Genomic DNA, 129,997 nt, shown 5'->3' with positions numbered 1-129,997 from the left:
GAGCTCAGGCTTGAATCAAGACTTTTCGCTCTCTTTTCTGGTTGGAATTTGAGCCACTGATAATTGTACCACAAAATAGCCACTTAACATGCCATTTTATGCTATTTTTTCCAACAATCCCCCACATGAATGAAAAATTGATTTTCAGGGTATTTTGAAATCGGAAACAACTGTGTTCAAACGGTCGATTCCTGCATAGGATAGGTAGGGAGTCACTATACCCTTTGAACCTTCCCTTGTGAAGACATGTTTACTCTACTGACTGTACGGTAGAACGCGATGTCTTTGAACCGACTGCCGTTTGTGTAGACGATGACATATCTCACACAGGAACCTCCCAACCATGCTCTTGTTCTCACGAGTGTGCCCGTTTTGGTCGTGGGTCACCGTTCCTGGTTCTATGAGAGTTTTTAAAGAATTGTTGCCCATCAATTCTCCTTTGAAGCGACCATCACTTCTCTCTTACATAGGTGATTCTTTCTCGAGTATCCCGCATACTCAAGAATCATTAAAGCATCAACATGCTAGCCTCGTGAGGGAGTCACTGTTTTAACCAGCAGTGGTAGGGAGTCCGAGACCCCCACAGTGACGCGCTCCGTTCCATAATTTAGTTGTCCCATTGAACCTAGGTGCCAGCTAGGTCGGGTATCCACTATAGAACCTTTTAGTCCAAGGGCATTAGACCCATTCCTCGTGCCAACTTCTCCACAACTTCTTTGCCTAACCCTTTGGTCAGCGGATCCGCTATATTGTCTTTTGACTTTACGTAGTCAATCGAGACAACACCAGTTGTGAGCAGTTGTCTAATGGTATTATGTCTCCGACGCATATGTCTAGACTTACCATTATACATATGACTCTGTACTCTCCCAATTGTGACTTGACTATCGCAATGCACACATATTGGAGGTACCGGTCTTTCCCAATTCGGAATATCCTCTAGAAAATGGCGTAGCCATTCAGCCTCTTCACAACCTTTGTCCAAGGCTATCAGCTCAGATTCCATCGTGGATCTAGCTATCACAGTTTTCTTAGAGGATTTCCATGTAACGGCTACACCGGCTAGTGTAAACACGTAGCCACTCGTGGACTTAGAGTCCTTAATATCAGATATCCAGTTCGCGTCGCTATACCCTTCAAGTACAGCGGGATATCTCCTGTAGTGCAGTCCAAGATCACGAGTATACCTCAAGTATCTCATAACCTTTACTATTGCCTTCCAGTGCATAGCACCGGAGTTACTCGTAAATCTACTGAGTTTACTAACCGCATAAGCAATATCCGGCCTAGTACAGCTCATAAGATACATCAAACTACTAATAACCCGAGCATATTCCACTTGTGAAATACCTTCTCCGTGGTTCTTGGTTAGATGAATGTTTGTATCAAACGGTGTTCTAGCCATTTGACCATCATCCTTGTTAAACTTTTCAAGGATTTTGTCAATATAATGTGATTGGCTCAACACAAGACCATTAGGTCTTCTAATGATTCTAATTCCAAGGATTAAATCAGCCAAACCCATATCCTTCATGTCAAATCTCGCATTTAACATGTTTTTGGTAGACTTGATCATCCGATCATTACTACCAACGATGAGAATATCATCGACATATAAACAAAGAATGACGTAGCCGTCTATCATTTCCTTAACGTAGACACATTTGTCACTTTCGTTTATTTTAAACTCGTTAGTTAACATCACATGGTCAAACTTCTCGTGCCACTGCTTAGGCGCTTGTTTTAAACCATAGAACGATTTAACCAATTTACACACTTTCTTTTCTTGGCCCGGAACCACGAACCCTTCGGGTTGTTCCATATAGATTTCCTCATCTAATTCGCCATTTAGGAAAGCGGTTGTAACACCCCAGATTTTCAAGACTTTTTAAAACTTATATAATAAATATAGAACCTTATTAAATCCCAAAACATAATACAAGAGTTCGGGGTGCTATGCCACACCTGAGCTACAGAACTCAGGTGCACAGGCTAACTAACTAATACTCCTCAAAAGCGTAAATGCATAAACGTGGCACGCAAGCCGAAAGGGGAACTATCTACTTCTATGCTCCAAGTTCTAGCGCGCTCCAGTGACTTAATCTTCTGTGCCTGAAAGCCAAATATATCTGTTCAGCGAGAGATGCTGGTAACCCTCTCCAACGCATTGAAATACAATACATATAGAGACATATATATAGATATACGAAAAGTCATTTTGAAGCATGAAGATATATCCTACGAACTCTAGCTTTCAAAAAAGGGATAGACTCGACAGGCAGAGCTAGGCACAAGCAACAGTCATAACAAGCATATACAGTTCTCACATAGGGCACAGTTATAGGCAAGCACAACCAACAATCACAACTAAGTATTACTAGCAAGAATCCTGTGGTCATGTTTCCATAACAGTCATATCATCAATTCTTCTTATCTTGTCACATAGCACACTTTGTTAGCGCCATAGGACCAATCGCATGCCATACATGAGGGTCAGCGCATATAGCTCTGACACGGCCCCGCAGCACCCTGCCCCGTCTCACAATACGGAGGGGTCGATCGCAACCGACCGATGAACCGCAGCTCTATATAATATTTATATACCTGACCGGTCTCTACTAGCCTGGTTAACGGTTGGGATGGTTCTCAACCCATTCAACTGCCCGTATAGTGGACCTCTGTCCTATATAATATTTATATACCTGACCGATCTTAACCGGCCTGGTTAACAGTTGGGATGGTTCTCAACCCATTCAACTGCCCGTATAGTGGACCTCTGTCCAACATAATATTTATATACCTGACCGATCTTAACCATCCTGGTTAACAGCCGGTATGGTTCTCAGCCCATCCGACTGCCCGTATAGCCCGATTGATCTCAACCAAATCGGGGTAACATGCACACATAACACATAGCAAGCACATGCAACCCACATTAACACATTGAGAAGGGGGGAAACGCATAACGAAATCTATGCGTGGTCATCCACAACTAAGAATACTCCTAAGGGGTTCATACTTCTTATACCTAGGTCAACGGGATACCAATTCAACTAGTATGCAATATACAAGACTCATTCGACCTACGAACGGTATCCGAACATCAAACTAGACATAGGCACGATAGGAGGGGTCCGTCGGGACGCCACGGGGGTCGGGGGAACATCAAACGGGGAAGCCGGAATCCCTGGTTGGGATATTTTCCAGCGGGCTCACCCGCCGGCTGCCCGCCAGCGTTACTGTTCCAGGCAGCGGGTGCCCGGCGGGCAGCTGCCCGCTGCCGGAGCTGCCCAAGTCGGCCGCGGGTAGGTGGCGGGTCCCCTACCCCCACCTACCCCCCACTGACTCCTTTCAACACAAAAACGTCCCGGGAACCCTTGTGGAACCCGAAACCATGCTTGGACACTTTCAAACGCAATTGGTAACAACACGTGGACAATTAACGGATCACAATCAAGAAACATACGACACGTATCCTATCATACTTTTCTAAACATAATTAACACCCAAACATGCGAATTCCCACCCAATATACCAAGAATGATATCAATGATACAACCTAGGGTTCTAATCACTTTTTAATCAACGAGAACACAACTCATCTTCTTATATCGAGGTTTGGTAAGAACAACACATAAGCATCAAGAATATCATACAATTATCAAGAACATCACATAATCATCAAGAATGCCACACAATCATCAAGAACACCATAATTATCAAGATCCTCTCATCATCAAGATCACCTATGGAATCACCACATCAATTAATCAATAATAAAACCACGAATCATCGATACACAATAACATGGGGGAAGCCCTAAGAAGGGAATCATAGCTATAAAAATAGGTTTTGTTGAGACATGGGTTACCTCTTAGCCTTAATTAATTCCTTGGCTATGAAGGGTCTTTCTTTAAGCTTTCTTGCTTTCTTGATTTTTCCTAAGGGAATTCTTGGAACTCTTTGGGTGGTGAGAGATTATTGTGGTGGGGGTTCTAGGTGCCTTCTAAGTTCCCTATTTATATATCTAAGAGTCTTACTTAGGGTCTATTCCTTCTAGGACTAGGGGTTGGGTTTAGGGATGAGGGCCCACGGACTATGGTGGGCCTTTTCCTAATTAATTTCTGTAATTTAATTCTTTCTTTTGGGTAATTGATTAAATGATTTAATTGGTTTTAGGGATCGTAACACGGGGTGTTACAGCGGTTTTCACGCGGCTATGGCAAGTATAATCCTAATGGAGTTTATTCTCGTCACAAGAGAATACGTGTCGAAGTAATCAAGGCCCTCGCATTGCCTGTAACCCTTGATTACAAGCCTAGCCTTATACTTCTCGATGGAACCATCAGGTTTCATCTTCCTTTTAAAGACCCACTTGGATCCTAAGGGTTTACTACCCGAAGGAAAATTAACAAGTTCCCAAGTGTGATTCTGTAGGATAGAATCCACTTCACTTTTTATAGCCTCTTTCCACATTGGTCCTTCCGTAGAAGTCACGACTTCTACATACATTCGAGACTCGTTCTCTATCAAACAAGTTAGAAAATCAGGTTCATGTTCTAATACACAAGTTAGAAAATCAGGACCGAATGATTTTCCAACTCTCGCCCGCTTACTGCGTCTCGGCTCGAACTCGGGTTCTTTCTCAGATTCCCCACTATCATTATCCATAGTTTCGTCAAATGTTCGTTTTGACGTACTTGGTCCCTCGTTGGACCTACAAGGAAATATACTTTCAAAGAAATATGCATTCCTTGATTCTATTATCGTGTTCTCATGTACGTCCGGATTATGGGACTCGTGTACTAAGAACCGATAAGCACTACTATTATGTGCATAGCCAATAAAGATACAGTCCACCGTCTTAGGACCTACCTTTACTTTTTTAGGTGTTGGCACCAAAACTTTGGCAAGACACCCCCACACTTTCAAGTACTAGTAGGAAGGTTTCCTACCATTCCACAGCTCATAAGGAGTCTTATCGAGCTTCTTGCGGGGTACCTTATTCAAAAGGTAATTACTTGTCAAAATCGCCTCACCCCACGCATCTTGAGGCAGGCCCGATCTTATAAGCATCGCATTCATCATATCTTTCAATGTACGATTCTTTCATTCGGCAACATCGTTCGATTGAGGTGAGTAAGGTGCCGTACACTCGTGTATGATACCTACACTTGCACAGAAGTCACCAATCGGTGTTTCGTACTCACCACCTCTATCGCTTCTAACCTTCTTAATTCTCCGATTAAGTTGGTTTTCCACTTCATTCTTATAAAGAACGAATTTATCAACGGCTCCATCTTTGCTCTTTAGCAAATACACATAGCAGTATCGTGTGCTATCATCGATAAACGTGATAAAATACTTATTACCACCTCGACCTCCTTCTGACTGCTATCTCCAACAACATTGGCTTCAGAACTCTTGTTCTTCTTCCTTGGAGCTTTGCATTCAGATGCTCTGTGGCCAGGCTTGCCACAATTGTAGCATTCACCAGGAAACTTGTTCTTGGTAACGCCACCTTTCGGACCTAGCTTTCGCTTGTCCTTCTTGTTCCTCTTGGAGCTTTTACCATGCTCCACAACGTTGGCCTTAGCGCCAACAACAATAGGAACTTTCCTATCATTCGTCCTGTTCCCCTCCTCAATCCTGAGTCGCTGGATCAGGTCCTCCAGGTTCATCTCCTTTCGCTTATGCTTAAGGTAGTTCTTGAAGTCCTTCCAACCTGGAGGCAGCAAGTGGATCACAGATCCCACTTGGAAGGCTTCGCTCAGTATCATGCCCGCGTCATGGATCTCGTCAAAGATTAATTGCAAATCTTCTACCTGACTTAGCACGGTCTTTGAATCAACCATTTTGAAGTCGAGGAATCGGCCAACCACAAATTTCTTTGAGTCGGCATCCTCACTTCGGTATTTATGATCCAAAGCTTCTCACAACGCTTTTGATGTGCTTATCTTTCGATATACATCATATAGTGTGTCACACAATCCGTTCAGGATGTAGTTTCGGCAAAGGAAGTCTGAATCCTTCCAATAGCCAACTGCCATCACAGATTGTGCATCTTGTTCCTTCAACTCAGGAACACTCTCGGACAAGAACCTTGCCAAGCCGAGAGTTGCTAGGTAGAACAACATCTTTTGTTGCCACCTCTTGAAGTTCGAACCAACACTAGTGAACTTCTCCGACTTTTCAGTCGATCCACTCGGTACCGAAGGTACCCGAGTCATGGGAATATATCCCTCAGTGCTCCCACCGTCTTGTGAACCAACGTTCACTGGTGTAGCTTGGGAATTAGCAACATTGTTGTCGTTTCCTCCATTGTTGTCCGCAACAACATTATCCTCCCCATCGATTGGCAGTACGGGATGCTCCATTTTCTTCAAGGAAATTCGGAGAAGACCACCAACGGGAAAACAAGATATAAGGTTTTAAGACTGTTGGAAATCCGTTGGTAGAAAAACAAATAATAATCTAATAAAATAAGATTATTATTTTTTCTGGAAAATAGGGAAAGAAAGATGGAGAATTTGGCTAGTGTTTGGTGTTGGGTTTTCAGCAAGAGTCAAGTGATCACTCTTTCCTTAAAACCTTATTTGCCACCTCCCAAAAAGTGCTAGGAGCTTTGTGACCTAGGCTTCCCAGGATAAAACTTGCTGTGATTCAATGTTTGAGCACCCAAACAAGGAATCCGGCGAACAAAGCAAGGTTGTGAACATAGTATGGCTAAGAAAGAGTAGAAGCAGAGAGTTTTGAGGCAAAAAATGATACTTTCTTGTTGTATGTAAATCTCTACTGCCCAACTCCTTTTTATATAGGGGTGGAGGATTTAAATAGCTTTTAATAGGCAGGACACCCCTCCACTTTCTTGTAACAGCAACCATTAACATGGGTTTCAATTCAAAATTGGAATTAGCCCGCAAGGCGGGTTTCCGGACGACATTCATGCCCGCAGGTGCCGGCGCACACGAGCTCGGGCTAATTTCCGGACAACATTCGTGCCCGCAGGTGCCGGCGCACACGAGCTCGGACTAATTTCCGGATGACATTCGTGCCCGCAGGTGCCAGCGCACACGAGCTCGGGCTTGAATCAAGCATTATCGCTCTCGTTTTTGGTTGGAATTTGAGTTGCACCTCCTCCCCTACCCCCCCCCCCCCCCCCCCCCGCGCGAGAGAGCCTCTATGCTAGACAACTCTACAAGCTTCAAAAAAGCTCTTGTATAAATAGGGGGGCAAATCCACTTTCCAAACCAATGTGGGACAAAAGCTCACTTTTTCCCTTCATTTTTCAAACTCAATGGGTCTACTTTGAGAATCAATGTCTCATTCACCCATCATCCGTTTTGAGCGTACAATATATCAATCTCTTCGTCACACTACATACGAAGAATCCGAATCCACTTTGACCCGAGCCAAATCGGAAGTGCACTCCACTGATAATTATACCACAAAATAGCCACTTAACATGCCATTTTAAGCTATTTTTTCAACATATATATATATATATATATATATATATATATATATATATATATATATATATATATATATATATACATAACTTCCAATGGTCCTCCGAGTATTAGCGATTTACGAGCTGTGGTCATCCGAGTTTTAAATGACCTCCAATGGTCCTCCATGTTTTAAAAAATAACCACACGTAGTCCTTTTAGGACGTCTCGTGGTCATTTTAAATTCGGGTTTTTTATTAAGAATTAGGACTACGATTGATTATTTTTTAAGACATGGAGGACCATTGGAGGTCATTTAAAACTCGGATGACCACCGCTGGTAAATCGCTAATACTCGGAGGACCATTGAAGGTATTAACTCTCTCTCTCTCTCTCTATATATATATATATATATATATATATATATATATATATATATATATATATATATATATATATATATATATATATATATATTATTTTCTATCTTTATACATGTATACATTTTGATTTACTTAATGATAACAGAAATTTAATATATATTAAAATTATTTTTTATGTATGTTGCAAGTTCGTTATAAAAATGTTTGTCGTAATTACTCATCTACACAATTTACTAAACTAAATAATTCTTGCGACGGAACTAGTAAAGCTACCAATGAAAAATAATTTTCCACCAAAGTAACTACGATGAAATATTATACGTCGCAAGTTTTCCCGCAAAAAATAGATTTCTCGCTAAGACATTTTTGTTCTACTTTTCGACAACATATGAATCGCATCGTACGTTTGTCACAATATCGTCATAAATATTGTTGCAATAGCTCTAAATCTAATATTTTACGAGAGCGATATGTTTGTCGCAAGTTTGTTGCTATTTCAGTCGCAAAAAGTCACCTATTGCGACGTATTTGTCCGTCGCAATGTTTGTCTGTCGCTATAAGGGTAGTTTGCTAGTAGTGTATCTTGCTACGGGTGCGAAGGATTCATAAAAATCTATGCCCTCCTCTTGGCAGTAACCCTTCGCTACGAGACGAGCCTTGTTCCTAACAACGACTCCTCGTTCGTCCATTTTGTTCCTAAATACTCACCGTCCCAATAACATTTTGGTGCGAAGGTCTAAGAACTAGCTCCCATACATCATTCCTTTCGAACTGATGGAGCTCTTCTTGCATGACTGTGACCAATCTGGATCACCAAATGATTCTTCCACAGTCCCAGGCTCGATTTGTGAAAGAAAACACGCCATCATACATTCACGAATGGACGATCTGGTCCTAACACCTTGCTTTACGTCTCCAATCACTTGATCTTGAGGATGATCCCTTAACCACCTCAAATCAGGCTAAAAAATTGTTGGAGGAGTGTTTTCATCTACTGCAGGAATATCTGGAGTCGCTTCGAACTCTATCTGTTCGGGTAGATGGAGTTGGCTAGGCAACGGTATAGTGAAATCTTCCATCTCGAATTCGATGTCTCGGACCCTGTCGGCTTCGTCTACTACTCGTTCTGCCCTTTCTAAATCTCTTCTCGGCTCGGTTAGAAGGTCCATTCAGATACTCAACTGTTATATCTCGTCGGGCAGCTTTCCTATATCTCGGTTGATGTTTCCTTCATCAAACACAACATAGATGGATTTTTCTAGCACCATGCTTCTCTTGGTTAGCACTTTGAAAGCTTTGCTGACGACCGAATAACCCATGAATAGCCCTTCATTAACTCTCTTGTCGAAAGTCTTTAAATGTGATTTTTCGTTGTTGTGAATGAGACACCTACTACCGAATGTTTGAAAGTAGCTCACAACTGGCTTCTTACCTTTCCATAGTTCGTAGGGAATATTTGCATAAACCTTGTTGGCTATGGATCGGTTTTGAGTGTAACATGTTATGTTAAAAGCTTCAGCCCAAAACCTTTTAGGTAAGCCGGAAAATGCTATCATTGTCCTTGCGTCTTCTTTGAGAGTTCGGTTTCTCCTCTCGACTACACCATTATGCTGTGGTGTTCTTACGGCTAAGAGTTGGTTGAGAAAACCGAATTGTCCACTGAAATCATTGATGGCCTGGTTGAGAAATTCTGTACCTTGATCTGACCGAATCTTGACAATACTTGTGCCCTTCTCGTTATGCAACTGCTTCAACAACACAGGCAGTAACTTCTCGGTCTCGTTCTTCTTCCTTAAGAACAAAGTCCAAGTACACCGAGTGTAGTCATCTACTACCACAAGCGTATACTTTTGACCACTTAAACTGACTGGATTGACTGGACCAAATAAATCCATGTGAAGTAGACTCAAGGGTCTAGAGTTTGAATCACAGGATTTTGACTTAAACGAGTACTTGATTTGTTTCCCCTTTTGACAGCGCTTCACAAATCTTGTCTATGTTACTATAACACCCCCGATTTTAGCATAGTAAACAAGGCAATTAAAGCTTAGAGATAGAGATAAAACTAACATTAAGGTATAAAGATTGCGGAAGCTAAACTGATAAATTGGAAAATGTCACACCACACCTAACTACAGGTTAGATGCACAGGCTAAAAGTCAAAACTTAAACATTCGAGACCATAACATAAAATTCACAAGTTCAATTCTACATGCTCACAGGCCTCAACAACTAGCTAAGAAACCATAAGGGAGCTACACTAAACTAGTCCGTCTTCTAGCGCACTCGAAGGAACTACTCAGCACCTGTAAAACATAAGGGGTAGCACCCGTTAGCGAATAATGCTAAGTAACTCACCACTACTTGTGGAGTACAATATAGTATAGATATATGAAAACCATTTGAGACTTGGAATACATAATATATAGTCTTTTAAAACAAGGAATAGAAACATTATAAGATTCATCATAGAACACTCTCAATCAAAGGATCAAACATCACACAACAAGTCAGGAGATCAATGCAACGATAAGAACAAGGGAATCATCAACTACATATGATCATCAATATCAATCAAGGTAACATCATAACATGAAAGATAACATCAGTACATGCTCATAGCAACGAGAACCAAGAATCACAATCAATGATAGTTCCAACCTTATGCCCGATTCCAACCTCATACACCGTTCCATCCTTATTTCAGTTCCAACCTGTGCCTCCGAGTGCCACCCTGTACACCAGCCCGACCTTGTCCCTCCTAGAGCCTTAGCTCCCCGCCAAACTGCCACCAATCATTTACCACCGATCTCATAGACATACGCAATGTCATAATAATATAGTACTAATTACGTGATAGTATACCACCAATCATTTGCACCGCAGCGCATTACCACTCATCTCATAGTCACACATAGGGGTGGAAATGGGTCAGGTCAGGCCAAGCTTTTAAAAATTAGGCCTGGACCTGTTAGGAAAAGCTAAAGCCTAGGCCTGGACCTAGGCCTGTATGTAGGTTTTTTCTAGGCTCAAGCCTGGGCCTGGAGTAGGCCAGGCCTGGCCTGAAGCCTTTTTAAAAGCCTATTTACTAAATAGGCTTTTAAAAAGGCTTCAAAGTATGTTCTAAATAGGCTTTGAGACTATTTAAATAGGCTCAAAGCCTATTTAAAGCCTACATTTTAAAGAATTTTAATATACACCTATAAAAATAATAATATTATTAAATTACAATCAACTAATAATCATAAATGACAAAACCAAGTTCATATTTTATAATAAAATGTCCAACAACACAAGTTTAATAAGTAGGAGTTCATATTACAAAATTCATACAAGTTTGATAACTTCAAGTCTACAAGTCCATAATACAAAAGTCCATCACAAGTTTAACAACAATAGAAATCATAAGTCCACAATACAAACATGAAACATTAAACATAATAACAACAATAGTATTCAAACATAAAATTAAACAAGTCATGGCTTCAACATAATCTCCTCTTGTCCAGAATTCCCCTACACAATGAAAAAAATTGAGAATAAATAATGAAGTCCATTACAAGTTCAAGTGCTCATAATTCATAAATAGAGCAAAGAGTAATAAAGAGTAAAGATTATACTAAATAGGCAAAATTAGTACTAAATAAACTAAATAAAGCAGAATCACTTAGATTTATTACTAAAGATTAATTTATTAACAAGTATTAAATAATAAACTAAATAAACTAAATAGACCATAAACTAAACAATAAACAACACTCAAGCTCAGGCAGTATGTATATTGTAAGACGCACTCAGGCAGTATCTATATTAAACAGTAAAAAAGCAAAAAAAAAAAATTGTTTCGTACTTTTCCTGATTTCTTTGATTTCTTGGCTTCATATTAAACAATAAAAAGCAAAAAAAAAAAAAAAAAAAAAAAAAAAAAAACAGTATACTAAGACACTTCACTAACCTCGCCGGTCGCCTGAAGGTTCCAACTTGCAGTCGCGAGTCGTCCTCTCCGCTCGTCGCGTCGTCTCTCCGCTTGAAGCCTCGCCGCGCCGTTCCTCCGCTGTAAGCCTCGCAGCACCGCCTCGCCTGATTCGCCGCATCTGGTCTATTGTAGTCTTCGGCGATTTGAAATTTTGGGGAAGAAAACGACTCAAACGATGAAACGAGTACACGAAAGGTCGACAGCCACAAACGCAGTTAGGGTTATCACTTATCAGATCTTATTGACTTTATCCTTTTATATATATATATATATATATATATATATATATATATATATATATATATATATATATATATATATATATATATATATATACTGGGTTATATTATAATTATTACAAAATATAAAATATAATATAAAATAATTAAATATTAAATATATTTTTTATATATATTATATATATAAACAGGTCAGGCTTGCAGGCTCGTAGACCAGGCTTTCACATATAGGCATGGGCCTATTTAACTAAATAGGCTATTAAATAAGTCTAGGCCTGGCCTTTTAACAAAATAGGCCTGGCCAAGCCAGACCCTAAACAGGCCAGGCCATAGGCCCCTGTGTAGGGGTCTGGTCTATTCCCACCCCTAGTCACACATAGTCATTGTCATAGAGGATTGAGGCTCATCAATAGCCCAATCAAGTATCAACAAACGTGCACATCATAAGTACAAGATTACAACAAGGGATTCAATGGAAAGAGTTCAATGAAAGACATGAAGCAAATAATCAAGGCAAGATACAATAACGATAGACTCCAATCCAAAGATCACTATGATTGGCCAACACAAGTTGCCAATCTTCATTAAGAACCAATGGACAAACACATACTAGTGTCAACAACATCAAACTAGCATGCACATTGATAGGGTAATCAATGCGGCTCAAACGAACCTCATCGAATTCACATTAGTCCAACGAATCACAAGGTTGGACTTTAGGCACGATTCAAGATACATCAATCCTATCATGGATACTTAGGACACCGTTCTAGACATATGAAACATCAAATGAGATACGCAATTGCACAACGGTTCAACAAAACGAAAGCCAAAGCATCACGTACCAGTGGGCGAAACGGTGGGTGGACAACCACCCGCCACCCCCTTTCACCGTACTAGCGGGTGGAACCACGGGTGGGCCTCCACCTGCCGGCACCACAACATCCCACCCACCGGCACCGAACGGCAGTAGGAGCCCTACTCGTTGTTCCGCCCGTGGGTACCACCTGTACCCACCAAAATTCCCTTCAGGGAAAAACATCAACAAATCCAAGTTCAAGTAAAAAACACCCAAAATCTCACATTCAACAAGAAAGGGACTTGAACAGATGAAAAACCCAAAGAATGGCATTTATGAACCCTAGATACAAGCTCTAAACATGCATAAACACAAGATTATGCATCAAATCACTCATGAACATCAAGAACATCAATAGAATAGCAAGATTCATCATAGCAAGTATAAAATAGGTTTTGTAGAGCATGGGTTACCTCTTGTAGCCTAAATACTCCTTCTTCAACCCCTAGATCTCCTCTTGAAGCTCTTCCTCTACAAAGTCTTCCCAACACAAACCAAAAACCACACAAACAACCCAGACTTAGATAAAGATAAGAAGAAACCAACTAAAACACTATCTAAGCTCAAGTCTTACCCCTCCTAGGATCTTGGTGGATGAAAGTTGGAATCTTGAAGGATTTCTTGCAAGGTTGAGGGGAGATTTTGGTTTAGCTTGGAGAATAAGCTAAACCTCTAGAGAGAAGGTAGAGAGGATTGTAGAGAGAGATGGAAAAGTGGGAATGATTGGGGATTCTCTTGGGTTGGGTAGGATCCTTAGGCTAAAATCTGAAAAAGTTGCAAGGTGGACCCCTTTGAATCACTTTAAGGCTAGGAAGGAATTAAACACTAGGTACAAGGCATAAGGCACTATGTACAACTTGTTGACTAATGATTTTAGTCAATTTTAGGTCCTCTGACTATTTTAATAAGGAATTAAGGAGAGTTTTACAAGGCAAGCATAGAATTAATTAAATAATTAATTCTATTTAATTAAATGATAGATTTTCGGGATGTTACACTCTCTCCCCCCCCCCCTCCCCCTCCCCCTCCCCCCCGAAGTTTTGTCCTCGAAGCTTGGTTACAACGAGGTTCAAAAGGAAACAACGATTGATTGGCAAGTGTATCAAGGGTCTAAGGTGTTTTCAAACAAGGGTTGAAGTAATAAGGTCTCCACTAAAAACTACTTAAAACAACCAAACTAAGACTAACCAACTTACTTACAATTAAATCTAAACAACAAAACCATAAACGACTTCGGTACCTTGTGTGAACAAGTCGGGTTAGCGCTCCCGCATGGCATCCTCCAACTCCCAAGTTGCTTCTTCGGTTCCGTAGTTGGACCACAGCACTTTCACCATCTTCACTGATTTTCTGCAGGTTTCCCTTACCTTAGTGTCTAAGATTTTGATCGGCCTTTCCTCATATACATGTACTTCCTTCGCCTCGCTGAAAGAACTATATCTCCATTCTCCTCACTAATCACACTGCATCAGTCATTGGAGAATTCGACTTTGTAGCCCTTATCACAGAATTGACTCGTGCTGAGAAGGTTGAACTTCAACCATTCTACATATGAAACATCTCTGATTGTCAGTCTGTTACTTTAGACATCACCTACTCCCTTAGTCTATCCACTTGTCTCACCACCAAATACCACTCTAGTACCATTGACTTCTCGGTAGTTGCTTAGATTTGATCTATCACCATACCAGTCATATGTCTCGAGCAACTGCTATCAACGTACCATATGGGCTTGTTAACCTGAAATCAAAGATCAGTTAACTTTAGGTACCATACCTTATTGGGTCCTTCTTGGTTAGTGAGCTTGGGCATCTACTTGAACCTAGAGCTCGTCAATCCCATTCTCGGTCCACTATAGCCGTTAAAAACATTGTAATCGTACGAGGTGTTTTAAAATTTTTGGGGATTTTTAGGTGTATATTGTTTTTGAAATCGGGGTCTAGGCATGTTGCTATGCACCCTAGAATAGAGCTTTTGCCTATATCTATGAAATCGTTCGATTTGCGCTTTCGACATTGGTTCATAGACCATAAGCCAGTCCTCATTGGAAGGAAATAATCTTCCGGCACCTCTCATTAATCTTCTAGTAAATCTCTGAGGCTTCGCATAATCACATACCTATTATTCTAACCATTCAGGTAATGTTTGGGTTTACCCTTCGGATGACCATGGGGTCTCCTTCGTGAATGGTTCGACCTCTGGTTGTTTTTGGGTTTACTCCTCGGGTGGTTACCCTTCGTTGGCTGACCCCTCGTGGATTGACCACCCAGTCCTTTGTCACTAGGTTTGTTCCGATTCATGTGCTGGACACTCCTTGGGCTACCATTAGAAGGATTTCCTTTCGAGGGCTCCACAACTCGCTGAATAGTTTTCCTTTTGGTTGGCTACTTGATTGTGGTATCTTACCCTTATAAACAACCTTCACAGGTTCAGGCTGCAATGTCTGACCATGAACAAACACATTTTTAGACCTCCACTAGTTGAAGGGTCTGTGAGTTTGGTTAGTAGAACTTGTGAGGGAGAGCTGGGTTGTAGCTAAGTCCGGCTTTATTCCAGTTGGTCATTGCTCACCCACCATTTGATCTATTATTTTGGATGAATTGGTGAAGGTAGCTATGACCTCACGTGAATTATGCTCTCGCACTTCCCTTGCTTTGCACTCTTCCTTTAGTAAGAGAACTTGTTTATCAGACAGGCTAACTTTGCTCAACATCTCGATATTCTTGAGCATAATGCTCTTGAGATTTTCACGTTCAGCCAATAGCTCAAAATTCTCTTCTTTAAGCTTGGCATGAGTGCTATTGACTAGCTTGAAGTCCTTCATCAGCTTAAGAACTGAATCCATAGGATCTCCATCGCAACTCGAATCAGATTCACATTGAGTAGAAAAATGAGGATAGAGAATTTACCTCCTCGTTTTTTGCCATTAAGCACAGATCTTCATCCGAGTTGTTCTGGCTGTAGAGGTAGATGTGTCCCTTCTCATCGCCTGAGCTCTTGCTTTTTGAGCTCGAACTGGAGGTGCACTGCTCTGGTATCGCATTCTCGGCTATCTCTTTGGTTATCAATGCTTTCCTTCTTCTGTCACCCTTCGAGTGATTACCCGAGTGGTTGGCGCTTCGACCACTCATTTCTCCTAGAGCATTCCTTGAGTTGCTTTGATTTCTAGAGCTCCACTATTGATCCTGGTTCTTTAGGACCACCTGGTACTAGCATTCCGCCTTGAAGTGCGCTGGTTTCCTGCAGTTTTAACATAACATTTAAAACTACTCGAAATCTCGAGTCCTCGAGGTATTTGACCTCTCGGTGTGTCTCTGGTTGGATGAACTTGGAGTAGCTAGAGAGTCTTGAGGATTGTTCTTCCTCATGAACATTTTAAATTTCCTGACAAACATGGCAAACTGCGTGTCAGTTAAAAGATCAGCAGGGTTAGAATTTGACCTGGATGATGTGGATGGTTGTTGATTAGCAACCAATGCCACACTTCTCGTCTCGTGCTCTTCGTCCTGTTTCGGTTCTCGTTCAAACTCGTACGCCTTCAAATCGCTGAATATTTTAGACGTCTGGATGGCTTTGAGGTCTCGGTGGTCTCACATTGCGACGACCTTCAACTCCCACGACTTGGGCAGACCTCAGAGGATCTTGAGGTTGATCTCCTTCTGACTGAGCTCCTTTTCGAGATCAGCTACCTCACTAAGCAGCTTCATGAACCGTCGATTGCTCCCACCTTGAAGTCATTGAACTTCTTCATTGGGATGGTGAGCTTGTTCTCTTTCTCCTACTCGTCGCCCTCGCTAATTTTCATCTGCACTTCCAAAATGTCCTTCGTGGTTTTACATTTTTCGAATCCTAGGAAATAAAATCTCGTCCACAGTTTTAAACAGTATGTCCTTGGCAATGTTGTCAAGGTTATTTCGGGTGCGGTCTTCTGGTGACCATTGATGCCTCGGCTTTGGGACATATTCCAGTGCATCTGGCCCTTGTGCCGCTCAGTTGGCATTGACCACAATAATGCTCACTGGACCTTGTGTAATTACCTCCCACATCTCATCATGTAGGGTTGATAGATGCACCTGCATGTGCATTTTCCAATCATCAAATTTTGAAAGATTAAGCATTAAATTCTTAGACAAATGATGATCATATTTTTGAGAAAAATGCGTGCAAAGAGAAAATAGATTTGAGATTTTGAACTGAGATCTCCAAGCAGTATACACAGAGTGTTTACCGATCAAGGTAACTACTCTGATATCACTTGTTGGTCCCGATAAGGGTTGGGAGTGAGTCTAGGGGGGGGGGGGGGGAATAGACTCATTGGATTTTAAAAAATCTTCTCAAATGCTAAGTCTACTCGAGGGGTAAGCTTAACAAAACGTTCAGAGTTTAATGCGCTTGCGAAAGCAAATAGTTTTTTTTTTACCCTTTTTAACTTTCTTTGCATGTTAAGATTGCTTAGTAAAATGTTAAGTTTGATCGTGGATAATATACAAATAAAGGACCTTAATTTGAAAAGGACGAAAATATCTTTAATAATTTCATATTTGAGTAAATACTGACGGAGGTCCTCCGACTTTGGTTGCACTGCCAATTTTAGTCCTCAACTTTTAAATCAACCACTTATAGTCCTCTTACTTTTTGTTTCTAGCCATCTATGGTCCTTTCGTTAAACTTGACCATCTAATGCTGTTTTCTAAAAGATAATTCAGTCATTTCATAATTAATTTATTAATTATTATGTTTAATTTCTGCAACAGAATAGTCAAACAATGGTTTCCCCAGCTATGAACGTGTACAAAACCAGCTCGTGAATCAAAATGGCGTACAAAAGCTGGTATGAAGGTTGTGCCAAAACGACGTCGGGATATCTCGGTATGACTCAACAAACATAATAATTAATAAATTAATTATGAAAGGACTGAATTATCCTTGAGAAAACGGCATTAGATGGTCAAGTTTAACGGAAGGACCATAGATGGCTAGAAACAAAAAGTAAGAGGACTAAGAGTGATTGATTTAAAAGTTGAGGACTAAAAGTGACAGTGTCACCAAAGTCAGAGGACCTCCGCTGGTATTTACTCTTTCATATTTCGGCATGTCTTAAACGAAGGGGTGACCGGTGTAATGAATTTTAGCGTTAAAAGAATAATGGTGGATGAAAATTAATACTAAAACAATAGTTGTGAATGAAAATTGGCAGGAATTAAACCTATGTATCAAAATTGTCATTTTGCTAATTTGGGACCAAAATGGTTTTTTTTTTTTTTTTAGACATTCTGCTTCAGTCCTTCAGGCGTTGTGCACTTCTACGCTCCGCCTTCTGCCCCTCCACACCATACCTTCACCTTCTCGACTTCTCGTTGACTCCTTTACTCGTTCAGCAAGCCGGCAACGCCAACACTCCCGCAGCCTTGCGCCTCAGCAGCGACTGCTGCCCGTTGCCCCGTTGTCAGCACTCAGCAGACAGCGATTCGTCGTCAGTGGCCGGTGCCCGGTGCCCGTCGTCTACTCGTCCGGAAAGCGGCAGTAGGTCCGAAATCCTATTTCTAAATCCCCTAATTCTAATAATATAATGCCCTAAATCCGTAATTCTTAAATCCCTTAACTCTAATAATATTCTATCATTTCTATGAAGCATTGTCTGCGTTGTTGAATTGTTGCTGCAACTATTCTATTTTGATGCTTTGAGGGAGTAGTATATATTATATATAAGCCACGAAATAAAAAATAAATAGAGAATGGAGAAAGGATTACCATTTGGTCTGATCTTATTTTTCTGTTGAATGTATTCCGTAGCACACTAACAAGAAATTCTTATTCAGAGCAGTTATGGGAGTATGGGATTGTATTATGAGATTTTTAAAATTAATGTGTCACAACCCTGAGATTTGAACAAGAAAAACAGAAGCAGAGATAGAGAAAAAGAAGAAGAAGTAGGTAGAGAAGAGAAGAAGAAATAGGTCTAGGAAAAGAGGAAAGGAAACTAAGTTTTCTGATTTCAATTTCACAAAAAGCATAAGATTTCTGAAAAAATAAACAACCCAATAAATAGGATAAGATAATCTAATAAAACAAAAAGTTTCTAACAAACTTCCGGATTCCTTGCTGCCAGCTTTCCCTAGCCCTTGATCAAAACGCGGTCGTCTGGTGCACAGCCGTTACCCTCCTTCGAAACGGTGTCGTTCCACTTAATGCCCAACGGCTCTCACCTTCCCCCTTCATGCGACGTCGTTTACCTGCTGAGGGTTAGTAAAACAGTTTTGTTCCTTTCCCTCTTTAGCTCCTGAGATGTATGCACTTCCACCATCCCTTTTTCTTCTGGTATTACTAACCGGGGTGTGACATAATGTGAGAGATTTATTCATAATAGGTTAATTGTTTAATTGTGATTAAGAATTGTGAATTGTGAACATTGCATTTTTTAATGAAACAATCTTAGAGCAATCTCATAATATGAGAGAATGTAGAGGACTTTTATCACAGTTTGCCATGAATATGAATATTGTATTTTGTATTCGAATCGTTTTATCTAGCTAATGGTATTTCATATTTTGTCTTAAATATTTTTTTTATTATCATGTTTTGAATTGTTTTACTTTTTCCCCCACTCAATTGTAATCCTAGCTCTGGCACTGCAACAAACCTTTCTTCCAATCCAGAAATCCCATTAATCACCTCGTTGAAAGCCTTATTAGTTTTCTTGCATTCATGGCCTTAACTTTGGAGCATGATATTTTGGTTTATTTCAAATTGTCATTCACCTCAAACCTGTTTGATGAAATGCTTGTGTCATGCTAGGAATTTGAATCACTGCATTTTTGTCCTCTGTATGCACAACTTAATCTTTACATTAACTCTCTTCATCTTTTTTTCTTCTTTTTGTTTAATATCTTGATCTATCATTCTTGTTTCTTTGTGTATTTGCTAACTCAAATATCCCATAACAACTGAAACAATAATGTGTATAATTGCCCTTAGGAGTTAGGACTGATACTCTTGTTACCGTATTGGATTTTTAGATTAATCTTCATTCAAGGTTTTACTTTGGGATATGCAGTATTTGATGCATGAGGTCATTTAGTTCTGATTGGTCTTGTAGAATTAAGGTGCACCATGGCATTGAGGCAATTGTGTGGATTTTCTGATGGGGAGGTGATGAGATCAGATTGTAAGACTTGTTCCAGATTGACGAGACAGACTGCTGCAATATTCTCAGTTGGAGGAGCATTAGGCTTTTGGGTGCTGTGCCGCTTGCACTACGGTCTGTTTTTGACTCATTTTTTTCCCCATGAAATCCAACTGTTTTATTTTTAGTTACTGATGTAATTATTACAACATTTATGTTTATTTTCTGGAATCTCCTTTCAGTGTCTCATCTTCTTATTTTGGATCATAAAGATATGGAGTATTGTATCAGTTTGACCTTTAAATGCAAAATTTGGAAGAGAAAGAAAACATGCCTTAAAATAATATATTTTTCTATGATTTCTTTACTTTTGTCTAAAGGACTGAATGAGTAGAAATTCTCTAACATTCTTGCATTCTTGTGTCATAAAATAAGCCTGTTGTACTTGTAATATATATATATATATATATATATATATATATATATATATATATATATATATATATTCTCTACGGTGGCCTTCATTATTACCTAGCTCACAAGCTGTAATTTTTTCCTTTGGATAAAGTAATAGTCCAGCTGCATTTATTTGGCACTTCACCTCCCCAGTCCCCAAACCTAGAAAATAAAACACATTAGTGTTCATACTTCCCCAATATATCGAGTTTTTGTGGTACCTTATGCTTCTTTGCTGCTTTTGCGTACTTGCTTGGGATTCATTTCACCATTATAATGCATACTTATATCCTTGAATTGTAGTTCATAGTGTTCATGGTAATGCAGGCCCTAGAATCACAAATCCTCGAAGTTTTAGGTGGGGAGCTTGTGGAGCAGTCTCTACAAGCTCTACCACCGCATTGCTGGTTCGCCTGTTTAGTCCAGAATGTGAACCTCAAAATATAGCTGCTTATGACAAAAAAGGATAGTGCTGCCTATTCACAAGCTTTGACTATCCTATGATGGCAATTGGGGTCTTGCACTTGGAGTTATGGAGCTTGTATTGCTGCCTTTGAATAATATGAGATAGATAATAGCTTTGTTACTGACTGCTGATAATGTATTTGTTCATGACTTCATGCACTACTTCAATGTTATTCTACTTCATTCAATTTCCTTTTAAATCCATAAGAACGTGAATTTCCCAAAAATGTTAGGCCTACGCTGCAGTGCTTGAGCTCCAGCATCTTATATTGTGTGGAAAGTTCTAGCATCAAAATATGTATACTTTTTCTTGTGAAATATGTGCTGGGTCATGGCTGCAGGGAAGCAAGCGATGGCCATATATCGGTCAGGAGGTGAGTTTAAAACTGATAAGGATGCTCTACTCTTGTATAAAGGTGGAGATGCATGCTCAATATTGCTCATGCTATGGAAATTGACAACCAAATGAATTATGAAGATTTCAAGATGGAGGAAGCCGAGATGTTTAACCCCTCCTCCAACACTTGTCCATCAGGTCAGCCTACAACTGAAAAGTTAGGTCTAGATGAGACCCTGAGGCAACAACTTCAATGCTGTAGATGCAAAGGTACTGGCCACAACAAGTGAACTTGCAAAGTAGTTCTGGTGAGCTAGGTGTATAGGTATTTAGTTGCTTAGTCTGTTTTAAGATGTGTGAACTGTCTGCATCTATCTTTTTGCATATCCCTTCTAGCAATAATACAACTATACAAGAGGCCATTATGGCTCTAAAGATTACTGAAATTCACAGGCTGCCTTGCTTAACACTTGGCACTTTTGTTATTTTCAAATTGTGTGCCTTTTTGGCACTGTGACTGTTAGCCAGGCTGCTGACCTACAGCCAAATGTTGGTTGAATACTTGCTGATTATGTTTTCCATTTTTTTTTTTGAACTTTTCCATGCATCATGCGTTTGTATGATGAGTTGACAAGCATCTACATCCCTACATGTTTCTTACTTTAAAAGGAAAATGCCATTCAGTTCTTGTAGGCTTTTAGACTCATCAATTTGCTCTGTATGCAAAAACAGGTAAAATGAAGTGCACACTCTTCATTTCGCACTCTCTTATCATGCTTTGGCTAGGCGTTTGCATTTGCTTTTAACTTGCTATGCCATTATTAGCTGTTGGGCAGTTGGTTTAGGCATCACCTTGATATATTTGGTATTTTTGCTTGCATCATTTAGTGTTTTGGTCTCTAAATATACTTTACAATGATGATGACTTAAATTTTTTGGTGTATAGGCTATGAGTACTTGCATGTTATGGTGTTCAGCTTCCTAATTTCTGTTCTTAATGCTCTCTTTTCTTGGCCAGGACATTGGACTAATCAACATGCTTTGTTTCCTACTTCACTTGGAGCAAAGGTTCTTGTCATTCTTTACACAAATATATCGACTTCCAATCTACATTCCCCCTTTTTTGTGCTGATAATAGTGATATAAGATGCTTATATACATTTGCCTCAAGTATAGTCTGGACCAACCATTACTAGGGCTGTGCAAAAACCGAGAAATCCGAGAAACCTAACCGAACCGCCATCGGCCGTTGGTTGTAAATACCAACATTTTGTTGTAAACCGACCATTAATGGTCCATTACATTTTGTTGTAAATACCAGTTTTTTTTGCATTCCAGTTCTGTCCTCAAGTGTGCAGATGGTTTGTTAGCCCCTGCAGCCTATTTATGCCTTTAGCTCTGCTTATTATGCAACAAATAAGACCATTATGCATGCTAACTTTAAGCAGAAAGTAGTACATTTGGTTTTCAAGCCTCTTTGTCCTGTGAACTGTACTTCTTCAGTACACAGAAAATCAGCAATTAAGGGAGACATTTATATTTTGGTACAAAGAGGTATAGGTCTCAAATTTCAATACCATTCCCTCCCACCTAGACCAACTTTAAAGAAAAAAAATTGCCTGATTTTTAATGATGCCCTTAACTACGAATTTGTTAGAATCAAGCGTCTATCACTACGTCAAAAGCACTATGATGTCACTTGTTAAGATCACATGATTATCAGTTTATCACTATGTCAAAAGTTATAGTTCACTGCGAAAGCACAATTTTATTTCTTTATAGACTGCCACATTTTCGAGAGGTAGGGTGTTAACTGTTAAGCTCTACCCAACAATTCTCTAGCCACCAATTGTTGGACTTGACCCTTTACCGACTTTGGCCCAATAATTTCTCCGCCTAGATTTGTCTCTAATATCATTTATTAAGATCAAGTATTTATCAATATGTCAAAATGTATTGCTCGTAGCAAAGACATGGATTTATTTTCTTTATGTAGCCATATTTTCGAGAGGTCCGATCTTAGTCAAACAATTCCCTAGTCATCAATTGTTGAACTTGGCCATTCAAAGGCTTCTGCCCAATAAAATATGTTACTCCGTATTAAATTAGTTGGATAATTATAGTAGTATTAAATACAATGTGGTTTGCATTGAATGTGGGAACAGTGGCACACTCAATTCGTACAATTGTACTACAACTATGCAATAGGCGATATGCAGTACAGATGTACAGTAGTTGGTGAATCAAAGTAGGAGAGAATTTTGGTACTACCATTTCAATTTGTACTGCTATTCTATCAGACCCTCCAATCATTTGTATTTTTTGGGATATTTTCGCAGCTTAGTTTTTATGTCCATGTAGAATTGATGCGAAATAAAATGAAGTTGTTATTATCATTTCTCCATCCATTAAAATTGTGGGCAACACAATTTATTGACCCACAGTCGACTTCCAAGAGATTTATTATGTTTCCTCGCTCTTCTGGTTTAAGCAAGCAGGCCTGGGGTGTTTTGGTTCACGATTCTATTACATTGTAGTATCTGTTCAAACATACTTTCTTAACTTATTGAAGCACACAGAGTCAACAACGTTTCCATCGATCTCATGATTTCTACATGAGAGAAGTCACTACATGCCATCTGAGCAGAAAATGTTTGACTTCTGCATCGGATTATGAGATGCCATTTTGCAAGTGAGGTAAAAGTTGTTGTAAAGGCGTGGTGGAGAGGGTAGACGGGGACGAGGCGGAGCATGAGATGGGCACTTCAACTTTCGGGGTTAAGTTGTTGTCCTTTCCATGCACTGCCTCTTCCCTGGCTCTCCTTTCCTCCATTATTTTTCCTCTCTATGTTCATTCATATGCATCGCCTTCTATTATATTATTATTAGAGTAACTTTCTTGTGAGTCTGTCTCAAACGGGTTAGGTCAAACTGTTAAGATAAAAATAAAATGTAATACTTATATTGAAAGACATGATATTAATTACTTTTTTTTGGAATACTACTAACTCTGTTACAATATAGTATCTATTTATAGGTAAATGCTTAAACTCACAATATCTCATATGAAAGAGCAACTTGGTGCTATTAGATCACAAGGTATGTTGTTGAATTTATATTACCGTCTTATACATACTGTATTATTTTTTTTTTTTTTGGAAAACAACTGTATTATTATATTATATGTGATTTTATCTGTTTATTTTGCATTAGCGTGAGTTTTTGTCCGTTCATTCTTGGTTAATAAATACAATTGAGTAACTATATTAATAAGGATCTTTTTTGAAATGCTTTTGCATTTCATGCTTATTTCTTTTAAAAACGATAAAATGAGTATTGTTGGCATATTAATTGAATTGAGAAAAGAAGGAAAATGACATGTGACAACATAGTCCATATGTTTTTTTTTTTAATAGTAAAAAGATATTGTAGCAAAATGTATTTAGGAACATACAACAGAGGCCTTTGCCATAAAGGAATCTCTTTTTTTGGATGCTTGATGGTGGTTTGAGGAATTAGATTGTGTCAATGTTTGTCAGCTGTTGAACAAGCCGATTTATCTTATGCGGGTTGGACTCTATTACATTGTAGTATATGTTCAAACATATTTTATCAACCTAATGAAGTACATAGAGTTAACAACGCCTTTATTGAGACTTGATCTCATGACCTCTCACATGGGAAAGATCACTACATGCCATCTGAGCCTACCGTTCAAACTTCAAACCGAAACTGGAATCAGAATAAATGCGAATTGGAACCGAACAGATTTATAAACACCGTTTGTAAATGATAAACTTGATCAGTTTCGGTTCATATTTATTCTGATTCCAGTTTAAAAATTTTATTTATTTGTTTTTGTAAATTTTATTTTCTATTTTAAAATAGTCTGTTTTATTTTTTTACGGTTTTGAATCGTAACAAAAATTATCCCTACTATTTCAATTCAGTTGCTATAGTATATGGTTTGGTTCAAATCGAAACGTAGTCATCCTACATATAAACAATAATTTGTTGGAGAATAAAAAATAAATGAAATAATTATTTTAAGGGTAAAAATGTCTATGTTCAAAAACTTTTGGTGGTGATTGTGCGAGGCATTCTACTCTCATCCTCCAAATGATTTCCACGGAATCATCTTCCTCTACTTCATTCTCCATTTTCCAGATTCTCTTACCTTTAAGCATTTCAACTCAAAGTTTTTCGATTAATCCAGCTATAGCAAACACGACAACTCTCAACCTGAATATGATAACTCAAAAAGGTCATTCTTTCATCCTCCTCATTTTCTTGTATGAAACAATAGTGTAGAAATATCCTAGATCTCTTGCGTAACAGATGTTAAGAATTTTTGTACAGTTTAAGGAAACTTCTCATCTACTATTAAATATTGTGTATTTTATTCTTGTGTGAATTTCCGTGTTTAAATACTTGAACCGAATCCGTATTGGCTTCCTTGTTGTGTTGAGTTTTAATATTATGATGTTTTTTTAAGGGGGATCATAATCATAAGTCATGAAACCGATGACGAAAGCCACTAGAGAGTAGCCAGATCGAAATGTTGAAGTAGACAAAAGATCAGTTGCTAAGATTATGGTAGACAATGATGAGCCTCTAAACATATGACATTGGAATATTCTTCGACAAGAGCTGAAAATGGCTAAAGTTAACTCCTTTTCTCCACAACGTTCACTTCTCATCCATACCAATTTGAATCATGGTATTTGAATATAATTTGATATAGTTGAATGTTAGACATGTATGCCCTAGGAGCCAACATTTATTGTTTTGGGCATTTATTTTTGATTAAATAAATATAATAAATAAATGTTTTTATTTATTTTATTTTGACTCAATGATTCAATTAATATTTGATATTATTCTGTACAATCTTCTTAATTCTTCATTTTTAAGAGTTAAGAATATGAGTGACAAAGAATTAATAAATGAAGTATTGTAAAAAAGTTCCTAGTCATTGGATATCCCATACCATTTCATACGAGATACAGAAAGTGGACATGTGGATGATTGTTAGAGAATAAGTCATTGAACAATGACTGACTACAACGTAATCCCATGATTTTTACCAACGTGTCATCGATGTGTTGTGTGTTACAAGTATGCAATACTCCTTTGACTTGAGACGCTATGGTTGTCTCGTACATATGGTGGACTAGTGTTTGTCAGTATACGTTTTTGTTCCCTTAGCTTATGGAGCTATAAGTGTACTTTCAGTATTGTAGGGAGACATGTGTGCGATCAATAAAGGATCCACTACACCCCCTTGAGGTAATAAGGTTGTTATAGTCTATTCAATAATCTTACAATAAGAATTTCTGACCAGAGTATAATGAAGGTTGACTTTAGGTTAAGAATATTGAATAGGCATATTAAACCAAGTTTATGGGTTTGACCAAGACCTTTACATGGTTTGGAACAATTGTTGTGTGGAAAGAATGTTGCATGATATTTGTAACAGAAAGGTTCATTATAATATATATAATTATGTTTCATTGTCAACTAGGTAGTCATGATATATTGCTAGGAGCAGTGGCGGAGCCACAATGAGGACAGTGGGGGCAGCTGCCCCCCCCCCCCCCTCCCCCCTCCTCAACCCTTTCTACTAATATATAAGTACATGTATAAGTCATAAAAGTGTTTAGTAAATCAGTGGGTTGAAACTTGAATATGACATGGAGTGTCACAAGTTCAAAACCCACTTATAGTATTTTTATATGTTTTAGCTTCTTTATCTTTATTTTAGCTCTTCCCATCCCTCAATAATTTAAATGTATTTTTTTTAATTCTACTTTTATTGCATGTATATTTTAGCTTCTTTTCTTTATTTTAGCTCTTCTCACAATTCAATACATTAAAAAAATTTTAAGTCTACTTTTTTTTTTTTTTTTGTGAATCATTTACTTAATGTAGTCAACAAGTTTATATTATACTTCATCGTATTCAAATTAATTTAGAATAATTTAAAGTTGATCTAATTAAAAGAAAATTAAAATCAAAGTATTTATGAATATAATGTCTTTTCTATTCAAACTATTTTATCTAATCGATTATGTTTTATATTTTGTCATAAATATTTTTATAACATATCAAAGTGTTTTAAAATTTCACCCTATCCAAGTAAAGTTTTGGCTCCGCCCTTGACTATCTTGTAGTCTATCATAAATATTGTATTATTATAATTTATAGGAATAAGAGTCAAATAGGCCACCGAACTGCACACCAAAGTGCAATTAGGCCATCGAATTCAAAAACAATGCAATTGGGTGTTTGAACAACACAAAATCATGCAATTAGGTCTACAATGATCTGTTGATCTAAAATTGTGCTGACGTGGCGGTTACCAATTTTAAAAATAAATTTTAAATCAAATAATTAATTTTTTTTTAAAAAAAAAAACTAGAACTGCCGGAGACGAATCGTCTCCGGCAGTTCTAGTTTTTTTTTTTTAATTATTTTATTTAAAAATTATTTTTAAAATTGGTAACCGGCATTTTAGGTAAACAAGCCATTTTGGACCTAATTGCATGATTTTGTGTTGTTCAAGGATCCAATTGCATTCTTTTTAAGTTCGATGGCCTAATTGCACTTTGGTGTGCAGTTCAGTGGCCTATTTGACCCTTATTGCTAATTTATAATGTATTTGAACCATATTATAGATGTTTGATATTTTGTCATTGAAAATTCTAAATTCGTGGCGAATTCTTCACACAAAATTGTGGAAGATGCAATTTTTTCTTCGAAGTGAGATCTCGAGTTAAGCACGCCCCGCCGCACATTATTTTCTGGATCCGCCATTGGCTAGGAGTCACTCATGACTTACGAGTTATTTAATAATGAGTTATTAATGTTGGAAAAAATAGCTTAAAATGGCATAAAAAGGCATGCTAAATGGCTATTTTGTGGTACAATTATCAGTGGGGTCCAATTCCGATTTGGGTCGGGTCAAAGTGGATTCGGATTCTTCGTAGTGAGACGAAGAGATTGATATATTGTACGCTCAAAACTGATAATGGGTGAATGAGATATTGATTCTCAAAGTAGACCCATTTGAGTTGGAAAATGAAGGGAAAAAGTGAGCTTTTGTCCCACATTGGGTTGGAAAGAGGATTTGCCCCCCTTATATACAAGAGCTCTTTTCAAGCTTGTAGAATTGTATAGCATAGAGGCTCTCTCGCGCGGGGGGGTGGTGCAAATTAAATTCCAGCACCTGGCGGCACGAATGTCGTCCGGAAATAACTTGAAAGTGACCCTGTGGCCATCATGGCCGAAACTAAATAACTTTCAGTTTCGTCCTACACGAACCTGTGCAGTTGTGACCGTTGGGTGTTCAATTCTTTGAATTAATTCCAATCTTTATTTTTGAATTGAAACCCATGGTAATGGCTGCTGTTACCAGGTGTAGTGGGGGGGGGGGTGCCTTAAAGTGCCTTATTAAGAGCTATTTAATCCTTCAACCTTATATAAGAGAGGGTAGAGGCAGCAGAATTTTTACACACAAAATTACACAACACGAAAGTATAATTTCCAGCTTCAACTCTGCTTCTACTCTTTCTTTGCCTACTGTGTTCATAGCCTTGTCTTGCTCGCCGGATTCTTTGTTTGAATGCTCAAACATTGAATCATAGCAAGTTTTATCCTGGGAAGCCTAGGCCACAACGCTCCTAGCATCTTTGGGAGGTGGCAAATAAGGTTTTAAGGAAAGAATGATCACTTGACTCTTGCAAAAACCCAACACCAAACACTAGCCAAATTTCTCCACCTTTTCTTCCCTTCTTTCCAGAAAATAATAGTCATATTTTATTTGATTATTATTTGTTTTTCTACCAACGGCTCCAACAGTCTTAAAACCTTATTCCTTGTTTTCTCGTTGGTTGTTTTCTCTAATTTCCTTGAAGAAATGGAGAACCCCGAGTTGCCTATCGTTAACAATGGGGAAGAAAATGTTGTTGAGAACAACAATGGAGGAAACGGCAACAATGTTGTTAGGGAGGTGGCAAATAAGGTTTTAAGGAAAGAATGATCACTTGACTCTTACAAAAACCCAACACCAAACACTAGCCAAATTTCTCCACCTTTTCTTCCCTTCTTTCCAGAAAATAATAGTCATATTTTATTTGATTATTATTTGTTTTTCTACCAACGGCTCCAACAGTCTTAAAACCTTATTCCTTGTTTTCTCGTTGGTTGTTTTCTCTAATTTCCTTGAAGAAATGGAGAACCCCGAGTTGCCTATCGTTAACAATGGGGAAGAAAATGTTGTTGAGAACAACAATGGAGGAAACGGCAACAATGTTGTTAGGGAGGTGGCAAATAAGGTTTTAAGGAAAGAATGATCACTTGACTCTTGCAAAAACCCAACACCAAACACTAGCCAAATTTCTCCACCTTTTCTTCCCTTCTTTCCAGAAAATAATAGTCATATTTTATTTGATTATTATTTGTTTTTCTACCAACGGCTCCAACAGTCTTAAAACCTTATTCCTTGTTTTCTCGTTGGTTGTTTTCTCTAATTTCCTTGAAGAAATGGAGAACCCCGAGTTGCCTATCGTTAACAATGGGGAAGAAAATGTTGTTGAGAACAACAATGGAGGAAACGGCAACAATGTTGTTAATTCCCAAGCTACACCAGTGAACGTTGGTTCACAAGATGGTGGTAGCACTGAGGGATATATTCCCATGTCTCGGGTACCTTCCGTACCGAGTGGTTTGGCTGAAAAGCCGGAGAAGTTCACCGGTGTTGGTTCGAACTTCAAGAGGTGGCAACAAAAGATGTTGTTCTACCTAGCAACTCTCGGCTTGCCAAGGTTCTTGTCCGAGAGTGTTCCCGAGTTGAAGGAACAAGATGCACAATCCGTGATGGCAGTTGGCTATTGGAAGGATTCGGACTTCCTTTGCCGAAACTACATCCTGAATGGATTGTGTGACACGCTATACGATGTATATCGAAAGATAAGCACATCAAAAGCGTTGTGGGAAGCTTTGGATCATAAATACCGAAGTGAGGATGCCGACTCAAAGAAATTTGTGGTTGGCCGATTCCTCGACTTCAAAATGGTTGATTCAAAGACCGTGCTAAGTCAGGTAGAAGATTTGCAATTAATCTTCGATGAGATCCGTGACGAGGGCATGGTGCTAAGTGAAGCCTTCCAAGTGGGATCTGTGATCCATTTGTTGCCTCCAGGTTGGAAGGACTTCAAGAACTATCTTAAGCATAAGCGAAAGGAAATGAATCTGGAGGACCTGATCCAGCGACTCAGGATTGAGGAGGGGAACAGGACGAATGATAGGAAAGTTCCTATCGTTGTTGGCGCTAAGGCCAACGTTGTGGAGCACGGTAAGAGCTCCAAGAGGAACCAGAAGGACAAGCGAAAGCTAGGTCCGAAAGGTGGCGTTACATACCAAGAACAAGTTTCCTGGTGAATGCTACAATTGTGGCAAGCATGGCCACAGAGCATCTGAATGCAAGGCTCCAAGGAAGAAGAACAAGAGTTCTGAAGCCAATGTTGTTGGAGATAGCAGTCAGAAGGAGGTCGAGATTAGCCTTTCGGCTATGGTGACCGAGGTGAACCTCGTGGGCTCAAACCCTCGTGAGTGGTTCATCGATACCGGTGCAACCAGGCACTTGTGTTGCAACCGAGAGATGTTCAACACCTTTGAGACCGTTGAGGGTGAAAAGGTGTGGATGGGAAACTCTGCTCAGTCTGCTGTGGAAGGCATGGGCAAGGTGGTTCTGAAGATGACTTCCGGGAAGGAACTGACGTTGAACAACGTGCTATATGTTCCGGAGCTGAGGAAGAATCTTGTGTCTGGCTCACTGTTGAACAAGCATGGCTTTTGCATGGTGTTCGAGTCAGACAAAGTAGTTTTATCCAATTTAGGGATGTTTGTTGGTAAAGGATATGTAACTGATGGGCCTTTTAAGCTCAGTGTAATTCCTGTTATCAATAAAAGCAAAGTTAATTCTGTTTACTTGCTTGAGTCTTCCAATTTGTGACATGGTAGACTAGGTCATGTTAATTTTAATTCTATGCGTAGATTAATTAGCACAAATAACGAAAGTACCTTTCAAATCGGTTGAAAGGGAAACTGAACCACTAGAATTAATCCATAGTGATTTGTGCGATTTTAGATCGATACAAACGAGAGGTGGTAATAAGTATTTTATCACATTTATCGACGATAGCACACGATACTGCTATGTGTATTTGCTTAAGAGCAAAGATGAAGCCATTGATAAATTCGTTCTTTATAAGAATGAAGTGGAAAACCAACTTAATCGAAGAATTAAGAAGGTTAGAAGCGATCGAGGTGGTGAGTACGAAGCACCTATTGGTGACTTCTGTGCGAGTGTAGGTATAATACACGAGTGTACTGCACCTTACTCACCTCAATCGAACGGTGTTGCCGAACGAAAGAATCGTACATTGAAAGATATGATGAATGCGATGCTTATAAGTTCGGGCCTACCTCAAGATGCTTGGGGTGAGGCGATTTTGACGAGTAATTACCTTTTGAACAAGGCACCCCGCAAGAAGCTCGATAAGACTCCTTATGAGCTGTGGAACGGTAGGAAACCTTCCTACCAGTACCTGAAAGTGTGGGGCTGTCTTGCCAAAGTATTGGTGCCAACACCTAAGAAAGTAAAGATAGGTCCTAAGACGGTGGACTGTATCTTTATTGGCTATGCACATAATAGTAGTGCTTATCGGTTCTTAGTACACGAGTCTCATAATCCGGACGTACATGAGAACAAGATAATAGAATCAAGGAATGCATATTTCTTCGAGAATATATTTCCTTGTAGGTCCAACGAGGGACCAAGTACGTCAAAACGAACGTTTGACGAAACTATGGACAATGATAGTGGGGAATCTGATAAAGAACCCGAGCTCGAGCCGAGACGCAGCAAGCGGGCGAGAGTTGGAAAATCATTCGGTCCTGATTTTCTAACTTACTTGTTAGAGTACGATTCGGGTACTCTAACTTGTTTATTAGAAAACGAACCCGACTTTCTATCTTGTTTGATAGAAAACGAGCCTCGAACGTATGTAGAAGCCGTGACTTCTACAGAAGGACCAATGTGGAAAGAGGCTATAAAAAGTGAAGTGGATTCTATCTTACAGAATCACACTTGGGAACTTGTTGATCTTCCTACGGGTAGTAAACCCTTAGGATCCAAGTGGGTCTTTAAAAGGAAGATGAAACCTGACGGTTCCATCAAGAAGTATAAGGCTAGGCTTGTAATCAAGGGTTACAAGCAACGCGAGGGCCTCGATTACTTCGACACGTATTCTCCCGTTGTGGGGATAAACTCCATTAGGATGATTCTTGCCATAGCGGCGTTGCGGAACTTGGAAGTTCATCAAATGGATGTGAAAACCGCTTTCCTAAATGGCGAATTAGATGAGGAAATCTATATGGAACAACCCGAAGGGTTCGTGGTTACGGGCCAAGAAAGGAAAGTGTGTAAGTTGGTTAAATCGCTCTATAGTTTAAAACAAGCGCCTAAGCAGTAGCGCGAGAAGTTTGGCCATGCGATGTTAACTAACGGGTTTAAAATAAACGAAAGTGACAAATGTGTCTACGTTAAGGAAACAATAGACGGCTACGTCATTCTTTGTTTATATGTCGATGATATTCTCATCGTTGGCAGTAAGGATCGGATGATCAAGTCTTCCAAAAACATGTTAAATGCGAGATTTGACATGAAGGATATGGGTTTGGCTGATTTAATCCTCGGGATTAAAATCATTAGAAGACCTGATGGTCTCGTGTTGAGCCAATCCCATTATATTGACAAAATCCTTGAGAAATTTAACAAGGATGATGGTCAAATGGCTAGAACACCGTTTGATACAAACATTCATTTAACCAAGAATCACGGAGAAGGTATTTCACAAGTGGAATATGCTCGGTTTATTGGTAGTTTGATGTATCTTATGAGCTGTACTAGGCCGGATATTGCCTTTGCGGTTAGTAAACTCAGTAGATATACGAGTAACCCCGGTGCTATGCACTGGAAGGCAATAGTAAAGGTTATGAGATACTTGAGGTATACTCGTGATCTTGGACTGCACTACAGGAGATATCCCGCTGTACTTGAAGGGTATAGCGACGAGAATCGGATATCTGATATTAAGGACTCTAAGTCCACGAGTGGCTACGTGTTTACACTAGCCGGTGCAGCCATTGTATGGAAATCCTCTAAGCAAACTGTGATAGCTAGATCCACGATGGAATCTGAGCTAATAGCCTTGGACAAGGGTTGTGAAGAGGCTAAATGGCTACGCCATTTTATAGAGGATATTCCTAATTGGAAAAGACCGGTACCTCCAATATGTGTGCATTGCGATAGTCAAGCCACAATTGGGAGAGTACAGAGTCATATGTATAATGGTAAGTCTAGACATGTGCGTCGTAGACATAATACCATTAGACAACTTCTCACAACTGGTGTTGTCTCGATTGACTACGTAAAGTCAAAAGACAATATAGCGGATCCGCTGACCAAAGGTTTAGGCAAAGAAGTTGTGGAGAAGTTGACACGAGGAATGGGTCTAATGCCCTTGGACTAAAAAGTTCTATAGTGGACACCCAACCTAGCTGGCACCTAGGTTCAATGGGACAACTAAATTATGGAACGGAGCGCGTCACTGTGGGGGTCTCGGACTCCCTACCACTCCTCGTTAAAACAGTGACTCCCGCACGAGGTTAGCATGTAATTGCTTTAATGATTCTTGAGTATGCGGGATACTCGAGAAAGAATCACCTATGTTAGAGAGAAGTGAGGGTCGCTTCAAAGGAGAATTGTTGGGCACAATTCTTTAGAAACTCTCGTAGAACCAAGAACGGAGACCCACGACCAAAACGGGCACACTCGTGAGAGCAAGAGCATGGTTGGAAGATTCCTGTGTGAGATATGTCATCGTCTACACAAACGGCAGTCGGTTCAAAGACATCGTGTTCTACTGTACAACCTGTAGAGTAAACATGTCTTTACAAGGGAAGGTTCAAAGGGTATAGTGACTCCCTACCTATCCTATGCAGGGATCGACCGTTTGAACACAGTTGTTTCCGATTTCAAAATACCCCGAAAATCAATTTTTCATTCATGTGGGGGATTGTTGAAAAAAATAGCTTAAAATGGATTAAAAGGCATGTTAAGTGGCTATTTTGTGGTACAATTATCAGTGGGGTCCACTTCCAATTTCGGTCGGGTCAAAGTGGATTCGGATTCTTCGTAGTGAGACGAAGAGATTGATATATTGTACGCTCAAAACGGATAATGGGTGAATGAGATATTGATTCTCAAAGTAGACCCATTTGAGTTGGAAAATGAAGGGAAAAAGTGAGCTTTTGTCCCACATTGGGTTGGAAAGAGGATTTGCCCCCCTTATATACAAGAGCTCTTTTCAAGCTTGTAGGATTGTATAGCATAGAGGCTCTCTTGCGCGGGGGGGGGGGGGGGGGGGGGAGGGGGGGGGTGCAAATCAAATTCCAACTAGACGAGATTGAAAAAGGCTTGATTCAAGCCCGAGCTCGTGTGCGCCAGCACCTGGGGGCACGAATGTCGTCCGGAAATTGGCTGGCCTTGCGCCGAACTTGAAAGTTCGACCTTGTGGCCATCATGGCCGAAACACTGGTAGTTTCGGCCATGTGGGCACCATGCTTTCAGTTTCATCCTACACGAACCTGTGCAGTCTGTGACCGTTGGGTGTTCAATTCAAACCTGTGCAGTCTGTGACCGTTGGGTGTTCAATTCTTTGAATTAATTCCAATCTTTATTTTTGAATTGAAACCCATGGTAATGGCTGTTGTTACCAGGTGTAGTGGGGGGTGCCTTTAATTGTCCTATTAAGAGCTATTTAATCCTTCAACCCTATATAAGAGAGGGTAGAGGCAGCAGAATTTTTACACACAGAATTACACAACACGAAAGTATAATTTCCAGCTTCAAAAAATCTCTGCTTCTACTCTTTCTTTGCCTACTGTGTTCATAGCCTTGTCTTGCTCGCCGGATTCTTTGTTTGAATGCTCAAACATTGAATCATAGCAAGTTTTATCCTGGGAAGCCTAGGCCACAACGCTCCTAGCATCTTTGGGAGGTGGCAAATAAGGTTTTAAGAAAAGAGTGATCACTTGACTCTTGCAAAAACCCAACACCAAACACTAGCCAAATTTCTCCACCTTTTCTTCCCTTCTTTCCAGAAAATAATAGTCATATTTTATTTGATTATTATTTGTTTTTCTACCAACGGCTCCAACAATTAAATATTACTCGTTGCTAGTTTGACTATGAATCTAGAAAGTCACACCTTAATGGTGCATGGTAATGCTGAATACTTTAAAAGAAATTGATAAGGAATTATCGATATTGAATTAATTAATACATTAATAGTAACTCATGTGAATGGAGCAAATCATTTGACTAGTCCCCTACCACTTAGTTTGCTGACAGTAGGGACGCGTGATTAGTCTTTTGACTTTCGGCTGTGGATACTCTTGGGCTACCAAAAAAAAATTAATACATTAATAGCTGATTAATGAATTAATTTAATATTGGATAGTTTTGGATTTTTAAAAGGCTAGCACCTTTGGGGCCCAAACCATGCTATATAAATAGCTTTACCATCTAAGGAAAAGTGAAAGAGATTTTAGTCGGAGAAACAAAAAACAAAATCACGTAAAAATCTATGGGAGTTCTCGCATGTCCGACCGAATAATTGGATGGTTCAAGTTGTAGATTCTACCAAAGCACGCTTCAAGAGCGTGCCTAGGGGGGCCTTGGCTCCCCTCCCCACCCTAATTTTTTTTTAATATTATATATGTATTTAATTATTTTAAAAAAATATTATATAGAATTTTAAAATTTTGTTGTTTCTTCAAAATATTTGACCCCCTCCACTTAATTAATTTTACAGGTTAAGTTATAAACTTCTTAATCTTCTCAACTTTTCCAATTCTCTCCCATTTCAAATTATGTCTTCCCTATATTGTTGACTTACATTCAAATTAAACCTCATTTAACCTACTTACTTGTTTCTTTCTCTAGAACCATACATATATGCGGCATTTATAACAAGATAATTTGTCATTAATAAAATCTATGCATATTTTTCAAGTTAATTTTTGTTTTTTATTTTTATTTTTGTTTTTGTTTCTAACTACTTGTTTGGTTAATTTTTGTTTCATATTCTATTGTTTATCTTAAATAGTTGTTTTATTTGATTCTAAATAATGGATATCAAGGTGACTGTTTGGTTAATTATGTAAAATTGTAGTTATGTGATAAATTTTGTATTTAATTTTATTTTTATTTTTTTGAAAAATATATGGTACTTTATTAGAAGTAAGCCGAAATAATGTCAGGTGGGTAAACATCCCAATGCATAACAGCAGGTTGCTGGTATGCCGAAGTAGCTAAAACATGAGCTAAAAAATTGTCTAATCTAGCAATATAATTAACTGAACAAGACTGAAAAAAAGATATAGCTGCTCTGCAGTTGTCAATGGCATAGCCGACGTAAGAGCGAAACGCAGTAGATGGCGTAGTAAGATATCGTTGTAGTGTCAAACAATTCGTATATATGTCGATGTGTTGTTCCTCGATCCTTTAACCATGATAGGACTTCCTTGCAAGCGAGCGCCTCGACCATTAGTGGTGAGGAACAATCCAGTAGAGACGCAGTGAGAGCCGAGACGTATCCCCCATCCACATCTAGGAGAATAGCCCCAACCGCAGCTTTGCCTGTGCCATGTAAGAACCCCGCGTCGACTCGGCATATTTTTCGGGAGGGTGTGGAGCTCGCAGTATGGTGGCCGTACTGTGCTGCCGTAGGTGGTGGCTCCATTCCGGTTCGGACGGCAGTGGGTTGCCGTGTTTGTAACCATGCATGCATGGTAACCCTTGCCGCCGAGATCAAGGATGATGGATGTGGTATACATGCATTCCAAACCGCCCCGTTCCGTGCTCTCCAAATATTGTATAGAATTGATGCTGCATATACAATCCCATCAGAGTCTAGAACATTTAAGAGCTCACAAAACCAAACATGAAAAATATTTGTCACAATATTTGGGATTGGAAGGTTGGATCGTTCCCATATGTTCTTTGCAAATTCGCACAACACTAAAGCATGCATAGTGTCCTCTTGAGATATTTCACACATGGCACAATGTGGATCCACATCTACCCTCTTTATAAGCAAGTTAGTAGTGGTTGGCAAAATATCACTAATGGCTCTCCACAGAAACATTCTCCACTTTGGAGGGATTTTGAGTTTCCATAGGGTCAACCATTTCGTAAACGCCCCGGTATCACTTTCATAATTTCCAACTATCAACCTGTACCCACATTTTACCGAATAAACTCATCTCGGGTCTCCATGCCAATACCACGTATCATCATATTCTGGGGAGACAGGTATTTTTATAATATTTGCCACATCATCAGGTTGGAATAAATTAGTTAGAATTGAGTGATCCCATGAACCTGTCTGTTGATCTATTAATCCCACCACTCTGGCATCCTTTAACTGTATTGGCATCTCAGTTTGTATCATAGGGTCGTGGTCACCCTGTAACTAAGGATGAGTCCATATGAGCGTAGACTCCCCGTTTCCAATTCTGCGTCTTACCCTATTGCAAATTATACTCTTAGCTGCCATAATGCTTCGCCAACAGAAACTGGGGTTATTTCCTATCTGTGCCTCAAAAAATGATCCCTTAGCATAATAGCGAGCCTTATATACATGAGCCACTAGGGACTCAGGTTTAGTAAGCATTCGCCATGCCTGTTTCCCCAAGATTGCTAGGTTAAAGGCGCGTAAATCCTTAAAACCCAGACCTCCATATTTCTTAGGGACACATAACTTATCCCAAGCTTTCCAATGAATTCTCCTATCAGTTCCAGAGTCCCACCAGTAACGATTCATAGTCCTTTCAATTGCTGTGCACACAGATATTGGCAGTAGAAAGACACTCATTGAGAAAGTAGGCATAGCTTGTGCCACACTTTTCAACAAAATCTCCTTTCCTGCCTGTGATAATAATCTCTTATTCCACGACCCTATCCTTTGACGTATTTTATCCTCAATATATGAGAAGGCTGCTTTTTTGTTTCTTCCAACAAAAGAGGGAAGGCCCAAATACTTGCCAAAATTAGGAGCCTGCCTTACTCCCAACACTTGAGCCACAGCTTCCTTATCCATATCATTTGTATTTCTGCTATAACAAACATTTGACTTGTGATAGTTAACCACCTGCCTAGATAAACTCTCATACACTGATAGGCATTTTTTGATCTCATTAGCCTCCTCCACATTAGTTTTAAAAAATAGGAGACTATCATCAGCAAAAAACAAATGAGAGATAGGGGGAGCACCTCTCGCAACTCTACAACCATGAATCAAACCTGTATTATGAGCCTGCTGCAATAGTAGGGAAAGACCTTCTGCACAAATAATAAATAGATATGGGGACAATGGGTCTCCTTGCCTTAACCCCCGCGAGGGTACAATGGTATCACTCCTGGTGCCATTTATCAATATGTTATATGAGACAGTAGTTACACACTTCATTATTAGCTCCACCCATCTTTCATCAAAGCCCAATGCCAACATCATATTCTTAAGAAAAGACCATTCCATTCGGTCATAAGCCTTTGCCATATCTAGTTTAAGAGCACTCCACCCCACCGCACCACATTGCTTTCGATTCAAAAAATGTCCCACTTCCGCAGCTAGCAAGATATTATCTGTGATTAGTCTATCAGGAATAAAGGCACTTTGAGACTCCGATATAATCAATTCCATCAACAGCTTCATTCTATTAGTAATTATTTTTGCCATAATCCTATAAACCACATTACTGAGAGCTATAGGGCGCAGGTCAGTTACTAACTCAGGGGAATTCTTCTTCGGGATCAAAACAACATCTGTTCTGATCTATTCAATTCAGGAGGTAAATTTCGAGAATTTAGGCAACCTACCACAAAACTTGATACATCACCCCCTACCACATCCCAAAAATGCTGATAGAAGCCCGGATTCATTCCATCCGGCACCGGTGCCTTGTCTGGAAACATTGCAAATAAAGCAGTTTTAACCTCTTCTAATTCAAAAGGCCTGAGCAATGTTTCATTTTGTGCCTGAGTTACGCGCGGGGTGATGCCTTCAAAAAAACCCTCTCCAGATCCCGGACTTTCAGAGTAGAAAATATGATTGAAATACTCAAAAATAATATTTCTCATGGGCTCCCCTTCCACCCAGTCCCCATTATCAATCATTAATCTAGATATAGTATTCTTCTTTTTGCGATGAGAAGCATACCTGTGAAAAAACTTCGTATTGGCATCGGCCTCCTTGAGCCAGTGTTGCTTAGCTCTCTGCCTCCAGTAAGCATCCTCTTGGGCTTCAGTGCGACTTAGAAGCTGTTCTAAGCGCTGGAACTCCGCAAGTGAGGCCGGATCATTACATCCCCTTAACCGTTGCTGCTTCTTATTTAAGTCAATAATCTGCTTGCCATACTTGTGGTACCGGTCTCCACCCCATCGTGTTAACCGATTTCCACAGTATTCAATACAGCTTTGCAAACCCCGTCCCCGTCCTTCCTGCCATGATTGCTGGACCACCTCCCTACATCCCTCATCATACAACCACGCCATCTCAAACTGAAATCCTCTCTTACCAGGCTCATTCCTCCCTAAGGACTCATGGATTCCCAGAAAAATAGCCGAATGATCAGATTTTCGGGTTCTCAGATTTGTCATCCTGGCCCTCGTGACTATGTTGCGCCACCCCTCAGTTACCAGGACCTTGTCAAGTCTTTCCTCAAGCCAATTCACTGTCCCCTTCCCCTTTTCCCATGTATACGGGTAGCCATCCATAGGCATCTGAGAAAGCCCACAATCCTCAACAGCCTCCCCAAAACCTCGTAGGAGGCTATTCGGGTGCGGGTTTCCCCCTCTCTTCTCATACTGATATAACAGATCATTAAAATCTCCCACAACAATCCACGGGAGATTTGATTTGATAGATAACGTTCTCAAGAGATCCCATGACTCAGTGCGCCTCGTACGTTCAGGAAACCCATAATAACATGTCATACGCCATCGTGGTAAGCCAGTAATAGTTACCTCAACATCAAAATAGTTCGTTGAGTAACTGAGTAAACGTGTTGTGCTATTCTTCCTCCAGAACAATACCAAACCACCACTCAAACCATTGTTATCAACATAAAACAGTCCTTCATAGCCAATCTTGACACGAATCCGTTCAGCATGATCGCGTGCCACTTTAGTTTCCATCAGAAATACAAATTCGGGTTGCTTACGGGACACCCAGTCCTCCACTTCACGAACTGTCCGTGGATTACCCAAGCCACGGCAGTTCCAACTTAGGGTACTCATTGATTCGGGCGGGTCTGGGAACCAGAACCCGCCTGTTGCAAGTTTTTTGAGAGCTCGGCCATAACAACATCCCCATTAACAAATCTCCCATCATCACCCACTTCTTCCCGGCGCCGTTTGGCCACCGCCACCAACTCCGCCTCTACGGCGCTATTGGGACGATTACCACCATCCGCCCCCCGTCTCTCCTCCGCTGTTTGCACCGACGCACGTTGTGCCACTGCCGAGCCCCCTGGCGGTAACAACCAACTGCCCCCCACTGGCCTAGGGCCACAAGATCCCCCTGCACGCAACTCCGACCCAAACAGATACTCTTCCACCGTCAATGTCGAATCTCTCGCACCACGGCAGAACTTATAGGAATGCCCTAGCATGCCACAAAAATAACAGTACGTATGTAGCCTTTCGTACTTGAACGTGACCCAGCAACTTGTCTTATCCCGCTTAATAAAATTCATCCGTCTTTTCAAAGGTTTATCAACAGCCAGCGAAACCCTAATACGATGAAACACTTTCCATGGAGCATTGTCAAAACGGTCATCGCTCTTTACAAACTTTCCCATGTAGTTCCCAATCTGCTCCAATATTCGACCGGTCGAGTAGCCTTTCGGTAATCCATGCAGCTGTACCCATAAATCCACCGAATCCAGCACCACATCCGTCGGCATCACTCCCTCAGGGACTTGGTTACACACAAGGGTGCTATTATCAAAGGACCATGGCCCCTCATTCAGAACCCGTTCCATGTCCGTGACGTGATGGAAGACGAACAAGAACCGGCCAGGTTCCACCTCCGTTGCCTCGACCCCACTTACCGGTTGCCACACCGACGCCATGACCTGACTCATGAACTCAAGCTTGACAAGCTTTCTTGTCAAGAAACGCCCTACAACTCCCCAGCTTTCGTCTTGAACTGTCGGCGCCGCCTCATTCCCCTCCGACTCGACCAACGGCATGAAAGCCATGGCCTCCTCCTCCAAAACCATGTCCGCCCACCGTTCGGCGAGCCCTGCTACTCCCGCATCAGCTGACGTCGACGCCATACACAGCGCCGTGAATAAAACTGCTCGCTTCAGATTACCGGAAAGTTCCGTGAGAAAAGTCGATCGATCGACGTGAGAAACCTAGAAACCCTAGGTAGAGAATTTTGTATTTAATTTAAAATGCATAATAATGTAACAATTGTGTAGTATATGTATTTGAGAAAACAATTGTTATTATGTTATGTTGTGAAGATGATTTTTCAAGAAATAATCAATAGTCTTTTAAAACATGAGTGAATGTTTTCATTCTTTCAACCGTACAAAGCAATGTGCATTGAAAAGTATATTGTAAATTAATTTAATATAGATTCAATTATAAATGATTTATTCTAAACTTTATTAAATTTGTAATGAAATGATTATTTTAAGATATGTTAACGGGATATCAATGTATTTGATTTAGTACTTCAACCTAATTGGTCCCTTGCACTATTCAATCCTGACTCCGCCCCTGTTCAAGGGTAAGAACATTCAAACTTCATCTTTAAATGTAAAATATAGAAACAAACGATTGATTCATGAAAAATGGGGTGGTGAGGTGCATGAATGATATCCATCTAGCGGAGGCTCAAGCTGTAAAGGAAGCACTCTCGTGGCTCAAGGATATGGGTTATTATAAAGTGAAGATCTTCTCGGATTGCCATGTTATGTGTTCGTATCTGAATGGTACCTCTCAAGATTATTCGTATGCCAGATGTGTTATACGAGAGTGCCATGACATTTAAAGACACTTTGAAAGGGTGTCCTATCACTATATTTCTCTATCAGTGAATAAGGTGGCTCATGCTTTGGCTCGAGCCATGAGTTCTCAAACTGGTCCCTCTTGTTGGCTTTTTTCAATTTCTTCATGTATTGAACACTTGATTTAATAAATCTTATTCCTTTGGTTTTAAAGAAAAAAAAAAAAAGAAAAAGAAAGAAACAAACGATTGATGCTTTCATTGCATATGTATTTATTGTTTTTCTCACATTGAAGTGGTAATCATTTCTTGCATATATGAATGTACAGATTAATATATATTATTTCTCTTTGTAATTTAATTTAAATAAATTTGAGAAAAGGGTCAAATAGGCATCTAAACATTTCACGAAAAGTCAATTAGCCCCATAAATTTTTTAAAAGGTCAATTGAACACATGAACACACGATATTTAGTTAGATGACCCCATTAGTCGGTAACTTCTCCGGTAAAAGCTGGTAATTGCCACCATGACGCGCCACATAACCGTTGGAGTGAGTACTTGGCTGCCACATAAGCATAAATAAAAAAAAATTTAATTAAAAAAATAAAAATAAAAATTACGATTCAGCCCTGCATCTTCTTCCTCTGCGTCTTCTTCTTCTTCTTCTTTGTACTCCATATGGGTCATCATAATCATGTGAAATTCCAGTTCTTCTTCTTCTTCTTTGTACTCCATATGGGTCATCATAATCATGTGAAATTCCAGACCACCATCCCATCTATGTTCTGATAAATTCTATTTTATTCCATAATTACACAATTCCCAAAAAATAACTACAATGAGTATACACATCAACCATCACCCAACATACCATAACCCACTCCTCTTTCGGTGTTAGTCTGCTGTCTATACAGCTACACAATAATGTGAATGTTATTTTATGCACGATATACTAATTAAGTGAATATTATCATGTAGTGCAGAAGACGCAGAGGAAGTGGGTATAGAGCTGCGACCATACTAATCAAGATTGTATACATTGGAAAAAATCAAGCTTATAGGCCCCAAAGCTGTAATTATGGAATAAATCCAATAAGTCAATAACACATCAACGCAGTGAAGAAGACACAGAGGAAGAAGACGCGGGGCTGAATCGTAATTTTAATTTTTATTTCTTTAATTTAATTTTTTTTATTTATGCTTATGTGGCATCCAAGTACCCACTCCAACGCTTATGTGGCACGCCATGGGGGCAGTTGTTGACTTTTACTGGAGAAGTTATCGACTAATGGGGTCAACTGACTAAAAATCGTGTGTCCATGTGTCCAATTGACATTTTTAAAAGTTCGTGGGGCTAATTGACTTTTCGCGAAATCTTTAGGGGCCTTTTTGATCATTTTCTCAATAAATTTTCATATTTGTTCTGAAATCAGCGTTAGGTTTTAACTGATACTTAAGGTGTTGGACGAATATGACTATTACAAGAATAATTTAGTGTCTAAATATGATCATCTTTATAATTAAGAGGTTGAGTTTATTATTAGAATAAAAGACATTTTTAGTCTCAAATTTATAGTGGCTTGGACAATTTTAGTCCTTTATAAAAAAATTTGTCATTTTATGGACAGAGTTATTGTGGCGAGGACATTTTTGGTCCTCCGTCTATATTTCTGTTAGATAACCGTCTGAGAGAGGGGTAATTACGTCAATTTAGGCTATCTCCTTTTATCTATTATATCTATGTGTGTTTTGTTTTCTTCTCGGTCATAATTCGAAGGAGTCGGAGAGTCCAAGTTGCAGTTGTACGAAGAAATTGCCGGAGAATCGAAGCCGCCAAACAGGTTACTAATCAAATAGATAGAAGGAGAATCGAAGCCGTCAAACACACATAGATATAATAGATAGAAGGAGATAGCCTAAATTGACGTAATTTCCCCTCTCATACGGTTATCTAACAGAAATATAGACGGAGGACCAAAAATGTCCTCGCCATAATAACTCTGTCCATAAAATGGCAAATTTTTTTATAAAGGACTAAAATTGTCCAAGGCACTATAAGTCTAGGACCAAAAATGTCTTTTATTCATTTATTATAACATAATTGAGGGACTAAAAATGTTATAAATATTTTAATTATGTGGACATTATTATTATGTAACGGTAGTATTTACATATGTCTCCATTTATGTTTTTCGTTATAATTCGTAATAATTATATATATGTATCATGTATAATGTACTCAAAGAAGATGAATGAAAATTTCTACTATTGTGTTTTGTCTCTTTTCATTTCCTATTTTGTCTCTTTTGTTGCTATATCATGATCCGTTATGGCTACGAGCTAAAGGGCAAATTATTCTGTGAGCACGTGTCTACCTTGCAAAGTGAGCACGGTTTCATATCCATAATTTTTATACTGTTGATTCATAATTTTTATACTGTAGATCCATAATTTTTATACTTTAGATTCCAATTATTGAACTCTGTTTTCACAAATCAGAGAACTATATATTCATAATTTGATAACTATACAATTTAGAAATTATGAATTTACAGTACAGAAATTATGAATCTACAGTATAAAAATTATGAATCTACAGTATAGAAATTATGTATATGGAATCGTGCCCACAACATAACGTTCCGAGATAAAGGCTATGATTAAAAAAAAAAAAAAAAAAAAAAAAAAAGGTCTTTTTCTCAAGAATCAATAAATTGAAAATACATCAATTTTAAAGAAAAAGGAAAATAGTTGTCACGTTAACAACAAAAAGGATGACGGTTTGTGCAACAAAAAGTCAAAGCTGCCCTGCCCCTCACCGTCTGTATCTTCTTTCTCACAGGTCACAGGGCGACACTGTGAAACCCTAGTTTTCACTACCAGCGTTCACATTTCACGAACCTCGTTCCTAGAAGGGGAAGGAAATCCATCGTTTTGATGGAAATTTCCAACATCTATGCCTGCACATAGATACAAATGTTCGATCTTCTTATACAGCGATAAAGGCGATGTTGAGACAAGGCTTTTCATCCGCCGGCGCGGCGTCGGGTTCAGTTGAATGCGGCAATTGCGGGGCAGTTGAGCGGCGGCTGCCGCTCCACGACGTCCGCCACCGTGGAAACTTCCGGAAGCTGTGCACTACATGCGTCCTGAGACTCCATTCCCAGTCCTTCTGCCCCACCTGCTTCACCGTCTACAATCCTTCTCCGCCTCGTTCCTCCCAAAACGACGCCGTCACCTGCTTCAAGTGCTACTCCTCCTCTCACGCCCAGTGCGTGGGGCCGAACCCCCCGAATCCGTACATTTGCCCCCTCTGCGTTACCCCTAACTCCTCAATTTTTGCCCTCAGGAAGGCCAATGGCGCTAGTGTGGATGCCAAAATTGGGAATGGTAACAGTAACAGCTGCAGGGTTATTGACAAAGCTGCGGCTAGGGTTTTGCTGGCTGCAGCGAGGATTGCTGCCACGTCGATGAGTAAGGCCGCCATGGCGGCAAGGACAGAGGCAGAGAGGAGGGCGAAGGAAGCTGCTTTTACTAGGAAACGGGCTAGGGAGGCACTGGAGCATGTTACTCATTTGGCTGCTAAGGAGAAGGTGAGGAGGAAGGAGGTTTTGTTGGTCTCTTCCCAGGTCCGGCCCTCCGGTGGGGGTAATGTGGGCTCTGTAGTAGTTAAGAAGGGGGATATAGGTAGGAATGCAAGCGGCGGTGTGGTGGCAACTCCATTGCCAGTGGTGGTGAAGAATCAAAGAGAAAATTTGGAGAGGGTAGATACTTCTAGTGAGGTTTTGGCAGCTTTGAATGCTGTCGATCTTACCGGGAACGAGAGGTTGCAAGGGTTTGAGGGTCATAATGAATTTGCCGAAGTGCAAGCTCCGGATAACACTGTTGCCATGGATGTGGAGGAGAATGAAGGGTTGGCTGTGGCTCCTGATACTGTCAATGGACTATCAATAGTTCAGAACAATGGTGGTGGGGATGAGAATGGAAAGTCTGAAAGTTTGGCTAAAATTGAGATTAATAATGGCCAAGAAGTGAGAATAAACGGTGGGATGGTGTCTATACCTGCCAAAGGGGATCAAGACCAGCAGACAAGTCATACTCTTGCTGTGGAGCACAATAAGAGTGTTCTGCAGCAGTAATCCAGTTTAGTTAAATCATGCTTTAAGACAAATGTGGGATAATGATATGATCTGAGAAGTTCTGTTTAAATTGATTATTTCATGTTTATCTATATTTGAATTGTCTTTCTTCAGGCTATGTGTCGCCAGAGGCTAGTTTTTTCGTTATCTTGATGGGAACGAGGATGGGCAAAATTTTGTGAGTTGTTTTTGCTAGATAAAGGAAAATTTATCCTAGTATAGCTTTTATTCTATTTTAGAGCATAGTTCTATGTAAAAATGTTTTGAACATGTAGTGTACTTGTGTATTATATTTCTAGATGCATTTAATTCTCATCCTTCTGTTTAAATTGTTTTGCTAAAAACAGTCTCTTTGTTGATAAATCTACTAATGAACTTGTGATAAGCTGGTGCTTGGGCCTTTGAAATGATTGTACGGTCATTACTGTGGAGAATAAAGCTAGTAATGGAAGAATGTTGATCCAACAAGTACTAGATTCTGTTGATAGATGATTGGTTTGAAGTTCACTAAAAGTTTACAGAATGGTTAATCTGGAAGTGGGTTGCTTGTCCTTGGATTTTGTTCATACCTTCTGCCCTTCTGATATTCTTTATACTAGTTATTTGTTGTGTGGTTTAATAACCACATGAAGTGAAGATGTCTTTGACATCAATTATGTATCGTTTTATAGTCATGTAGTGAGTTTACTTGACTAGTACGTAGAAACCCATAAAGAACATGATCATCATGCTCTTCCTCACTTTGATTGAATGATGTATTCCATGTGTGAATTTTCATGCTTCCATTAGAACTTTGCCGTAAAGCTTCAAAATCTTCTTTTTGCTGATTTTCGCTCCTATGTACCAGTAGAAGTACGAGTGTACGTGTCCCAGTGCAATATTCTACATGTCTTTGCACGAGTCCTTGAACGAGTGTATACTTACTCATACATTTTGACTTGAAAGATGCTCGAATTAAACTATGTAATCTCTATAAACGAGTGTATACTTACTCATACATTTTGACTTGAAAGATGCTCGAATTAAACTATGTGATCTCTATAAAAGTTGTATATCTTTACGCTGTTGTTCCATGCCATTTTAATCACTCTTGATGGGAAATATACCTCGGGTATCTAACTGTATTGATGCCAAATTTGTACTTTGTATACTACACGCTCCGAGGCACACTTCCTGACCCCATTCGCGTTCGCTCTAACCCGACCCAAAACTCGTTATCATCGTCTGCAATGTTATCTTCTGCACGCATCCCCCTTGACTTGGTATTGAACCCGAAGCTCAGCTTGGAGTCCCTGAGCCCACAACCTCTTCTAAACTAGAGGACAAGTACTGTTGTCAACTTCATGTCTGACCGCATTAGAAAGGAATGTGTCAGGAACTTATTCACGTGTGGGGTAAATCTGCATGGCCTTCGACCGCCTCAACGCATGCGCGACACATGGCTTACATGCCGAGCCTAGTCCAGTATAGTTACCATATCATTTTGGCGTCGTCTGTGAGAATCGATACTATTTGCCACAAGATTAGCTCCGTGTCCCCAATCATGCATCCTCGTTACAATTTTGAAGGCGAAGGAGACTTCAATCATGGGTTATCCGACCTTTGCTCCCAATTGCGACCCCAGGCAGCCTCTAATCAAACACCTCAGATCGGGTTAGTCACCCCGAGTCAAACTGACATTACTACGGTCAATTCGAACACTATTCACCCATCTGTATCAAGTCAAGCCTTAAATCCATTTCAGATTTGCCCGATGCTCGGATGGGTATTTTCTAAGTAACTCGAAACACGATACTCCGAAATTTGTCAGTTGGTTAGGGGATTAATAGAGTCCTTATTGTAAACCCAACCAAATGATGAAAAAATTCTCTTTGTTTCCTTTTAGAAGTTTATCAAACCGAGAATCCGAGCGAGGTAAACTAAAGGAACTGGCTGACAAAGCTGGTCACTAGATTGCATGGACTTCCAATTTCTAGATCACATAGTACCAAATTCATGGGCCAAGGGATAATAAACGTCCTCATTTTCGACTTTCGGATCGTAACCGGTTACAAATCCATAGAAAGTTCGGTCCCTAGATCGGCAAACAGCTTATCGTTTGATCAGTAACTGATCCCTATTTCAATGAAACCCTGACTTTTTTTTTATTGCAAAACAGAATACTATGATTAACAATCACTAGATCAGCAAATCCCAAGTCGAGCAAGCCAGAGGGCGATGGATCGAGAATTGACCATGTACCCGAGACAGGCCGAAACTCTAGGTCCGTTTGATAATCAGATAATTAAACATGAAGACCCTGGACCTAGGGGTGTTACAAAATTTGGCAGTATGCAAAGGCATAAGTGAAAAGAAGGGCGATAATATCGTTGTCTGGATAATCCAAAAATTATTATATACATAAAAGAAGCCTTAAAGAGTTAAGTCAATATGCTCGGCACAAATAGAGTCAGACTCCTGAAGCAAAAACAATATGCCCAACACATAAGGGTCGAGCTCCCGAATTAACTAGCTAACCTTCCTTGGAAGGCTCTACATCGGTGTTCGCTGTCGCGTCCCCTTTAGCTTGGTGTGATTGATCACCATGGGAGGATGTTGAGGACGGAAGTCATGTCATCGGCCTCAAGGGACTTGGATAGGGCAGTAGTGATGTCAGACTGCATTTTCCTTTTCCTGCACAAAAGAAAGTCCACTTCCCGTAGGCTGTTAGGAATAAATTGTAATAGATTTTGAAATGTCAAATTGTATTTTAGATTTCCCAATTTTATTTGGTTTAAAGTTAGTTGAGTCTTAGACCATAAACGGAAAATTATTAAATAGAATTAAAAGAGAAAAACAGAAGATGAAGATATATGCATTTGATATGTATACTATGAAATTCGAAGAAAGAAGAACGTGAATTAAAGCTTGCATGAAATTGACTTGGAGATCGAGCATCTATAGAAAGGAAGAAATATATGTATATCAAAGAAGATTGATATCATCAAATGACCGTATGGACGGATTGAAATATGCCTGAAATATTATACCCAATGTTTCAAGTTTGAATCTCATCACCCACAACTCAGATGAAGTATGGGCGTCGGTTTGGCCGTTGGGCGTGAAATTGGGATGCAATTTCAGATGGCATGAAGTATTGGGCATCAATTACAAGTCAAAGGAGATCAGTCAATAATTGAAATAAGCAGTTTGAGAAGCAATTTCAAATCAAATTAAACCAAGATGGATTCTGAAGACAATAAGCATGAATTTGAAGAATAATCACAAGCATAAATCACAGCAGAAAAATTACTAGTCCAAACTAGTAAGGGATTAAATTGAAGAATATTTTTGAAGAATTAAAATTCCAAAGAGGCATGATCTACCTCAGAAAAATTGAAGAAGCCATTTTTACGTGAACTTGAAGCTCAAAAATTCCCAAAAAGTGTGAACTACACCAGATGCATTTTTTGGAACCCATTTGCATGAACTTGAAGCTCAACAACGGCTAGAATATTTTCTGACACATTGCCCGGAGATAAGATAAGATTTCTGAAAAGGCTACAAGGCTAGCTACAAGAATTCAAAATTGAGATTGTCTTTTTCCAACGGATAAATTCTCAAACCAGCTATAAAAGGATGAAGATTGAAGCAGAGTTCTGAACAGAACAAAGAGTTTTTCAAGAGCAAGATAACAAGAGCAGTACATACGAAATATTCAAGTGAGATAAACACTCAGAGATACAGAGCTTGCAAAGAAATATTCAAGAGTGTTAAAATGTTCATCAAAAAGAGACATGCTACACATTGAAGATCATCTACGAAGTCTCAAAGTTGAAAACAAGAGAAAGCTTATTTTTCTACAAACGAGTGAAGTCCCTACGGGAGTGTAGGAAGAAGATTGTCACACGGAGTTGTGAAATCTTGGTTGTAGTTCTACCGGAGCGTAGAAAGGGAGGAAAGTAATACGGAGTTGTGAAATCCTGGGAAAGTAGCACGGAGTTGTGAAATTCGAATTGTAGTTCTACCGGAGTGTAGAAATGGGAGGAAAGTAGCATGAAGTTATGAAATCCTGTAGCAGTGTTCTAGGCACTGGGTTGAGCATGATTAGTGCGGGCTTGGTGATCAAAGCACAAGATCACAGAATTCATTGTATCTTGGAACCAAGAAGTGGTGGATATAGTAAATTGCTCTTGGAGATAAGAGCAAGTGGAGTATGAGGATTATGCCACCTCCGAACCACTCTAAATTTCCTTTGTTCTTTAATGCTTTACTTATTTACTGCTTGCTTGCTTCTCACGTGGATATACTTGACCCATTCACACACACCTTTTTATTATTCCGTTGTGCACAAGATTCTAACAACCATTTAAGAGTTTTGGTTTCTCTGTTGCCTTAATAATTGTTATATTTGGCAAAACAGTTTAAAAGTTTATTCACCCCCCTCTAGACTTTTACCATACCTCTTTTGGAACCAACATAGGCCCTTACCATTCTTCTCTGATCTTCGTACCAAGCCCGTGGTGGTCACGACGACGATGATTTCAACGCCGGTAAATCCGAAAAGCCTCACCTGAGACCTCGGCCGTTGATTATGGTGAAGATATGGTGCCTGATTATTGTGTTCGTGGGGACGTTTGCCGCGGTAATTGGAACGAGTGGTTCTTGGTGCTAGGAACGCAGTTCGCCAGCGGCGTGTTTCTGGGGACCGCTCTGATGCATTTCTTGAGCGATGCTAATGAGAGTTTTGAGGAGCTGAGTGATAAAAGAATACCCATTTGCATTCATGCTCGCCAGGGCTGGCTATCTTTTCACCATGTTTGCCGATTGTGTGATTTCCTATGTTTATAGCAAGCAAACAAATCTGCTAAACCCACTGCCGATCTTAAGCTCCAAGGTTCAACTCTCTTTCTATCAATTTACCACTACTTATCTTCTCTTTTTTAAGTGTCAATTTACCCATATATTGTAACTTGTAGGAAACACCGAGGGTAGATATTTCAATGGAATTGGGCCACCCATATGAACTTCTCTTTTTTTAAAATTAAAAAAAAAAAAAAAAAATAGATACATTAAAGGGTTTGTTTGGTTCAAACATGGAAATCGGAATAAATTCTTGATAATATGGTGGAATTAGAATGATTACCAATATTGATGTTTGGTTATGCATGATCTTATAATCGGAATACAAGTTAAAAAATAAAAAAAAATAAAAAAAAAATAAAAATAAAATAAAAAAAGATTCTACAATTAGAATGCAAGTTTTAAAAATACAAAAAAGAATAAAATAAATTAAGACAATTGATATTAAGAGTAAAGATGAAATTCATAGGTAATGCAGTGAGAAAGTCCATTAAAACAAAAATTAAGACAATTGATATTAAGAGTGAAGATGAAATTATTAGATAAGTGAGGATGCGATGGAAATGAGGAGACAATGAGATGAGGAAGGATAAGGCTAAATTAATAGAATTATACTGATTTAAAGTAGGTAATAAGTTTTATAATTATAAATGTAATCATCAAATCCTATATTTGTGTTAAGTTGTCAAGCAAATAATGTCTATTATAACTTTCATTATCATTCTTTGCTTCCAGCTTACGTTAGACTAATCTTAAGCCCTAGGCTATGATGGCACCGAAAGCCATTTCTTACACGCAACTTCACTGGGGGACAGTTTGCTTCTGTGTGTTGGAAGGGATCGCCATTGGAGTAGCAGACACCAAAGCGGATGCATGGAAGGCGCTTTGGACAAAATATTTGCAGCTATAGCAATGGGGATAGCACTGCTCAGAATGATCGATCCCAAATCGCCCGCTCTTGTCCTGCATAGAATGCGTGACTTAGTTGTTAAAACTTAACAGCCTCAAGCAAAGCTGTTTTCTTCAACAATAAAGACAAAAATGGAAAAAAAAGGATAACATATTTGAAATAATATTGTTTAGCATAACAGACATAAATCTTCAGCAGGCATGCATGATATTGTTAGTTCTCGTGCATCTATGGTCGTACTGGTATTCATAATGACCTTTAAACAGAACAATGGGGAAGAGGATCAAACATGCCTATAAACCTAACTTGCTAAAGGGGATTCCAGTCAATTAAGCTACAATTTATTGTAAAATTATAAAATCTAATCAATGCATGACATGAGCAAAACCACATTCGACCAGCAATACTCTAAACAAGGGCAGTACTTTGGCGGGGCAACCCCAGCCAAGTTGGTCAGAATGTTGACTTGGTAAACACAAAGTTACAAGTTTCACTGCCACCGGGAGCGGCCTATTGGCCTTCTTATTTGAGTCAGTCAACTATGAGCAACCTAGATGGCAAATTATATCGTGCACCAGGACGCACAGGCCAAAACGACGTTTCTCGTTTCTGCCGTCAACTTCTAAAAATAAAATAAAAAAATTTCATGCTTTGTATGTACAAAATTGTATAGTAGAATACACATAAACTCCTAACATAATAAACATAATCTAAGTATCTAACATAATACATAATACACATAATCTTTTAACATAATACACATAAACTCTTGACATAATACACATAAACTCAAGTGTTAAAAAAAAAAAAAAAAAAAAAAAAAAACTATAACGGGATTGGACGGACGGAACGGTGTCCATCGCGTCAACTCCCCACCAACTTATAAAATCATCTTCGTTTTGGGCCAGGGCGCACAATGCATTGTGCACCCTGGTACACGATATAACGATTGAACCTAGACTAGTTTACCTCCTTGTGGTCCTTTTTCGGGTGGAGTCACAAGGTGAGTGTTCACCCTAGGGCAGAACTTTGGCAATATAGTTGCTTCCTTTGATCCGGATAGCACATACTAATCTATAATTTGGTTCTCGAAATATAGTATGACATATCACACTAACAACGACTAGTTCGTATGAACATGACTATCCCAATTTGCATGTGTCCGTATTCAAACAGAAAAAATACTCAACTTTACGATTCTCAGAAGCTAGGATTCAAGGCATACTTAAAACAAATAACGCAATACTAATACAAGTAGATTATCTATGTTAGATATGAACATATGTACGGAACAGTGAATTTTTACCCCAAAAAGGCCCTATAAGCAAAGGGAGTGGTAGCAATAATACTAGCGGCAATATTATCCCCGGTTAGGTTCAGAATTCCGCTAATCCTTCAGCAAGTATGCTGCTAACTTTATCGTCACAGACACATATTTCAGTATCTTTCTCAACAGAACCCATTATCACAGCATGAGTAACGGCATCGGGAACCCAACCCTTTTCCAACATCAAGTCCAGCAATCGACACGCCTTGCTTCGATATCCCCCGCTCCAAAGGCTTTTAATCAACACGTTATACGCCGATGAATCACACATTCCGAATTTGGACACGAGTTTATCTACTACAGGCAAAATCATGTGCAATTGAGAGTTTCTCGTCAAGTACGAGAGTAGATTAGCAAGTGTTCCGGGATTTGGCGATAAACCCTCGTTGAGCATCGAGTTCAGTAATAGAACGCAATCTTCTGAACGACCTAGCAAGCCCATGCTCTCTATTATCACGCAATACGTTTCCTCGTCCAGAGTGCACCCTTCTACGGTCATTCTAGCAAGCATTACGAGGAGATGGTCTACCTCGCTTTGTTTAGAGAGCCCTCGAATAATGCTGTTGAAAGTCACAGTCAAAACGGGTGTTCCAGAGTAATAAGCCAACGATAGTAATTTAATTGCCCGAGCCGTGTTTCCACAATCGCAAATGCCCTTCATAAGCATATCGAACGATATAGACTTGAGAGCACGCCTCTTACTAGCCATTAGGGAAAACACTTCGGCGGCTTCTTGGCCCCTCTTCCACCGGCATAGACACTCGACAAGTTGACCGTACGACTCGTGATCGAGAACCCATGATTCGGCCCGTACTTTTCGGAACAATGTCAAGGCATCCTCGTATCCATCGGATAAGCATTTACCGATAATAAGAGCAGAATAAGTAGCAGCATCCGGGGTAGCCGAAGAAACAATCATCTTACCAAGATATTTCACCGCATCATTCATCCTCTCGTTTTCACATAAGTATCTAATAACGATATTCCAAGACCGTACATCTGTGGCATCCTTCTCAAACATTTCACCGAACAGATCTTTTGCAGCAAGAAAATCACCGGCATTAACATATGCTTCGAGAAGAACATTATAAGGAGAAGCACTCACAACATTAAAACCATCCAAAAACTTCTTAGCTTCTCCCAACTTGTTCGTTTCACATAACCTGTCAATTATACTTGCAAGAACACACTCATTAGGCACGAGATGACTACAAATCATCTCTTCCACAAGTTGCACCGCATCATCCATGAGAAAATTCTCGCACAAACACCGTATCATAGACTCATAGATCGACGAATTTGGAGATATCTTCGAAGATCTCATCATTGCAAACAGCCTCCTCGCTACCTCTAATTCATTCATTTCACAAAATACGGGCACTATAGAGGTATAAAAACTCAAATCAAGTTCAGATCCAGATTTAAACATTTGATCTAAAACGACAAGCGATTCACCAACTCTATCCCGGGCAACAAGTCCACTTAAAACTATCTCAAAAGTTCTACTATTAGGTTTACACCCTTTCCTATCCATCCTTCTGTACTGATCCAACATCGAATCGACCCGATCAGCCTCCAACAAAGCCTCCAACAAATAATTTAGTGTATCGGTGTTTGGTACAATTCCACCTTTCACCATCTCTTTATATACATATACTACATCCTTAAAATCTTTCTTTGCCTTCACAAGTGCATCCATTAACTGATTATATACACTTATAGATGGCTTAGAACCACAGAAATGTAAACAAGAAACTATACATAAAGCCTCACTAAGCCTATGATTCCTAACAAAAGCATCTATCAAAGCCACAAGAGCTTCTTCGAAACCTGGGCATTTTTCCCTCATCAACTCATTACAAAACCCCTCAACTTCCTCTATCTTTCCTGCCACACCCAATTTCAAGATTATCCTATAATATGTATCAGCAGTGTGGCGAAACCCCTTTTGAAGGGATGCCCATTTGAACAGCTTCAACGAAGATTCCAAATCAGCGGTGGAATCAATAACATTGATTAAGGTATCCGGGAGAAGCTTATTCCTCAAAAGTTGAATCTTTGTTTGAAACTCAGAAACATTGGGCGAATTTCTATCGGTTTCTCGGGGAATTTGGACACTATTTGCACATGAAAGGGAAGAAAGATAGAGACTTTGATAAACCCATACCGGAATTTTCTTGGAAAGGTTTGAAGCTGAGAGTTTTACAGCCATTAGGGCTGATTCTGAAGAGTTGCAATCTCACTCCAAACACTATAATTGACTGTTTATGCATACATGCGTCTGTATAAACATAGACTCCGTATTTATACTTCTTTAACAGTAGCTTTACTCAATTAAGAAAAAATTAAAACTTGAAAGATCGAATTTTTACCTGAAAATTAACTTGATAAATTTCAGAATGAGAGCAACTTGTTGAGAGCCAATTCTATGCTTTCTCGCTCTTCTAGTTTTTTCAAACGTTAGTTCTGCACCGGAGGGGTCCAATAGTTGAAATCAAACCTTCTTCCTATAACTAAAAGTAAGTGTTAATTCTCGGATAAATTTGTATGTGAGACTATTTTACGGGTCTTGTCAAGTTATAAAAAATTAAATTAAGGGTCACACTTATATGATGACAAATTATATCGTGCATCCGAGTGTATAATGCATTGTGCGCTTTGATCCAAAATAATGTCGTTTTGTATTTTTTTTTTTTTAAATTTCGTTTTCCTTGTCTGATGTTAACTTCTTAAAAAAAATTCTTCATGTTTCAAATTACATAATTGTATAATAGAATGTACATAATTATATAACGGAATACACATACACTTTTCCCGTGTCTGATGTTAACTTAAAAAAAAAAAAAAAAAAGTTCTCATGTTTAGAATGTACATAATTGTATAATAGAATGTACATAATTATATAACAGAATACACATACACTTTTCCCGTGTTTGATGTTAACTTCTTAAAAATAAATTTCTCATGTTTCGAATGTACATAATTGTATAATAGAATGTACATAATTATATAACAGAATACACATACACATTTTTGAAAGGATAATACACATAATCTAACATAATACATAATATACATAAATTCTTAATATAATACAGATAAACTCTTAAAAAAAATCTCCTATTTTGAAAGTACATAATTGTATAATAGAATGTACATAATTGTATATATAACAGAATACGCATACACCCCGTCGCGTCAATTCCCCACACAACTTAACAAAATGACGTCGTTTTGAGCGGGCAGGGTGCACATTGCTATATGCACCGTGGTGCACGATATAACGATTGTTGTATTATATAGTCTTACCGATCTTTATTCGTGAGATTGGTCCCGGTCCGGTCTTATCAAAATGAAAATAGCATACTTATACTGAAAAATGTAATGCTAATTAAGAATAAAGTGTTTGTTACTTATCAAAAAGTGTTCTGCCTCCATTTGCTGGTGCGTGAGACATTTTCCGGTAATATTTTCCAGCCAAACTTTCCAAATCAGGTCATCTTGCATTTGCGACCCTACTGTGGTTTTCTCATATTTTTCTTACAACTATGACAAAATGTAAAATTTCAAGCAGTGTACTAAAGTCTGCTTGGGTCACCAAAAATCATACTCATATTGGTATAGCATTCGGAAGCAACTGATCACAAATCTGGTAACCTTCTTTTGTCTCCCATATTGATTTCTCATACTCTCTTCCTGCTGTCACAATTGGTAATGGGTCAAAAAGAAAGACCATAGGAATTAGAAAGTTCTCATTCATTCCTTATCTTTATCCAATATCCTTTACATTCCTGGTTATGTTCTACCAATACCAAAATAGATTGCGCTGCTACTATTTCACCTCTTGGTATATCCCAATCATTAAATAATAATTAAAAAAAAAAAAAAAAAAAAAAACTAGTATAATTGTACATATAAACATTGCACACAGACAAGTACCCTATCAAGCCTATCTTCCATATAACCAAAATAAAAGTGAAAGAAAAACAACAACAGGAACAGCTTGCTCTTCACTGCACAGACACACACAAGGGCAAGGCTGAAAACAATAACCATATAGAAATGGTTGGCAATAATCCCAGAAAACTAGAAAACTTATTATTAAGTTACAAGATACAAGCATAAAACCAGTTCATACAGCATATATCTACAATACATCTCTAAACATCACAAGGAAACAGCTTTTAAATCCAAAAGGATACTACCAATCTACCACCATATGGTTCTCTACTTTCTTAGTATGCCAAGCTCAATGTTGTACTTGATTCATCTATTGGGTAATTGCTCAACCTCCAACACACTGTAAATCTTAGATTTCTGTGGTCATTTCTCTCTACTCTCTTTCAAACTGTAAATCTTGAATGTGTGATACAGATAGAACAGTCCAAATCTGCTCAAACTTCCCAGAAGATAACATACTAATTTCATCACTTTCTTTCCTTTTCGCTGTGTCAATGTGTCCTCCAATGAGCAAAGTACTGAGATTTTCCACCTTCTGCTTCAATTAGAATAATTCAAATACAAACTGCAAAACACATTTTAATTTGGGTTCGTGCTTCTCTGACATTCCTAGATCCAACAGAAGACCACAAGCATATACATATATATACATATATACATATACATATATATTTGTATTACTGTCTATAACCACTTATCTCCTCTGAGATGAATGGCTTCGAGATTTATAAGCTCCACCAAAGTCAATTAGGATTCCTCCTCAAACATGTTTTTGAAGAACGTATTCTTTTTGAGTTCTCCAACGGCAACTCCCTTGTAGTAATTTCCAGATATTTGATGCTCGCAAATACTATGGGATGATGGTCAAGACAACAACCTCAGTGGATTGCCCGGTTTGCCACTGACCAAACCGTCTTTATACTTCCCCGAGGTAAAAATAAAATAACAAAAAGGAACAGCCAAAACATTATGCACCTACTCTATATGACTTAAATTTTGAAAGAGCTACTTACTGCACTTTTCACTGGAAGGGCCAAAATTTTACCGACTTAAGCTCCAGCTAGTAAGCATCATGATAGGAAGCCATAGAGTACCTAAAGGCCCTTCCCTTCCATAACTAGTTATCAACAAGCTGATTTTGGGATGTTGCAGCTAACTTCCCTGGATTAGGGTTGGGTTAGTCTCTGCAACAGCAATCTTAACTGGTTGCCATCCCGATGGATGATGTGCGATCCATTTCTTCATATTGATAATCATGTGCAAGATCTGAAGTATTTCACCAAGAGATAGCTCTTTTAAACTCATCTTCTTTATAACAGTGGCTGCTTCATACCTTAAAAAGATAATAATATGTCATAAATGCAAATGTAATACAGATGAAAAGATTTTGGTAAAAACAAAACAAAGAGTTAATATCATCTGAGGTCCTCCGAGTATAGTGGTTTTGCCATGTTTAGTCCTAAACTTTCAAATTTAACCATTCATAGTCCAAGTTAACTACTCATGGTCCTTCAAGTTTCGAAATTTAACCAGTTGTGGTCCTCTTGAAAGGACCGTGGTTGGTTAAAATTTAATAGTTGAAGGACCATGGGAGGTTAACTTGGACCACGAATGGTTAAATTTGAAAGTCAAAAGACCACAGATGATTAATTTGAAAGTTTAGGACTGAACGTGGCAAAACCACCATACTCGGAGGACCACAGATGGTATTAACTCACAAAACAAAATACAAAAGAGAGAATCTCATTCGTAGTACAATTAAATTTCCAATAAAACAAAAATTGAAATATGGGCAAAGTGCTAAAGTAGTTTTATACCTGCAATGAGTAGCCAACAAGGCAGACTGTCCAGCAGAAGACGATAGAAATTTCTGGATTTCATCCCAGATTTCTGTTGGATACTCCTTTTGATTTTCACCAAGTGGATTGACACACTTCCACAATCTCTCATTCTTACGCACATATAATTGTAAAGCACCTAAGTTTTGCATTACTACCATCTGATGTTCAACTGCACTCTCGAGAGCCTTCTTAACATCAGTATCACGATAACTTGGATCTCCATAATGAATACAATCAGCAATGTTCGCCTCAGTTGGCATAATCTTCTCATTCTTTAACGTATCCAAGGCAAGTATGATAACCCCCATAAGGCTTAGCACATAATCGGAAGGGTTTGTGGAACCTCCCCACGCACCATTAACAGATACATTACTACTGCCAATTGCAGTGGAAGGCGGTGGCAAAATCTCTTGCCCAGAGAGTGGATACCTGTTTGCTTCTTTCTCACTGTAAAATGACTGTTTCTTCTGAGGTTTATATACTTTCGGGGGGCCATTCAAGTTTAGATGGTGAGAAGAATTAATATTGGGAGTTGGCCTCACCTCTCCTCCATTACTTGGTAGTGGTGGCGGGGGTGTGTTTGGCCTCATTGGCATTGTTAGGCAATTTTGATAAGGGTTAAAAGGGTTACTAGGATTCACCCAAGAAGATCCAGGATAAATGATATTTGGAGAAGTTCCAGGTCCTGTGAAAGGAATTCCTGTATTATGAGGAGCAGATAAATTTTGAGAATCATTAAAATGAGTAGGGTACCCTTGTCCTTGCTGATTAAAGTTCACATTAATATGGTCTTCTTGAGCTCCCACCACTGGACTTGAAGTTCTTGGCAAACTGGGTAGAGTCACAGTTCTCCGAATTTGTTTGCTCTTAAATTTAGTATCTGGACCCCTTCCAAGATTCCCAAACTTCTGATTCACTGCATAGAGACTTTCATGGAACGGATCCGCAGATTGGTTGGAAATGCTGATGGGCATAGCTAATGTCTCACAATTCGAAACATTTCCAATGCTGTTAGTGACAAACTGCTTCGATTCGATGTTAGTAAGAGGTGGACCTCCTGATGAAAGACTTGTCCAGAGCCATACATTCTTTGCTGCAGCAACAAGTGCTGCTGATGCTTTTTGAGGTTGTGCTAGAAGAATATTATATCTACGCATTCGCAACTGATGGAGAGCATTTGAAAAATCTCGATCACCAGATATCAACAAATAATTAGCAGGAGCAGGATTGTCCACTGCCCAAAATAGCATGTCCACCAGAATCTTCTTATCACTGGCATCTTTAACACCTGTAATGCATACAAAGTTAATAGTCAATTCAATGAGCAGTCCATGAAGAACAAGATATGATGCCTTCTAAAGAACAAATAACATTTAGTAGGTCATTATAACACATGAGCAGTCAACATGCTTCAGCATTTAAAGTTATACTAACAGTCAGCAGTGTTGCAAAAAATCGGTCTAGGCAGCTGCCTAGGCGCCCCTAGGCCAAGGGGATTTTACCCTTAGGCAGACATTAGTCAGCCAGCCGACTAGGCAGCCTAGGAGCCCGAGTCGGCCAACTCGGCGCCTGAGTCGGCCAAACTAGGTGCCCGAGTCGGCTAACTAGGCGCCCTAGTGTTTTTTCTTTTTTTTTTTGTGCTGTTTTTCTTATTAATTTATTATATTATTACTCGGCTGCCTAGGCGCTAAGTGCCCCCCGGCCCCAGGTGCCCGACTAGTGCATAGCGCCTAGCGCCTTTTACAACATTGCCAGTAAGAGGAAAAAAAGACCATAACAAAGAATTGTCCAATAAACCTAAATGATCAATTGATAATTGAATGTTAAATTTGCGTATTTAAATAGGCAATTCTAAGTTTACAAATGCAAGATAATATAGTCAAGATTGATTATAATTGTCAATAAAATAATTGTATAGGTATGGTTCAAACCAAATACGGGACATAAGGGAGAGCAAATAAAAATTAGGGCATAAAATATTAAATATATACTAATATTGAAGAGTTAACTGCTGATTGCCAAACAAGGACATTTCGAGATAGTTTCTCACTTCAATTTGTTGTGTGATTTGAATACTCTTTTTCTCAATAAATCTTCCAAGTAGTTAATATGTTGGCTTAATTATATTTTTTATTTTTCTATTTTTTTAAAACTATTATTATTATTATTATTATTAATTAATTAATTAATTAATTAAATATATATATACCCTTAGGTCATTTTACATGTTAATCTAGACAGCTAATTTTTTCAAATATGTTTTTACCAACCGTTGATATAATCCGCTGGTCAAATTCGCTAATATAATCCGCTAACGCTAACCGCTAATTGCTGATTGTCAAACAAGGACATTGCGAGGTAGTTCTCACTTCAATTTGTTGTGTGATTTGAATACTCTCTTTGTCAACAAATCCTTCAAGTAGTTAATATGATTGACTTTATTAATTATATTTTTTAAATTTTTTCATGGTATTAATAAAATACTTGGTAAATAAATATATAGCATTATTTTGTATTATAACTTTGATATTTAATTAAAAAATAGTGCACAAAAAAATAATAGACAATGTAGTGAATATAATTAATTGATGAATTTGAATATAAATCATTTTTACATTGGAGAAAAATAAAGACAATATAACTAATAAAATTATTTCTCTCAATTAATTTATTGATAATGAATAATTTTTTTGAAAGACATTGTAGGGACAATGTAGCGAATATAATCAATTGATGAATTTGAATGTAAAGAATTTTTATATTAGAGAAAAATAAAGACAATGTAACTAATGAAATTATTTCTCTTATTTAATTTATTGATAATGAATAATTTTTTTGAATAAAGACATTGTAGATACATAATTCTAAATTAAAGAAATGAATATGTATTATTTTTTTTTGTAGCTACTAAATCATTATTTAATTTAATAAGAGTAAAATAGAGTACTAATTATGCCAACTTTGATTGGGATGAAGTTCAAACCTAAGACATTTCTTATTGAAATCAATGAGTAAGTTAACGGTGAACTAACAAAATTAACGGAAAAGATAATATTTAATGGAAAAGTTAACGGATAATCATATTCATTAAGGATAAATTAAGAAATCTTAAAGAAAAATTAAAATCTGATCAATCTGAGACATTCATTTGATTAAAAAATTTGACCGCCATTTTTCTACCCATTATAGGCCTAACTCTCTTGGGCTCTTATTAGTATATATATATATATATATATATATATATATATATATATATATATATATATATATATATATATATATATATATATATATATATACTAATAAGAGCCCAAGAGAGTTAGGCCTATATATATATATATATATATATATATATATATATATATAGGCGGGTTCAGGTGCGGCAGTGTCTTACGGTGCGGTTATTTCTTACGGTGCGGCAACACCAATAGTTCAACAAATATGCACCATCAACGTTATGAAAATACACCACACAAAACAGAGCCCTGCATCACCAAACACACACCATTAGGTGTGAGTAAAAACACTATACACTGTTCGGAAATACACCATTGGGGGTGGTAAGTTATATGGTGTATTTTTTTGAGTCTGTTGTGTATTTTGTGATGTTTTATTGCATTTCATTGTGGTGTGTTTTTATTACACTGTTGGTGCATATTGTTAACACTGTTGGTGTATTCTGGAATTTGACCGCACCGCCGCACGGTAAGACCCCGCCGCATATGAGCGCTCTTATATATATATATATATATATATATATATATATATATATATATATATATATATATATATATATATTAGATAAAAACCTCCCTATTTCTCACCAGTCAAGAAGATATTCAAGCAAACTAGCTTGATAAAGATTGACACGGAGGCTAGAATCTACCCAACTAATACAATTCTGGACATCCAACTTGGATGAACTAATTAGATCTTTCCAAATATACCTTCCAAAGATTCAAAAAAACTTATAAAAGCACAAAAGCAAGGGATCAAGAAAGAAATTGTTAATTCTTCAAAAGACAGCACTCCAAGAAATGGAAATACTGGGAGCTCCAAAGTTGCAATCACAACAGTAAACAAATTAGAGGATCATTGTTTAACTTGAGCCATGTAAAGACATATCAATATATCAAGATCTAAAACAAACATAATATAGCTAAAATATTCCAGTCGTTATATCGTAGACCACGGTGCATAATCAATTATGCACCGCGCATCAAAACGGCGCCGTTTCTTTAAGCAAAGAAACAACGTGCTGTTAGTGTTAACGGAGTGACACTACAGTGTATCTAAATCGACACTGCCTCACGTATTATTTTTATACTATCAAATGAAACTGCAGTTATATCAAAATGATACTGTAGTTGTGGTGAAATGAAACTGCAGTATATATAAAATGAAACTGAATAACATTTCACATATTTGAGTGTATATTGTATAATGAAGCTGTAATTATATCGAAATGATCATGTAGTTGTGTTTTAACGAAACTATAGTATATTATTTTCACATATTTGAGTGTATAAATATTGAATGAAACTGTAGTTATGTTAAACTGAAACTCCAGTGTATACAAAATGAAACTGAAGAACAGAGTTATTTTTTGCGGAAACGAATTCCGTTTCTTTTCATTAAATAAAAAGACGTGAAGAACCGAGTTATTTTTTGCGGAAACGAATTCCGTTTCTTTTCATTAAATAAAAAGACGTCGTTTTGATGCGCGGTGCATAATCGATTATGCACTGCGGGACACGATATAATTTGCCAAAATATTCACTTAGAAAGCTCTTCCAATTCTTTCCCAAAAGAACCACACCCCCTATTTATGAAAGATGAACTATCCATTAAAAAAGCAGCTCTATAAGAATGAAATATTTAAAAAAAAAAAAAAAAAAAAAAAAAAATGGAAAACAACACTAAGAAGTCAAAGAGTAACAATAAAGTTTCAATTTTCACTCAAGCAAAACTCCTGAAGTCCCTACATAGATATCATCTGTGCAGCAAAGCTCATCACAAAGAGATCTAACTCATCAGCAAAGATTAACCCTTCACTCAAAATGATCACAAAAATAATAAAAGTTATAAATTACTTGAATCCATTTCCTCCACACAATAAAAGTCAACGAAAATCACAACCCACCTCGATCACACAACACTCTCGCTCCAAAACCCTATAAGCTACACAATTACACAAAGATACAGGCATCATCATCATGAATCAGAGTATATTACCTGCTGGGACGTGGTTGAGGGCGATGCCAGTGCTATTAAGGGCCTGCTGAATTGAAGGAGAGATCTTGGTGGTGTCGCCATAGGCGGAGATGGAGACAGGCCCACAGTAGTTCATCGCCACCAGCGCGGAGCTTATGTTCTGTGCAATAGCGTGCGGGTCGGAGCCCCTGGGCACCTGGCAGTTCTCTATGTCCCACCACACCGAAATCCTCTCAGCTGCGTACAGCGGCTCGGCCACGCCCTTGGGCGGCGATCCTACGCCGCCGGAGACGCTCATCTAATCTAATCGAGTGTCGGCGAAGAATTAGAAAGAGTAGACTAGTGAGTATGAAGGTATAGTGAGTTACTGAGTTAGCAGCAGCGAGCCACGGGTGGGAAAGACCAAAGTGGGATAAATATGGTGAGTGAGTTGAAGAGAGAGAGAGGATTGGATTGGATTGGATTGGAGGAAAGGTATTGCCGCGTGAAGAAGAAAGGTCGTGGGGTCGGCTTAGCGCGTTGGTGGGAGATGGAATTCTCTGCTTCGGGCTATGAAGTTACGGTGGTGGAACTTTTGGAGTGAAGTTGGAGTAGTTTATTATACAATAGATCCGGATTTACTTGCAACGTAGATTCAGATTTAAAATACACAGTTTACATACTGAATGTTTACAATTTGAATTGTGAATATTTAATATGTAAATTGTAATCATTTAGTAGGTAAGTTGTGAACGTTCATTATATAACTTGTCTTGTGAACATTCAATATGTAAATTGTGTACGTTTGAATCTGGGTCTACAGAATAATTTGGCGTGATGTTGGGGGTTGTCCATTCTTGTTGCATTCCAAAGAATTTTGACTGTATTGCCTCACCAATAATTCAAGTCATTGATCAATCAAAAAATAATTTTGCTTCTAATTAATACTCTCTTCATCTCATTTATATATTTGATTTACTTAACGAGATTAACTAGAGTTGCTTTTAATTTAATTTTTCATAATATGAAGTTTGATAATAGTATAAAAATTACTCCGTGTATATTTAGAAACTGCATTAAAGCTGATGGTTTTATTGGGACCGGGTCCACCATAAACCGGGTATAGGAACATAGGACGGGGGTATGAAAGTACCGACTTTATTACCCGGGGCGCTAAGCCCTAAACAATACGTACAAAGCCCGAGGTACAGGCCCAGAACGATGGCCCAAATATAAAGCATAAGGCCCACGTGGTGGGCTATAGCAAACTACGCTACTGGTAGGAATCGAACCCAGGTAGCTGGGTTGAAAATATAGATCAAGACCACTAGACCGTAGTGCTTGTCGTGTCTGAGTTGCCCCTAGCCAAAGATCCAGGGCCCCTATTTATAGCAAGCCCCCCTCCTCCTCTAGCGTCCACGTGTCCCATGCAATCCATCCCCACTTCCCCATTTATCGCTACGCAAGCGGGCACGTTCGTCATACTTCCATGACTCCCGCGCATACCATCCCGGTCCATCATGCTCGGCGCACCCGCCCAGCACCCCCTCGGGAAGGGGGGGGGGGTGCCTTTGAAAATCTGGGGGGCGCACTGCCCCCGCTGGCCGCGCCTCGGCCTGAGGTCTCCGGCGGGACCCCCCGCTGGCCAGTCGCCGGCCGGTGGTGGAGGCTGCCCTGCCGCAAATATCGCTCATATATATTTGTCGCACCTTAATACATAATGGTTGGTGTGGGTTGATGGTTAGGCGTGCGCTTGCTATGCGGCAAGTCAGGGGTTTGAATCCCACTGGCAGTAACAGTGTTTTTCCTTGCCTTTTATCTGCCCAAGGCCAGTGGCCTTCACTGGCCGCGGTGGTGGGGCGCTGCCGGCACGACCGGTGGCGCGCTCTCCCCCCCCCCCCCCGCCGGCCACGCCTCGCCGCCGGGAGTCCGGCGGTCCACCACCGACCGGCCGCCCTCGGTTTGTGCCCCGGAAATCTTTCTCTCTCCTCCGTTTTGGGCCACCACGCCCCCTTGTCTTCTTAGCCCAATAGGACTTGGACCAATCTCCTATCATCACCACTTCCACTTGGGTCAATACTATGCCAATAAAATGGACCCCCAGGTCCCATATCCCCATCACAAGTCCCCTAGTTCTTTTAGGTATCTTGATGCCTAAAGGAAGTAGAATTCGGTATCACCACCTCCTTTTATTCCATTTCTCAACCTCTCACGCCACTTTCCATTATCACCATTGTTGTGCGTCACGCCATTACTCCGTACCTCTGCCACACACCGCACGTTGCCCTGGCCTTCGCTTCATCACCTAGTGTCGAGAGGTCAAGGTGACTCCTCTATTGTCACTTCTTGGATGCTTCTTGCATTGTACATCTCTTTTGTTGCATTTATTTAGTATGCTTTTGTCGATTTCTCCATGATGCACCTGCATGCTTCTTTTGAATATTCAATGGATGTCTTTGCTCCTTCTCCATGCTACACCTGCATGCAACTTTGTTGCATTTATTTAGTATGTTTTGTCAATTTCTCCATGATGCACCTGCATGCTTCTTTTAAATATTCGATGGATGTCTTTGCTCCTTCTCCATGCTACACCTGCATGCAACCTTTTTTTTTTTTTTTTTTTTTAAGGATGAAGGTAACTGAAGATTGTAGGATGGGGTAGTGTGGGTTGCGATAACCCACACGCCCCCTCCGCCAATGCCATGCGGCTTGCCGGGGGCAAGTCCGCGCATGTGGGTTGCGATAACCCACATGCCCCATCCGCCAAAAATCATGCGGCTTGCCGAGGGCAAGTCCGCGCATGTAGGTTGCGATAACCCACACGCCCCATCCGCCAAAAACCATGCGCCTTACCGGGGGCAAGTCCGCACATGTGGGTTGCGATAACCCACATGTCCCATCCGCCAAAACCATGAGGCTTGCCGGGGGCAAGTCCGCGCATGTGGGTTGCGATAACCCACACGCCCCATCCGCTAAAAACCATGCGGCTTACCGGGGGCAAGTCCGCGCATGTGGGTTGCGATAACCCACATGCCCCATCCGCCAAAACCATGCGGCTTGCCGGGGGCAAGTCCGCGCATGTGGGTTGCGATAACCCACATGCCCCATCCGCCATGGCCGTAGAGCCAGCATGCATAGCACGTAAGAGCACATAGGAGCACATAGTTGAGGTGGCCGTGGGCCAAGCATGCAAAGCACATAGGAGCACATGGTTGAGGTGGCCGCGGGCCAAGCATGCAAAGCACATATGAGCATATAGTTGAGGTGGCCGCGGGTCAAGCATGCAGAGCACATATGAGCATATAGTTGAGGTGGCCGTGGGCCAAGCATGCAGAGCACATATGAGCATATAGGGGCACATAGTTCGGGAAAATAAACACAATCTTTACCTAACTAAGTGTTCAAGTGTACTCACCAGAGTAGCGTCTCGATGTGCTAAGTGTGTTACCTTATAGGGTAGCTCCTCTTGCGAATCAACCATTTGGGCGTACCTCGGAACCTTGCTAGGATGGTAGAGACTACAAACACGGGCTAATCGTAGCGATCCACACAGACGGTGCCAATGATGGTTTTATTGGGACCGGGTCCACCATAAACCGGGTATAGGAACATAGGACGGGGGTATGAAAGTACCGACTTTATTACCCGGGGCGCTAGGCCCTAAACAATACGTACAAAGCCCGAGGTACAGGCCCAGAACGATGGCCCAAATATAAAGCATAAGGCCCACGTGGTGGGCTATAGCTAACTACGCTACTGGTAGGAATCGAACCCAGGTAGCTGGGTTGAAAATATAGATCAAGACCACTAGACTGTAGTGCTTGTCGTGTCTGAGTTGCCCCTAGCCAAAGATCCAGGGCCCCTATTTATAGCAAGCCCCCCTCCTCCTCTAGCGTCCACGTGTCCCATGCAATCCATCCCCACTTCCCCATTTATCGCTACGCAAGCGGGCACGTTCGTCATACTTCCATGACTCCCGCGCATACCATCCCGGTCCATCATGCTCGGCGCACCCGCCCAGCACCCCCTCGGGAAGGGGGGGGTGCCTTTGAAAATCTGGGGGGCGCACTGCCCCCGCTGGCCGCGCCTCGGCCTAAGGTCTCCGGCGGGACCCCCCGCCGGCCAGTCGCCGGCCGGTGGTGGAGGCTGCCCTGCCCGCAAATATCGCTCATATATATTTGTCGCACCTTAGTACATAATGGTTGGCGTGGGTTGATGGTTAGGCGCGCGCCTGCTATGCGGGAGGTTAGGGGTTTGAATCTCACTGGTAGCAACAGCGCTTGCCGCGGTGGTGGGGCGATGTCGGCATGACCAGTGGCGCACCCCCCCCCCCCCTCCCTGCCGGCCACGCCTCGCCCACCACTGCCTGGCCGCTCGCGGTTTGTGCCCCGGAAATCTTTCTCTCTCCTCTGTTTTGGGCCACCACGCCTCCACTTGGGTCAATACTATGCCAATAAAATGGACCCGCAGTCCCTTGTCTTCTTAGCCCAATAGGACCTGGACCAATCTCCTATCATCACCACTTCCACTTGGGTCAATACTATGCCAATAAAATGGACCCCCATCAAAAGCAAAGCAATAGAGTCATAAGGGACAGAGTCCCAATACATAACATTAGCCTGAGAAAATGCCGGAGGCGGCAGCAACTAAAGTATGAGCATGTAAGTTTAAAACTCTAGAAACAAAATTTAAAGAGCAATGCGAAAACAAAGACATAGACGCCCTACACTGGTCAACAATCATCCCAACATAGGATCAAACGGTCAAACTCAGGTACTCAGTTTCGAATAGTCGGCCTTGAACAAACACAGGTACTCAGTTCCGAACAGTCGATGAGGAGATCCACAGATAACACATTCCGGTTCTTGAGCCACGATAGAACTTCCTTGCAAGCTAACGATTCCGCCATGAGCGGTTAGAAGTAACTCACAAGCTTACCATTACATGCCGCCACGAACGTGCCATTGTGTGATAGCAAAACAGCCCCGAACGTGGCTTCTCCCGTGAGCGGCTTGTACCCCGCATCGAAGAAGCAGCGCAGCCGAGGAGGAGGTGCCACAGGTTCGACGATATCGGCTGGCGGTGGTGGAGGTCGCAGGTGGACTTGGCGATAAGCATGCAGCAAGGAGACTGCCGCACTCCACGTGTTCCTAGGCCGAGGCAACGAATGCTCCCACACGACACGATTCCTTGAATGCCAAAAGTTACATAAACAGCAGCTACCAGTCCAATTTGTTCCTCTCATAGAAAGCATCACATTCTTGAGCCACATAGCAAAAGTATCACCATCAATATTTGTGATGGGCAAAGAAGACTTGTGCCAAACAAGCCTAGCATAATCACATAAAACAAGTGCATGCATAACATTCTCATGATCAAGACCACACATAGGGCACAAGGAATTCACTTCAACTCTCTTTAAAAGCAAATTTGTAGTAGTAGGGAGGATATCACTCAGAGCTCTCCATAAGAAGGTCCTCCATTTGGGGGGAACTTTCAAACTCCATAAAGCAACCCATTTATCAAAATTATCCGAGTTGCACTCAAAAGTTCCAACAATGTGTCTATAGCCACTTTTCACTGAATAACACCCCTTGGGATCACTCAACCAGTACCAAGAATCCTCATAATCCGGACTAACAGGGATCCTAGAAATACGAGTCACATTCTCAGGTATAAAAATGTCAGATAAGATATCTTGATCCCAAGAATTAGAAATATGGTCAATCAAACCTGAAAACAAAGCTCCACTCAACTCCATAGGCGTAATAGTTTGAACCAATGGACTAGGGTCATCAGGCAACAAATAAAAGTACTATTCCCATTCCCAATCCTCCTCCTCACACCACTACACACCAGATCATGTGCCGCCATTATACTACGCCAACAGTAGCTCGGGCAACTACCCAAAGATGCATCAATAAAAGATACTTAGGAAAATACCGAGCTTTGTAAACTCTAGCTGCCAAAGAACTGGGGTCCGTAAGAAAACGCTAAGCCTGTTTCCCTAGCATTGCCAGATTGAAAGCACGAAGATCCTTAAATCCCAAACCCCCGAACTTCTTTGGGACGCAAAGGCGATGTAACACTCCCGTTTTCTAACACTAGAGCCTAGATAGATAACAAGCTTACACAGCGGAATAAACACTAAATGGGAAATGCTACCGCCGTAGCCACCCATTTTTGGATGACTACCAGGCTAAACTACTAAGATCCAAACTTAATCAATATTAACCAATAAGGGTTGGACAGGCCCAAACTTCTATTCATTAAACAACCCACAACTCAACAAAAGATTAACTTAAAATGTCATAATCATTCCACTACACAAAGAAATCTAAAAGGTTAACTTCATTAATCATCTATTCAAGTCTACAACAAAGGACTTAAAAGATCACATCGATATCAACATAATACTAGTCTCAAAGGGGTTACTAACTAAAGTCAAACTAAAACAATAAAACTATCAAGATAAAGCCTCTAAACGTACTCTCGTCATGTATCAATCCAAACCTGAAATGGGTTAACAAGAAAACAATGGAAAAGAACTCGGTTAGCATAAAATGCTAAGTATAAACCACTCAACCCTGTAAAATAGATATAGGTTTGGAAAATAGTAATTTTTGGCATTTACACATAACTTTACAAGTAGGATCGTAGAGGATCACGCAAGTATAAATATAGATAGGTTCACATATTTACATATCTATAAGTATATATAACAAAGATATATAACTCAACTCACACTCATGCTTAGATAGATAATAAGTACTCACTAAACACAACTTATGCAAAGATGCAATTATAAGAGGATGAGTAAATAAGGGTAGGTATACTTGAAAAGCAATAAGCGTGGAAATAGATGCAATATTGTCTTTAAATCTCCAACGTGAGTAAAACTAAAGGGTTAGATAATAATAGCATTTCAATTGTAATCATATGTAAAGGAATTATCAAGATAAGATAGCCTTAAGGATATAAGTAGAAATCATTTCACATAGATAATCTCACGCTCAAGAAAAATAACATTTTCTAATAATACTACGAGAGGTAACTAAATCGATCATATGGATCATAACTGTAACAATAATCATAAATCATATCGGTATCATCAATCTCATGAATCATCATCATAATGGTGGGGAGGTAGGACTTCACTATACGTGAACGAACCTATCCGGGCACGGTTACGCATAACCAGCCTAATCTCAATCTCTCCCACAAAACATATACATAATGGAATCAGGACTATACCTTAAGTGTGCACACCCCCTAACTAGGATTCCAAGCCCAGCGAGTAGTATCTAAGCCCTAGCAGCCCAGGATTTTTCGACCAAGCTACTTCACACTATCCAGGATTTTTCGACCAGACCAACTTCTATTTACTTCCGAGGGAGCAATGCTCCAACGGGACCTCCAAAAATATATATTTCCTCACACATTTGAAAATACAAATAGTGTAGCACTTGAAAATGTTATTTCTAAAAAATGGGTTCCATACTTGATGCTTAATCATAAATAGGATATAAATATATCATTTGAAATTAAGGAAAGGGGTAGGTGATGGAAATATAAATTGTGTTTGATAAAAGATGAGTAATCATGTATGCATGCCATGCCATAGCTAATTAATTATATATACATATTTGAAAAGGGAATTTATACAAGGATAGGTTTTCAAAACAATGAGTATTTATTAGGCATTTTAATATAGATTTTGGAAATAGTTGAGTAATGATATAAGAACGGTCAAACATTTTGGATGAATGCTCGTACACTTTAAATGTATGGAATATTCATAAATCATGATCATAGACTTTCATAAGACAACTTAAGCAATAACACTCCATCAATGAACTCATCAAATAATGCCTTACATCCATGTAAGCATATTCTCAACACTTTTAATAAAAGCACACTTGATAGAAATAATGAATCATGCTTTGTTTTGAAAAATGGCTTACAAACAATCATGTTTAACATTTTTGGCCCGAACACATCGAATCTCGAGCCGCACAAGTCACCTGGACCCGCGTAAACAAACCATGATCGGACCCAAAAGTGGCAAAAATTTCATTCTGCCAGAGCCCTAGACCTCGCAGGACTAGGCGGGCAGGGCTTGCAAGCCCCGCCACAAGTCTTGCGTGGTCTCGATCATGCCCTGCCACAGTCCTGCATGAACAAATGGAGGGTGAAGGCAGTAGCCTCATTTCTCCTGTGACTCTCTTCGAACAACGACCACAACACACCAAATCAACAACAAAGCATTCCAATCATACCAATAACATAAATCCACAATTAAAACACTAACATAGCATCAATATACACCACATCCATCACCCACAAGCACATCATCCACCAACATTATTACACAAAACACATAATATCAACACTTAGGGTAAAAATGAGAGTTTGGGTTTCAATAGGTTATACCTCAAACTTGCTCCAAAAGCCAAACACCCTATCTTGGGTTAATTCTTGAGCTAGCCACTTTAGCGATGAACCAACCAAACCTTTATTCATTTACCAATATACTACTACTACCAATAATAGTATTAAACCATATCATATCATCTTTATGCTAATAGTTAGTCCATAATTACCCATCCTTTGATAATCACTAATCATTAATCCATTGCCATCCAATCACCATCTTATCATTAGTACTTAATCCATCCAATAATCACCATAATCATTAAACCAATAATCATTTCCATTACTCAATCATAACAATCATCATCCCATTAATACTTCATTAATCCAATAATTAATCTTCCTATTTTAATAGCAATAAATCTAACACCACCATCAATAATAGCCAACAACATACCCATATTACCTTCTTCTCCATAATCATAAACAACTATTCATTAGTAATCCATCATCATAATCTAATAACCTCTATAATATTAATCACCCACATAATCATTATTTAATGACTAATAACCTATCCATAACCATTATAGCATCATTATTCCATCACTAAATTACCATTAATAATCCACACCATTAACCATAAACTCCATCATTTATAGCTTAATCCTCCCCAACAATCATTAAATTTATCATATTAAATCTTAATCACTCTCTTCATTTACCACACTGATTTCACCACTTCAACAACAACAACATAAATATGCTCTTCAACAACAACACTCACCTAGCTCCTACTGCTGCCGAGAGGGATCCACTGTTGGAGACCCATCATTGCCGTCGCTGCCTCACCGGGAAGAAAGGGGGTCATCGGACTGCTGTCGCCGCAAAAAACAGGAGCTGCTACGGCCAAATCTGCGACCATTTCACTTCAAATATTTTCCAGCGAACCAAACGAGCTATTAGTGAGAATAAAAGTTAAGAGTATGTTTTTAGAGTCCAAGTAGTATTTTTGAAATGAGACTGAGAAAGTAATAAATTGTAAAAGTACCTCACAAAATATTTAGGAAGTCATTAAAGTACTTTAACTAAGGTCATATCTAATGCCCACAAAATGAGGGGAGAAAGAAGGAGAGAAGGGTGGGTAGAGGAGGATGGCGAGGGAGAAACAACCTCGAAAGAGACTATCATTCTAGAGGTTATCTCCTCAAACGCGTGCCCAATGGTCTTGTTTGGCAATCAGCGGTTAGCGAAAGCAGATTGTGTTAGCAGTTAGCAAATAGCATATTGTGTTAGCGGGTTTGACTAGCAGATTGTATTAGCGGGCTTGACTAGCGGATTGTGTTAGCGGTTTATAAAAAAGATGTTTGGTAAAATTAGTTGTTTTGGACAGCGGTTGCCATGTAAAACGACATATAAGGACATTAGTGTATTGTTCTTTTTATTGTTATGGGTAATAATCTTATAATAATTATATTTATTTAGAAACTATAAATTATCCATATATTTAATATTTTAAAAAGTGAATAAATAACAATATAACAAAAAATATGAATTCAAATGAACAATACGTTAAAAAAATGAAGAACAAGTCTATATCATAATAAATAATTATGATATAAAATAAGTCTAAGAAGAACGTCTAGCTGCCATCAAACTTGAAGCAATGTCATTGCGAATACATGCCATCTCTTGAGTTCTCATTTCTTCTTCACGTTGAGCAAAATTAACTTCAACATCTTGAAAATATCTGGAAGTATGAATTCAGGATCTTCGTCAATGACTCTAAAAGCTGGGTCTCCAACCGTACTTCTTCTAATATAGTTGTGTAGTGCAAAACATGAACAAATTATCCTATTTTGATGTATTAATGAATATCTTGGCATTTTTTGTAATATCTTACATCGAGCTTTAAGAACACCAAAAGCCCTTCAATACAACTTCTTAACGTTGAATGAGCTCGATTAAATACTTCTCTAGATCCCCTTGGATTTGCCCCATGGAACTCCGATTGATGGTACCTTGTCTTGGGGTAGGGTGTCAAATACCCTTCTCTTTTTGGATAGCCTTTGTCGACCAAATAATACTTGCCTATATATATATATATATATATATATATATATATATATATATATATATATATATATATATATATATATATATATATATATATATATATATATATATATATATAAGCAATATGAGTACATAATCACATCATATAAAATTACCTGGTGGGGGTTTTGGAAAATTAAGGCTTGAATAATTGATCGTGTCAAGAAAAATGCGAGAATCATGAGTCAATCCCTCCCATCCTGTTAAAACGTATGTCAATAGCAAATCATAGTCACATGCTGTTAAGACATTTGTAGTTGGTATCCTTTCCTTCCTCTATAACGCATTTGATCCTCCTCAGGTACAGTTATTGCAATATGTGTACCATCTATAGCTCCAATGCAATTCTAATATAGTACAATAAATATCAAATTTAGTCCATCTTCATAAAAATAAAAAATAAAAAAATAAAAAATAATAATACCAAAATGGGGTAAGCAACATACTCAAATACCTTAAAATGTGGCATATACCTACTATCATTGATAATTTGTAGTGGAATTTCCTTGAACTCGGGATCTTTTTTACAAGTATATCTCTTGAAAAGCTATCCATAGCATTTAGAACTTCTTTAAAAACTCTACTCACAGTTTCACCGGAATGTTGAAAACGCTCTTGAGTATCCCTATTAGGAGCACCCTTACTAAGTACATATACAAATAAACCCACTTTCTCCAATATCGACATCCTAGTTGACCTCAAACCATACTTGTGTTCTAAAACAACACACAATTGACGAAATATATTTTAACTCATTCTAAAGGTATTAAAACACCGCTTTTCATGACCATTTAATAATCCATCCATCCATCTTTCTCTTGTTAAATAAGAAGTCATAATACACGGTTCTTTGTATATATGATTCAAAAAATAGAAACACATGTAACCCGTTGCACATGTCACCAAATCCCAAAATTCGTCATCATTTTTCAAATACTCTTGATATTGGAGATACTGTTGATTAACCAGTTGTCTAAGTTGCCTATCATTATTATCCATACCTGCATAGAAACAAATAAAATTTACTCTATAAAACTTATAAACACAACAAAATAATTTCATAAATTTGATAGCAAAAATTAATAGCATAACATAGTTTGAAAGTTAAATATTCATAAACTTTCTTTACAAAAAAAGTTACACCACTCATCATGAACATCTACATATGTTTGATGGCAAAAATACTATAGCATAATATAGTTAGAAAGTTAAATGTTCATAAACTTTCTACACAAAAAACTACACCACATATCATGATCAAAACCTAAACAAGTTTAGCTTTTTGGATCCAACTCAAGGTCATACAAGTACTTAATGTATCCAAGCCTACTTTCATCATCAGACAATCCAAACAAAATAGATCTTTTTTGAGGATCTTCAATCATGGGGCTCCAAACCGGGCAAACTACGCACTTTTGCCAAAGCATCTTCAACACCATACTTTGTTGTACTAGCATTCTTTGAATTTATCATATTCATGTTGTTATTCATCATGTTCATCATTTAAGTATCAAGTATTCATTTCTTGTGTTGAAGTATTCCTCTCATTAATTTGTTGCATCAAGTCACCAAGCATTTGTTGGACTATGGCAGCCCCTTCTTTTTTAGTAGAAGTTCTTGCACTCTTATTGCTTTGTGATGAATCACCCTCAAATTCCCTCTTACCTCTTCTTATGTCATCCCTCTCAACATGTGTCACTTGAGGGATATTAGTAGATGTAGGAGTAGGGGTAGGAATAGACCCTCTCCATACATCTTCCCATGATGTTCCCCCATAGTAATTGTTATCACCATTATTAAAATCCATGTCATCAAGAGAAACATGCTCATCATTCCTATGAGGTGGAGAAGGAACATATACTTCTTGTTTATGTTGAGAATTGGCTTCCGGACTAAACTTGTACTTTCCTTGGGCATAAGATCCAAAAATTTGATCCATTCTATTTTCAAGCTCGGGCTCAATCCCTTCATCTCGAAATGCATCAAATTTGGAATTTTCCTATAAAACAAAACACAAATTTATTTAATAGATATATCTAACTATTTAAAACTAAAGTAATTCAACTTAAAAGATAACTAACCTTAATTTTCATAGCCCACCATATCGTTAGCATTTATAGCCCCTTTCACATTATCCCATCCTAGTCCCGTCTCTTTTGCTTTCAATTGTTTCCATAAGCTCCCTCTATTTCTCATCCAATCCACCTTATTTTTGAGTTTATTTTTATCCCATGCCAACTTACTTTGGTTGTTGAATTCTAATTCAATCTTTTTCCATATCAACCTTTGAGAGGTAACTCCACTTTTTTTTTTCCCTTACTGTTTTCAACATATTAAATACAGAGGTCACAAAGTATGTAAAGTAATTCTTTCGACCAATTAACTCTACCTCCTTGATTTTCATCTTTGTTGTCATTTCTACTTCCTTGACTTGCATCTATATTTCTCTTTTGAGTTGACGACATCTAAACATGAAAATATAAATGCAAAGTAGTGTTTTAGATTAATAGAAATTGCTAATTGAGAGAAGTAATAAATAAAAGGTTTCCTAGAAAAAAGTAAATTTAATACACATACAATTAAGTAATGCTCTGTATTTTTATTTTTTCCTTTTTAACCAATAAATTGGGTGGATATGCAACACAAGGAATAAATTGGGTACAGTTTGCCAAAAACATCAAGAACAAATCACATAATGATGTGCTAGACACAACTTATTTAGTTGAACTCCTTTCCTCATATTGTCCAAGTTAAAACACAACTTCTAATAGTCTTATTGCCTAAGACTATAAAAACCAGAACTTAACTCAGGCTATAATTATAAGATAAGGAGTATAAATTAAAGCTTGCATTTTTATAGCACTTCCCTTCAAGTACAGTTAACTACTCCCTACAAGACATCTGAAACTTGGAAAGAACATCAAATTTGGTTACTACTCCATGAAGAATCCTAGATAAAATCCGACATCATAGAAGTACAAATGTTAACACCTGGGAGAGACATGTGAAGGCATGTGTGATTCTTCCCCTTGGCCAATGGGAAACCAGAACTGCAAAATCATGTGTAAGACAAAGCCACAAATATCTCTCTTATGCACCTCAACTTGGGAAGGAAGTTTGTTTCCGAGGCTTGAAGTGTTAAAACCTAGCTTACACTTGCATTGCCACACAGATAAAGAAAAGATCTCAGACACTATACTACTATAGTGCACCAACAATGACACACCAATTGATTGAGAGAATGCAAGCAACACAAACAGACTAAGATTAGTACATATAATAATATCCTAAGGCACTCCCAGCTAAGAAATTCCAAAAAGAATGGGCTTTCAGAAGAAACCATTGCATAAATATATAACAAACACTAGTGGAAATTATGGAATTTTCGACCACCTGAAAGTGATCTTAAATCAAGTTAATACCAAAAAGTGGTCGGAAATAGCAACAAAGGTTTTTCCGGATACCAAAAGTGGTCGGAACAAGGCTTTTGACTTGATTTAAGATCACTTTCAGGTGGTCGGAAATTTCATAATTTCCAGTAGTGAAAGTCGCATTCGTCATTCAAAGAACTGTAAATATACAACAAAGTCGCAAGATTCAAAACACAACGATTCAAAGCATCGTAAATATACAACAAAGTCGCATGATTGAAAGCACAAAAATGTCACATTCATGTAGGAAACAAAAATGATAACACCTAAAAAAAAAAAAAAAAAAAAAAAAAACCGCACCTCAGAACACTAACTCACAGAAACCCTAGGTCGAAGATACAATCCACCAACCTTTGCCGGAGATAGAGGTATGCAGAGTAGCCTGTGAGCAATTTGTGGCCTGGGAGTAGATCTGAGACTGCAAATCTGCCATGGAGAGAAGCAAATCTGACAGAGAAGCTTGAGACAGGAGATGTGAGAAGGGATTAGAGAAATAAGAAGGGTAAATCGAAACTTTGAAAACAAAGAAATGAAACGCTATGTTAAAACGCTCCTCTCAGCGTGTTAATTTTGGCGTTTCGGATGGCGATTCGCTAAGTGAAAAAGCTATTAACCAAACATTTTCGTTAAACCGCTAAAAATGGTCAAATCCACTAAAAATCAGCAGATCAGCTGCTAACCAAACAAGGTCAATTCCCAATATGCACCACATTCACTCGCAAAGGGTCGAAAAGCTGTTCCACACCCTTTGTTTTAATATATTAAAAAAAAAAATCAAAACAAAACAACAACCATTTGGATGTTGGTTTGTTTTTACCTCAACGGTAAATGACTATTGAGGTCAATTTTTTAAAAAAAAATTATTCTATTTTTAAATTTCAATTTTAATTTATTTTAAATTTTTTTAATTGTATTAATTGTTGGCATATTTAATATTTAAAATTTTGTATTCGCTTTTGAATGTTAACTTGTTCTATAGACCATTTCGAATGCGAATTTGAATTTTTATATATGAAATTATATTTTTATTAGTTTATTTATTTATAATTTATAATTCAAAAATTATTTTATTTCATTATTTAAATTTATTTTAAATTAAATTTGAAATTATTAATTATAAAAGAGTTAATAAAATAATAAGTGATTTGTTTTGAAAAATAATAATAAGTGATATGAAAGTTTTGAAAAGGAAATAGGAGAAGAGATTATTATATGATAATGTGGAGGAGATAACTTACAAAATAAGAAGATAAAGGGTTAAGGACCTTATGTTTCACTGGTATCAAGTTGCCTTTTTATGTAGAAGGTGATAGGTTCAAGTCTTAGTAGAGGCGATTATGATGGTATTTTATGTAATAGCTTGTATACATGGATATCCTCTTTTCCTTATCAAAGATAAGGGGAGAATGTTTTTGGATGATTAGATAATGAAAACATGTACTCCTAACTTCTATGATGCAGATAGTTTTTCGGTCAAAGTATTATGAGGTCCATGTATTATAGTATTTTGTTCAATTTAATCTTCTATTTTAATTTTGTTCATATTAGTCCCTATACTTTAAAAATTGAAACAATTAAGGACAATAGTTGATACGAGCAAATATTTATGTATTTATTTTGGACATATTAATGTAATATATTGGTGGTAAAAATAATTAATTTTAAATATTTATAAAATAATATATGAGTTGACATGTAAGTATGATGACGTGGCAGAGATAATGTCAGCGTCACATCAGCTATTGTTCTTAATTGTTTCACTTTTTAAAGTATAGAGACTAAATTGAACCAAATAAAAGTAGAAGGACTAAATTGAACAAAACACTATAATACAAGGACCTCATAAGTACTTTGACCTAGTTTTTCTGGATCCACGAAGCCAAGAAACCTCTTCAAGCAAAAGCAATTCTATATTTCTACAATTGTTATGTTGTGGAATTGTGTACAGAGTTCTATATTCATAATTATAAAACTCTATGTTCATAATTTTTTAACTTCATATTCATAATTATTGAACTCTATATTCACAATTACAAAATTCTATGTTCATAATTACTAAATTTTATGTTCATAATTATAGAACTCTATGTTCATAATTTTTTAACTTCATATTCACAATTATTGAATTCTATATTCACAATTACAGAACTTTATGTTCATAATTATAGAACTCTATGTTCATAATTTTTTAACTCTATATTTACAATTATGACAATTTTAAAATCGTGTCAACCTTGTAAGGTAGACACGATTCCACGATATAATTTGCCATTTGTATTGCCCTAGTCTGACTAGGGAACATGGATATGGACACAATACCTACCTATCAAGTTGTGACTCGTCAAACACTCAAACCTGGTTATGTATTTGACTACTTGGTCCAAAATTAATTAACCATCGTAACATCCATATCCCTACATATTAATATATTATGCTTATAATAAAAGATGATTTTGCAAACTCATATTCTTTATAAAAATTTTAAAATTTATTAAATTAATATTTCTCGCCTTTCTTTTTTTTTTTTTTTTTCTTTTCACACAAATAAAATAAACGTATAAAATATACTATTAAAAAGTTTTAATCTATACATTTTAAATTACACCTTTATTGCTACTTTTTTTTTCAATTAAAAAAATCTATAATTACATTTAAGTTTTTTTAAAAAAACTATTATTACATTAAGTTATAAATATATATTTTATTACAAAGGAAGGGGATACCCATACAATCTATGCCTACACTGAGGCTCAAAACCTAGATCTCCCACATAGGGGAACAATCTGATACCACAAGCCACCAGTAAGTTATAAATATATATTCATTATATTACTACTGTACTACATGTTTATTAAATAACTACTACCGATCAATTATTATATATTTATTAAGTCGTTACAAGGTATATAACATTTCCATCCTTTTAATTTACAAAGTACATTCTCTTAAATTTTGCATATTTCATTTACATGATGAGAATTATTCAAACATGTTAAGAAAAATGCTTCAAACAACCATTGCCACTAATTTTTTTTCTTGTTTAAAAATAATGAAATATATATGCTATAAAACGATTATAGTTAACACTATGTTAGGAATAAATTGTAATAGATTTTGAAATGCCAAAATATATTGTAGAACCCCCAATTTTATTTGTCCTAGTTGTGTCATAGACCATGAAGGAAAATTATTAAAAAGATTAAAAAGAGAAAAACAGAGGAAGATGTATGCATATGATATTTACATTTATCTCCATTGCCGTCAAAATCCAAGAAGAATTCTTGAAGAAATTTTCGAAGAAGTAGAAGAAGAAATGAGTACATCAAGAAGAATGAGATAGTAAACAAAAAGTCGTACGGATGGAATGGTAGAAGCTTGATATATTAACTCTAAGGTCTCAGTTTTGAAGCACTAGATCACAAAATTCATTGTATCTTGGAACTAAGAAGATGATTACATCACATCCGAACGATTTTAAACTCTTGTGTTCTTTACTGCTGCTTGCTTGTTTCTCGCGTGATATTCACTTGACACAATCACAACACTCTTTTTAATATTCTGCTGCGTACAAGACTCTAACAATTTCTTTATTGCATTAGCTAATTCTGTAATTGGCAAAATTGGTATAAAAGTCTATTCACCCCACCCCCTCCCCCCCTCCCGTTCTCTAGACTTTTACCTTGCCTCTTTTGGGACCAACACACTATATCTTTACTAAAAAAAATTCTTCCATGTATGAGCCAGAAGAAAAAGATATACATGTTCACCTTCAATACTAAATACTCCGTATTTAATCATAATATAAAATTCATTACAAAAATTTAGGAACTATTTGTATTAAATTTTGGTGATACCAAACACACTAAGAATCTAGGTCCCTAGCTCTTTTACAATTTTTAGACTTAAGAATTTGTCTCTATATCGTCCGCAAAGTCACATTTAAGGGCGAACTATATCACCCAAAAAAGTAAAATAACTAGAGACTACTTCAATCCACAAAGTAGACTAACTCGATCGTCTATAAGTCCAAATATTCAAAGATTCGATAATACAAGGATTCAAATGATAGAAGCCAAAGAGTCCAAGACGAAGAGTTAAAGACCCGAAAAGTACAAATGTCAAATAATGAAAGTGCCTGATAGTCTAAAAGAACCGAGCGGTTTAAAGGATCTGTAGAGTAAAGGCTCACAAAAGGTAGTGTCAACCGAATGGATGGAATAGTTGATACAAGGCATATGGTTGTTGGTTTAACTTTTCACTCAAATACCCAGTTAGTAAGGCTTTTTCGGAATTGAGAACTATTTTGGTTAACAATTGCATAGTCGGGGATGAAATTGAGCAAGTTTGCAAGTCAAGAATCAAAGTGATTAAGTCCTAATAGTCGAGGGACCAAATTGGATATTAACTCGATTGAAGCGAGAAGTGAACTTTCGGAAAGTAAAAAGGTTACTTTATATATGGACAACTATCATAATGTGTTTACAGTTACATATTATGTACATATAGTTAACAGTTTATGTGTCTGTAAATAAATTAAAAACACATAACATGTTAGCTACAAACACATATATATAACATGGTAACTGCAGACATATAATATATTGTTAAAATATTATGTGTTTGTAATTAACATATTATGTGTAGGCGTTATTGGTTCTTTGTGTTTCAGTAGGTTGAGAAAGTATATGAACAGATACTACAATGTAATAGGACCAATAATTTTTTTTCATTATATATATATATATATATATATATATATATATATATATATATATATATATATATATATATATATATATATATATATATATATATATATATAATATGACGTATATACACCCATAGACTAGTTTGATACTTTGAATCTTTTGGATGATTGAGTATTTCATATTTGAGTATTTTTAATTTTTAATATTATTTTGATGTTATGACTTATGAATTATCACTATTTCATTTATTTGGGTGTGTTATTTGATTGAATGTTGAAAACATCCTCATAATGTAGATCCTGGTACATTATTTTAAATTGTAAATATATAATCTGAAAATTATTTTAAACCAGCAAGGTACACAATATAATGTAGATCCTGGTCCGTGGTATAATTTGTCCATGAACAATGTATAATAATCCGACTAAACAGGGATATAGTTAATGGGCCAGAAGTTTGGGCTTACCTAAGTGTGAAACTGAACGCGGGAAATAATTAATATCTTGCGCTTGTATGAAGAAATGAAATTCACTCTTGGGCTTATTGAATTTTAAAGTCTAAATCTTGCTCACCATGACAATGTCGGCAAATTATATAATCGACCAAGTTCATCTTGCATTATAGATCCTTGTTCAAAATAACATTCAACTATATATATATATATATATATATATATATATATATATAATTAACATATGGGTCCGATTTCGGTGAGAACAGATCTTTCCGTACGGTCAGTGCGGTATACACCATTAGGTATGCATAAATACACCACACAGTGTTCGAAAATACACCATTATGTGTGGTGTATTTTTTTTTTTTGTGTAGTGCAATTTTTGGCATTTCATTTTGGTGTATTATCAAACACTGTATGGTGCATTTATGCATACCTAATGGTGTATGTCGCACTGACCGCACGGGAAGACATGTTCTCGCAGGAACCAATATTATGTATTTGTAATTAATAGATTATGTGTCAGTAAATAAATTGAAGACATATAATATGTTAACTACATGTACATAATATATTCATTGTGGAAAGATACACATATTTGCATTCCAAATAAATCATGGCTAATAAAATAATTTATTTTATTAATTGTCATTCTTACACATCTCATTTAAAACATTGGCATAACTTGCAACCCAATGATTTTCACTTCTTTGGACTCCATTAACATCATGGTGGCTTAGTAGGTCATTATATTCTCATGTGGATCCCCAACTCCGTCGAGCCGCTTGATGCTAGGTGGCTTGAAATTAGCGAGAAGGGGTTAGTTCATGATCTTCCACGTGAAAGGAGGGGAGAATTTTGATCTTCAAGGTTATCGGGAGGATATCCTATTCCTTCCACTAGATCAGCTCCTCGCCATAACGTCCATCCTATCAACCTACCCTTTGGGCAAGGCTACCCGAGTTTCATTGCGTGCATTGATAACTTATAGGTCCCTAACAGTTGGGTTGTGATCAGTGCTTTCGTCGCTTCCTCAAGGGCAAGTCTCAATTCCTCCCTTAGGGAACCTCTCATCTTCCTCTAGCCACGGTCTCAAGTCCCCAACCCTCGGGCTTTGCCCTTGGTGGTGCCCTCCTCATACTTGTGGAGTGCTAAATTGAGAGAGAGGAGCATTTTCTTGGATATTCGAATCAGCGGCCTGCTATTGGGTCGGCCAGGTTGTACCCCCCTGCTGCTGGGCAACGCATTCACCAATGACGTTGGCTATTTTCCGGGCTAAGGGTTGAACACTATGTTCAACCCCCAGGGGACCCTAATTGGTCCCGTAGACGATAGCGTCCCCCTGACGGCAATGGTGTTAGTTGGACCTCTCGTATCCCCCAAGTAGGGAATCAACCCTCGCGAATTGGATCGATCCCCATCGTGTTGGTTGAGGCGACATACGGTTTTGTAGAACGTTCACTTTGTGACTCGACCATTTCGGTGTATCTCGCATTTGAATATGTAAAGGGAAAGGGTAAATTAGGTAGAATCTAGGAACGTGTACTTTTCGTAGCGATCTCCATAGACGACGCCAATGATGATTTTGCTAAACCCAGGTCCATCATAAATTGGGTGTAGATATACATAATGGGGGTATGAAAATAGTATTACTCTTGCTCGGGGCACTAGGCCCAAAAGAGTATACACAATGTATGAGATTTGGCCTAAAGAATAAATAAATAATAAAGGCTAAAGCTCAAGTAATGGACTAGGAATAATTTGTAACTGTTGGGAATTGAACATTGGTATTGTTGTAAAAAGTAAAGACCAAACATTGTTAAACTAGGGTGAATGTTGTGATTAAACAATGATGTCAAAAATGGAGACAATAATACCTATTTATAGTGTAGAGAACCCTCCCGATACTTAACAAATGTGTGGACCTAGCTTGCCCTCAATTCCACCATCCATGTATCCCCTTCACCTTCACCCACGTAGTTACCTCAACCCATGTTCTCTACCTTGTACGCCTGCATACGCCATACACCCCAACCACGTACGCCCATACGCCCCCGTGACATCCTACACCCAAGTGTGCCCAGGCACACCGGTGAGGGTGCCGGGGCCACGCTAGCCACACCATCGCGGGAGAAGCCCGACGGGCCTCCCCGCCAGGCGGCGGTTGGGCATGGATGGTTCCGCCTGCTACAGCGGCTCACCCCCTACATCTTTAATGGGTCACCATGCCTTCCTCTACCATACCCCTCTCATTGGGCCATCATGTCTTTCATACTCTCTCATTGGGTCACTATGCCTTTTTCACCTCCGTTGCCTTGGGCCGCCATGCCTCCTTTACTCCTCTAAGCCCAACAAGATCATTCTTTCACTCTTCTTTTGGTCAAGACCTTCCCAATAAAATAGGTCTCATGGCTCTATCTAAACACTTAATTTTACTATCTAACATAATTTTTATTTTAATTAAATACTAACATTATTAACTCTTATTAAATATTTGATACTTAATATTTATTCTCATCTAAAAATCATCTAAAAAGTTCAACCCACACGAATTAAATATAATAAAATTTTGTTAAGTTGAATCAAAATTGCCTGTGTCTACCTAAGATATCCTTCGTTGCAAAGTCATACATTATATTGCTTATTTTTTTTGGTAGGGGCATTATATTGCTTATACTTTAGTGTGATTAAGTACTTATTCATTATATTATATTAAAATATAGCAAACCAGTGTATCAATCTTCTGTGGTCTACTTGATTTTTTTTTTTTCTTTTAATAATCCGTATCATTATTATTTTTATTTGAGATTTGTCCTTTTCCTTTAATTTGACCTAACGTAGTACAGTTGTCATCTTCTGATTTATGTACAAAATTAAATGTATTTTCCGGATAATAGATGTTTGGGCTTGTGGTAACCTGGTGGGGTCGAATGTCGCTGCATGTATGCACGCTCATCCATATCTGTTGTGTGTGCATGCGTGTGTGTATATATATATATATATATATATATATATATATATATATATATATATATATATATATATAGGTTCAGGTGCGGTTGTGCAGTGAGATGAGAGTCATTTATCTTGCTTAAATCAACGTACAGGATTAACAATGATTAAAAAATGCGCGGTAACAATTTGGTCTTTTTGTATCTAGGTCAAATTTAAGGTGCATGATTTTCCTTCTAAAGGTGCATGATTTTTGTGCTTAAGGTGAGTGGTTTTTGTAATGTGTGTCTTAAGGTGTGTCAGGTGTATGTTGAAAACTTAAGTGCGTCGATCTAAAGCTTTAGGTGCGTGATTTTTTTTTTTTTAAAGGTGCATGATTTTCCTTCTTAAGATGCGTGATTTGTGTGCTTAAGGTGCGTGCATCAGTTGTTGAAACTTAAGGTGCGTCGGCCTAAAGCTTTAGGTGTGTGATTTTTCTTCTTAAGATGCGTGATTTGTGTGCTTAAGGTGCGTCAGTTATTGAAACTTAAGGTGCGCCATTTTAAAACTTTAGGTGTGTGGTAGATGCTTTGTTTGTGTGCTTAATGTGCGTGATTTGTGTACTTAAGGTGCAATATTTTAAAACTTTAGGTGCATAGTTTGTGTTCTTAAAGTGCTTTGTTTGTATGCATAAGGTTTGTGGTTTGTGTACTTAAGGTGCGTTTTTTGTGTTAACTGCACAATCGCACAGAAAGACATCCCCACACTAGAACTCATCCCTATTTTAAACAACCAAAAAAAAAAATTCCTTCCATGATTTCAAATATATTTTTCTCATCTCTAATCAATTGGCCTTGTCTATTTTTAAGTATAGATATAGTGAAGAAAAATAAATATTATTTTTATTTTTTTCAATTTTTTAAAATATAAATTATTTATTTAAATTAAATAAAAATAAAAAAAATATAAATTTGAAGTAAAATAAATATTGTTAGAATTATATAATAATTTATTTGATAATAATAATAATAATAATAATAATAATAATAATAATAATAATAATAATAATAATAATAATAATAATAATAATAATAATAATAAATAGCTTTGCAGTTCTGCATTTGTCAGGAATTGCAAAGTGATTCTAGCTCGCAAGAGTTGACAAATGGCCTTAGCCTATCTTTATTCATAAAATACTTTCCTCAATTTCGAAAGTGAATTATACATTCAAATCATCAAATTTATAATTCACTTAATATTTTATCTATATTCATGTAATACTCTTTCAATTTCAAAAATAGCCCGACTTCCACATTAATACATCATATTATAATAATAAAACAACAAATTAATTAAAAAAAACGTACAAACAACTGCCACAGTCTTTTGAAAGCTTACAAACCACATGAATGCATGATAAAAGAAAATTGACATAAATTTATATTCTGTAAGTGCTTTAATTTCAAGATGAAGATAACCTTAGGGCAACTAGGAGTAGTTTTTTTTTTTTTTTTTTTTGTGTGATTTTTGAGGTGCCAATTAGGAAAAAGATAATGGATAGAAGAAAGAAAAAGATGAAAAAAAAAAAAGTAGGTCTGACACACAAAAAAAAAAAAATTAATTAATGCGCTAGCCGACGCGTGCAAAACACGAAACGTGCAGTAGTGCGCCTCTCTTCTCCACTTTCTCTCTCATGCAAGACCTACTCAAAATCAACCTCTTGCAAGCAACTCCAAGGGGTTGTTTACTAAAATGGAAAATTGGAGAATTTTACAGAAAAACAAAAAATGGATAAATGAAAAATGAAAAACTTGTTTACTATATTTATTTATCTAATTTTGTTTACTATCTCCAATTCTTCCGTTTATGTACAATTTTAAAAAATGCAAAATCAAGGGTCCGTTTACTAATAGAAAACTGTTTTCTGTTTTCTAATTTTTCAGTTTTCATTTTTTGTTTTCTGTTTAGAAAACTTGTTTACTAACACTTATTTTTTCAAATTTATTTGTTAGATTAACGTTATAAAATTAACACAAGTTTAATTTCGAGTAATTTTTAGATCTTATATTTAAAATATTTTACATATGTTTGGTTTAAATGGAATAAATTTAATTTTTTTTTAATCTTAAGTCTAATATATGTAAGATTTTTACATTTGATATCCGAACAAAATTTATATCTGTATATAACATAAAAATTAAAAAATATATTCGAACTAATAGCATACTAAGTTCACCTATTAGTTTAAATAATATTAATATTTTTTTAAGCTAATATTTAAATATTTTTTTGAATATATTCATTTAAATATTTTTTGAATATATTCATTTGAATGGCCATGTATATGAATACTAGTATTTTCTTATGCGCGATGCGCAAAAATTAGGTGTCTAATATTATTATTTTATATTAAGATTTTTTATATTTAAATTATTATAAATAATAATAATAATAATAATAATAATAATAATAATGATGATGATGATGATGATGATGTAAACATTTTTATACATTTGATATTTATATTGTAAAAAATAACTCCAAATTATAATGTATAAATATTATTATTATTGAAGAAGATAAAAAAATATATGATGGATGCATGTGCATAGTAATAACAGTGAAAAAGATAACGGAAGTTATAACGGTAGGGGTATATTTGTCCAAAATATTATAAAGTACAACCTTTATAGCATAATGTATAAAAAAAATTAACGGAAAAAATGGATATAAATGAAGGGTATAACCTTCATTCACAATTATTATGTTTATATATATATATATATATATATATATATATATATATATATATATATATATATATATATATATATAGCCTTTTCTTTTATTTCTAATATATGTGAAATTTCAATATTCGATATCCGGAGCGAACTTGTATTATGATATAACATAGCTAAAAATATCCGAACTAATAATTTATTGAGTTCATTCAAAATCTAAAACATTGTATAGAGTTCAATTCTTAATTTTGATAATGTAAATAATGTCTAACTTTAAAGTGTAGCAAATAAGTTATGTATAAATAAGTAAAGTAAGTAGAAAATATTGAATATGATGATAAGTAAAAAAGATGATAATGAATGTAATCATAGTAATGTGGTTATAGTGACATATAACCAAATTAATGATAGATGATTCTGTTTTCTATTTAGAAAATGATTTTTAAGAGTGTTCCAATTTTCTAGAAAACTAGAAAATTATTTTCGGTTTTCAAAATAAAAAACTGTTATAGTAACATGTTTTCTGTTTTTTATTTTTTTTTAAATTCTTAAAAATTTCCAGTTAGTAAATGTCTTCAATGTTCTTCATTTGGAGAAATGGAAACATGTGGGTGGATAGTATTACTTGTGTTGAGGTCTTAGGGTTGAATCCTATTGGCAACTTTTTTTTTTTTCTTTGAAAGCCAAATGAATCAGATTGCATTAGCCACAACGGGCTCAATAAAAAGAAGGTACATCCCTCCAAAGAGAACTTGCTGAGACGCACTTACATGCTTCGCTAAGGAATGCTCCACCTGAAAAGAACTAGCATGGGTAAGACCCGAAATCAAAACTGAACAGTCCGTGTAAATTCTGCCACCAGAGTACCCATTATCCTTCAACCATGAGAGAGCTTCACACATCGCCATTGCTTCCGCCAGGAGTGGGTTATAGGAACAAGCCATAGGACCATTAGCCGCCACCACAAAGGAACCGTCGTGGTCCCGAACAACAAAGCCGTAAGCTGCCGTGTGGTGTGGACCGTGGAAACCTGCATCCACATTGCAATGGAAGGCAGCTGCTGCGTGAGGGACCTGGGATGACACGGTCGTGGACTGCCCCATCCGAACACTGTTTCGCCGCTACTCACTGTCCACCCATGCCTTCCACTTTGCCGAATTGGAGCGGAGTAGCAACTACGGAACAGGCAAACGGCACTCCCATACCGCCGAGTTCTTAGCCGCCCAAAGGTCATGAAGCAAACCACAAATCTGGCCTTGTGTATCACGAGTGTAGCCTGCCGCACCTCCAAACCACAGCTCAGTCCATTGCATAAAGCTCCTGTTGTCAAAAGAAGGGATTGGTATTGGCAACTTCTTCATTCATTCATGTCTTTTTTTTTTCTTTTTTCTTTTTGAGAAATTCATTCATTCATGTTTTCCCCCTTATTCCCTCTTGTTTTTCCCCTCTTCCTTAATTCTTTCTTCCGTTTTTTCTCTTCCTTAAATCTTTATTCTTTCTAGTTTTTTTTTTTTCCTTCTTTATTCTTTCTTCCGTTTTTCCCTTTTTTTTTTTTTTTTTTGCCCTTGCTTATTCTTTCTTCCTTTTTTTTTTCTCATATCTTTTCATTCTTCCCCATTTATTATTATTATTATTATTATTATTATTATTATTATTATTATTATTATGTAGGAATGTACAAATTATTATTATTATTATTATTATTATTGTTATTATTATTATTATTATTATCATTACTATTATTATTATTATTATTAATCTTTGTTGTACAATTGAGCAACTTGCGTTTCACCCTTTATTATTATAGAATTGTACAAATGCTATATAAGATGATTGTATTTAATTAGAGAAATAAAAAATGAAGGAATGAGAAATGAAAATAAAAAAATCGAAGAAATGAAAAATTTTAAAAACTGAAAGAAATGGAGAATTAAAAAATAGAAAAAAGAAGTAAACAATTTTAAATTTTGTTTTTCCTTCATTTCTTTCCTCCACATAAGCCATCATAAAAAATCACCATTATGGCATGTTTGGTTCATGAAATAGGTCAGAAATGGAATAACATTCATTAGAATATACCTATTCCATCGTTTGGTTAGATCATTTTGTCATGGGAATAACATGCCTAGGAATGAGCTATTACCTTCGCAAGGGGAATAGCCATTCCTAGGGAGGTAGGGGGGAGGGGCTTGGTATTAGCTATTCCCATGCCATTGGGAATATCTTTTATATCACAAATACCAAAAATACTCATTGCACATTATATAATATTTATATTTATTTAATAAATATACTGTATTATATAAATGTATATATTTAATTAATATAATTATAATTTTTATCCATCAATAAATATATATATATATATATATATATATATATATATATATATATATATATATATATATATATATATATATTTATATTTAAATAAATTATTTGTGTGTGTGTGTGTGTGTATATATATATATATGTGTGTGTGTGTGTGTGTGTATATATATATAATATATATATATATATATATATATATATATATATATATATATATATATATATATATAGGGAAGGGATTAGGTGCATTTGTGGCTTCCCGTGCGGTTGTGCGGTAGATTAATGTGCGTGAGTTATATACTTAATGTACGTGAGTCGCGTGCTTAATGTGCCTGAGATTTGTACTTAATGTGCGTGAGTGTGTAATGTTAATGTGCGTGAGTTTTGTACTTAATGTGCCTGAGTATTGTGCTTAATGTGCGTGAAGTTTGTGCTTAATGTGCGTGACTTGAGTTCAGAATTACGAGCTCAGAAGGAAGCAGAACAGAAAGAGAATGTGGGTGAAGCTTAGAACAGAAAGAGAATGTGGGTGAAGCTTTTCTGATTGTGTGTGAATGGATGGATATATGTAAACGCATATATATATGACAATTCTGATTTTATGTTAAAAAAAAAAAAAAAGACAAAATCCATTCCTCTACCACTTCGAAACAAAAAACAAGAAAAAAATGCAGCAGTGGATGCGCATAATTTTCACAGCAGTGGATGATGAACACACTCACGCACATTAAGCACACAACTCACGCATCTTAGGCACAAGACTCACGCACTTTAAGTACAAAACTCAAGTACATTAACATTACACACCCACGCACATTAAGTACAAATTTCAGGCACATTAAGCACAATACTCACGCACATTGAGTACAAACCTCAAGCACATTAATCAACCGCACAACCACACGGGAAGCATTCAACCGCACGGGAACCTTACACTATATATATATATATATATATATATATATATATATATATATATATATATATATATATATATATATACTAGTATTTTTTATGCGCGATGCGCAAAAAATAGGTGCCCAATATTAATAATTATATTAAAATTTTAAATTTATTTAGATTTTAGATATTTAAATTATTCTAAATAATAATAATAATAATAATAATAATAATAATAATAATAATAATAATAATGTAAATCATTTTTATAAATTTGATATTTATATTTATGTAATAATTAACATATAACTCAAATATTTAATGTGTATATATTATTATTAATGAAGAAGATAAGAAAATATATGGTGGAGGCATGTGCATGATAACAATAGTGGAAAAGATAACGAAAGTTATAACGGTAGGGGTATATTTGTCCAAAATATTTTAATGTACAACCTTTATAGCATAATGTACAAAAAAACTTAACGAAAAAAACGGACATAAATCAGGGGTATAACTTTCATTCACACTTATTATGTTTTTAGATTTTAGATATATATATATATATATATATATATATATATATATATATATATATATATATATATATATATATATATATATATGTAAATAAAAAAAAATTAACTGTATAAGAATCCTTAATTATGGAGTCTTGCTCCTAAATTAAGTAACATGCCCATTTGCATGCCTAGCGGATGGGCATTGCAAGCTTGCTTAGCGGATGTGCATTGCAAGCTTGCCTAGCGGATGAGCATTGCAAGCTTGCCTAGCGGATGAGCATTGCAAACTTGCCTAGCGGATGAGCATTGCAATTGAAATTATGGAGCCTCAAGGCTCCATTCCTTACTTCTCCAACCGATGTGGAATAAGTGGTAAAATAAATATAAATATGTATTTGTATAATAATTAATAATAATAATAATAATAATAATAATTATTATTATTATTATTATTATTATTATTATTTTGTATAAGAGTATTTATGTCTTTAAAATCTGTTCCATTTCTATTTCTTTAACCAACCAAACATTGGAATACAATTATTAAAGTCTATTCCTTCAACCAACCAAACAACAAAATGCAATTCCTATTTTATTCCTTACCTATTCTATTCCCTGTGAAATAATTTCCTCCAAATTCATTCAATGAACCAAACTTGCTGTTAGTATTGCTCTTAAAATGAGTTAATTCCAGCAATAGTCCTCCGACTATGTTGATTTTCCACAATTGGTTCCCGACTTTTAATTTGGACAATTTAGACACTTGACTTTTAAATTCTTTCCAGTCTTGGTCCTTCCGTCCGATGAAGGTTAAGTGGCTGTTAAATTAAGGGGTAGAGTAGTCATTTTACATAATTGTACAATTCTCCTCCGCCAAATAGATCAAAATCCCCAAACATCACCTAGTGTTCTCCGACAACCCACAGCCCGTATGCCGGCAACCACCATGTGGGGGGTTTCTCCGGATGCTGCCGTTCACCTCCGACGGTAGTGGCGAGAGCAGCCAAGCCCTTCGAGCCGCAGCGGAGAGCACTTCCGACGACGCCCCATCAGAGTGTGGCCATTCTCCAACAACAATTCAAACCAAATTCTCCAGTTCCACTTACAGTTCACGCCGAACCTCGATTTCCACGGCGGCAGAGGCCCTCTTCGGGTGAATATGAATTCGGACCGCAACCTGGGCATGTTAGCAGCTATCAACAATACTTATTCAAGAACACGTAACGACTTGAATATGAATTCGGACGAACAGCAACAAATCCGAACCAGATTCGGGCATGGTTGCAATAGGCACTAGAGTAGCGCCTAGCGCCTAGACGGCCTAGGCGGGGCCTAAGCGGCCTAGGCGGCTAACTAAAAAAAAAGAAAAATAGTGCACGTGTGTAGGTGCATATATGTCATATCACACACACACACACACACACACACATACATACATACATACATACATATATATATATATATATATATATATATATATATATATATATATATATATATATATATATATATATATATATATGTCATATAAATGAAAAAAATTAGCAAGGTAGAGTTGGTCGGGTTAACTCGACAGAAATTGACGAGTTAACTCGGTGTAATCGGCCGAGTTAGGCGCTAGGCGGCCGAATTAGGCGCTAGGTGGGCGCCTAGGCGACCGGTTTCCTAGGCGGGAGTTTAGGGGGAAAATCACCACGGCCAAGGGGCGCCTAGCGCCTAGGCGCCGATTACTCGGTGCCTAGGCGGGATTTTTACAACCCTGGATTCGGGTGAACCAGCTTGTCGATAACCCGGATCTGGTTCTCGAATTCCCGCAACCGATGCATGCCGCTTTTGCCGATGCAGCGGACGACCAAGGCGGTGCCGTCGTCCAACACTGAGCTCTGAACCTCTATGGCCTGAAGCCTTCACTATAAGGCTAGAACGGCGGTGACGACATGGACTTGCCAATGATGTCTCCGACGACGTTCTTGTCGCCGACGAGATTTCCGAGCCCCGAACAGGTGGAACCCATAGTTGCCGATGAGGGAGCCGTCGTCCGTCGCCTTGGTCGAAGAACGAATTGTTGACAGGATGGATTTAGGAATCGGATTTCGCGATGTATGTACGTATAGAAGGGAGGGAGAAAGACCTAAGCAGTTGAAAGACTATTTTATCCCTTAATGTAACGTCTACTTAACATTCATCTGACGGAAGGACCAACAATGGAAAGAATTCAAAAGTCAAGTGTCTAAATTGTCCAAATTAAAAGTCGAGGACCCATTATGGAAAAGAGTTTTTTGCACTTTTGGTCTCACGACTATAGTGGCACTAGCAGAATTGATCCACGACTTTTGAACCTTGCAATTTTAGTCCACGACTATTGATTTTTTTTTTTTTTTGCAAAAATGGTCCTTCCGGCCACTTTTCCGTCAAAATTCCATCGGAAAAAATTCTCCATTTTTAATAGGGCTAAAATTGACATTTTACTTATCTCAATTTTAGCCCTGTTAAAAATGGAGAATTTTTTTCCGGTGGAATTTTGACGGAAAAGTGGCTGGAAGGACCATTTTTGCAAAAAAATCAATAGTCGTGGACTAAAATTGCAAGGTTCAAAAGTCGTGGATCAATTCTGCTAGTGCCACTATAGTCGTGGAACCAAAAGTGCAAAAAACTCTTGTGAAAAATCAACATAGTCGGAGGACCATTACTGGAATTAACTCTCTTATGACCCGTTTGGTTCACGGAATAGGCCGGGAATGGCATAGCATTCCCAGTAATAGGCCTATTCCGTTGTTTGGTAACCATTTCTATTACCAGGAATAATATTCCTGGTAATAGCCTATTACCTCAAATAAGGTAATAGCTATTACTAGGGCCCCCCCTGGTATTAGCCTATTACTGAACGCTCAGGAATAGATTTTAGAATCTATTTTCTTTTTACTCCTTTCTTTAACCTAATTTTTTATCCTATATATAAATTTATCATATTTCACCACCGTCGTCGCCACCATCGCCGCTGCCACCACCACCACCACCATCGCCACAACCGTCGCCGCCCCCACCACCACTGTCGCCCCCACCACTGCCACCGCCACCACCACCACTACCACCTCAGCACCACCACCACCATCACCACCACCACCGTCGACGCCGCCACCACCGCCACCAGAACCACCACCCAGCAGCACCACCGCCACCAACACCACCACCACCGCCACAACCGTCGCCGCCCCCACCACCACTGCCACAACCGTCACCGTCACCACCACCACCGCCGCCCCCACCACTGCCACCGCCACCACCACCACTACCACCCCAGCACCACCACCCCCACCGCCACCACTACATATTTTTATAAGGGTATTTATGTCTTTTAAAACATATTTCATTTATATTCCTTAAATCAACCAAACACTGATATATAATTTCTAAAGTCTATTCCTTTCGCGAACCAAACAACAGAATACAATTCCTATTCTATTCCTTGCCTATTCCATTCGTTATGAAATAGCATTCATATTATCTCAAAATTCATTCCGTGAACCAAACGTGCTGTTAAAATCTACAAAAGACGGTAACAAAGCAATGTTTACCCGTAAATTGATTTTCAATTTGTCAAATTTTTTTTATTATTTTTTTTTAATGTTGCGGACTTGGCGGGTTAAGAAGTACGGAGGAATTTAATAAACAAGAGGATCAAACGGTCGAACAGGGTCCACGTGGGCGGATCTCTTCACCCGGCGAAAATTTTCATTTTTGCCGCGCTGAGGAGGTCACTCCAAGCCTGGTTCGAAATTTGTCATTTTCACATAGCCCGAGGCTCGGACTCCCCGAACCAAACCAAACCCGATTTCAGGCCAGGTCAGCAGCAATAATCTCCGCGAGACACAGAGAGAGAGAGAGAGAGAGAGCACTTAATTCTCACCAGCAAATTCACCGCCGTCCGGTGAGCTAATCCAGATCAATCTTCTCCGGCATATCATCTCCCATGATCTCCGTCAACGTTTCCGTTTCACATATTACGCGCCTATACACACACCCCTACATATAATATATATGTGTATATATATACGTCTTGTCGTCTCCTTTCTCTGTAGTATCGAGCATGGCTTTTGAGCTGTTGAAGAAACATGAATCTCGTGTTTAGTTAGGAACGGTAAGGTAAAGTTGACTCTCTCTCTCTCTCTCTCTAAATCTCTTTTATTTCTGTCTCTTGTGAACTCTGAGGTTAGTATAAAAGAGAGAGAAAGTTGAATCTTCCCCCATTTTTCTAACGTGAATTTAAAAAAGTTTGAATTTCTTTTGAAGGGACCATATAATCATTAATGCTCGCATTTATATATTCAAAAACAATATTATTCTTGTTTTAATTTGCAACCGCGTTCACATGCAGAGGATGGTGAGGTAGTTAGCTTTCATTTGAAAATCTTTGTGAGAAGGAAGTTTATTACTGTCTTTGGTTCACTGTTTTCTCGAAACTTCCCCGGAGATGTCGTTGGCGGACCGGCCTCCGTCGTCGTCGTCGGCTCTCAGAAACGTGGATCCGTTGCCGAAGGATCTGAATGAGAAGAAGCAGAATTTCCGGCGGAACGTGGTGTCGCTGGCGGCGGAGCTCAAGGATATGCGCCTCCAACTTCACTCTAAAGACCAGAGCTTCGCACGGGAAACCCTAACACGGCAGGTATTCGAAAAGTGCTTCGATTTTCAATGTGAAATCGCATCATTTCAACCTTTTTGTTTTGCGTCTGTAAATCATTAGGGTGGGTCAGGTAGTTCCTGAGCTTTATTTTAATATTTAATTTAATTTATTGATATACAGGAAGCGGAGAACAAGGCAAACAAAATGGAGGAAGAATTGAACAGGTTGCATAAGATCGTGGAGGAGAAAGATTTGCAGCTTGAAGCTTCAACATCCACCGTTGAGAAGGTTCTGTTTATTCTAACTAAATTTTGATAATCTTCTTCTTCTTCTTCTTCTTCTTCTTCTTCTTCTTGTCTCTCTCTTTTCCCTGGAAAAAAATAATCTTGAAAGATCAACTTATATTTTTATTTGTTCAATCTTCAAATTTTGAGTTTAATTGTTGTTTTTCTTGGAGGGGATCTGACTGGGTTGCTTATGAAGGATCTTGATTGTATGATGGTTTTGAATGGATTAACTTTATGAACCATTATAAAGGCATCTCTTTTGTGGCTACTTTTTGGCCTTTGTTGTTTGTTCTTTTGGGAAATTGGACGGCTGTTAGTCTGTATGGCAGTATATATCTATTGTCTTTTGTACCATTTTTCATTTGAATGGTTCAAAGATTTGTCTGTTTTTCGAATATTTAAACAGCATTTGAACTTTTTACCATTTGAGATGGAAATGGAATCTTTAGGATATAGCCAAAGACTAAAGGAGAACCCACTTATGTCTTGATGCAATTGTCTTATATATCTGCATCATTGTTTTGTCTATTTATTAATTTCTGATTCAAATGTACAGAATTCTTAAGTTTTCTCCCATTGGAAACCTACTTTAAGTTGAGAACTGGGTCTACCTATTAAGTAGAAGATGATGATGCTAACAACTGGTGTTGCCTAATTGACAAACTTTTTTATAAAAAAAAAAAAGCAAGGACGTTCAATTAATAACAAGGAATGGTTGCCAGGAATTCTCATCTTTATTACTCTAGGGTTAGGAAACTGAAGGTGATCTTGCAATTATTCTCAAAGTGGGCACATTCCTTATGCGGCATTTGGCCCTGACTGTTGAGTCACTTTACCCTGATTTACATCCTCCCACATGCTCTATGGGCCAGAGTGTGGGGGGCACTTGGGCTAGGGGATTGAACCTTTTGGGATAAGAAGAAATTGAATTTAAAATTAGGTTTTGAATGTTTTTCCCCGTTTTTGCTGTGTTCTTTGCCATAAGTACTCTGTATGTAAATGCATACTCTGGTTTTAGTTATTACTTGAATGATTTTATTTGGCTGAATTAAGTAAAGTGGGCTTTCTCTGTGTCTAATAAAGCATCCTATTGTTACCATTTCAAGGTTTTTTTGACTTCTATCCTTTTGTTACCTTTTTTGCTTTAGTTTGTGGTTCGTTTATCATTATCTTATTGTCTATTAGGTATGCTCATCAATACAGATGATGACTAATGAGTAATGGAAAATGGTGTACTTATTAGTGCATTAAAACTGGTTGAATTGAATGAGTTTGTGGTTCGTTTATCCTTCATCTTATTACATACTCCCTGCTATATTATAAGAGAGGAATTCAGAAGATGCTGCTACATACATTTGTTTGAGCGCTCAAGTAGCTGAGTAAGCATTGTATAATGCAGGTGTTGTCTATGTCAAAAAGTTGAGGTGAAATAAACTAAACCTAACTGTAAATTTGTTTAATTCATGCAGTATCTCTCAGATGTAGATGATCTTAAAGCTAAACTTTCGGCTACTCAGGCATCTGCAGATGCTAGTGCCGCAGCTGCACAAGCGGTCCAACTTCAGTGTTTGGAACTTATAAAGGAACATGAAGATTGTTTAAATAGACTGGGAGAGCAGTTAGATCTGTTACAGAAGGATCCTCAAGTGAGCAACAGTTCACAAATGCAACTGAAAGATGAAGTCTCAAGGATTGAAAATCATTTCAGACAAGAGTTGTCCCAGATGCGGGATGAATTCAAGTTCATGTCCAGTCTTTGGAGCCTAAAAACTCAGGAGTTGGTATCTCAGGTTGTACACATCACAGTTCTCTGAATTTTTATCCGTAAGAAGTTTAATTCATGTTTGTTAATGAATTCCCTTTGATCTATGGAAATAGTTAGAGAAGTGTCGTAGAGCAGATCAGCAGATGAAGCTAAAAACAAAGATGTTGGAATCTCAGGTTTTGTTCATCACAGTTATCCCGAATTTTTATCCTATACAGGTCTATTTCGGGTTTTGTTAACAGCTTCCATTTCATTTGTGGTAATAGTTAGAGAAGCACCGAAGGACCGGTCAGCAGTTGAAGCTAAAAGCTAAGCAGTTGGAATCTCAGGTTTATACGCATTAAAGTTCTCTGATTTTTTTTTTTTTTTTTTTTTTTAATCCTCGCAAACCTCGATCTATCTTTGCTAATTGACTTCCATTTCATTTGTCGAAACAGTTGGAAAAGCATCAGATAGCCGAACAGCAGTTGAAAAAGAGGGTGTTAGAGTTGGAGTTCTGTCTCCACAAGGTTTGTTAATGATTTCCATTATACATATATAGTAGCAATTCGGGGTAACCCTGTCAAGATGGCAAGAGATCCACACTTATAACCACGTGGTCACGAGTTTGGCTCCTTGCTCCCTTGGTTTGAGCTGTTCAACTATGAGTAACCTATGGTGATTTACTTCCTTGTGGTCCTTTGCTCGCTAGAGTTGCAAGACGGAGTTTACCTACACCTAACAGGGTTGTGGCGTTTCTCTCGCCATCCAAAAATATAGTAGCAATTTGAGGGTATTTAATTGGGGGTAACCCCAGCCAAAATGGCAAGAGATCCACACTTATAACTAGGGGTGTAAACGATCCGAGCCGAGCGCGAACCTGGGTAGGCTCATGCTCGTGCTCGTTAATGATAGCACTGCTCGAGCTCGAGCTCGAGCTCGTTTGAGCTCGTGAACTGATGCTCGAGCTCGAGCTCGGCAATTGTCGAGCTGCTCGAGCTCGAATTTGAGCCTGAACTCAAGCTCGAGTTCAAGCTCGAATTCGAGCTCGAGTTTAGGCTCGAATTTGAACTCAATTTTGATCTCGAATTTGACCTATTTGATTTAAAATTTAAGCTACTTTGTTTTATGACTTTTATCCATACATAATTATCACAGTATTTTAATTTCCCTCCCCTAATTATTATTTTTATATACTAAATATAATATAATTATATTATATATTATATATTATATAATATATTATAAGGCTCGTGAGCGGCTCGTCGAGCCGCGAGCCTATAATATCTAAGCTCGGCTCGTGCTCGTTTAATCAACGAGCTGCTCGAGCTCGAGCCGAGCTCAATTTTGACTGAGTTCGAGCCGAGCGTTGACCGAACCGCTCACGAGCAACTCACGAGCAGCTCGGCTCATTTACACCCCTACTTATAACCACATGGTCATGAGTTTGAATCCTTGCCCATTTGGTTTGAACCGATCAACTATGGATAACTTAAGTTGGTTTACTTCTTTGTGATCCTATGCCTGCTAGGGTCACAAGGCGGGATTTACTTACACTTAAAAGGTTGTTGGGTTTATTGAATTTTAGAAATGCATTTTGTTCCAGATGGGTGGACAACATGAAGCTATCAAGGAAATCAGAGACCAATTGGCAAGTAAAAATGGTGGACAGTCAAGCAATGAGAATCAGAATTTCTGGGACAAATCAGGGTTCAAGATTGTGGCTTCCATTTCAATGGTGGTATTGGTACTGTTTACAAAGAGATAGGGATTTTGTTGGGTTAGTGAATGGGGGGAAGTTAAGGTGTATAGAGGCAGCAGATAAGCTAGCTAGGTTTCAAAGCAACTGAAATTGAGGTAATGAATGAAGTGTCATTGTAAGTGGACCCTATTATTATTATTATTATTATTATTATTATTAGATGAATGAATGCATTATGTATGCGGTGGCAGTCTACAGCCACAATTAGTAAATTATTAAAATGCAGAATTATTGTTAGGATAATAATAATAATAATAATGCCTGCCTACTTATTATTGTCTGTTGCTGAAGCACGATTAAGACATTTTCCTGCTTTTGATCCATGGATGCGGGTCAGCATAACCAACTAATGAGGCAAGGTCATGTAAACGTAGGTAGGACTGAATACATTTTCAATGAAATTAAGTTATATAAAATTATACTTAATTCCATTTTTGGTTTTAGATTTATATATATGATGATGACAATTCACCTTTTTTTTTTTTTTTTTTTTTTTTTTCGTCATTTTAATTCTAATGCTATGCTAGTATTATTGTTGTGACATTATCATTTTTGGTTTTTCATTTTAACAAAATTGTTGTAATATCAAATTTAAGTGTCCTTGTATTTTACAGAATATAAATAGTTTTGTTGATGAATGACGAAAAATGATCATGTTACAATAATATTAGGATCAAATGAGTATGTTTTTATAAAAAAAAAAGTAAAATTTGATTGTCAACTATAAATCTAGAACAGGAAGTCAAATTAATTCGTAAAATTATAAGTGAACAAATTATTATATTTAGAGTGTTTGCGGTTGGTTAATTTAGCTTATAGCTAATTGAGTTAGTTGTTTTGACTAATTGATAATAAATGTTTGATAAATTAGTTATTTTGTACAGAGTAATAATTACAAAGAAATACATTTCAATGTTTTATAAATTTAAATAAAAATAAAATAAATATTAGTTGTTAATAATAATTCAACATAGTAGAGTTCACACAAGCCAAATATATAGGACTCTATAGGGTTCTGATGATATTAAAAATATGAATTTAAATAAATGTAAATACTATAGGCTTCTTATACTATATTAATAAGTTATTCAAAACAAAGTTTTCATTTTTAGTTGATTCGCATCAATAAGTCAAATAAAAAAGCTACGGAGTATTTTATCAATTACTCAATTTGGCAAAAAGCCAAATTTTTACTGAAACTAATTTTCAAACATTTCCTTAATAATATTAATATTTAGAAGTGAAAAGAGAAATGTCAAAAAGTTGTAGTATCTGTTTAACCTAATAAAGCATAAAGAGTCAACAATACCTCCACTGAAACTCGATCTCATGACCTCGCACATGATAAAGGTCACTACATGCCATCTGAGCACAAGATGCTTGACCTTTGAAATGAATAGTTAAAAGGTCACGAGTTCAATTTCTATTAACACATTTTTAGTTGAGTATATCCCACATTTATTAATGTACTAGTTTTTTACGCGCTTTGCGCGAATGGAATAATGCTCAGTGATTATTTTTAAATAAGTATTTCAAAGTATATCAATGCAATATAATATAGGAGATGTTTATGAATAGGTAAATAAATGTTGAATTTGTTTATTTAAATCGGTAATTTAAAGTATATAAATTCAAGATAATATATGAGAGGTTGATTATAATTGTCACTAAAATAAATGTTTGCAACTTTGTAATAACGCTGGTCTAAATACTTAGTCTTATAGCGACAGTCTAAATAAATACTATTAGTTTAAATTTTCTAATTCTTCTTAATTCTCTTTTGGGTAGCATTGCCATTGTTTTCATCTTCAGTACATTTGGGATTCATCATGCAATGAGATTATGGTGTAGGAAACTTTAGATTTGCCTATATGACTGCGATTTTAGTTCTAATATGAAATCTTTATCTTACAAACACCTATTGATATTTAGTAGTGATAGTTTTTCCCCTACATATTTCATGTGTTGTGAGATGTGTGCCGTAGTTTATCGTGTGAAAGTATTGAACAAAAAATTAATATTTATAACTTTGATATTTTTTTTGAATGCTACTGACTCTATTACAATGTACTATCTGTATAACGCCTCCACTGAAGTTCAAACCAACAACCTCCCATATGGGAGTCCAACCCGGGTGCCATTAGACCAAAAGGTCTCGAGTCTTGACATAACTTTGATATTTAATTACAAAATAATATAAAAAGAAGACAATGAATATAATAAATTAATAAATTTGAAGGTAATTAATCTTTGAATTGTAGAAAATAAAGATAATATAACTAATGAAATTATATTTCTTTTAATTTTTTTTTATAATGAATAATTTTTTTAAATAAAGAATTATAGACATGTAATTCTAAATTAATTAAATGCATATGTAATTTTGTTGTTGTAGCTACTATTTTTTTTTTAATTTAATAAGAGTAATAAAGTGTCGTGCATACTTTTCATCAACAATAATGAAATCAATGATTTTTTTTTTTTAAATTTTCATTCCTTGTTGAGACAAATTGTTTTGAGAGTTTGTCAATGCAATTGCTACAATTGCTGTGAATAGATGATGATAATAAATAATTCAAAACATATGGTTACAATAGATATTGTTATAATGATATAGTAAAAATTAATTTACAAATTTCTTTAGAAGTTTTCATGCATTGATAAAATTCTGATGTGTAAACTTGTTCAATTGGAGCTAGTAGGATGTTAACATTGTCAATTATTTGAAAAATGGTCCTACCGTTTTAGAGTCCATGTATAATTGTATTTATGATCAACAACTTTGTAGTTAGGTCGTGCAGGTCTAATAATGATTGTAAGAACAATTTTGTCCGATAAAAAAAAATAGTATAATATTTGTAAAGTAATGTACAATTGTATCATTATAAAAAAAATTACAAAAAATATTAATACCATAACGACCTAATTCATTCCAATAATGCAAATGCATAATTGAAATATTAAGTTTTGTTCTAACTAATCAAAAGAAGATTAATTAAACGAAAAAAAAAACTTAACCTAGATTTTTTTTAAAAAAATCAAGAAAATCAAATGATTTTTAAAGTTCCTTATTTATAATCTTTGATGGTCAACTTTGAATGCTATGTATTTAGTCGGGCTAATTATTTGACCAAAGTTTATATTAAATTTTATATTATATATTTTTCAATACATTTTAACATATTCATAATATATAATGTTTTAACAATTATGCCAACTTTAATTGGGATGTAGTTCGAACCTAAGACCTTTCTTATATAAATTAATGAGTATGTTAAAAATAATAAATAGTTAACGGAATATTTCGTTACTAAAGTTTATACTAACGGAATTTAAGGTTATTTAAGGGAAGAAAATAATATAATAGAGGGTAAATAAAGAAAATCATTAAAAAAAATACTAAACTCAAAATAATATGAAAAATTCATTTTAAGAAACAATTACTACCGAAATTTTTTTATTCCAATTAAGAACCTAACATTATTGGCTCTTATTAAATTTGTAGATGTAGATGTAGATACATTCTTCCAAAGTTTGAAAACTCTAATCTTGTCCCGAGTTGTAGGCCCCATTGCCCCAGTGCATCATTTTCAAGTTGCATTTGACAGGTCACCAACAATTCAACAAAATGCATATTCCACTCATTTGTGGTGGAAAAAAGTTGGCATCTTATTTACATTTGAATGGTTGATTTTAATTGTTTATTTTATATATTAGATGGAAAGGCCAATTTGGGCACTTAAGAATGAGTCCGTTGCATGACATTTACTTCAACCATTTATTGTTTTAATTCCAAATTTCATACGTTTTTTTTTTTTTTGAAAAGGATCAAATAAGCCCATGAATTTTATACAAAAAGTTAATTATACAGTTAAACATTTAAAAGTACCAATTAAACACATCAACTTTTGACTTTCGTGCACTTAGACCTAAAAATCGAATATTTACCTGTAAATGCAGGTAACCTCTTATTATTTAAGTGCGCACACCCAAGGGATCCAAACCCCAAGGTAGTTACTAGCCCCAGTAACCCATGATTTTTCTACCAGGTTACTCACAAATAATAATCATAAAGGTAACCCGGAGCTTCTTACACAACCGGATCAGTCTACAATGGTTGATTAGAGCATTCTACACAACCGACCTATCCGGAGCTTCCCACACAACTGGACCCATTGCAGACAGAGTCGAAGCTTTCCATACAACCAAATCAGTCCACAATGGTTGATCGGAGCTTCCTACACAACCTACAAATAGAGCCGAAGCCTTAGATTCTCATATCCTCTAACACAATCCAACACAAAAGGGATAATCCTCAAAAATAATACATTTTTACATGATTTCCTTCAAAAATAATAATAATCCTCCAAAATAGGTTTTCATAAACATTGTCATTGCCCGCGGGTTATTCAAACATAGTTTTCCAAAATAACATAGGGTATATATACAACCCATCAATATTCATATTCTCCAAATAGAGTTTATCTCCAAAATAGTATTTTATCCTCCAAAGATAGATATAGTATATATCCTCCAAAATAAGTATAGTTTTATGTCCTCCAAAATAAGCATAGTTATATAAGTTTCAGAGTTCATAAGTTTTCAAAATATAATCTCCCAAAGATAGGGATTTTCACTGAACTTCATAGTATCACCATAGACTATACATATCTCAAAATTATAGGTTTCAAAATGTCTCACAAGGTTTGACCACGACACAAGGTTCATCACAATATTTTCAAAATGCCAACACTAGGTAGACAACTGGATTCCAGAAACCAAACTCAACTCCACGGGTCAGACCAACGGTCTCACAGACCTGTGGCCGGTCCGTGGAGAACCAAGGTGGACCAACGGGTCCATGGGGACCCGTTGAGGAGTCCCGTGAGTTCACGAGATTGCCTCACGGGTCCATATGGCCCATGAGGTCTTCCCGTGATACTCACGGGATGGACCAACAGGTCCCTTGGGGCCCGAGGTCCCTTGGGGCCCGTGGTCCCATTCTGTCCAAATGCGTGATTTGTCCTACGGCTCTCCTGGTCCCGTGGGGGAACAATACTCTAGTTCGAAACATAATTTTAGCAGATTTATAGTTCAAAACACATCTCAAGATCCATAAACACTTGAAAATTACATATCCGGGCATGAAACACAGTAGATATACATATATATTCAGGTTTCTCATACTGCGATCCACCATTTATTTTGAAAGGAAACACAGAATGATACAGATAACAAAACTCAGTTCACAGGCTTAAAACTCATATAGAAGAGGGCAAAATAAATTTTGGCGGACATAACCACTTACCTCCATTGCTAAATCCTCATTATATTAACCCATTCGTATGCTTGTCTTGTACAACCTTTCCTCCTCGTTTTCCCAAGCACGACAAACAACCATAACCTCAACAAACAACCCACATCATTACAACCAACCCATAAAAGCTAACGGAGGAAATGAAAGTGAAGAGGAAGGAGAAGCTTACCAAGTCTTGAACCTAGGGTTGGAGAAGTCTCAGTGAAGAAGAAGAAACACAAAAATAACATGCGCATACACACCGCCCCCCGCCCCCATACCCACCCATTACCCTCACCCACACAAACAACCAGGAAAAAAAATAGTATATGCACTAACTACCCTACCAAGCTGTAATCACTAACCAATAACTGCACAAGAAGAAGAAGAGAGAGTGAGCTATGAGAGGGTGTGAAGAAGAATGAGGGCTGCTGCGAATGGAGAGAAAAACTCTCCCGTGCGGCGGTGTGGCGGTTTTCAGAATACACTAACAGTGTAAGGGAAACACACCACAATGAAATGCAAAAATACACCAAAAAAATACACAGCACACCAAAAAAAAAAAAAATACACCATATACCTCTCTACCACTAATGGTGTATTTCTGAACACTGTGTGATGCTTTTAGTCATACCTAATGGTGTATTGTTGGTGATGCGTACCTAATTTGTGTGTGTTTTTTTGTGGTGCATTTTCTGACATTGATGGTGTATATCTTGCTTAACTATTGGTGTATTCTGAAAATCGCCGCACGTCCGCACAGGAAAGGGTCGCCGCACCTGAACTCGCATATATATATATATATATATATATATATATATATATATATATATATATATATATATATATATATATAGAGTTATTTCTATTTTTGGTCATAGGGGCGTGGACGGTTTTCATCCTCCATAATAAAAATTACCAATTAATAGCCATACTTATTGATCGTTGGACACTTTTGGTCTTCCGTCTTGAAATCTGTCAGTTGACCGTCTAATTGAAAGGCAAAGTTGTCTTTTTATGTCTTCTAATCTTAGACGACGCTGTACTCAATCCTGGACACCCGACAAGCTCTGCCAATCCGGAGACCACCGCGAGAACCAGATGTTTGCTTCAGCCACCATCGCTCGGTTTCTCGCCAAAATTCTTTTGCAATCATCTTCGGAAGAGCATCGAATCAGGATTGTGTTTGCATTTAGGGATCCAATTTGTATTTCCCCCAAAATGCGAAGACTCGCATGGAACTCTGCCCTAATTGATGCTGAACTCTACAAGCTTGATGATTGCTTTTGGAGCCTGGAGGACCAAAAATCCATCTCTGTGCTCCTAACCAAGAGTGATCAAATGGAATGGTGGAAATTTTTGGTGAAGGGTGAGCCTGAAATTGATACCCAGAAGGTAGAACCAGAAAGCAGTAAACTATCAGATCTAGACACTGAGACAAGGTCAACAGTGGAAAAAATGATGTTTGATCAGCGACAGAAATCCATGGGTCTCCCTACAAGTGACGAAGTGCAGAAACAAGATATCCTGAAGAAATTCATGGCTAAAATGGACATTTCGGAGGCCAAGTTTAGCTGAGTGCAAGTGTGCTTATGTTGGTTTTGGTGGTAGTGCCTAGCAGTATAGATCGTGTTTTTCTTTTGGCTAAAACCATTTTTCCTTCACTGTGGATATGTTTCTTCTTGGAGTTTTTTAGTGCATATGCTCAATTTGTTTCTTGACATTTCATCCAATGGGAATTTTGAACTGCTGATATGTTAGCGGAATTATACTGCAGGTGGATTTCTCCCAAATCGCCCTACTACAACCAACTTCCTCTCGATTTCAGCCTTCAAATTCCACTCCACCTCTGTAAACTTGACTACCGCTCTAGATTCGATCCTATCCTCACGATCGCAAATCGGAGGAGTATCGCAACCGGTCTGAGCAAATTTCTCTGAACATCCCCCAATTGGAGACGCATTATGGCCAATTTCACTGGAAAACCTTCAATCAACCGCTTCTGATTAATGAACGCACCTCGGTTTTCAGATCGGAGATTCGCGCCTCCTCGCTCTCGCAACTCAGACGCGATTTCTGGAAAGAGAATACAGTCTGTCAGTTGATCACTCAATAAATCGTCAATTTGATGCATCTGAGTATCAATCTGGCCTCATGCAAGCATCCTAGATGAATCTGCCATTTTTTACCGATTTCCGGCAAGTCAACCGCCGCCGAAAAGTTGACCGTCTAATTGAGTACAACTTCGTCTAAGATTAGAAGTTTAGGATTGGAATAAGACAACATAAAAAGATAACTTTACCCTTCAATTGGACAGTCAACTGACGGATAACTGACGGATTTCAAGACGGAAAACCAAAAGTGTCCAACGACCAATAAATGTGGCTATTAATTGGTAATTTTTATTATGGAGGATGAAAACTATCCACGCTCCTATAAGTCTAGGACGAAAAATGAAAATGACTCATATATATATATATATATATATATATATATATTTATATATATATATATTTTCTTTGGGTGTGCACAATTACGTACATAACTAATTAAGAAGCATGCACTTCTTGGACTTAGAACTTTAAAATTCATATATGGTGTTCTGAGAATAAAAGAAAATGTATATATAGTTTTGCAACATATACTCCGTTTAATATTATTTTTGTATGTGTGTGTGTGTGTGTTTATATATATATATATATATATATATATATATATATATATATATATATATATATATATATATATATATATATATATATATATATATATATATATATATATATATATATATATATATATATATATATATATATATATATATATATATATATATATATATATATACGGAAGGGATCAGGTGTGGGAGGGGGCTTCCCGTGCGGTTGTGCGATTGGACTCACATTAACCATTAAACTGATGCACTTTAAGTACACAACACACGCACATTAAGCACACAAACAAAATACCTTCAGAACACAAACCCACGCACCTTAAGCACAAAACTCACGCATCTTAAGCACAACCCTCACGCACCTTAAGCACAAAACTCACGCACCTTAATCACAAAAACACACTCATCTTAAGTTTCAACAACTACTCACATTAAACACAAACTCACGCACCTTAAGCACAAGACTCACGCACCTTAAGCACAAGACTCCCATACCTTAAGTACAAAACTCACGCACCTTAAGCACAAAACCCATGCACCTTAAGTTTCAACAACTACTCACATTAAGTATACACCCACACACCTTAAGTACAAAAATCACGCACCTTAAGCACAAGTCTCACGCACCTTAAGAATAAAACTCACGCACATTACTCATCGCATAACCACACGGGAAACATAAATGCACACTGGAACTTAATTCTATATATATGCCGTATATATTACTCATATGAATCCATCATAGGTTCTCGGCGAACCACTCTTAAAATTACTCAATATAGTAGCACCAGTCTCGAGCATCCTGCTCAGTTTAATCAAAATGTGACAGACATGGTAGACCGCCTAAGAACACAAATCGCTGGCAACAGTCCATTCCTCAAGTACGGACCTCATATTGGATCTGGGAAAACTGGGAATGGATTTTCTCTATGAGTCTTCGATTTGTCTAATATGCTATTCTTCTAGCATGTCTCCTAAACACATCAACTCTAACAAGCAGAACATGTCGTACTAGAGATGATCAATCACTTTAACGTCCGACTTAGAGCTTTAGTAGGAGCATTTAGACTCAGCAGCATAGAGTGACCACCAAACACAGATGTAGATTCGGCCAGCAGCAGAATTCCAGTAGTGGCAACCGCGCCCGGAATTCGGCTCGTTGGTCACTCTCTGCTTTTCGACTGGAACCATTCCGTCGAGCCTCGGGAATTTGAAACAGCTGCATACTATATTCCAACAAATGAATCTTGGAGAAATTAATAAAACCCCTGATTACGATATATACATACATCATTTTCACTTTTATCAGCATGAATTTACTTCTATATCGTTGGAAAAAATAAGTTGATAATGTGAAAATAAATAAATGTTATATCAAATAACGCTTTTAACTGTTAGGGAATATAAGCAACCTCAATGTTAGACATTATAAATGATAGGAATATATTTAGCATGATATTAGGGATTAATATATATATATATATATATATATATATATATATATATATATATATATATATATATATATATATATATATATATATATTCTTAGGGATTAGGTTCCGATCCTTACCTCAGTTAGTATATAGTTTCTTGTATAAATATGTATATTCCATAGTTTGAGATATATGAAAACATATGGAGTTCTCCATTTGACATGGCATCAAGAGCTCCAGGTTACCAAGGACCTTGTGGTCCAATAGTATCAAGTTAAACTCCCATATGAGAGGTTGTGGATTCGAGCCTCAGTGGAGGCGCTATAGACTCTTGACTCTAAAAAAAAAAAAGAGCTCCAGGTTTGAAGAAAAACAAATCATGAATTTTTTTCCTTCTACGCTCATGGCAGAAGTTTGGGTCGGGAGTTTTGCCGGCCATTTGTTCTCACCGCCTGCACCAGATCAGAGGAGTCACCGGTCGTCGATCAACTAGTCTGCAAAGTTTGGGGTCGTTCTGCGGTACGTGTTTCCCCCACATGCTGCCATTTCTCTCGCTGATTTTTTCACGTATCTGCGCGTCGCCATTTGGGGATGAAATAACACTTTTAACTGTTAGGGAAAATAAGCAACCTCAATGTTAGACATTATAAATTGCAGGAATATATTTGACATGACATTAGGGATTAATGTGTATATTCTTAGGGATTAGGTTCTGATCCTTACCTTAGTTAGTATATAGTTTCTTTTATAAATATGTATATTCCTTAGTCTGAGATATATGAAAATATATGTAGTTCTCCATTTGACATGGTATCAAGAGCTCTAGGTTTGAAGAAAAAAAATCAGGAAATTTTTTTCTTCTACGCTCATGGCAGAAGTTTGGGTCGGGAGTTTTGCCGGTCGTTTGTTCTCACATCCTACACTAGAGGAGTCATTAGTCGCCGCCGATGAACTAGTCTGCCAAGTTTGGGTCGTTATGCCTACGTGTATCCCCCACGCGCTGCCATTTCTCTCGCTGAATTTTTCACACGCTGGAATGTCGCCGTTTGAGGATCAAATAACACTTTTAACTGTTCAGGAAAATAAACAACCACAATGTTAGACATTATAAATGGTAGGAAAATATTTAGCATGACATTAGGGATTAACGTGTATATTCTTAGGGAATAGGTTCGGATCCTTACCGTAGTTACTATATATTTTCTTTTATAAATATATATATTCCTTAGTCTGAGATATATGAAAATATATGGAGTTCTCCATTTGACATGGTATCAAGAGCTCCAAGTTTGAAGAAAAAAAATCAGGAATTTTTTTTTTCTTCTACGCTCGTGGCAGAAGTTCGGGTCGGGAGTTCTGCTGGCCCTTTGTTCTCACCACCTACACCAGAGGAGTCATAGGTTGCCGATCGACTAGTCCGCCAAGTTTGGGGTCGTTCTGCCCTATGTGTATCCCCCACGTGCCGCTATTTTTCTCGTCGACTTTTTCACGCGTGCGCCGCCAAAATCAGCTTCAACTTCCTTTTCCTGCGTTGTTCTATCATCTACATCATTGTTCTGGGCTTACTTTTGCCATTGGAGATTCCGGTAACACATTTTTCTGTGCTATTTTGGTTCAGACATTTTCCAACTTTTGGCTTGTGGCTGGATTTTTTATTTCTTTGTGGTTATTGGCTTGTTGGGCATGTTGAGACCTTATTATTTGGTGTTGTGGCGGATGATAATTCCAAATGAGTTATTGATTCAGGAGCCACGGATCATATGACAGGCAACTCTGGCCTCTTGTCTACTTTTCATTCCCGATCCATTTCTCATGTTACTTTAGCTGGTGGTTCCACCTCTAGGGTGCTTGGTATTGGTATTACAAATCCATCTCATAACCTTTCGTTGTCATCTTTTTTAAGTGTCCTAGACTTGTCTCTTAATTTACTCTCTGTTAGTCAAATCACTCGTGCTTTGAATTGTTCTATAACATTTTCCCTAATTATTGTTTGTTTCAGGATTTTACTATGAAGCAAATTATTGGTAAGGGATGGGAGTCTGGTGGTCTCTACATTCCTTATTCCCAAATACCAAAAACCGTTGACTGCTTGGAGATGGGTACTCCCTTTGAAGCTCATTGTCGCTTGGGTCATCCTTTTTACCTTTGTTGAAAAAAATGTGACCTCAATTTCATCATGTGCCTTCTTTAAATTGTGAGTCTTGCCAATTTTCTAAAAATCATCGAGTTAGTTTAAGTCCTAGAGTTCATAAACGAGCAAATTCTCCGTTTGAATTAGTTCATTGTGATGTCTGGGTGCTTGTCGTGTTATATTCAAATTTGAGTTTCAGTACTATGTTACATTCGTTGATGACTATTCTCGTATGACTTGGTTATATTTCATGAGAAGTCGGTTTGGATTGTTTTCTCATTTTCATGCTTTTTGTACTAATATAAAAACACAATTTGATATTCCTGTTCGTGTTTTGAGAAGTGATTAGGCGAAAGAGTACTTTTCTGATCCCTTTTCCTCTTATATGCATGAACATGGTATTCTACACCAATCATCTTGTGTTGACACCCCCTCTCAAAATGGGACTGTAAAAAGGAAAAAAACAAACATTTATTGGAAACTGCTCGGGCTCTCATGTTCCAAATGCAAGTTCCCAAGCATTTTTGGGCTGATGCAGTTTCTACTTCTTGTTTCTTAATCAACTGTATGCCATCTTATGTCTTACATGGAAAAACACCCTATAAATTTCTCTTCCCGCAAAAGTTGATATTTCCTTTTCCACCAAAAACATTTGGGTGTAAGTGTTTTATGAGGGATGTCCGACCTCATGTTACAAAGTTGGACCCAAAATCACTAATGTGTATTTTTTTGGGATACTCATGTGTCCAAAAGGGGTATAGGTGTTACTGTCCAACTACAAGACGATATCTTGTGTTTGTTGATGTAATTTCCATGAGGATGTTCCCTTCTCATCTCATTCACCTTTTCATAATCAAGGGGAAGATGATGATGATGTTATGATCTATACAAGCATAGAATTATGAATTTATCCCTGAGCAATGACACAAGCAACCTGTGAAATCTTGTGGATATATCACATTCTGAATGAAATAGGACTCAAGGCTCTTATTCCAGCGAAGCTATGGTGTGACAATCAAGCGGCTCTCCGTATTGCAGTCAATCCTATCTTCCATGAACAAACGAAACAGATTGAACAAACAACAACGAGGCTTAATATCTACCGGGTCTATGAAGACAGGAGAACAATTAGAAGATCTTTTTACAAAAGTCATGAATGGACCTCGAGTAGATCACTTATGGAACAAGTTGGGCATGATCAATATCTATGCTCCAACTTGAGGGGGAGTGTTAGACAATATAAATGGTAGGAATATATTTAGCATGATATTAGGCTAAAATTTAAAACTTTGAACACTTATGAAATAAAGGCAATACTATCATTAATCCCAAAATAGAGCGTTACTGAACATAAGGGTTTGGGGTGCTATGCCACATCTGAGCTGGAGAACTCAGATGCACATGATACATTAACTAAATATCCTCAAAACAGTGTCGTTACATCATCATGGCACGCAGACCGATAAGAAAACTAACTATCTAAGCCTTGGGTCCTCTAGCGCGCTCCGGAGCTACTCATCTGTGCCTGAAAGCCAAATATATATGTTCAGCGAATAATGCTGGTAACCCACTCCAACGCGTTAAAATACAATATATATATATATATATATATATATATATATATATATATATATATATATATATATATATATATATATATATATATATATATAGAAGAGCGCTCATATGCGGCGGGGTCTTACGGTGCGGCGGTGCGGTCAAATTCCAGAATACACCAACAGTGTTAACAATATGCACCAATAGTGTAATAAAAACACACCCCAATGAAATGTAATAAAACATCACAAAATACACCACAGACTCAAAAAAACACACCATATAACTCACCACCCCCAATGGTGTATTTTTGAACAGTGTATGGTGTTTTTACTCACACCTAATGGTGTGTGTTTGGTGATGCAGGGCTCTGTTTACTCTGTTTTGTGTGGTGTATTTCCTAACGTTGATGGTGCATATTTGGTGAACTATTGGTGTTGCCGCACCGTAAGAAATAACCGCACCGTAAGACACTGCCGCACCTGAACCCGCCTATATATATATATATATATATATATATATATATATATATATATATATATATATAGAGTGTTGTTCAGGTGTGAACTTTGAATTAAATGTGAACTTGTGTATTGCTTCCATCCGTTCATTCTGTTACGATCAACGCACACAAACGCGGGTGCACGGTCCAATATGTGCATCCGATTCACTAGATCTTTGCCCGTGTAGGTGGGATTTTGGTGTTTTAGTTCTTCTTCGACTCTTCCACTCGGTTTTTTACTCAACCTGCGTTATCGAGGTCACCTATGAACCCCACCGCAATCCTACCATACAATCGATCGGGGGTGGTCGCCGCTCGAAGCATGGAAGGTCCGGCCATCAGTTGCCGCCTGTGACCCCTCCATCGCCCGGCTCTCACAAGGTCGCATGCAATTCCCGATCATTCAACGCGGTGGTCGCGTCGCCGGACTACTAGCTCTGGTCAACGCGGTGGTGCACTGTTTGCAAATGTTGAACAACGTACGACTGCGCATTAGTAATGATCACCGCAAATAATCAAGTGCACTCAGAAAATTTGAGATTGGGACATTATTGCAGGCCTTTTGTGTTGAATGCGTTCTTGGATTAGGTGGACTAGTAGGCCATTGCTTGTGTGTGCTTGATTATTAAACTTTTCATTTTAAACTTCAATGTTTTCAATTCCTTCATTTGCGTTTTTATTCACTGAAAATATTGTTATTTTGATATTTCAATACGAGGCTCTTTGAACTACTAATTCTCTCTAATGCCCATCCTTGTAGTCTTTACTTTTTAAAACATATTGGTAAAAGGTATACCTTTAACTCCCAAATGTTTGCCAATTCTTAATAAGTTAGAATCATATATGGAATTCACAATTTTTATCCCTTTTTGTTTCCAGCATTGTATACAGTTCAGTTTGCAATTGTAGCCTGAATCATTTGTGGAGTCTCCTCTCGCTGCTTATCTGGACAACAAACCAAAAAGGATGCAAATGACAAGAATCATGAAACCAAAAAGGATGCAAATGCCATGGAGGGACACAACTTCAACTTCTGATTCAGGGATCTTCACAATGCGGCACATCATACAATGGGCACAATGGGCAGGATTGCACTACCTGGAATGCTGGATTGCAAAGGCGGAATGCCATGCAACTAGTCAACCTACACAATGCGGCGGCACTCGAGTCGGAAGAACACTAATGATTTGTTGTGGGGATATTAGCCATTGCCTGGGTATTCTAGGTAACACACTGAAGTGCAACATCAGTAATTTGGATTTGCACTTCGAATGTCCACTGTGCTTTTTTGAGTTGTCACCTCTCTGCGCACTCATATATAATTCTAGGTGCTTGAATGAAAATTTGTTCATTTTCACAGATGTTGAATTGTGTATAAATTCATAATATAAAACTACGTTTTCTAGCACATTGCATCCTCTGATATATCATCACGCGCACCAAAACACGCATATAGTTATACTCTCTCTGATATATACCCACCTTGAGTAATCTGGTGATTAGAGGGATAACATGGTCTAGCACTGCACTCGGTTGGGACCGGAAACCGGAACGCAAATAATGCGAATATAATGGCCGACGCACACAAAAGTCATGGGGGTTATGGAAAGAATTAAAACGGCATTCACGGAAAGCAATCATTCAAACCAAGGCTGTTGAGTCAGGCCATAACCTTACCAACATCCCCGTAAACAACCAAAGGATTAAAAACAAAAAACCAAAACAAAACCGTATACACTGCACCATGCATTTCAAAAAATAAACCATAACAAGAACTGTCATTGATGCTAATCAAACCGGGACCAAGGCACTCCCAGTACAAAAAATAAAAATAAAAAACCCCAAGAATACGAAAGAATGTCGGGTACATACACCCTTATTATTTACAGTACTTGCTTATACCAGTGATTTAAACATATAAACGAAAAAACAAACCTATGAACGCGAAAATGAAATGTGCCAACAGACTCCACCGTCACTTTGAAGGGCAACTACGAGCATTATGGGCGGGCGTATTTCCCACAAACCCCTCACTTTCAGGCAATTTTGACATTTTTCTCCATGGCCAACTCCCGTGTGCTCTTAATGCGCTTCCTAGTTCCTTTGGTTTAGCAATTGCACGATGCACTAAGCCCACCCAGCTCACAATGCACGGTGAAAGTAGTGTTGCACTCACCTGTGCAACATGACACTCGACCACTAACGGTGTTTTAAACTTTGGCAGGTATCCCTCGCACACAAATGGTTTACGCAAATTAGGGCTTCCGTGCCACTCTAGGTGATACCGGACTACTGCGCGTATTACTCCCACATATATAGATGCAGCCGCCGACCGGTGTCTCTCTTCTTGAGAGACGGGTACTGCGGCATGGCAGAGTCCTCAGTGAGAACAACAACTACCATGCATGCCACAACGCCGCCCACGACAGTACAAACCCTCACGTCGGCGTCACAGAATGAAGGCAGCCACTACACGCACTGTACGACGCACACAACTGTTAAACGAGAGGGATCTGGTTTGCCCATCGGTGACGTCCGCCGGCGGCGAGAGTGATCGTCCAGCGGCAATGATCGTGGTCGCCTCGATGTCCTGAGCGTCGCGCTGATCACCCTTGGTCGACGGTAGAGAAACCACCACATTGAACGACGGAACAAAAATAGCGAGATCATGACCTCTCTACTCTCTTTTTCAAACGCGGATGACGTGAATGTACGTTAGGAGCCCGTGTACTTCGTGTGGCGGGGTGCACTGTATCACTACGCGCATCGTAAATCAGTTAATCAGATGCATTGCATCAACGGATGTTAATAGTCCACAAGTTCACACAATAAATGTGGTGTGCACCAGAAAAATAGCCTATATATATATATATATATATATATATATATATATTATATATATATATATATATATATATATATATATATATATATATATATATATATAATATATATATATATATATATATATATATATATATATATATATATGAAAACCATTTTGAAGCCGGAAGATATATATACTTAGGAGACTCTAATTTAAAACCGAGAATAGACTCAACAAGTAGGGACAAACGCATTTATCAGTTATAATCATGCATGTAAAGATACTAGCATACACCCTAAGGTCACATGATCATCATATCAGTAATCAATCATTATCTCAACACATAAGCACACTTTAGTGGTGCCGCAGGACCAATCGCATGCCCATACATGAGGGTCAGTGCATATAGTGCTAAAACGGCCTCGAAGCACACTGCCTCGTACCGCATCACGAAGGGGTTGATCGCAACCAACCGATGAACCGCAGCTCATCATAGCGTTTGATCGCAACCAAACGGTGGACCGTAGCCCTATATAATATTTATATACCTGACCGATCGCAACCGGCCTGGTTAACAGCCGATGGTTCTCAACCCATCCAACTACCCGTATAGCCAATTTGATCGCAACCAAATTGGGGTATCATGCACACATAACACATAGCAAGCACATGCAACCCACATTAGCACATTGGGAAGGGGGGAAACGTATAAATAAAACTTATGCGTGGTCATCCACATACTAGGAATATTCCTAAGGGGTTCATACATCTTTCACCTAGGCCAACGGGATACCAATTCAACTAGCATGCAATACACAAGACTCTTTTATCCTACGAATGGTACCCGAAACATCAAACTAGACTCAGGCACGACAAACGGGGTCCGTTGGGAAAACACGGGGAACGGGGAAAACCACCATCCACACTGGGAAAAACTAGCAGGTGGAGGACTACCCGCCGGCGGCGCTCTTCTGGGCAACGGGTGCCCGACGGGCAGTCGCCTGCCCGCAGGCTGGTGCCGCTGGGCAGCGGGTAGGTGGCGGGTTCCCCTACCCCCACTGACTCTTTTGTAATACTTTGGTCCCGGGATCTTTCGTGGAACCCGAAACCATGTCTAGGCACTTTTTAAACACAAACGACGACACCACGTAGTCAAATAATGAATCAAAACCAAGAATCACCTTAAGTACATCCTAACATGACTTCTAAACATAATTAACACCAAACATGCAAAACCCCACCAAACAGACCAAGAATATCACAATACGAAATCCACGATTTAACCTAGGGCTCTAATCATGTTTAAATCACAACATCATACTTTATCTTTAAAATCAAGAACATCAAGATTCATCAAGACCAATCACACAATTATCAAGATCCTCTCATAATCATCAAGATTATCAAGACCAACACATAAGATCATCTCATAAACATCAATATCATATCACAATCATCATAAAAGCCTTATCAAGACACAAGTATAGAATTGCATATCAAAGGAGCCAAAGAAGAAGATTACAACAAGGAAAATAGGTTTTGTTGAGACATGGGTTACCTCTTAGCCTTAATTAGAATCCTTGGCTACTAAGGTTCTTTCTCTAAGATCTCCTCTTCTTGATTTCTCCTACATTTGGTGATAGGGGAATTCTTGGAAATTCTTGTGTGGTGGAATCTATTGTGGTGTGAATTCTAGGTGCCTCCTATGTCCTTATATATATCTAAGAGTCCTACTTAGGGTCTGAATGGTATGGATTTACTAATTCTATTCCTTGTAGGACTAAGGGTTTGGTTTAGGGATAAGGGTCCATGGTCTATGGTGGACCCTTCCTAATTAATTAAGGGAATTTAATTCTCTTTTAAGGGTGAGGAATTAAATAATTAGTTTGGGTTAGAGGCCGTAACACGGGGTGCTACAACAACACTCAGGCGATTCAAAGACAGCGAATCGAAACCTAACCCTAGAGGTTATCTCTCATCAATTCGTAGTCCTAGAGGAAGACTTGAAGAACAGAAGACTCAAAGACCTGAAGACTTGAAGACAAAGGCCGAGAGGTTGCAAAAAGACCAAATCATGGAAGGGTTTACCTCTTGTGTTATCAAGGCCGAATGATAAAGGCAAATCATTCGAGGTGTTACGGGACAAATTGGTAAAGTCAACCAATCATGTTTGAGTGAATAAAATGCTCGAGACGATAGCCAAAGCTAACGACTCGATAGGACAATTCAGAGACATTCTCCGTGCGAGAATAGTCCGAAACCTTAAAGTAAGCAAATGTGCTTAAGACAAAACATGTCCTAGGTACATATTCCAAGTCAACTTTCATTAAATGTCACGTTCTTGGTGCAGAACAAAAAGTTAAGTGTTTAGCGCATTTTATGGACCAACGCTTGGAAAGTATTGTAACTCACGTACACTCAAATTACCCAGCGGTCTCTAGTCACTGGTTAATAGGGTTTTAAAACTTTGTCTTCCCTCCAATGAAACCATTTTTCATACCTATAAATACCCCCTTCCTATATAGAAGGAGGTGCTGGTCTTTGAAAAACATTCAAGTGTAAAAGCTCTATTTGAAACATTAAGCTATTTGTGACCAGTTGAGAGAGAAGAATTCGCTAAGTTCACTATCCAGATCTACGAAGGCTTGTGCTGCTTCAAAGTTCCATCTCCAGATTCCTAGAGCCAAGCTTCTCAGTTGGAGGAAGAAGAAATTTACATCTTCATCTTATTTCCTCTAGATTCGTTCACAAACCCTTCGGGACCAACATAGTCAAGAATCCCCAATCCCTTGAGGACAACATTGTACACCCATACACTCACTATCATATCTTTGATACATCATTGGAGAATTCACATATTTCCTCGGTCTTCAAATAAAGAAATTAGAAAAAAGTTTGTTTTTAAACTAGTTGAAATATGTAGAATACATAGCTCAAAGATTTGACTTAGATTATGCGAAGGTTGCCCATAAACCTATATCTTCTTTGACAAAGATTTTAGGAGATGACTTTGGAAAATCAATTGATTCAACTATGTATCGTAGTATGATTGGTGGCTTACTTTACCATAGCCAACCTGTTATACTCTATAGTGTAAGAATGTTTGAATGATATCAAGTGAATCCAAATGAATCACACATGGTGGTTGCAAAATGAACCATTAATGCGTTTAGTTTTTGAAAAAAAAAACAATCTCTTTCTAGAAAAACGGAAAACATAAAATGTGTTTTTAGCACTATTTCTCAATTTTCCATTTGAAAAACTATTTTTCGAAAGTACAAAGGTTTTAGAAAACAACTTTTTCTTGTTTTTGTCATTTTTCAAATACATAAACACACATAACTTTACCTATAACCAATATTACTATTACCTACAACAAACTTCTACTTTACTTATCTATTTACTCATATTATCTACCCAACTATCTATCTATATACCTCTACCACCACCTACCTACCTTATCACCACTTATATCTACTTATCCTCCCATCACTACCATTATTCATACTATCTACATATTTACTACTATGATTATATATAATATTATCTTTTTTTTTTTATTACTCTACCCATATTATTAGGGATGATAGCATGTAGGTACTTGTCTGTTCAGTCACTTACAAACGTGAATTTGAAAACATTTAGAACTACCCGAATAGATATTAGGTGTACTCGTTCCAAACTCGATTGACACTACCAATATAGTACTCAAAATTATCTCGAAACTTATTAAATTTAGATAGAGAATTTAACTACTACCTAAACATGTTTCAAACCCGGCTATCAACTATTAAAACACATCTTACTAGGGTTCTGGAGATTAGACACACGGTATTAATTTATCCATTGTCATTCATATATAGTATTTTATCGATCAAATTAAAAATTGAAGGATAGCACTCAAAATTTTGAATATTTAAAATAAAATTTATATATAACCAGACTTGATCCAATGTGCATATATGACTACACTACTCAATATTATTGTCACTTACTACTAGAATTATTTATAGATATAAAAAGAAAATCGATAACACATAGGTTTTAATAACTCTGTATTTTTCATTTAATATTTTTGTGATGTCTTTTCTCTCATCTTAATTTGATGAATGTTTGCTTAAAATATTGTGGCAGGTTCAGGAATCAGGGAGCCGAAGCATGGGATTTAAACCATAGTAATATCCTCTTAATGGCTCAGCAAACAGAGCTAATTGTCGGTACTCAAAAAAATTTGTCTACTTTGAACATAATCCCTACACTGCTGAGATTCGAATTTTAACTTTTTCTTCTAAATATTGTCTATTGAACCATTGAGCTAAGTTCCTGCGAGAATATCTTCTTTCCAGATCACGATAGGGGTGCTCACGGTTTGGTTCGAACCGAACCGTTACTATTCCAACCGAATCAAAACCGGAATCGTACGTACAGTTCCGGTTCCAGTTGGAACTGTGTATATTATATATTATATATTAGATTATATATTAGATATTATATACGGAGTATTATATATTATATATATTAAATATCATATATTATGTATATATTCTATAAATATAATATTAAAGTCTAAATACGGAGTAAGCACTAAGCAATAAGTGAGTAACATTAAAAAAAACACGGGTTAGAACCGGCGGTTCCGGAACCGGACATGAACCGCCGAAATAAGATTTCGGTTCCGGCTATCTTAGAACCGCGAACTGGCAGTTTCGAATTGGAACCGAACCTTGGGCACCCCTAGATCACGGTGAGAGAGAGATAGAAATGAAACAAGAATTTGATTTACATAACTCTTTCATTTAAACCATGAATCTACTGATAACCTATTTCATAATAATCTGAATTAATATTCATAACCACTAAAACATGAAAGATCTGCATATTATCTAAGGGCTTTGAATCAAGGTGTACTAACTTGTGAACAGAACTGGGATGGGATGGTATACAGGTATAGCTCTGATCTCTAAACCTCGCTGTTTTCCTCCAACGGAACTGTACATATAGCTAGCTTGAAACTTGAAAGCCAAGATCCAGTTTGCAAATTTGGGACTCCATCCATCAGATTCTCAGAGCAAGTGTCCCAGTACAGATGGATGCCACCAGAAAAATGCAGCCAACAAAGGGTTGCAGATTAATGGGCGACATGGATATTGTGGAGGTGTTTCCAAGAGGAATGCCATCTCCCATGCCAGGCATTTCCCCTCCAGGCACAGGATAGCTTGCATTCAACAATGGTGGAGGTGTGCCCGAGCTGCAAAACCAATTGAATAATCAATGGTAATAGATGAACTCAAATAAGGATATATATATATATATATATATATATATATATATATATATATATATATATATGATGCTGGGGGATGGTCCCTTACTCGGGCAATAATCCTGTTCCAGATGATGAAGCTGTGGTTGGAGGTGTAGTGGGCGTAGTGATCGGAGCTGATGGAGTTGGATTTTGTGTCGGCGGTGATGAAGAAGATGAAGATGAAGACGGAGACGAAGATGAAGATGATCCTGATGTTGGGTAAACACAAGAACCCGAGCCTGGGCGCAAAAGATCATCAGATCAGAACTGGTAAATTGTTAGGATCAAGTGTTTACCATTACTCTAAAAAGTATAGTTCAAAGTTAAGGAATAATTTTTTAGCCTTTTATCGGCTTCTACCCAACATTTCCCCCACTTTCAATACCATTTGTTAGGATCAAACACTTAAGATAAAAGTTATAGCTACCAGCGAAGACGCAACTTTAGTTCTTTATACTGCCACCACATTTTCAAGAGGAAAGGTGTTAGATTTAACCCTTCATTCGCCTCAGCCCAACAATCCCCAGCTACAATTTGTTGGACTTGGTCCTTTACTGGCCTCCGCTCGACCTTTCTCCTCGTTCAGTACGTACCATTTGTTACAATCAAACACTTATCACTAGGCTAAAAGCTATAGCTACTAGTGAAGACGTAACTTTAATTTCTTATACCACTATCACATTTTCTAGAGATAAGGTGTTAGATTTGACCCTTTACCTGCCTTCTCTCAATAGTCAATACTCTCCTAAACCCCAATTGCTAGACTTGACTATTTACCGGTCTCCGCCCAATACAAAGTAAGACAAGACAATTTATCATCAACAAATAAAACATTAAAACCGCAGCTTTTCAAGATTGTGTGTGTGTGTGTGTGTTTGAGTGCAGCTTACTTGGATTTGTACTAGTAACCATGGCAGCTCCCCCAAAGTCACAGCTAGTGGGCACGGGATTCTTCTGATAATAGCTATTAAATGCGAAAGAAGCATGATTCTGCAGAGAATTTGGGTTGTAGCAGCTCCCACTCTGCTGAATGGTAGAACAATCCGCACCTCCAATCCCGCAAGCATAATCCAGCGCAGATTGCAGAGTAATCTCCGGCACTCCACTCCTCGCCACGCACCAGCTCCCACTCTGACCTCCGCCGGCAACAGCCGGCGGATTGGTCGCCGCAGCCGGCGGCGTGACAGGGAGGCCTCCGGCTCCGGCGGGTGTTGTAACAGGATTAGTGACGGCAGGGAGTGGTGTGTTCACTGGATTTGGGTTTGTGGAGGGGACTGGGAGAGGGGTAGAAACCGGGGTGGGTGGCGTCTGAGCCGACGGGGTTGGGGTTGTGGCCGGGACGGTGACGATGCCTGCCGGAGGGAAATTGACCGCCGGCGGGAGATTGGCTGGGGTTGTGACTGGGTTGGTAACTGGCGTTGTGACAGGGTTAGTAACTGGAGTTGTGGGTGGTGATAGATCTTCCATTAGTTGATCATGATTGATTGGATTTACCCAAGATGGAACATGGTTTTGCACATCTTTTCTGGAGAAATGGAGTGCCTGCAGATGCTGCTTTCCCTTTTCAAGATCTGTGTGTTCATGGAAGTTCATACTTGCAGAAGATGCCCCTTCAAGATAACAACAACCAATTAATGCAATTCAATTACATACTTTGCAATTCTATAATAGGTGCAAATGCAAATCCCTCTACTAACAAATGGTATCTTAGTTAGGTCACGAATTCAAATTTCAACAAAGCTAGCATGTGCTGAAATGAATAATTGTTGGGCGAAGGCTGATGGACAAGTTCAACACTTTACTTTTGCCCTAAGTTTGGAAAATTGTTGGGCGGAAATGGGTAGACCAAGTCCAGCATCCTGTCTCCACTCAACATTAAATTTGGAGATTTGTTGAACGGAGGCAGGTGGGTCAAGTCCAACATCTTACCTCTGTCCTAAGTTTGGGGAATTATTGGGCGAACGGGTGAGCCAAATCTAACACCCTATCTTTGCCCAACATTAAATTTGGAAAATGTCCTAAGTTCGGGGAATTGTTGGGTGAAAGGGTGAGCCAAATCTAGCACTCTGTCTTTGCCCAACACTAAAATTGGAAAATTGTTAGCGGAGGCTGGTGGGTCAAGTCCAGCACACTACCTCTACTCTAAGTTTAGGAAATTGTTGAGCAAAAATGAAGGTGTCAAATCCAGCACCTTGTCTCCACCCAATACTGAGTTTAAAATTGTTAGGCAGAGACAGGTGGGCCAAGTCCAACACCTTACCTCCCGCAACACTAAGTTTGCTTGTAGCATTTAATTGCAGCATTGTAGAATAACCCAATTTAGAGATCTGAATGTTTCTCTTCTTTTTTCTTTTTGAAATAAAGATTATTCATAAATTAAAGATGAGTAACAAGAACATCAAGAAGGGAAGCAGGGGGCACATTCCTCTGAATGTTATGTTGTAGACATTCAAGAATATGAAATGAAATTTCTTCCAAAAACTACAAACACCATTCAATTCTTCTATAATAGATCAATTTCAGAGGCTATATATATGTATTAGTGTGAAACTAACCCATGAATTCAAGAACCATATATACCAAGTTCAAAAGAAGATTACACTACAATACAGATCAAAGAGATCCAAATGGCAAAAAATAAAGATGCAGAGAGTAAAACGCTTACCATACAAGCAGGAAATGAGAAGATTCAAGAAGAGAAATTGGAAAGCCGCCCCTCCTGTAGCCATTAGAGTGACGCTATATATAGCTTGATGACAAAGAGATCCAAATGGGGAGAAAAATCCTTTGAACCCTGTAACTATCAACGAAGGGAATGAAACTTTTAGATTAATCAATCTTGAGTCGTGTTTCGGTCATATATATAAAAGAACTTATACCGCAATCTCAGATGTTGATCCAATGTGACGCCGACTTAACAGTAACACTTCCCAAGACAATGAAGGAGGGGGGTGGGGAGGGAAAGGTGATGAAGATAAAGGTGGGAGAGAGGGAAAGAAAAGAGAGAGCACAGTGGTAGCAGAAAGTAAAAGAGAAGAGAGAATATGATGTGTCGTGCAATGGTCAGGAAAAAGTTGCAATTGATTCCTTTGGCATGAAGAATGAATTTTGAAGTAGGAAATGCATGATTTTGCTTCTCCACTGTGGAAAAGCATAGAATATATTATTTCGTATACAAAATTATTTCCTTTTTCTTTTAGTTTCTTAGTTTATAGCCGGAATGGAGTGCTTGACAAATTGCATGCATGCACTATCTTATATTATACATGCACGTAGAAAGCAAAAGTTGGATCTTATCTTCAATGGTCTAATATAATATTAGGGGCAAAAGGCCATTTAATTTGTGGAGCCTTAATAATAACAACAACAACAACAATAATAATAATAATAATAATTATTGTTATTGTTGTGGTGGTGGTGTTGAGTGCTTGGCTTACATTGTATTTGGAGGTAAATTATGTTGGGGACTCGTGTCCACTATGCATTGTGGACACGAGTCCAAAATGACGTCGCTTTCAGGGAAAACGACGGCATTCCAATTAAAAAAAAATTGATTTTGTCTCGCCGTTAACGGCGTTATTCGTTTGTGGACTTATGAATGTATAGTTATAAAATTATGAATGTACAGTTATAAAATTATGAATGTATAGTTATTGAATTATGAACACAGAGCTATGACATTATGAACTTACAATTATGAACATATAGTTATAAAATTATGAACATAGAGCTCTAAAATTGTGAACATAGAGCTTCGAAAATTATGAATTTACAGTTATTGAATTATGAATGTACAGTTATTGAATTATGAATGTACAGTTACGGAATTATGAATATACAGTTATGGAATTATGAATGTACAATTATGAAATTATGAACACAGAGCTCTGACATTATGAACATACGATTATGAACATATAGTGATAAAATTATGAACATATGCTCCTATAATTATGAAAATGGGAGAATGAGCGTTGAAGAGAGCTTTTGTGTGAAGAAGAAATGGAAGCTTGATCGACAGGAAACTCGCGAAAATGGATGCTTTATCATCAGGAAAGAAGCGATCTGAAATTTAAAAAAAAAAAAAATGGTGGAAGATAACGGTGCACTTACGGCACCGTTACCGTGTCCACAATGTATGCTGGACTCGGGTCCATAGTATAACGATTGGTATATGGAGGGAAAGTTTCAGTAATTAACAGAACATAGTGAATTAGCAATCATTATTGTGTGGACTATATTTTGTCTACTGTAAAATAATGTACATTCAGTACAAACATAATGTACATTATATTCAGAGGATGTACATTATTTTTGTTCTGAGTGTACATTATATTGTATAATCTACATTCGGTACAAAAATAATGTACATTTAATATATTAAAAATGTACTTTTTATTATGGTCTACGTAACATTGTGTGGACCAATTTACGGTCAAGGTAGAGGGCGGGGTCGTCAATTAGAGAGATTAACACACGCTTAATTCTTACTCATTTACTTATAATAAAAACTGTTCAAGAATATGAGGTTTTCTTTCCTTAAACATGTTTAGTTAAGATATATGCTCAAGATCCTTGAATTGCCTTGTGTGAAAAGTTGTTTGTGCATAAGATCTTAGCTTCTAAAAAAAAAAGTATGGTATCTTATTCTATCTTGTGAGTTTAGTTGGCTAATTAAGGTTAAGGCATATATTTATGACTCTTTCCCATGTAGGCCGGAGATCAAAGGAATTAGTAGATGCTATAAATAAAATCTTGGATGGATTATTCATTGTACTCCAACACTACTACAGAAAACGGATTTAACGTCTACATTATAACGTTACTTTTTAGAAAATCCGACGTTAAATATTTAAAATTATTTTTTATTTTTTAAAAAATACATATGACGTCGGTTATTTGGTATGGCCGATGCCATATATCGAATAAAAAAAATAAATAAATAATAAATAGGAGATACGACGTCGGCGTATTATAACGCCGACGCCGTATCTCAAATAAAATATATATATGGTATACGGCGTCGGCGACGTATACCGCCGACGCTGTATACTCGAATTAAAATTAATAAATAAAAAATAAATAGGAGATACGACGTCGGCGAATTATTCACCGACGTCGGCGAATTATTCACCGACGCCGTATCTCCAATAAAAAAAAATGGTATACGACGTCGGCGACATATAACGCCGACGCCGTATACTCGAATTTAAAAAAAAATAAAAAATAAATAGGAGATACGACGTCAGCGAATTAATCTCCGACGCCGTATCTCCTCCAATAATAAAATAAATAAATAAATAAATATGGTATACGGCGTCGGCGACGTATAACGCCGACGCCGTATACTCGAATTTTTTTTTTTAAAAAAAATAAATAGGAGATACGACGTCGGCGTATTATATAGCCGACGCCGTATCTCCATTAACAAAAAAATAAATAAATATAATTATACGGCGTCGGATACGTACATAACCGACGCCGTATACAGTTCACTATGCCCTAGTATAGGCGAAACATTTTAGACGAACGACATATCACACGAATCACTCATCGACATTTCCTCCGCACGCCCTACGCCGCCATCGACCTTCGAATCTCTCCACCGCCACCTACGTCGTCGTCCTCGGCCTCGTTGTCGACGTCGCTCGCCGCCTCGCTACTGCCGCACGTCGACGCCGCCGCAACAGTCCCTGCCTAGCCGCTAGCCGCTCGCCGTCGTAGTGTTGAAGGTACGTGCATATATATATATATATATATATATATATATATATATATTATAAATCTTGTTTCTTGATTTTATTCTTTTTTTTTTTCCTTCTTCTTCTCCTTAAATTTATAATATAATGATGAACATCATTTTACTTGTATTGATTCCTAGAATTCATGTCATTCCTTTGATTTCCATCTGTCGCTGTTCTATCCTCTCTTTGTCCATTTGAAATGTGCACTTCTTGATGCTGACTGGATTTTGGATCAAGAACCGAAATGGACAACTCTGCCTAATTGGAATTGAATCCATATAATTTTAGGAATAATTGTGCTTGAAATTTTAGAACAAATATTATGAATATAATACATGATGATGTTATTGAATATATTGCACTAGTTGATACTCAATATAAAATGATTGTTTTGGACCAAGGCTCACCATGCTAGGTAAATATTGGTCCATAATTTGCCTTTTTCAAGTATATAACTTACCAAATAATTTAAGTGAACAAGCTAAGTGTGTATAATACATGATGATGTTATTGAATATATTGCTCTAGTTGATACTCAATATAAAATGACGTTGTTTTGGACCAAGGCCCACCATGCTAGGTGAATCTTGGTCCATAATTTGCCTTTTTCAAGTATAGAACTTACCAAATAATTTAAGTGAACAAGCTAAGTGTGTATAATACATGATGATGTTATTGAATATATTGCACTAGTTGATACTCAATATAAAATGACGTTGTTTTGGACCAAGGCCCACCATGCTAGGTGAATCATGGTCCATAATTTGCCTTTTTCAAGTATATAACTTACCAAATAATTTAAATGAACAAGCTAAGTGTGTATAAATTAAGTTAGACGTATATAAAGAAATTAAAACTCAATCTATTAATAATCCTTCAAATTTTGTTTTATTAGTTTTTGTGAATTATAAGGATTGTTGCTAAGTTCATATTCATAGATTTAATTTTT

At 37.7% G+C, this 129,997-nt stretch overlaps 8 protein-coding genes and 2 long non-coding RNA genes across 20 annotated transcripts in view; 6 read left to right on the top strand and 4 right to left on the bottom strand.

The window, feature by feature from the left end:
• Nucleotides 1-2,101, top strand: part of LOC109182039 — a 10,388-nt gene extending 8,287 nt beyond the window's left edge. Inside the window, exon 3 of the long non-coding RNA XR_002054320.1 lies at nt 1,992-2,101. This is a non-coding gene — a long non-coding RNA (uncharacterized LOC109182039). The remainder of the gene's footprint in view (nt 1-1,991) is intronic.
• A 16,063-nt stretch (nt 2,102-18,164) lies between these two features.
• Nucleotides 18,165-22,482, top strand: LOC109180987. Of its 4 annotated transcripts, XR_002054141.1 has the most exons (5): nt 18,165-18,431; nt 19,018-19,150; nt 19,963-20,166; nt 20,815-21,559; nt 22,308-22,482. XR_002054141.1 is itself a non-coding variant. In XM_019330724.1 (4 exons), the coding sequence occupies exons 2-4, from the start codon at nt 19,126-19,128 to the stop codon at nt 20,955-20,957; spliced, it is 330 nt and encodes a 109-aa protein (XP_019186269.1). In that variant the 5' UTR covers nt 18,171-18,431; nt 19,018-19,125; the 3' UTR covers nt 20,958-21,232. The 4 variants fall into 4 exon arrangements, 3 of the variants coding, with proteins under 3 accessions (XP_019186269.1, XP_019186268.1, XP_019186270.1); XM_019330724.1 differs by lacking the exon at nt 22,308-22,482 and having other exon boundaries at nt 18,171-18,431; nt 20,005-20,166; nt 20,815-21,232; XM_019330723.1 differs by lacking the exon at nt 22,308-22,482 and having other exon boundaries at nt 18,171-18,435; nt 20,005-20,166; nt 20,815-21,232.
• A 1,307-nt stretch (nt 22,483-23,789) lies between these two features.
• Nucleotides 23,790-50,019, top strand: LOC109181790. The gene is made up of 4 exons (XR_002054274.1): nt 23,790-24,179; nt 29,248-29,255; nt 37,516-37,525; nt 50,009-50,019. It is a non-coding gene; the product is annotated as an uncharacterized LOC109181790 (long non-coding RNA).
• LOC109181789 lies at nt 45,233-46,904 on the top strand. The gene is made up of 2 exons (XM_019331704.1): nt 45,233-46,587; nt 46,698-46,904. Exon 1 carries the CDS (start codon nt 45,453-45,455, stop codon nt 46,581-46,583), a length of 1,131 nt encoding a protein of 376 aa, XP_019187249.1. The 5' UTR covers nt 45,233-45,452; the 3' UTR covers nt 46,584-46,587; nt 46,698-46,904.
• Nucleotides 50,020-52,043: 2,024 nt separating the features above from the next.
• Nucleotides 52,044-56,133, bottom strand: LOC109181787 (pentatricopeptide repeat-containing protein At1g62670, mitochondrial-like). 3 transcript variants are annotated; one of them, XM_019331701.1, is made up of 3 exons: nt 56,035-56,133; nt 53,642-55,943; nt 52,044-52,388 (listed from the first exon to the last, which is right to left on the bottom strand). In XM_019331701.1, the coding sequence occupies exon 2, from the start codon at nt 55,872-55,874 to the stop codon at nt 53,712-53,714; it is 2,163 nt and encodes a 720-aa protein (XP_019187246.1). In that variant the 5' UTR covers nt 55,875-55,943; nt 56,035-56,133; the 3' UTR covers nt 52,044-52,388; nt 53,642-53,711. The 3 variants fall into 3 exon arrangements, 2 of the variants coding, with proteins under 2 accessions (XP_019187246.1, XP_019187245.1); XM_019331700.1 differs by adding an exon at nt 52,775-52,885 and having other exon boundaries at nt 53,642-56,129; XR_002054272.1 differs by lacking the exon at nt 53,642-55,943.
• A 1,601-nt stretch (nt 56,134-57,734) lies between these two features.
• On the bottom strand, nt 57,735-65,175 carry LOC109181788. Of its 2 annotated transcripts, none has more exons than XM_019331702.1 (3): nt 64,699-65,170; nt 59,440-60,751; nt 57,735-58,955 (listed from the first exon to the last, which is right to left on the bottom strand). In XM_019331702.1, exons 1-3 carry the CDS (start codon nt 64,973-64,975, stop codon nt 58,775-58,777), a joined length of 1,770 nt encoding a protein of 589 aa, XP_019187247.1. In that variant the 5' UTR covers nt 64,976-65,170; the 3' UTR covers nt 57,735-58,774. The 2 variants fall into 2 exon arrangements, with proteins under 2 accessions (XP_019187247.1, XP_019187248.1); XM_019331703.1 differs by having other exon boundaries at nt 58,862-59,011; nt 59,387-60,751; nt 64,699-65,175.
• Nucleotides 65,176-69,571: 4,396 nt separating this feature from the next.
• Nucleotides 69,572-70,417, bottom strand: LOC109181309. The gene has a single exon (XM_019331061.1). The coding sequence runs from the start codon at nt 70,415-70,417 to the stop codon at nt 69,572-69,574; it is 846 nt and encodes a 281-aa protein (XP_019186606.1).
• A 26,560-nt stretch (nt 70,418-96,977) lies between these two features.
• Nucleotides 96,978-101,747, top strand: LOC109182054 (polyamine-modulated factor 1-binding protein 1-like). Of its 4 annotated transcripts, XM_019332075.1 has the most exons (9): nt 96,983-97,305; nt 97,538-97,825; nt 97,964-98,071; nt 99,540-99,558; nt 99,673-99,860; nt 99,949-100,011; nt 100,102-100,164; nt 100,273-100,344; nt 101,421-101,747. In XM_019332075.1, the coding sequence occupies exons 2-9, from the start codon at nt 97,634-97,636 to the stop codon at nt 101,580-101,582; spliced, it is 867 nt and encodes a 288-aa protein (XP_019187620.1). In that variant the 5' UTR covers nt 96,983-97,305; nt 97,538-97,633; the 3' UTR covers nt 101,583-101,747. The 4 variants fall into 4 exon arrangements, with proteins under 4 accessions (XP_019187619.1, XP_019187620.1, XP_019187618.1 ...); XM_019332073.1 differs by having other exon boundaries at nt 96,986-97,305; nt 99,540-99,860; XM_019332074.1 differs by lacking the exon at nt 100,102-100,164 and having other exon boundaries at nt 96,978-97,305; nt 99,540-99,860.
• Nucleotides 101,748-107,889: 6,142 nt separating this feature from the next.
• LOC109181308 (protein BOBBER 1-like) lies at nt 107,890-108,450 on the top strand. The gene has a single exon (XM_019331060.1). It carries the CDS (start codon nt 107,890-107,892, stop codon nt 108,448-108,450), a length of 561 nt encoding a protein of 186 aa, XP_019186605.1.
• A 14,309-nt stretch (nt 108,451-122,759) lies between these two features.
• LOC109182053 (mucin-2-like) lies at nt 122,760-126,304 on the bottom strand. Of its 2 annotated transcripts, none has more exons than XM_019332071.1 (5): nt 126,184-126,304; nt 125,970-126,104; nt 124,195-124,914; nt 123,372-123,543; nt 122,760-123,247 (listed from the first exon to the last, which is right to left on the bottom strand). In XM_019332071.1, exons 2-5 carry the CDS (start codon nt 126,031-126,033, stop codon nt 123,055-123,057), a joined length of 1,149 nt encoding a protein of 382 aa, XP_019187616.1. In that variant the 5' UTR covers nt 126,034-126,104; nt 126,184-126,304; the 3' UTR covers nt 122,760-123,054. The 2 variants fall into 2 exon arrangements, with proteins under 2 accessions (XP_019187616.1, XP_019187617.1); XM_019332072.1 differs by having other exon boundaries at nt 125,970-126,098.
• Nucleotides 126,305-129,997: the final 3,693 nt, after the last annotated feature.

The sequence above is a fragment of the Ipomoea nil genome, unplaced genomic scaffold, assembly GCF_001879475.1.
Source record: "Ipomoea nil cultivar Tokyo-kokei standard unplaced genomic scaffold, Asagao_1.1 scaffold1043, whole genome shotgun sequence".
In the NCBI taxonomy this organism is placed as follows: Eukaryota; Viridiplantae; Streptophyta; class Magnoliopsida; order Solanales; family Convolvulaceae; genus Ipomoea; species Ipomoea nil.
The sequence above is the reverse complement of the archived record's forward strand: the minus strand, read 5'-3'. Positions and strand labels throughout refer to the sequence as shown.

What these genes read in the sequence shown, in the direction of transcription:
- LOC109180987 (XM_019330724.1), top strand. Translation starts at nt 19,126, where the DNA reads ATGCGACGTCGTTTACCTGCTGAGG. An exon ending in ACGTCGTTTACCTGCTGAGG is followed by an intron (nt 19,151 to 20,004) that starts GTTAGTAAAACA and finishes TTGGTCTTGTAG; the next exon opens with AATTAAGGTGCACCATGGCA. An exon ending in GCTGTGCCGCTTGCACTACG is followed by an intron (nt 20,167 to 20,814) that starts GTCTGTTTTTGA and finishes ATGGTAATGCAG; the next exon opens with GCCCTAGAATCACAAATCCT.
- LOC109181789 (XM_019331704.1), top strand. Translation starts at nt 45,453, where the DNA reads ATGTTGAGACAAGGCTTTTCATCCGCCGGCGCGGCGTCGGGTTCAGTT.
- LOC109181787 (XM_019331701.1), bottom strand. Translation starts at nt 55,874, where the DNA reads ATGGCTGTAAAACTCTCAGCTTCAAACCTTTCCAAGAAAATTCCGGTA.
- LOC109181788 (XM_019331702.1), bottom strand. Translation starts at nt 64,975, where the DNA reads ATGAGCGTCTCCGGCGGCGTAGGATCGCCGCCCAAGGGCGTGGCCGAG. An exon ending in CCTCAACCACGTCCCAGCAG is followed by an intron (nt 60,752 to 64,698) that starts GTAATATACTCT and finishes TATGCATTACAG; the next exon opens with GTGTTAAAGATGCCAGTGAT. An exon ending in TTGTTGGCTACTCATTGCAG is followed by an intron (nt 58,956 to 59,439) that starts GTATAAAACTAC and finishes TATCTTTTTAAG; the next exon opens with GTATGAAGCAGCCACTGTTA.
- LOC109181309 (XM_019331061.1), bottom strand. Translation starts at nt 70,417, where the DNA reads ATGGAGTTGAGTGGAGCTTTGTTTTCAGGTTTGATTGACCATATTTCT.
- LOC109182054 (XM_019332073.1), top strand. Translation starts at nt 97,634, where the DNA reads ATGTCGTTGGCGGACCGGCCTCCGTCGTCGTCGTCGGCTCTCAGAAAC. An exon ending in CAACATCCACCGTTGAGAAG is followed by an intron (nt 98,072 to 99,539) that starts GTTCTGTTTATT and finishes TAATTCATGCAG; the next exon opens with TATCTCTCAGATGTAGATGA. An exon ending in CTAAGCAGTTGGAATCTCAG is followed by an intron (nt 100,165 to 100,272) that starts GTTTATACGCAT and finishes TTGTCGAAACAG; the next exon opens with TTGGAAAAGCATCAGATAGC.
- LOC109181308 (XM_019331060.1), top strand. Translation starts at nt 107,890, where the DNA reads ATGTCTTCTAATCTTAGACGACGCTGTACTCAATCCTGGACACCCGAC.
- LOC109182053 (XM_019332071.1), bottom strand. Translation starts at nt 126,033, where the DNA reads ATGGCTACAGGAGGGGCGGCTTTCCAATTTCTCTTCTTGAATCTTCTC. An exon ending in TCTCATTTCCTGCTTGTATG is followed by an intron (nt 124,915 to 125,969) that starts GTAAGCGTTTTA and finishes GTTATCTTGAAG; the next exon opens with GGGCATCTTCTGCAAGTATG. An exon ending in GGAACAGGATTATTGCCCGA is followed by an intron (nt 123,248 to 123,371) that starts GTAAGGGACCAT and finishes TTGGTTTTGCAG; the next exon opens with CTCGGGCACACCTCCACCAT.